Below are 144,179 nucleotides of genomic sequence, written 5' to 3'. Positions count from 1 at the left end.
GACTGTAAGCGAATCCATCATTTTCATCATCTCCGAAAAGCATTTCAGAGTCATTTGTGCAAATGGCAGAGATGGGTGGTGTAACATGGATTGAAAAACCTGAAGTGTTAGCCCCCGTATTAGCTACGTTGACTGAGCTTGTAGGTGTAGAAGAGGTTTGGTGCAAAATGGTGGATTCGGTGAAAATAGGGATGTAGACTGGAATAGTTATGGCTGGTTGAGATGATACTGGTGGTAGCATGGGTGCGATGGTGATTAGGATAGAAGTTGTTGTTTTTCGTGAGGGAGGTGGAGAAGGAACATAATCATTAAATGGTGGAGTTACCTTATGATTTGGAGATGGAGCCTCTATGCGAACAGGTGGTTCTTTGCAAACTTGTTTGACCTTCTCAATGCGAATAAATTCTTGTTCTTCAGTGGGAACAGGCTCCTCTTCTTCATTACGAACTCGTTGATCCTCCTCAATGCGACTGTCCGACTCAGTTTCAGAGTCAAAATTTTATTCTTCACTCTGAGATGGAGTAGGAGTGGGAGGCTTTCGCTTTCTAGCAGGTTGTTTCCTTCGCTTTGGTGCAACAGTGGAAGCAAGAGCCTTTCGCTTCTTAGAGAGTGGTTTCGTAGCCTCAGAAGGTCCTTCCTTCACAGTGTCTTTCTTGGTTGCTTTCTTAGACCACCTACCTCATTTCTTAGCTTTATCTGCCTCAGCCAAAATCCCTTGAAATTCGTTAGACAATGGACGAGGTCCTGAAGCTTTGTGATTTTAACGGTGATAGAAGACTGGAAAGCTTCATGATCAGACTGAAACGCCTTGCGAAGCTCAAAAAAAGTTCGCGTTTTCCGTTTGGAACAAGGTACTAACATTCTGAATAGCCTTGTTCGCAGTACTGTGTTGGCGTTGTAGATGTTCTTGTAATCCTCCATGAATGCTATTGTGTAAGCAATTAATTTATCAACTTTTGCGGTCATAGCCTTGCAGGCGTCAGTAGAGTCAAAAACGACCTAGGACAAAGTAGAGAAATTGGCAGAATGTTCCTTCGTAATTCGCTCAAGGATTGATTTAACAACAGCTTTGGAGTAAGCCTCAGAGGTGGAGACTTGGGATGCGAGAAGCAGCTGGTCAATCTTCTCATGAAGATATTTGAGTTCATCTTTTGTAGTAGAGACTTCATCTTCACTGGCAATCCTTATTTGAAAAGAATTGTAATCGAATCCGTCCAAATCATCATCTTCATCGTCTCCGAAAAGCATTTCAGAGTCATCAGTGCAAATGGGAGAGATGGGTGGTGTAACATGGCTTGAAAAACCTAAAGTGTTAGCCTACGTATTAGATATGTTGACTGAACTTGCAGGTGTAGTAGAGGTTTGGTGCGAAATGGTGGATTCGGTGAAAATAGGGATGGAGGCTGGAATAGTTATGGATGGTTAGGATGATATTGGTCATGGCATGGGTGCGATGGTGATTGGGATAGAAGCAGTTGTTTTTGGTGAAGGAGGTGGAGAAGGAACATAATCATTAAGTGGTGAAGTTACCTCATGTTTTGGAGATGGAGCCTCTGTGCGAACAGGTGGTTCGTTGCGAACTTGTTCGACCTCCTCAATACGAACAAATTCTTGTTTTTCAGTACGAACGGGCTCATCTTCTTCATTACAAACTTGTGGATCGTCCTCAATGGGAATGTCCAACTCATTTTCGGAGTCAGAATTTTCTCCTTCACTCTGAGATGGAGTAGGAGTGGGAGGCTTTCGCTTTCTAGGAGGTTGTTTCCTTCGCTTTGGTGCAACAGTGGAAGCAGCAAGAGCCTTTCGCTTCTTAGAGAGAGGTTTCGTAGCCTTAGAAGGTCCTTCCTTCGCAGTGTCTTTCTTGGTTGCTTTCTTAGACCCTCTGCCTCAGCCAAAATCGCTTGAAATTCGTCAGACAATGGACGAGGTCCTGAAGCTTTGTGATTTTAATGGTGATAGAAGACTAGAATGCATCATTATCAGACTGAAACACCTTGCGAAGCTAAAAAAAGTTCGCATTTTCCATTTGGAACAAGGTACCAACATTCTGAATAGCCTTGTTCGTAGTCACTATGTTGGCGTTGTAGGTGTTCTTGTAATCCTCCATCAATGCTATTGTGTCAACAATTATTTTCACAACTTTTTTGATCGTAGCCTTGCAGGCATCAGTAGAGTCAGAAACGGCCTTGGACAAAGTAGAGACATCGGCAGAATGTTCCTTCGTAACTCGCTCAAGGATTGATTGAACAACAGCTTTGGAGTAGGCCTCGGAGGTGGAGACTTGGGATGATATGAGGATGGAGACTGGAATAGTTATGGATGGTTAGGATGATATTGGTCATGGCATGGGTGCGATGGTGATTGGGATAAAAGCAGTTGTTTTTGGTGAAGGAGGTGGAGAAGGAACATAATCATTTAGTGGTCAAGTTACCTCATGATTTGGAGATGGAGCCTCTGTGCGAACAGGTGGTTCGTTGCGAACTTGTTTGACCTCCTCAATGCGAACAAATTCTTGTTTTTCAGTACGAACGGGCTCATCTTCTTCATTACAAACTCGTGGATCGTCCTCAATGCGAATGTCCGACTCATTTTCGGAGCCAAAATTTTCTCCTTCACTCTGAGATGGAGTAGGAGCGGGAGGCTTTCGCTTTCTAGCAGGTTGTTTCCTTCAATTTGGTGCAACAGAGGAAGTAGCAAGAGCCTTTCGCTTCTTAGAGAGTGTTTTCGTAGCCTCAGAAGGTCCTTCCTTCGCAGTGTCTTTCGTGGTTGCTTTCTTAGACCCTCTGCCTCAGCCAAAATCGCTTGAAATTCGTCAGACAATGGACGAGGTCCTGAAGCTTTGTGTTTTTAACGGTGATAGAAGACTAGAATGCTTCATTATCAGAATGAAATGCCTTGCGAAGTTCAAAAAATTTTGCCTTTTTCCGTTTGCAACAAGGTACCAACATTCTGAATAGCCTTGTTCGCAGTCACTATGTTGACGTTATAGGTGTTCTTGTAATCCTCCATGAATGCTATTGTGTCAACAATTAGTTTATCGACTTTTTCAGTCATAGCCTTGCAGGCATCAGTAGAGTCAGAAACGGCCTTAGACAAAGTAGAGACATCGGAAGAATGTTCCTTCGTAACTCGCTCAAGGATTGATTGAACAGTAGCTTTGGAGTAAGCCTCAGAGGTGGAGACTTGGGATGCGAGAAGCAACTGCTCAATCTTCTCATGAAGAGATTTGAGTTCCTCTTCTGTAGTAGAGACTTCATCTTCACTATCAATCCTTATTTGAAAAGGACTGTAAGCGAATCTGTCCAAATCATCATCTTCATCATCTCCGAAAAGCATTTCAGAGTCATCAGTGCAAATGGTAGAGATGGGTGGTGTAATATGGCTTGAAAAACCTGAAGTATTAGCCCCCCCTATTAGATATGTTAACTGAGCTTACAGGTGTAGCAGAGGTTTGGTGTGAAATGGTGGATTCGGTGAAAATAGGTATGGAGACTGGAATAGTTATGGATGGTTGAGATGACACTGGTCGTGGCATGGGTGTGATGGTGATTAGGATAGAAGCAATTGTTTTTCGTGAAGGAGGTGGAGAAGGAATAAAATCATTAAGTGGTGGAGTTACCTCATGATTTGGAAATGGAGCCTATGTGCGAACATGTGGTTCGTTGCGAACTTGTTCGACCTCCTCAATGCGAACATATTATTGTTCTTCGGTGTGAACGAGCTCATCTTCTTCATTATGAACTGTTGGATCATCCTCAATGCGAATGTCCGACTCAGTTTCGGAGTCAGAATTTTCTCCTTCAGTCTGAGATGGAGTAGGAGTGTGAGGCTTTCGTTTTCTAGTAGGTTGTTTCCTTTGCTTTGGTACAGCAGTGGAAGCAGCAAGAGCCTTTCACTTCTTATAGGGAGGCTTCGCAGCCTCAGAAGGTTCTTCCTTCGCAGTGTCTTTCTTGGTTGCTTTCTTAGAACCTCTGCCTCATTTCTTGGCTGTATCTTCCTTAGCCAAAATCGCTTGAAATTCGTCAGACAATGAGCACGATAACCCTATAGAATTTTGCTGGTAAGAGGAACATCACGAAACATAACCTCCAGAATCGAGCCAATGAAGGAAAACTTTGACCTATCTGCCAAATGATACCAGTTGTATGGAGTGTTGTAATAGAAGTCATCAGTGCATCAGACATCACTGGAATGTTGAGTTGCTTGATTGCCCTGTTGACGACGATGGTCCAAAATCTCGCATATGAGATCTCACTGTGACGAGTAACAGAGTGAGTAATTTGGATCAGTTAAGCCCAAAGGATAGAACCACAATCAACATTTTGACCAGTATACAGGCCATACATTAGACCCATGAAAATCTTGCTTGCACAGTCATTGCCAGTGAGCTTTTCAGAAAATGCTTTGAACAATATAGGGAACAGGGCATTCCATGTAGGTGGAAGATTGGGTTTCTTGAACTTGGAAACATCAGTGAGATTTTCCTTGTACCCCATTTGATAAAACATTACAAGATAGCAACATTGGAGATGGTTTCTGGGTTGACCATGTTTTCAGACTGAGGAAACCCTAACAGATTGCAGAAGCGGGTTTTGGAAATTGAGGTTGTATGATTATGGATGTTGAAGTATATCCTTTGTTCTTCCTTGACATAGTTGGCAGTTGTGTATGCTTTGGAGAGAATTGTTAGTGGAACATTCTCAACTTGAGAAAAAGCAATGGTGAGAGGGGAGTATTTCAGGCACTCAATCTGAGGTAATAGAAAGGGATCATATCTAACTGGATTAAGGTCGATGATGAGGTTTTGATGTTGCGTTACGGTTAGAAGAGTTGAATGAGCAGTTTGGTCTTGAACGGAAAGATTCTCAAATGAAGCCGCCATTGATGAAGCTTGATGTAGAAGATGAAAAATAGAGAGCTTTGTGATCACCAGAAATCGTTTAGAGATTTCGAAAATGGTAATGAGATATGGAACCGTCAAAATCTTTATATACGATTGGATTTAGTGAGGAAAATCTAGAGAGAGAGTATCTCGAATGATGAACCGTCGCCTGAAAAAGCGCGATTTGACAATTGTGATAAGTCAGAAGCGTACGTCACGCGTCATATCCGTCTGTTCAACTTTACACGTGCCCGTTTGAATTCTTATCTTTTAAAATTTTCCGCGTCAGCTCATCTCCTTTCATAGTAAAGATAACACGTTGAATTCATACACCCGGGACGTTCAGTGTCACTAATCAAGAGAACAACTACGAACTTGAAAATTATTTGTAACTACGAACTAGACTTTTAGAAAATCACTAGGATCTTCGTGCAAGAGTGTCAAAGAAAAATAAATAAAATGAAGTTTATCTGTGGGATGTGTGATGTGTAACTAGAGACATAAGTATATGGATCCCAGGCAAAGATCTCTTCCTTCATAGTCAAAGTGTTTGTGTGGTGTCATGTTGAATACGATCAAATTTTTGATGAGAAACATTGAAAGGCATCTTTTAATAAGGCTTATAAAGGTGGTTCATCCTTCATCTAAACTACGAACTTGACATAGTGCAAAAGTTGGAAAAGGTTCTCGTGTGACCAGTGTATTCAGTTGAACGAGTAGGTTTGGAATGTATTTAAGTGACTTGGAAAAATATTGAAATCTCAAAAAAATAAACTAGATCCAATTGGAAGATATGTCTTGGGACGAGAAAACTTCATTAGGATCTCTCAAAAGAAAAGAGATTTCTTGGTACTGACCACGAACATGGACTTTCGCTAATTCTTGGGTGAAAATACTAGAGCGTTTGATTATTCACCGTCAATTCATATAAGGTATTGAATATTGAGTTTCACTCAGTTCGTGGTAGAATGAAACTAAGATCATTAACACAGATGTTTGTGTAACCACAAACCTCAGTGGTAATTACTAAGAGTCTCAAGGGTTATATGTATGGATGCGAAAGTGATAGAGAAGTGAGTAGATGGCTACAAGAAGGTGAAAGTACCTCTGCAATGCGAAAGTGACCATGCAAACAACTCTTAACTCATTGTGAGAAGAGTAAGGTAGCTCATGACTAATGTGAATTTGCAGCGTGATTTAGAAGAATTGATTAGTGGTATTAACTCATTAAGGTTTCACAGTTGAGTCATTGAGGCTTGGGTCAACATGCAGCAACATACTTTTAGGAACACTTAGCTAATACATAAGTAACGAGATTTATACCTACCCCATCACAGAAGTTGACTAATTTTGCGAACATATTCGTCTATGATCTTGGTGTGAACCTATAATTTTTGGAATTTTTGATATTTTGTAAAAAGAAAATAATAAAAAAATACACACAAATGAAAAATATTTTTGTGATTTTGATTTTTCTGAAAAACAAATAAATTATTTTTGGTTTTTGAAGATTTTCTGAACATGAAATAAAATTAAAAAAAAATAAAATATGCAAATTGAAAATAAAGATAAGCAAAGATATACAAAATGTACAAAAGGATATATAAAATACCAAAGCACGAGTGAACAGTGCTCTACGAACTACTGCGAACGTTCACATTGATTCGCATCCATAAAACAGACTATGAATAAACAGTTGACTGTGAAAGCCTGTGAACGTTCGCACCGATTCGCAATGAAGATTTTTTGAGTGCGAAAGTGGTTTTGGTACAGAATCATCTTCCATCATTCCTAGACCTTGAAGGATTCTATTAAATGTTGCTTCAGGTAGGGACTTGGTACATATGTCAGCAAATTGATCAGCAGCTCTTACAAAATGAATCTCTACATTTCCATCTTCCACATGATCATTGATAAAGTGATACCTTAGTGCTATATGTTTCGTCTTTGAGTGTTGCACTGGGTTGTGACAAATGCTAATGGCACTTTTAGAGTTACAATAGAGAGGAATTCTTTTCATACTTAAGCCATAATCGTGAAGTTAACTTTGAATCCAAATGACTTGTGATGTGCACGAAGCTGCAGCTATGTATTCAACGTCAGCTATTGATAACGAAACACATGTTTGTTTCTTTGATTGCCAACTCACCAACTTGCCATCAAGAAATCGTTATCCACCAGTTGTGCTTTTTCTATCTAAACTGCAACCGCCTAGGTCAGCATCTGAAAATGCATGTACGAAAAAACCTGAGTTCACATGATACCAAATTCCAAGAGATGACGTTTGTTTTAGACACCAGAAGATATTATTGACAGCCACCATATGAAGTTTGTGAGGGTTGGGTTTAAACCTAGCACAATAACAAACTGAAAACATAGTATCTGGTTTGCTAGATGTTAGATACATGAGTGAACCTATCATTTGACGATAAAGCGTCATATCAGCAGCAGGTTTATCCAGCGAAGGAGTCAGTTTCTTTCCGAATGCCATTCAAACCTTTGTCTTTGAGTCTTCCAACATTCCAAACATAGCAAGTAGGGTCTTCGTGTAAGCCTCCTGATTGATTAAAATTCCTTCCAGTGCCTGTCTAATGTTTAATCCAAGAAAAAACTTAATTTTACCCATTGAGATCATTTTAAACTTAGTTTCCATCAGCTTTCGAAACTCAACTGTTAAGCTGGGATTAGTAGATCCGAGGATGATGTCATCAACATAAATTTATACGATCATCAAGTGGTCACCCTCTTTCTTGCGAAAGAAGGTCGGGTCAACCAAACCTTGCTTGAATTTGGACATTTTAAGAAAACGAGTTAGTTTTTCATACCTGGCTCTTGGATCTTGCTTTAAACCGTAAACTGCTTTGTCAAGAGTATAACAGTGGTTGAGATATTTTTCATTTACAAATCTCGGTGGTTGCTCGAAATAAACAGTCTCTTCCAGGTCACCATTTAAGAATGCACATTTCACATCCATTTGAAAAACTTTAAAATTTTTGTGTGCTGCATATGCCAAGAAGATGCGAACGGATTCCAACCTTGCAACAGGTGCGAAGGTCTCTTCGTAGTCAATCCCTTCTTCCTTGCAATAACCTTTGACCACAAGCCTAGATTTGTTCCTAATAACATTCCATTCTTTATCCATTTTATTCCGAAACATCCATTTTAAACCAACAACCGATGCATCTGGGGGAGTCAGAATTAGTCTCCAAACTTTATTTCGTTCGAACTCGTAGAGTTCATCTTGCATTACTCGCACCCAGTCAGAATGATCAAGAGTAGGGTTGACGGTTTTGGGATCAATCTTGGATATGAAGGAATTAAACATACAAAATTCAACTTTAGAGAATAATGCAGTTTGCTTCGCTTTCACTTGAGAACGGGTAAGGACACCTGTAGAGGATTCACCAATAACATGGGATTTTGGGTGATCTCTTGTCCATTTGGTCATAGGAGGATAATTTGGATCTAAGGATGGATTTACCTCAGCATTTACTTCCTTAATTTTAGACTAAACAGATTGAGCGCCCGAGTCATTGTTCGCTTCTTTATTCTCCCCCTCGAATGATGCGAACTTGTTAACCTCAGGACTTGAATCATCTCCTGCAAATGGAGGTTCGTGGGTCATCGTTGGTGAGGAATAACCTCCATCAGGAGGAGGTTTAGTAGAAATGGGTGATGCAAAAACCTCTCCCTATAAAGAGGCATTCATGGTTAGAGGTGTAGCATCCCCCCTGGAATTGTGTGTTAGACCCAAGAATCTTCCTCTGGAAAGTGGTGTGCGAGTCTCGACGGTCATTCGCAGTGGATGGCTGTTGAGGCATGTCTTTCACAACATCAATGATAATCTTCTTAAGTTTTTCGACTTTATTATCCGCTGCCTTAGCTTCAGATGTGATAGCTTTCTCAGGTTCATCAAAGAGTAACATGAACTCTTCATAAAGGTTGGACATAGGAATAACGGCTGCACAAGGTTTAGGAAAGATTTCCTTGATCTGACTTTCATTCGACTGAATTCACTTTAGATACTTGTCATCAAACGTGACATAGTAGGTTTCTTCTAGCTTCTTTGAGCGTTTTTTGATAACCTTATATGCCTTGGATGTTAGTGAATATCCCAAGAATATACCTTCATGAGTTTTTACATCGAACTTGTTATGTTGTTCTTTGGAATTGAAGATGAAACACCTGGAGCCAAAATCGTGGAAAAGCTTAACGTTAGGTTTGCGATTGTTTATGATTTCATAAGGAGTTATAGAGAATCGCATATTTAGGATGGATCGATTTTGGGTGAAGCAAGCGGTAGTTATCGTTAGCATGGTTCGTGCAGCTTCACATAAGGAACGGTTTCGTCTTCCAACTACGCCATTCTGTTGTGGAGTGTAGGGAGCAGAGAACTTGTGTGTGACTCCCTTTTCAGCAAGAAATTCTTCAAACGCTTGGTTTTTGAATTCTAGCGTGTTGTCGCTGCGAACGTTGCGAACCAACTTTGGCAGTTGAAGTTCAATTTGCATGATAAAGTCTTTGAGCTTTGGCGTTGCTTCAAATTTCTGTCTAAGAAAGAAGACCCAAGTGAAATGTGAAAAATCATCTACAATTACTAGAATATACTTACTACCACCAACGCTTTCAATGGCAGAGGGCCCACAAAGGTCGATGTGTAGCAGTTCCAAAGGTTCGATGACTTTCATGTTCACAATAGTAGGATGACTTTTTCTACTTTGCTTTCCCATCTCACAGGCTGCACACAATGATCCTTGAAGAATTTCAATAGAGTAAGTCCTCGCACATGATCACTAAGAACGAGCTTGTTGATGTCTTTGAAGTTTAAGTGTGAAAGACGCCTATGCCATAACCAGCTTTCATCTGAGTGAGCTTTTGTAAGCAGGCAAATGGCAGGCTTTCCTCGTATCAGATTTAGATTCAATGGATACATTTCACCCTTTTATTGTGATTTCAAAAGAACAGTCATGGATTTCTTTTCAACGATTTCTGATCCCTTATCGTCAAATGACACTTTCAATCCAGTTCCTACAACCAACTGCGAGACACTGATTAGGTTGTGCTGCAGGCCTTTAACATAAGCCACTTTACGAATAGAGAATTCCCCATTCGTTATCATGCGATAGCCTTATATTTTTCAAAAATAATTATTCCCGTATTTTAAGTTGCCGGCATCCCTGAGAGCCCTAAACTCTCGTAGTTCCTCCTTTCTTCCTTTACATGTGACGCGAACTGCCACTGTTGATGTACCATTCAGTGTCGAACTGTTCATCACAGATAACCTACAAAATTTAAGCAGATTTAGGAACCCAAAGTTTCTTGGGTCCTTGTGAGCCTTTCACAGAACTAGGAAAAGTAATATCAAGATCAACCATATATGTTTGTTTTATAAGAATGGTTTCATCTTTTCGTTTGATAGTGAAAACTTTGATTTTGTTATCTTTTGAGTTAGTTTCTTTAGAATCAGAAGTTTTATTCTTATTATCAGCTTAATTCTTGACGGGCTTCTTTTCAGATTCTTTAGGGTTAGCATTTGTTTTCTTAGTTGGAGCTTTCGGCTTCCAAAAAAACCTTTCCCTTGTCTTTGATGTTGTTAGTGGTAGACGTTGTGGATTGAGAGTGACAAGTCTTTGGTCTCTCCTTTTGTTGCTTTGTGAACAAGGGTTTTGGAGTCCCTTTTTGCTTAGAGTCATGTAGACTATGAGAACAACAATGCGAGCACTGATTGGAGTTCATTTGCAAAGGAGTTTTTGTTTTGTGATTCATTCTACTTTTGCTGTGAACATAATCTGAATTTTGGGATTGCCAAAATTGTTTCCTTTCATTGAGATTTCTTCTATATATGTCATTCCTTTGTCGTTTTTGATCAACAAGTTGCTGTGATGACTAATGGATGTCCACCTTAGGATTCGCTTTCCTTACTTTGGGTTCGATCTTCACGGGGTTAGGGTCGTTGCGAATCTCCGTGGTACCACTTGGGCTACCTTTTGTAAATGCTGAGCGATTATTTAAGGGTTCAGCCACGTATCTCCCTTTGACTTTCTAAGAAGTTCTTTCAGATAAACCAACGATTTCATCAACATTATCTATGGGAACTCAACAGAAGTGTTCATCACATCCGTCTTTGTTGTCTTCGTCGATAATGGTCTTTAGCTTGACGGTTTGATATTCGGTTACCCCATTGACTTTAAAAACTTTATTAGGAGTTGTTTGAACTTTTGGAAAAACAGTTCCTTTTACTTTCAAAATTTCAGGTATGTTTTGGACAACTCTTGGGAACTCAACAAAATTTTCGGAAATAAGAGCTTTCACAGGTTGAGATTCATTTTTAACAAACGTCGAGCAGTCAACCTCATCCTCTACACAATTGCCACTCATATCACTATCCTCTTCGATTTCAGAAGTGCTTTCAACATTCATTTTATTTTTTGAACTCAAATTGGCATTTAATGAATCAAAATTTTGTACAGTATCAGATTTGACCTGCTTTTTATCATTTTCATCCAAAAGTTGTTTCAACATGTTTTTGTGGTCCTTGGACTTAATGTAATTTTCAATACGTTCAAGTCTGACTTTGTATGCGTCAGAAGTTTCTTCAGACGAAGCAATAGATTCACAATTGTTGCAGTCTACGTCTATTTTGTCTTCCTTTAATTCGAGAAATGGCAAAATCATTTTATGGATTTTCTTGCCGATTTCACAATTATGGTGCAGTTGAGTAATATTAAAGTAAAGCCTTTTTGCAATTAAACAAAAAATGTTTCGCTGTTTTAAAAAAATTAAATTATCTTTCTACAAATAAATAGATTCGTCCCTAGACATAGACAAATCCGACTCAACCTTTTGGATCCACATACGCCTCTCCTCACTCTTGGATGTTGCGCTGCTCAATTGATCGGTTAGGTTATAGTTTGAAAGTCGGGTTCGCTTTAAACTATCACTTATACTTGAAAAGGTGAATTTTAGATCGTTAAATTCTATTTCGTATTTGGATACTGGAATATTAAGTGATTCAAGAATGGAATTTACCTTATTGATCAGATGTTCGTATTCGTTGATATGTTCTGAAACTGGCCTTGCCGCGAAACAACTACCTTCTCTCCTTCCACTCCAACTTGCATTCTCCTGCATCTGCGATCCACCTCCAGTCACCATCAAGCATCTTCCTAAATATTGCAAATTTTGTTCAATCGCAACAAACGCCCTTCCATGTGTGGGCTTGCGTACTTCTTCATCCTCCGAGTCTGTCGACCAGACTTCAAATCCTCCGAACTCTCCTTGAGCCATGTTTTCCTGTACAACAAAAGCAGGGATAGAGTTACCATTAGATTTCTTCTTCCTGATCTCTTCCAGCTTTCGCATGTGTTGGGCTTCCTCATCCTCACCTTCATTCTTCTCATTCTTCATTCGCAACATGCACTCCTTTGCAAGATGGTTTTTACCATTACAATAACTGCAATCCTATCTGGTGAAGGGCCATGAAAATGGTTTGGGCTAGGCTTAGCATGTGATTGTTTTTGGTTTTGTGTCTGTAATCTCACTTTATGTTATTTTGTACTCCGTTGTGTTTACGACCGTAAACACGTTTACGGTCGTAAACGTGTTTACGGCCGCAAACTAGGTTTGCGGTCCAGGTGAGTATAAATAGTGTAGGAGCTGGTCATTTGTGGTGTTGGATGCTCTAGGTGTTTACTGCCTGTCATTGAGTTGTACCTGACGATTTCTAGTGTTTAATCGTGTGCAAGCTCAATCCATTCATCTTATTGTGTTATTCTCGATTCATGTTTGTTTGATTATCATTTTTAGATCCAGAATCGGACCTAACATCTGAAGTGACCAACTACCTTTTTCTCCTTCTTCTCTTCCTCTTTCTGAGATCCACTTTTGTTCTCCTCTTTCACTTTCTCTGAGTTATAGCTTCCATGCCAGTTCCTATTTTTTCTTGAGGGAAACTTCTTCCTAGCAAAACGCTTAGGGTTAGACACTATTAAAGCAAAGTCTTTGTTTGAGAGCTCGTACTCAGAATGATGTGAATCAGATCCATCATCAGAAACAGTCTTGCTTTTCGCAACTAAGGCTAAGGACCCCATCCTAGACACCACCTTTTCTTCTATCATTACTTCACTCTCTCGCACCTTTAGAATTCCTACAAGTCTCGCAAGACTATAGTTCTTGAACTATTCGTGTGCTTTAACAATTGACACCACTGCCTTCCATTCTGATCGTAATCCATTCATGAACATGACGTTTTGCTCAATCAACTCACGTCCAATCTCGTGCTTCGTCATCTTAGGGAGAGTATGATTATATCGATTGAAAGTGGAACTCAGATTTTCTTTAGGCTTTTGAATGAACTCGCCAAACTCGGATAATAAGAGCGTTTGAGTCGAGTGTTCTAGATTTGCGTCTTTGGAATAGATCTCTCTTAACCTATCCCAAATAGCTTTTGCTGTGTCACATGAACTTACAAGATGAAAAGTATCTGCTTGCAAAGCAAATTTGATGATCCTCATTGCTTTAATGTTGCTTAAGAGTTTGTCTTTTTTCGTCTTGAGGCACGTCCTTCACGTCAAGACATAGTTGGTTGTATTCTTTTTGGGTTATGATTGTTCTTTTGGTCTCTGTGTGAACGAACGGACCTAGAGTGATTGCTTCCCAAATCAGATAACCATTATCTTATGAACCAACAACATAATCTTCAAAGGGCATTGCCGAGACTTCATATTCTTGAGAAAAAAGAATCGGTATTCTGGTTGTTGATCCGATGCTGCTTGAGATATTCAAGGAGTTGATGTTTGAATCGTCATTCTGCATGGTGAAAAATCTTTTAATAGCTACAATTAATCAGACTGTAAACACTTATTAAGTTAATATTGAGATCACAAAGTAACGTCAATAGATCAGTGACAGCTCTAAAACAGATCCAATATTTGCGGAAACCCTAATAATTTCTTGAAACAGAAGAGATGCATATTAAGTACACCATCTCTCGATCTGATACCAATTGATAGGAATAAATCCCTAATGATCAAATAGATTAAAACAAGTAAACAGAATATAATATGATCAAACTGGTGCTGAATTATTAATAGTCACGCCTCAGAAGAACTCGATGAAGAATTGCTTCTGTAGAGGTGTAAAGTAGGGTTACAAAGATAATTATTAGAGTTAAATAAATATGTACCATGCATGCACCTTATATACTATAACCATAGAAGTAAATACGAGTGGACATGCCCAACTCATTTATACAAAATGGACTAGACTAAATAGGCCCAATGACATAACACTAAATCTTCAACAGGTTTCAAGTCATAAAGTCCTTTATGATAGTATCGAGTGGTTGCCTAGGTGGGGGTACACCTGAGCCGATAGAAGTTTGTGATATTGTGGGAATTTTTAGGTATGAACATCTTTGGTCATCGAGGCAGTGGCTGGTAACGGCATGTCAAGGGTCGAGTGTATTAGGATTTGGTGCATCATATGGTTTGGTTTTGGGTGTGGTTTGCAATTGGTGTGTAGGGTCTTCGAGAAGATTGTGAGTGGCATTTTCGAGTGGCATTTTCGAGTGGCATCATATGGCTGGTAACAGGTTTCATTATTGGATTCTCATCAGTTGTAGGGTAGGGTCTTCGAGAAGATTGTGAGTGGCATTTTCGAGTGGGCTTTTGGTGGATACTCGCATTAGCGAATCATGACTGTATCCATGCAAGGCCTGTATTTATGTGGAAAGTGGAGAATCTTTTGGTTTGTGGGGCGAGTCGCGAGTTCCGGGAGAAAGGTGTAACGTCATCTATGGTGATATCGAAGGTTGTTGGGTTACAATATTCTTGTCTTCCGGGTTTTTTGGGAACCTGGTGGCTGGACCAGGTGTGAGATTGGTAGTCTCAGCGGCAGTTGAGGAAATCTTTGTATCCAGGATTAGTGAGGTGTCACGTTGGATCAGAAGATTTGGGTGAAATGTAAGGGTAAGTCCCTGAATCTCGGGTTATGAGTTTAGACCTGATTTATGTATATAATGGTATTCCAATCTAAGGTATTCCATCTTGAGGATGACCTGACCTCATGATCGATTGGACATGACATGTTTGGTATTCCAACCTAAGGGTTGATTAGGCCAAATATGTGCATGATATGAGGGTATTCCATCCTAAGGGTAACTAGACTCATCGTAGGCATGTCTGGTATTCCTGCCCAACGCTGATTGGGCCAGGTATGAGTGTTCGTGCTTGTGAGCTGGTTGTTATATGTATGTTGGTTTTGGAGTTAATGGAAGCATTGTCTTGTCAGCACTAAAAGGTTCATCTCCCAGATTGTCTCCCGTTGTCCATTATATCCCTGGAAATATGGACTTCAGAATGAACTTTCTATTAAAAGAACATCTAATCTCTTTTGTCAAGTAATGGATTGTCGGCAGCAGCGTATGATCAGTGATTCAGTTTTCTGGTGGGAACCCCGGGTTTCCAGGGTTGAGTAGTCAGTTTAGGGATAAGGGGAAATGGAATTAGCGATTTTCAGGTGAAGTTGGGTTGGTTTACTATGCGGGATTATGAATTGGTTTCTTTGGATTGGAAAATTTTTGTTGGGTTTGTTCTCCTTAGAAAGGTCATGGTATATTCATGGTTGTGGGTGTGTCCCTAAGAATGTCGGGCTTGCTAGGGATGGTATATGATGATTTTGAGGACGCCATCAAATTTAAGTGGACGAGAGTTGTAACAACCCAGTTTTCATGTATTTTCAAATCCATCACTTAGTTGTTAACTATGTCTTTTTGGTTCTTGGATTGGAAGGAAGTGGCGATGGGAAGTGCTAGTGGCAATTTTGTAATTTGGGTGTGATAGGGGTACACTGTGCATACATATGAGTATGCTGGGCGTACACATATCTACGTAGGGCGTACTCATGTCTAATGGGAACCCTAAGTTTTAGGGTTTGTGGGGTATTTAAACATTTTTATGGTCATTTATCCCCACCTTTTCAGCCTCCAAAGTCTTAGAACCATTCTCGCAAGATCCTAACCCTCTAGAGTGTGATTATGAGCCTTAATGTGTATTCTTGGTCATATAGAGGAAGGAGAAGTGCATGAAGGAGCTTGGAGGCTTGAAGTAAGGATTGGATGTGGAAGTTTGGCTCTCTTCTCCATCATTTAAAGGTATGAAGGTCATACCTTTGTGGATTAATTGTTAGATCTCATGTTTGGGTCTTTTTATGCTTCTTCTTGGTCCCTAATGCTCCATTTTGAGCATGGCATGTTCTGGATGTTTTGGGCTATCCTTCTAGACCCTAGGAAGGATCCTTAGTCATAAAAATGAGGTCCCATGAGCTAGTTTGGCTCCATGTTCTTTGTGGAAGGTATTAATGGATTAAGACCATTTATTAAGGACTTTTTGGATGACCAAAGTCTTAAAGTTTGATATTTTATGGTTCTGGAATGCTTTTGATACATGGATCTGTTATTTGGGCTGAAGTGCTTAAGCCATTATGCAGACCTTGGACTTTTGGAGCTGCGAGGGTACGCCCCACGTAGAGAGGAGTACGCCCTGCATACTTGGTCAGCCTCCCCATATCTTGGTCAATGCGAGGTCTCGTGTACGCTAAGCATACCTCCGGTGTACGCCCTGCGTATGCGGCTGTAGTGGGCATCGTTGTGTTGGGCTTTGTTTATGGACTCGGTTTGCCTTGGGCCATTTTGGGCCATCTGGATTTTATGGTTTGGGCTTTTGTCTTACTGGATTTTTTTGAGTGAAGGCCATGAAAGGATTAGGCCCAATTTGGAAAATTGGGCCATAATTGGGCCTTAGAGGCTTATTTTGGATCTTGGGTTTTGGTCTTTTAGTTTGGGCCTTAGTCTTGGTCCATGTTTGAGGAGGGGTAAAAAGGTATTTTACCCTAAATGGTACTCATGATGTGAGTCAGGAGCTAGCTATTGATGGTTATCATTTGTGGTATTTGATTGGGCAGGCTCTAGCAGTTCTGTAGTAAGAGATCATTCAAGGAAGCAGCTGTTGATGGAGTGTTGGCTTAGTATTTGCAGCCAGGGATCGTCTGTATGACTCGGAAGTGTGAGGTGAGTTTTCCTCACTGTACTTGCGGGTCGAACGCACCAATGTCAGCCTAGTGGATTGATATACTGTTATGCATGTTCTTGTGTTGTTATGGTGTGTTAGACTGGTATCCTAGTAGATAGGATGATGCTATGCTTAGTGACCTGTTAGATATGTTTGACTGGCTGTAGGCTCTTATATGATTATCTACTATATATGCATATGTTTGATTGGTAGCTGAGGCTTCTATGCTTTGTGCATAAGCCAACAGGACAGGGCATTCCAAGTCGATGGTTGATTGGACCCATAGTATGTTGGCATTCCAACCCGATGGTTGAGGGCTTGGAGTATTCCAACCCGGTGATTGATTGGACCCATAATATGATGGCATTCCAACCCGATGGTTGAGGGCCTGGGGTATTTCAACCTGATGGTTGATTGGACCCATAATATGGTGTTTTTTATATGTGCTATTGTTTGTGTTGTTACTTTGGGGGAACTCACTAAGCTTCATGCTTGCAGTTTTGGTTTATGGTTTTAGTTACTTCAGTGGATCATGGCAAGGTGAAGGCGTGACCATACTATTGGATTAGTGTCTAAGTCCATAAATATTTTGGTATGTACTTGACCCAATGGTGCATGGTCCTTTTGGGTTGCCTTCACCAAAGCAACTTGATAGGATGAATTATGGATAGAAAGGATCAATTATGATTTACTAATATATTATGAGAATAATATATTAAAGGAGAGATCGTATTGTTTAACTAATATTAGTCAAGAATTAATAAGAATTAAGGTTGTGGCTAAAAGACATTAATTAAACTTAAGGGACTAGAACCGTCAATGGTATGATAGCTGAATATTGAGCTAATGGACTCCATATTAGAGGGGTGGACGAATTCTATGGGGAAACCCATTAGAAATTGTCCTAGGCCTCTAAGGAGGGATTCCATGGGTTGCTTAGGGCCTAAGCATCCAAATTAGGGTTTCCTTGTAAGATAACCGTAATAGCCTCACTATTTAAAAGGACCCTTGAGACTAAAAAACGTGGTGAACTTGTTCCCTAGGGTTTCTACACGTTTTGGGTAGCCTCCTCTCTCCTTATTCTTCATCCTCTTGCTCTTGGTGTTTGTGAGCCATTAGAGGAGTGACACTTGTGACTCTAAGCTTTCTAAAGTCATTACAAGGAGGATTTGAGATTGTTATTACTACATAACAATCAAGATATGATTTAAAAACCCTTTCACATGTTAATAAGATTAATTGTATGCTAGAACTAGGGTTTAAAGTCTTGGATAAATTGCATGTACAATAGAGAAACCTACATCCAAGCATTAGGGTTTGCATGAGCACATAGGATGTTCTTATGGCTAAAACCCATCACATACACATCCTCGTATTTTTGGAACTTATGGTTTCTGGGATACTCTAATTACATGAATGTTTTTGAAAACTATGTGTAAATGATTCCGGTTTTAAATAAATGTTTTGGAAACGACATTTTTGTAAACACCTCTTTAGTAAGTGGGTTGTTTTGAAAGGTTTAAATTTTATGGATGGTATAATCACATATTATAAAAGTATAATATTCTACATTAATAAGCCTAGTATTTAATATAATAATAATTAAAATCTTGAATGTCAATAAGTTCACATGTTTATAATAAAGTACACACAACTCCATTTTTTGGCATTATGGAAGAACTTCACAATGTTAGGTTTTTCTACGCATTTATACACATTTTCAAGGCAGATGAAACAAAATAGGATACCTATATGTAAATACACCATAGGATATGTTTTACTAATTATAGCAACCAACAAAAAAATTGAACCAAATAAAAGACAAATTATTAACCCTTGTTGCTTTGATTGAGACCTTGTGACTACTAGATCTGGCAATGAGTGAAGGAACCAAAGTAGAATCCCTCTAATGTAGTTAGACTCAAAACTCCAAAAAGCTTATAAGGAAACCCCCTTTGAGAGGCTTATTCAAAAATCATTTACCTAGAAGAGAGGTTATGAATGTTTACTTTTATGAGAGAGATAGGCAAAGTGTGGAAGAATTTTGAGAGGGAATCAACAGCTAGGGTTTGATCCCTAGGAATCTATTTGTAGGGAACAAAGAACTCTTTAAACAATTCAAATTATCCAAGATAATCCTTACCTTATTCAAAATCTAGCTTATCTCTATCCAGGGATCTCCAACACCGTCCCTACCTCTTATAGGAGCTTATGGAATATTCCAATTAATCTCTAGGGTTTAATTAATATACAAGACTTTTTATTAATTAAAACTATATAATTAATTCCAAAATAATTTCCAATTTGTTTATTAATCAATTAAAATCAATAACTTATTCTTCTCCATTTCCTTATTGCTAATTATGTAATGATGCTAACCTAAAATGACGTTTTTATTATTAGAAATATTACCAAACAGTTAATGACGTTGAACACTATTTCCAATAGTCCTCCACTTAGACAAGTCATTAGTTTTTAAGGTCGAATACTTCCCTAACAATCAATAGAGAGTAGTTATCCAATGCAACTTTCAAATTCTGATATGAATAAAAAATTTATAGATAAGTGATCAATTATTCATATTTTACAGATATTTGTATGAACATGAGAGATAGATAAGGGTCAATCTCCTCAAAACTTTGTGTCTTGATAAATATTTTTGATGATTACATCCGAGTTCTAAATTGAACAAATCAATTATGTCAGCGCTCAACCAAGCACTTCAGATGTCAGCACAAATCATCGAGGGTCCCATACATATCACTTCCCATTTACGAGAAGGAACAAATAAATTTTGACTACATAGTTTTTGTATACTCTTCATATCATACATGTATGTATCCTTTATGAATACCAGTGGCAGATAGTATTGTAGCAGACTAATGCATAAAAAAAATTGCAAACAAAACCCTATACGTATCTTGGTTTGAATTATTAAAGATATTATCATCTTAGAATTACTTGTGAGTTGATCCATGAAGTAATCAATAATTGCGGGTTGTTCCAATACTTAAATTTCTATTTCAAGTACTCATGAGTGTTACCACGATCACTATGCAATGTTTATTCTATACGACCATCTACTAATACTAATGATAGTATTAAATATATCATGGACATCCCATAGTGTGAACGATTATGGAGGTTTAAATAAAATTATTTTAATATTCGAGAAGTGGGTTCAAAACATGCAAAAAGAAATATAGAAATGACAAAACACAAGTTTTATAGCAACATCAGATCTTTGTTAAGTCATTTTGAAATAAACATCAAAACGATTATAAATCGTATTGTTATATGTTTCAAAAAATTTAATCAAACTAACAATTAAACTATTACATCATATCAGTATCAAATGTCAAGCTAATGGTCCTTACATGACCATAATGTTTGTCTCTCAATAATGGCTTCATGAAGGGATCATAATGATTTTTCTCAGATGATAGTCTCCTCATGATGATGTCCCTATCCTCAACTATTTTCCGAATATACTGGCATTTTATGTGAATGTGTCTTGAGTTCCCATGGTCCTGAGGTTATTTGATGATTGATACAACTCCAAGATCTTTGATGAATTTCTTTAACCATGTAGCCTCTTTTGCTACTTTACTAGCTATAATATACTATGACTCGCATGTTGAGTCTATCATAGTCTTCTGCTTGGAACTTCTCCGTGATATTACTCCTCCATTTAGCAACAACACCTATCCTGACTGTGAATCTAGAAACTCACATCAGTTTAAACTATAACTCTCAACTTGTATTTATTTCCATATTCTAAAAGCGTATCCATAGTTCTTCTTATATACATGAGGATATTTTTTATTGTTGTCTAATGGATATCACTTAGGTTGTCCTGATATCAAATCGCCATGCTCAAAGCATATGATATATTAGGTCTAGCACATGTCATGACATACAAAATTGATCCTATAGTAGAAGAATATAAGACTTAATTCATTCTTTCTAATTCAACATCAATACTGCTTGATTGATCCTTACTGAATCTTATGCCATGTTGCATAGGCAGATAACCTTTCTCAAAATCTTGCATATTGAGTCTTTTCAAAACCTTATCAATGTTTTAATATACCTCAATAGATCTTTATGCTAAATTACATGCCACATCTCCTAGGTCTTTCATAGCGAAACATTTCCCAAGCCAAGTCTTCACACTTTGCATCGTCAGGATGTCATTTCCTATAAGGAGTATATCTTCGACATATGATAGTAGAAAGACTACATCACTCCCAATAGCTTTGACATATACGCAAGAATCATCTTTGCTTCTAGAAAATACAAATTCTTTGATCTTTTTCGTGAAAGGAAATATTGAAGCTACATGATCCTTGTTTGAATCCATAAATGGACATCTTAAGCTTGTATACTCTATCAGGATATATTAGATCAATGAAGCCTTCTGGTTGTGTCATGTACACATGCTCTATCAATTTTCCGTTAACAAAGTCAGTCTTCACTTCCATTTTCCATATTTCATAATCATAAAAAGTAGTTATGGAAACTAATATTCTAATAAACTTAATCTTGGTTGTTGGTGAGAAGGTTTTCTCATAATCAATTCTTTGAGTTTGAGAGTAACCCTTCGAAACTAGCCTAGCTTTAAATTTATGCACATGCCCATCCATGTCGGTCTTTTTCATGAAGAGCTACCTGCACCAAACGGTTTTTAGCCCAAGGTATAGGATCAACCAAATTCCAAACTTGGTTGTCATACATGGATTGAATTTAACTTCCATACTCTCCTTCCATTAAGCAACTTTGGATCTTTCCATCACTTCCTTATAGATGGATGGGTCATCCATTCTAGCCAATATACGATCACTAAATAGCATGTCTCATTCTGTTTCAATATGGAAACGATAAAACTCGGGAGGAAGACTAACTCAATAGATATGCGAAGGAATGAAAATTATGTTAGTTTTCTCAACATGTTTTTTAACCTTGGGTGGAGTGCCAATTTCAACAATAAGTTCTTCTTTGTTTCACTGTTAAATCTCCTTAAGATCTATTGGGCTCCCACTAGCTTCTTTAGATATGAGTTCGCTCTTAAAGAAGAAGCCCCTTCATGAAACAAAAGAATTGTTATTAGAAGGATTATACTACAAGTATCCAAGAGACTTTTGATGATAGCCCACAAAGTAACACTTTTCATCTCTAGTTTCTAGTTTAACATTGCCCTCGCGAAAAACAAAAACTTTGCAACCCCAGACATTCAAATATGCAAGACTCAGAGGTTTCCTATTCCACATTTCAGATGGTGTTGTAGTGACCTTCTTAGTTGGAAGGAGGTTTAATATATTGGTTGGTGTTTCTAGAGCATAACCCTAGAAACTTATTGGAAGTGTAGCTTGAGTCATCATATATCGAATCATATCTAATAGCATTTTATTTATTTTCTTGGGAACACCATTAATTTGTGGTGTTTTGGGAGGAGAAAATTGTGAGACAATTCCACAATCCTTCAGACGATCAATAAATTCAAGACTCAAATATTCTCCATCCATGTCGGATTAAAGGATCTTGATGTTTTTACCCAATGTGTTTTAAACTTCTTTTTGGAATTCTTTGAATTCTTAAAGGGTCTCTAACTTATGCTTCACTAAGTAGATATACCTATTTAATTAAAATCATCAATAAAAGTCACACAATATCATTCACCATGCTTTGTGGCAAATCTAAATGGTCCACATATATCAGTGTGGATTAGGTCAAATAGATCATCACCTATTTCACATTTCCTATTAAAGGCACCTTTTTGATATTTTCAACCAAGGAAGAATCACATACATCATTCAACTCTTGCTCAACCAATTCATACATCTCTTCCTTTTGGAGCTTGGTGATGCACTTCATGTTTATATGGCCAAGACCATTTCCATAAGCATGATTTGTCCAATACACCATTGGAAGAACCAAAATTTAACATTATATAATTAGAGTTACCAATACAAACAACACTTTCATATATTCCATTACAAGAAATATCTTTGAAAATAAAAGAACCATTTTTATAAATCAAAATATCACCATTATTATTATCAAATAAAAAGTGAAACCATCCTTGTACAATGAATAAAAAGAACTAAAGTTTCTATCCATACCAAGGTGAGTAGAAAAACTCAATAAACTAATTGAAATACCATTATTAAGTAGGAGATTGTACTTGATGATCCTTGTAACAGCTGTAGTGGGTTAGTTCCCCATGATAAAGTTCAACTCCCCACGCTTAAACCTTTTACTTTCCATTCGCAGCTTCCAATTCGAGCAAATGTGAGTAGCACATCCAATATCAAGAAACTAAGAACTAGCGGTTGGTATACTATAGAGTCCAATTACAAAAATATTTGAGTTGTGAATTCCCTGGGCCATGATCCTCTTCAGATCCTCTAGGTGCTTTGGGGAACTTCGTTTCCAGTGACCCTTTTCATTGCTATAAAACATATGGCCTCTGTAGGGATAGTGTAGCAAACTATCTCATAATTGACATACCACTGAATACCTTGGTTGGAAGATCCAAACACGGCCTTTCACTTTCCTTTCAGATGGGAAAACTTCTTCTACTTGGTAGGACCACGATTTCCAAATGGCTAAGACAAGAGCAAGAGTAGTGGAGCTTATAGTTTTACACATGCTACCTTTGGCATATTTCAACATGCCATGAAGTTCCATTAAGGTCTTTTCAAGAGTTTTTATAAATGAATTAAAGATATATTGAAAGCGAGTCAAGGACAATGTCTGTAACATCCCAAAAATACGGTCCAAAAATTTCATTTTTAAAATACTAATTATAAAACCATTTGTCTTAAAACAACTAGAGTACAAAATCAAAGTATCAATAGGCAAAACATGTCATGATAAAAAAAAATATTAGAGTGTAAATCCCAACGATCTCATGTGCGGAAGTCCTGGTGTGATGTGTTGTAGTCATGCCGGCTCCTTTACTTTCGAAGAGGAAGTACCTGAAACCAAAACTGAAAACCGTAAGCACAAAGCGTAGTGAGTTCCCCCATCATACCACATACCATACAATAAACATACTGCCAGGCTTATCTTGTTGCATGACCTACCCTGTTGATCATATATGGGTGCTCAACCTACACTTGTCAGGCATACTGGGCTGCCGGACATACCCCTGTCAAACATATCTTGGTGCTCGACCTATCCTGCCAGGCATATCTGGGTGCCCGACCTACCCTGCGATTTATTTCAACCGGTTACGGGGAGTATTTCACCTCCTACCGCTACCACATAAAAACATAGCATAACATACTGTCAGGCATATTTGGGTGCCCGACCTACCCACCAGTTTATCTCAACCAGCTATAGGGTCTAACCTACTCCTCCTACCACTATCACATAATATCATAGCATACTAGCACATCAAGCATAACAAATAGTTGCATACGATAGAATTATCACAAAGACAATTATATCAACTATAACCAACTACTAGTGGGTCGACGTTGGTGCCTTCGACCCACTTCTACTGGAAGGTAACTCTCCTCGATAACTAGGAATAGCTGCAAAGACTCCTGCTATGAAATCAACTCCTCTCAGATTCCTACACCTAAACATTTCCTTTAACCTTCCGTACTCATGACCCCTTAAGGGGCAACTTAGGGCAAAGTCAAAGTCAAATTCAACATCTTGGTCAAAGTCCACACTTTGGTCAAAGTCAACATCCTGGTTGACTCAACTCGCCGTGTTGGTCCATCAACTCGTCGAGTTCCATGTATCATAAAACCTTGAAATCGTAGTTAAACTTGTCGATTTATTTGATGAACTTGTCGAGTTCCTCCCTGTAACATAGTCGGGTCTTTTCGACACAACACTTTGAGTCCCTCCTTGAACTCATTGAGTTCTTCAGTCTTTAAAACCAAAATACCAAGGCCAACTCGCCGAGTCTTCTCCTAGACTCGTTGAGTTTGCTTAGAAAACAGAAAAGGTCGGCGGGCCACGATCCCACTCGCCGAGTGGGATGAACAAATCTTCGAGTTCTCTTAGTCTAAATCCATTTAGTCACTTCCAATTGAGGTCAATGCCTCCAAAGCATATATCTGGTCCCCTAGGGCTGATATTGTTGGATTAGTGTCTAAGTCCATAACTATTTTGGTATGTACTTGACCCGATTATGAGCATGGTCCTTTTGGGTTGCCTTCACCATAGCAATATGTAGGATGATTTAAGGAGAGAAAGGTTTAAATATGATTTATTAATATATTATGAGAATAATATATTAAAGGAGAAATCATATTGTTTAATTAATATTAGTCAAGAATTAATTAAGAGTTAATTTTGTGGCTAAAAGAGATTAATTAAATTTAGGGGACTGGACTGCAATTATTGGATAATTGAGTTATTGGGCTAAGGAATGCTAAAGGAATAAGGGGTGAACGAAATTATGATGGAAGCCCATCATATTTTCGTCCATGGCCTTATACAGAAGGTTCCATGGGCTGCTTAGAGTTTAAGTTGTCCATTAGGGTTTTGACTGAAATCCTAGCAGCCCACACAAGTATATAAAGGACCCCTTAGGCTCCAAAAACGGGGACAACTGATTCTCTAGGGTTTCTAGTCATTTTTGGGCAGCCTCCTTTCTTCTCCTCTTCATCCAAGTTGCATAAGGTGTTTGTGACTCCATTAGAGGTGCATCACTTAAGGCACTAAGCTTTTGAAGCCAATCCAAGCAAGGAATTGATTATTGCTATATAACAATCAAAGGTAATTTTCTAAACCCTAATTCAGTTTATAATATGTTAGATCTATGTTTATTAGTCTTGGATTCAAAGCATGTACAATAGAGAAACCTAGATCCAAGCATTAGGGTTTGTATGAGCACATAGGATTGTTCTTATGCCTAAAACTCATCAGTGGTATCAGAGCCTTGATTGGTTTCAGTTGTATGTCATGCTATGTTGAATTATTTACTGAAAAACGAGTTTTTTTGCCTCTGCCCGACACAACTCGGCGAGTCAGTATCTGGACTCGGCGAGTTGGCCCTACTCGGCGAGTCCAGGTCTGACTCGGCGAGTCAGTTCGTCAGGCAGAGGGTATTTCGGGATTTAGCTGCTGTTTTGACTTGGATTTGATGCTTAATTCGTTTTTTGAAGTTAAAATCCGATTTTTTATCTTAAATTAATGATTATCCTTGCCAAAACAATAGATAATTTCAAATCTTTTAAATATTGGTTGTTTATATGATAAATATGGATTATTTCAAATTATTTGGTAATTATCTAGTGACTAAGATAAGATTAGGTCAAATATAGATAATTATGAAATTAATTGTTTAATTTGAATTATATGTTATTTGATCCCTAATGTTTTGAAATGTTTCAAAACTTGCCCTCAAGTTTTGGAGTTTAAAAGTTGATTAAAAGTTTAAATTTTGAATGTTAAATTCTAAAACCCTAGTGATTTGAAAAATTCATATCACACCCTTATGGTTTTATTAATTAATTAAAGTGTATAATTAAAAGTGATTTAATAAATCCATAAAGTTTTGGTTTACATTTAATTAAATTAAAAGTATAATTTACTAAATTAAAACACCTAGTATCTTAAAATGTGTAAAATACACCCTATACTATATATAACATTAAAAGTCTAATATTATATATGTATGAGTAAACAGTCAATCTTACCGTTAGTAGGCCTCATTCACGAAGCTGGTCTATAAAGGGTGTTTAAGGAAATTGCCTATAAAATGGCGATTAAATGGGTATCCACTCTTACCCACCGCACTCTTGACTAGTGGAGGGTCGTTAGCCGAACGGGTAGGATAGGACAGAAACCTTCCATTATAAGTATAATGAAGTACAAAGTAACTAAATGCTTTTTCAAATTCCTAAATCATAGTTACTTTAGGAAAAATGTGAAATTGTATGCTAATCCATAGAATTACACTTCGTACCCCTATCAAACGTTAGTGGAGCGTGCGTGGTTAACCGGCACACTAATTTGGGGGTGAGCATGGGTGACTCGATGCTTATCATAGATCAATGGAGCGTGTGTGGCTAACCGGCACATTGATTAGGTAATAGTAGCATTGTGTGCACCACGTGATTCGTATGGTTATTCACACCTTGTTTGTGATCCTCGGCATCCCAGTCACAAATAGTAGGGCATAATCGAGATTAAACATGCCATTGAAAAGTTCAATGAATCTCAAAAGATGTAGGAGTTTCAATTCATTTAAAACTTAATATTCCTTTTCGTTTTTCATGGTGGAAATTGGTAAATCGACATTTACCTACCTTCAAATATTCTGCAACTAGATTACGGCATCCTTCTTCTGGGTTGTAGAGTATTGTGTTGGATCCTAGCTTGATGTTTCATTTGGGTGTTGCATCAAGAATTCTAATCAACTTAACTTGAATTTTCTCCCGTTTTATAGATGTCTGAATCTTACAATGGTCTTCCCACATCCTTTGGAACAAGCTTTCCAAATGAAGATGACGTTCCGAGATACGATCAAGGAAATGAGAGTCATGCTTCACTTCCTCCACCTCCTCCAATTGTTCTCCCTGACCCACAAGTTCAAAGGCTTGAAAAGTTCGAGCTCACTCAAGCCCTTTTGGCAAGTAAACACGAAGATGGGAAACCTGTGTGTGCGGACGTCTTAGAGATGAAGTCACACATTGATAGGTTAAACATGTTGGGTGTCGAGATTTCAAGTGAGTTGGTTGTTGACTGGGTTCTTCAGTCACTTTCTGAATCATATAGTGAGTTTGTTAGAGAGTACTATATGATGGACCACGACGTGTCCCTAATTGATCTCACCTATTTGCTTATAGCTACTGAATCAGCAATGATTTGGCGTGCTGGTCAAGCAAATTTGTCTGGTGAATCAAACTCCCAAACTTTAATGGACACCGGCAACATTGGAAGTCCAGAAAGAACAAAGTCTGTGATTGTCCGATGTGCTGTGCCAAAGGAGTTCATTTGCTTTTATTGCTAAGAGAAGGGGCATTGGAGATGAAGTTGCCCTAACTACCTGAGAGATCTAAGAGATGGGAGAGTCAAGACGAATGGCTCTACTTTAGGTAAAATCCATTAGCTAACTCTTTTAAGTTCCTATTCTAGATTCTTAATACATGATGTGATAAGATTACATTTTGATGTTTTGTAGGATAGAAGAAAAGAGAGGAAGCTTAAGGGAAAAAGTGAGCTGAATCTAATCGTAAAGAAATGGATTTCGATCGCATTGCTTGAAAATTAGACTCTTGAGCTACTACTTGGAGTTAGAATAAATTGTTAAGAAATATGTAATAACATAGTTTTTCAAATGAATTGCATTGTAAGGACAAGTTTTTTCCGCAATAAAATAAATTTTGATTTTGTCTTATTTATTTATCCTTACAATGAAATATATGAAAAATTAATGTTAGTGTACTTCTATTATTAGCAAAATGGATTTGATTCTTAATTATGTTATTTGTGGAAATGTCAAAAGTGTACCAAATAGGGAGATTTTCTCATCGCCCAAGTTTCAATTGGACAGAAACTTGGAATCATGCAACGTGTATTGTATGATGAATGAAAAACTTTCACATTTGGGAAACTTAGACTAATTCTTTGGCAAAGTGTCAATTGAAGGACTAGGAGATCAAGTACACTAGGTTGTGCGTTGATCAAGTCCACCACAAGAGTGACAAAAATATTCTTCATGATTTACTAAAGTTTAGTAAATATGATTATACTTATAAGATTAAGTGTAATTCTAAGTTGATTGAAAGAGTTTCAATGAATAGTAGAACGAATAAAGAAGAATCAAGTAAGCAGAAAGATAAAAGTTTCTCTATTCTAAGAAGAAGGGAGAGTACCTTTTCTTGTGTATTATGATACGTCTTTATGATTAAGAACCATATCTCAATTGATCCTCTAAGTGAGTCTTAGTACAATTGCATGTCTAAGAAGTGGAATCGAGAATTGTAGAAATGGCTAAATCAAGAAGTCAATCATACTTCGTTCCAATATCAAGTCTTAGAGTCAAGATTGTGACATTGAGTGAAAAGTCTTAAGTAGGTTTATGACACTCATCAAATGTGGAATTTGGAAAAGTTTTCTTATTCTTGCACATTAGAAATTGGTAAGTTGTGATGTCTTGGATAAGACAAAGACTAACTAAGACCAAATTTGTGAAATGTTTTTTCTTGATAAATGCTACACTAACTCTTGAATATTTGTTTATCAAGAAATGTTTCTTGATAAGAGAATCTAATATGTCAAGGAGTCAGTGGGAGTTTTAATGTTTTTGAAAAGGTTTCGAAAACAAATCAAGAATAAACCTTATAGATCATCACTAGCACACGACTTGAGGTTTACAACCTATCGTGCTGACATTATTTTGTTTCTTTGCCATTCCAATTGAGTTAATTGTGTATGTGAGTTCTATGAGTTCTCATTTGAATGCATACTAGAGACTTAGTCGATGGAAAGTACATTGATATGTAAGGACAAATTACTAAACTACTTGGAAGACATGGTGGGCACTCGTGTTACCATAACGCAAGAAATCAAGATTAAGAAAGTTCAGTCCATATGAGGTTGAATTTGTCACAAACCTTGGTTTTGGCAAATTCACATGGATAGGAACTCATACACCATAAAATCTATGTGTCATAAGATTCCCTCCTTCATGAAAATGAATGTGAGGAAATGCTTTCACTAAGAGAGATCTTAAGAAGATAGCAATTGTGACAAATTGTATTGTCAAATTCGATTATGGTTACGACATCCCTTTCCATAGTTCGAATTGTAAGATTTGGCAATTAGTTTGAAGATTTGGAACTTAGTAACATAAGTTCTAAATTGTTTAAGAACACATATGAGCTATCTAAGGCAAAGGTGTATAAGTTTAAGAAGCTTAGATAAAGGCTTATCGAAGCATCTGGTATTAAAAATATGAATTTCAGAAATTCAATAGGCATTGTTTTTCTGGAAGTTCATTTGTTTTCTGAATACATGTCAAAGCTAGTGGGATCATAAGTGTTATGATTTTATGGCGAGTATTGCAAGTTAGCAATACTAATTATAGAAAAACAAAGATTCAATTTGCAAAGTTGCATGGGTTAAAAAGTTGTTTTGATATAATTAAGGGAGAGAATATTATACTTCGTTTCAAAATCTGAAGCTTAGATTGAGAAATTTTAATATCTTTAGTCACAGGATGCATTGTGTGTTCTCAAATTTCGATTATAATTACGGCATCCCTCTTCATAGTTCGAATTGTGAGAACATGACACATAAAATATTATGGCAAAAGATTGGTAAAGTATCATATCTTTATGTAAGACATTATGCATCGTGTCCCATACGCTTCGGGTATAGGATCGATTGCAAATGCTATAATATTTTACCATTTGAAAATTTTCCAAATGTCTAGCGCATTAAGAGGGAAAAAGGACTAGAATTGGTTTTGACTAAAATAATTAAACAGCTATCAAAGGACGATCCAAAGTTCGCTGAGGATTGGTTGCTTGTGAGTAGTTGGAAGTATGGTATTGGATGGACCATATCGACATTATTATGAATAGATAAGATTCTATTAAGAATGAGTTGTCATATGGCAAATGTGGGAACGTTTCCATATTGGGAGTTGGATATTGAGAGTCTATGCCTAGATTAGAAACTTTTATGCAAGAAGGATATTCAAAGGAATGTACTTTGAATGTGAGACTTCACGTCTATGGAATTGTCTTGTAGCAATTTCTGATAGAGTACTTTGTAGTTTCATTAGCCAAGTCTTGGTGACTTTTGTGCTATGAATTTACGAAAGGATCGTTGCGTAAAATGTTAGAATCTAGCATATTCTAGTAGTGGCGAGAACCTTGTGTTCTTACACTAACAATGGGGATTAAGGAATTGTGAAATGAGCATCATTGAAAAATTTATTCAACTGATCTATTTCACAAAGCATGGACCATAGGAAACGAAGTGTGCATGCTTAGAGCATGGGACAATTGTTGTTGTAATTCAAGTAATGAGTTGATTATCCAAAACATTAAATGATAAATAATTAGTAATCAATATGGTTGTTAAATAGAAGTGTTTTATTTACTTTCACAAGTTTGAGGCCATATAGGATTAAGTATTATTGTTATGTTTCAATTTGCATGTTTTGACTTCCAGAATAACTAGGGTATTCAAACGTCCACAGTCGGTCATACGTTGGGAGTAGGTGTGAATAAAGACTGTCATGAATCTATCTGTAGATTGTCTGAAGTGTTTAGACATGGCACAAGTTTGCTGCAGAGTTCATGAGTGCTTTGATAAGATTAGAGTATTGGATTAAACCCATGCTCACTTGGATCACTTCATGTTTTATCACGAGTGATTAGTGAGACGATAATATTGTATATTCTTAAAACCGAGATGTGTGAGTTGTTATTTGTTGGTCGGTTGCACATTGATAATAAGTAAACGCACCAGTAACTTGGTGTTATAAAACTTATTGTTGTGTGTGGCTCGATCAATAAATGCAAGCGAGCATTTGAGTCGAAGTTTATCCATTCCTTTTACCCAAAGTAGGATAAAAGCGATATATGTGGGCCTCTTGATGATTTAGTGATGATACCTAAGTGCTTGGCCAAGCCGGGACTAAGTTGATGTGTTCAATTGTAGTCTGTTATCAGTCATCATAAACCGGAAGTCGAGAAACAATATAGAGAGAATGATTGAAATTCATGTCTTATGTCTATACGATATCTTGAAAATGGAGGAATATATAATCCCTTATCTAGAGGACACGCTATCTGATAAGATCAGAGTTGAAAGCGGCTTTTGAAAGCTACGATTGTTGATTCGGTTATGAAATCATACGGAAAATAGTTATTAGACTTATCCAAGTGGGAGACTGTTGGATTAGTGTGTAAGTCCATAACTATTTTGGTATTTACTTGACCCGATTATGAGCATGGTCCTTTTGGGTTGCCTTCACCATAGCAATATGTAGGATGATTTAAGGAGAGAAAGGTTTAAATATGATTTATTAATATATTATGAGAATAATATATTAAAGGAGAAATGATATTGTTTAATTAATATTAGTCAAGAATTAATTAAGAGTTAATTTTGTGGCTAAAAAAGATTAATTAAATTTAGGGGACTGGACTGCAATTATTGGATAATTGAGTTATTGGGCTAAGAATGCTAAAGGAATAAGAGGTGAACGAAATTATGATGGAAGCCCATCATATTTTCGTCCATGGCCTTATCCAGAAGGTTCCATGGGCTGCTTAGAGTTTAAGCTGTCCATTAGGGTTTTGACTGCAACCCTAGCAGCCTACACAAGTATATAAAGGACCCCTTAGGCTCCAAAAACAGGGACAACTGATTCTCTAGGGTTTCTAGTCGTTTTTGGGCAGCCTCCTTTCTTGTCCTCTTCATCCAAGTTGCATAAGGTGTTTGTGACTCCATTAGAGGTGCAACACTTGAGGCACTAAGCTTTTGAACCCAATCCAAGCAAGGAATTGATTGTTATTGCTATATAATAATCAAAGGTAATGCTCTAAACCCTAATTCAGTTTATAATATGTTAGATCTATGTTTATTAGTCTTGGATTAAAATCATGTACAATAGAGAAACCTAGATCCAAGCATTAGGGTTTGTATGAGCACATAGGATTGTTCTTATGCCTAAAACCCATCAGATATATCACGTAAAGTTCCTATCTTTACTTGCATGCATTAACTAGTTTGCTCAAAAGGCCAAAGGAATGGTCCATAAGTTACATGGGACCTTCATGGCCATAAACTTGGTACCTTTATGCCATGAAGTCCCCTAAAGACCCTAGATCTAAAGGGTTTTCCCACATTGGACGTCCAAGTCCCAAAGACTAATATTATTGGACCAAAACATGGAGAAATCACTCTAAAACTAGATCTAAACATTGAATAGACAATATAGGAGCTTTATACCTCAAATGAACCAGAAATGGAGCTCAACTTCAGGATCTACTCTTCTCCTTCACGTCCTTGCTCTTTCTTCAAGAATCCTCTTTTTCAAATTCAAAAAGAATACACAAAAATTGCTCAAAACACTCAAAAGTGAACTAGGGTTTCGTGGCTAGGGTTTGGTATAATGGAGGCTGTAGATGAGGCCAAACTTTGGAGGTTAAAGTGTTTAAATAGGGTGCTAAACCCTGAAAATTAGGGTTTCATTCTGGCAGCCCTACCCGTCGAGTTGAGTCCCTCAACTCGTCGAGTAAAATTTTAGTTCCGCGTCCAAATTCCATTCCTACTCGACGAGTTTTGCCTCCAACTCGTCGAGTTCCTGTACAAAAGTGAATAGATATGATTTAAAATACATACCAGGAACTAGACGTTACAAATTTCCCCCACATATTTTAGACTTCGTCCTCTAACTTTGATGCGTCGGGAATAGCTCTCGGTAGTGCTCCCTTATCTCATCGTCTGGCTGCCTAGTCCATTTTGAGCCCTTGCGGTGCTGCCATTGCACCTTCACTAACTCTACCATTTTGTTCCTTAGATCCTTCGTCTTCCTATCGAGGATGGCTACCGGTCGCTCGATGTAGTTCAAGCTGTCATCTACCTGAATATACTTTAAATGCACCACTATAGACTCATCTACCATGCAGTTCCGCAACTGGGAGACAAGAAAAGTGTTGTGGATCTGACTAAGCTCGGCTGGCAGATCCAGTCGATACGCAACCTGACCTACCCGGGCCAATACCCTGAACGAACCAATTTATCTAGGGCCCAACTTGCCCCGCTTCCTGAACTGGATGACACCTTTCCAAGGTGGCACCTTCAGGAGGACTATATCTCCTACCTGAAACTCCAGGTCTGATCATTGTAGCTCTTTTTCCGACTCTCGGCCGTCTGGAGTCTACTCTAGACCTGCTAGATCCTCTCTGTCGTCTTGAGTACGACTTCATTACTCCTAATGACCCTTTATCCAGCCTTTTCCCAACATATTGGGGTTCTGTACTTCCTCCCGTAGATCATCTTGAAGGTAGGATGGTAGATGCTAAAGTGCAGACACACGCTAAAGTCTGCCAATAGGTGATAGGTATCGCAGCTACCACCAAAGTCCAAGACACATGCCCGCATCGTTTCCTCCAAATTCTGGATGGTCTGCTCACTCTGACCATCCGTCTATGGGTGAAATGTCGTGCTAAAGTGCAGACGAGTACCCAAGTCGTCGTGGAATTTCTTCTAGAATATGGAAGTGAATCGTACATCTTTGATAGAAATCACGGAAACTCGCACTCCGTGACGATATACTACCTCTTTTATGTAGATGTCAGCCAGCTTCTCAGCCGAAATGCTCTCTTGGATCAGACTGAAATAGGCACTCTTGGTTAACCGATCCACGTTGACCCAAATCAAATCCACTCCCCGTGCGGTCCTAGGAAGCTTCGTGATGAAATCCATATTAATATCCTCCCATTTCCACATAGGGATATCCAACGGCAGCATCTTGTCGTGAGGTCTTTGGTGCTATGCCTTTACCATCCTGTAGGTCAGGCATCTATCAACATACCAGGCTACATACCGCTTCATGCAGGGCCACCAGTAATCTGGGTGAAGATCTCTATACATCTTCGTCGCCCTGGGATGGGTGGAAAAGCTGGACTTATGTGCCTCCTCCATCAGGATCTGGCACACACCGCCTACGTAAGGAACCCACACTTTTCCGTGAAGTGTCAACAGAACACGGCTATCATAGTTGAAGGAGGAAATCTTCCCCGTGATACGCTCACTCTTTTGTTGTTCTGCCTTCATAGCCTCCTGTTGGGCCTCTCGGATCTACTCTAGAAGTGGAGTTACTGCTGTCATCCTCAGACAGATGTCTCTAATCGGGGTTGCGAATGCCTTGCGGCTAACTGCATCAGCTAAAAGATTGGCCTTCCCCGGGTGGTAAAGGATCTCACAGTTGTAATCCTTCATTACATCTAACCATCGACGCTGTCTCATGTTCAGATTCGGCTGATCCATGAGGTACCTCAATATATTTTGGTCTGTGTAAATGGTACAACGAACCCCATAGAGGTAATGCCACCAAATCTTAAGGGCGAAACCAACCGCCCGCAACTCCAAGTCGTGCGTCGGGTAGCTCTCCTCGTGAGGCTTTAGCTTCCTCGAGGCGTAGACGATGACATGCCCTCTCTGCATCAACACTACAATCAAATCTGAGATGGACGCATCAAAATATACTACAAAATCCTCAACGACCTCTAGCAGGGCTAAGATTGGTGCCTCGTACAAACTTTTCCTTATAATCTTGAACGCTGCCTGCTGATCAGGCGCCCAGCGAAATACAACGGCCTTCTTCATCATTCGGGTTAGGGTACCTCTATCTTGGAGAAATCCTAGATGAATCTCCGATAATATCCTGCTAAACCAAGGAAACTCCGAATATCAAATGGTGACTTCGGAACCTCCCATCTCATCACGGTCTCCACTTTGGCCGGGTCGACCAAAATACCGTTCTGGTTGACAAGGAGCCCCAAAAACTGCACCTCGTGCAACCAGAACTCACACTTGGAGAACTTGGCGTAAAGCTCTCCCTCCTCAGGGTATCCAACACTTCTCACAAGTGATCCTCATCTTTCTCCTGCATCTTGGAGTAAACCAAGATGTCATCGATAAATACTATCACAGACCGATGCCCCCTGAAGTTGGTCGAAGAGATCATAAATCCTCGGGAGTGGGTAACGGTTCTTTACCGTTACCTTATTCAGTTCCTGGTAATCTATACACATCCGATGTGACCTGCCCTTCTTCTTCACAAACAAGATTGGGGCTCCCCAAGGAGAACTGATCGGCCACATAAATCCATTGTCCAACAGTTCATGCAGCTGTGTTGACAACTCCTGCATCTTGGGAGGAGAAAACCGATATGTGCCTTGGCTATCGGAGCTGCACCAGGGACTAGGTCAATCCTGAAGTCCACCTGTCTCTCCATAGGTATCCCAGGAAACTCCTCTGGAAACACATCTGGGTACTTTTTCAAAACTAGCACATCACTCACATTCGCTTTACCCGCCTCCTGAGTATCCATAACGTAGGTGACATAACCTGCGCAACCCTACTGAAGGTAGCGCCTAACCCTCGCTGCTGAGCATAAAGCTAGACCACACTGCGGCCTCTCGCCCTAAATCACCAACTCTCCTCTACTTGGGGTCCGGAAACGAACCAACTGTTGCTTACAGTCGATCACCGCCCCCATTAGGGCTCAACCAATCTATGCCTATGATGACCTTATTCCCATGCAAAGTAATGGGAACCAAATCCATGAGGTAATTCTCATCATGTATCCTCAAAACACAATCTCTGTAGACCTCAGATGCCTGGCGGACTGGTCGTCAGTAATCTCGACCTCTAAAGGAAAATCCAACTTGCCTGAAGACTCAGCAAAACCTCTTGCTGAGTGCAAGAGATACGAATGATCGGGTAGTCCTTGATTCAAATAACACCTGTACTAGGATACTATTCACGTGGAACGATCCTAAACAAACACATAAAATATAAAACATAAATATCATAACTCACATGTAGTAAGAGTTAGGGAGAAGAAAACATACCCGTCACTATCACTGGTACGACACGCGCCTCCTTGGCAGTTAGCAGGAAGACTCGGCTCCTCACCGCTAGTGCATCTGAGTTTCTTTGTCGGCCATCCGTGATCCACAGGGTCACTGGAGCTATCGCCGCCACTGGCACCCCTGATGTCAATCTTAGGCAGTTTGCCTTTTTATGGCCCATCTGATTGCAATGAAAGCAAATCAGGTCTGATGTCTGAATAGTAAGGGTAGGGGTTGTACAATCCTTGCTAAAGTGCCAGTCTTTCCGAACTTGTAGCAACCCGATCCCCCAGCCCTGCAAACTCCCTCATGTGTCCTGCCGCATTTCCCACAACGGCTCTGGCCTTGTTGGACCTTCTACCTCGAGTTGAATCCATTGGGTTTCTCCCCAGTAACCCTAGTCGTCTGCCCAGTCTCCGCCTTCCTCTTCCAGAGGTGATCTATGTCAATCTCCCTCTCCCTCGCCTTGGCTATCATATCCTCCAAAGTCGGACATGCTGAGTAGCAGACATGTTTTCGAATGTCAGCTTTCAACATATCATGGTATCGGGTCTTCCTTATCTCTTCATCACTCGCGTACCGAGGCACCAGTAAGGCCCTCTCCCTGAACTTGGCGGTAATCTTCACCACTGACTTAGTCATCTGTCTCATATCAATAAATTCCGTGGCTAGTTACTAAATCTCCACAGCTGGTGAGAATTCAGCTCGAAATCTGGTCACAAAGTCCGACCTGGTCAGATCCTCAATGGATGGGGCTCCCAACGTCTCACTGTTTCCTCCCAGTAATCTCTAGCCCACTCTCTCAAGCAAACAGCAACATACCTGACCTTCGACCCCTCTGGGCAGAAGCCCGTCAACTATTCAGACTCGATGTCTGCAATCCATTTCCTAGCCACAATAGGGTCTTTCACCCAGCTGAATTCTGGCACTCCACATCCCATGAAATCCTTGAAGGAGAGCGTGCGGGTCCCTTACTGGCCAGATGCCATGTCACTCTGGAATGCTCTTAGGAGATCCTCCTTTAGATCGATAATCCCTTCCTTGATCGACCCGAAATCACTGGGGTTGCCTCAAGGATGCCTCTCGTAATCTCAGATGCGATGAACTCGAGCAATCCATCATAAACCGGCTCAGAACTTGTACCCGAACCTGAACCAGACCTTGAACGTCCTGCTTTGTGATGTGTCACCACCATTCTGAAACAAAACAGTCAATAGTCAGGGTCATATAAACCTCGAGAGGTTTTACAAACTACAAGTTCCATGGCTTAATCTCAGCCCTCCTTGATTTGAGTACGGATCCTCTGCTTTCAGTAGGACGGGCCCATACTACATTCCACATCTATCTGTACTTTCCTCAAGAGTTACCTAGACTCCACCAAGTCCGTTTCACTACTACTGCTTACCGTACGAATCTCATCCTAGGCTTACCCTAAGGTAATCTCCGACCCACTCTCCGCCATTAGTTGTAAGTCCATGCTATCTCTCCCTGGCTATCTCGCGAATACCATTACATATTACTAAGACCAGATAATTCTTCGAATGAGAGGTCCTACCCTACAACGGTTGGACTCAGACAAGATCAACGAAATAGGGCTAGACCTAACCTTTTGAAATTATTTACTCCTCATAATATATAACTTGACGTATTTATGTACTAGCTAATTAAAGATAACTAGGACTCCTAAAAGCAAAAAAGCAAGCACCATTCGGGCATTGAGTAACCACAACCAAGCAGCATCTCCTACTCACGCTATCATATCACTGACTAGTCAGTACTATCATGTAGTTCAATAAGCACATACAACACGCACATAAGACATCTTCCTAGATCCTTAGCAATAATCTAGCGTGCAGTTTTCATACACAAGCAGTAGGCATATAAGCCATCCTTCCTAGATACTTAGCGCTAATCTAGCATGTAGTTCTCTTAATCATAGCATATATCATAACAAACTTGTATGGGTATCTTCGGGAAAATTTACTTGATCTCGGCCGATTGCACGCATTACACACCTTGTTCTTTCTCAAAACTCTTAATTTTAATTTTTGAAAAATTGTTTTCTTTGTAAAAAAACTTCAAACACTTGATTTGAGTCCAGACACCCCCGGAGCACTGATACCAACTTGTAACACCCAAAAAATACGGTTCAAGAATTTCATTTTTAATATACTAATTATAAAACCATTTGTCTGAAAACAACCATAGTTGTAATGCCTGTGCTTCCGGGCTTGCCATTTTTAGCAATGTAATAGTCTAGGTTAACCTTTGTAACCCGTTTTGAAATAATAAGAGTGTATTATTTGAGTATTATGTGTTTTGTGCTTAATTGCTTAATTATGTGGTTTGATTACTTAAGAATAAAAATAAGCGTCAAAATTAAAGTGTAAAATAAACTTGATATCTTTGGATAATGTTGTAGTAGTTGAAACGAGGTTTTTGAATATATAAAGAACGCCCAAATCTGACTTCGTATGAGGAAGTTATGATTTTTCTAAGTTTCGACTTAGCGGTATGCAGCCCGAAATACTCGATTTGAGATCGAGCGGTTTTTAGCCGAAACAATCTAAACGAGGATCGAAGGTCTCGTTGTTGGTATCGAAGCGATGAAAATTTAGGCGAGAACGGACGTCAAACGAAGAAGTTATGAATTTATAACGAAGTTTGTCTGACCCGGCCTATTAAAAATAAACTTAAAATTAGCCGACAGAGTCTAAACGAAAGTTGTAGAGCGTAGTCTCACCTTCGCGTGGATATAAAGAACGTCGAAAACGGAGTTCGTATGAAGAAAATATGAATTTCCGAAGTTTATTAAATAATTTGTATTTAAATTTAATTAGAAATCCCGGCATTATCCGAAGACGAGTCATCGGACTCATTCGAAATACGCCCCGCGTACACCGAGGCATGACGACATTCGCACTCGAGTACTTTCGATATGTAAGCCATGACAATCCGAGGCGTACGCCCCGCATAACCCCGAGGTCCAGCCTTTATAAATAGGATCCGAGGCAGCCTTAGTTCTTTTGCAAATTTCTTCCTTCTCTCTCTAGCCTTTGCCTCGTTTTGCGTGCCGTATGTACCCCGAAGCCCCGGTAATATTCTCGAGCCCTGAAGCAAGTCCCGAGATGCCGAAGATCCCGAGAAGTGCGATTCCCGAGCCGAAGCTCTGCCCGCGAGAAGTTCGATTTTTGTAGAGATCTTCCAGGTCTGCTGAGGATTACTACTTCTGCAAGTCGTAGTGCTGTCCGATCATCTTCTGATCAAGTGAGTGTATACTACCTTTCATAAACACGATAATAATACAAGTATGGTTTGAGTGTATTAAGTATATTGTGGTTTATACGTGTGAGTGTGTAGTTACTTTCTTCTAACGCATAATTATGAAGTATTATATATATAAAATACGTGTTATGTGTATACTTTGTTGTTATATGTGTGAATGTATATTCACTTTCTTCTATATTATAGATCTGATTATTTCTCTATGAAGTACGTGTTATGTGTGTGTGCCTCATCTGTTATGTGGAAAAGTTATTGATTGAGCATGCTATTCAGGTTTTAAAACTATGTATAAAAATGTATAGTTTATCTACTAATATGTTGGGTAGAACATGGGTAGATAGTTGGTGTGTAATAAACAGATGAGAGGCCTCGATGTTGTTTTGATCCAGTCATCTAGCGGAATTTAGATGACGACCACGGAGTTTTCTAGAGAGTCCAGTGGAACGCTAGCAGGCTCCTAAACTGTAAGTGTTAATGAACTTGGGTGTTCATTCGCTGTATTCCATCCCCCTCATGGTTGCCTTATTTGACTTATATTGCTGAGGAACCCCCGAAGCATGTGTTGTCGCCCCGATGAAATATTCTTAGACTAGGTCCCTTGTGTTAGTTATTTTTGGGACATAAAGTGAGAATAACAGGAATGGATAATTGGGTTATTGTTGGTTGGTGGAAATTAAATATAATTATTTATTGTGGGTTGAAAACCCTATATGGTCACCAGGCTCTCAAGCCTGACCCACTCAGTTTTATTTGTATTACAGGAAGTGGCGCAAGGGCATAAGATGGATGAACCATCAATTTGTTTTGTTTACAAGTCTGTATATGTATATATTTGTTGAATGACTTGTAATGTTATCGTTTATGCTTATTGGTCTGTATCGTAACATGACACCCCGAGTTTTGATTATATAATGAAAATACATTTCTTTTATGAAATGCTTTGTTAAATATTGTTTTATCATGATTTGTTTTTGGGAACAAATTCCGTAACTCTTTCAAATCAGAAGGATTTACTCTAAAATTATTTTAAAAGCATAAATGAAAGTCGGTCTTTTCTGGCCGAGATTTTGGGGATATCACAGTTGGTATCAGAGCATTAGTTTAAGCGAACTAGGAGTTTGTTGGAATTCTAGACTTAAACTTAAAATGCTAAGTGAAATTTTGAGATATGTGTCTATTATGTTTTAGACACGAGCACTAGTTTCTTTTAGGAAAGTTGCCTAAAATGCTTTTATGTGTTAAATGTTATATGTTGCCATATATGATATTATTTGTTCGGATCTTTGGTCGGTTGCCGACCGGATCTAGAAACCTTATGTGTGTAGGATTTTGGATTAGTGTCTAAGTCCATAACTATTTTGGTATGTACTTGACCCGATTATGAGCATGGTCCTTTTTGGGTTGCCTTCACCATAGCAATATGTGGGATGATTTAAGGAGATAAAGGTTTAAATATGATTTATTAATATATTATGAGAATAATATATTAAAGGAGAAATCATATTGTTTAATTAATATTAGTCAAGAATTAATTGATAATTAATTTTGTGGCTAAAAGAGATTAATTAAACTTAAGGGACTGAAGTTGTAATTATAAGATAATTATAATTGCGCTATGGATCACCTAATAATATATAGGTTGGACGAATTCTATGGGAAGCCCAATAGAAATTGTCCAAGGGATATGTTTGAGGAGTCCATGGGCTGCTTAGGGCCTAAGCAGTCAGATTAGGGTTTCCTAGTTGTAAACCCTAATAGCCTACATGTATATAAAGGGCCCCTATGCCCCAAAAACGTGGAAAAGTCATTCATTAGGGTTTCCAGCCGTTTTTGGTGCCTCCCCTTTCTTCTCCTTTTCATCCAAGTTGCATATGGTGTTTGTGACTCCATTAGAGGTGCAACACTTGAGGCACTAAGCTTTTTAAGGCCAATCCAAGCAAGGAATCGATTGTTATAGCTTTATAACAATCAAAGGTAATTCTATAAACCCTAATTCAGTTTATAATATGTTAGATCTAAGATTATTAGTCTTGGATTCAAAGCATGTACAATAGAGAAACCTAGATCCAAGCATTAGGGTTTGTATGAGCAGATAGGATTTTTCTTATGCATAAAACCCATCAGTGGTATCAGAGCCTTGATTGGTTTCAGTTGTATGTGATACTTAACTGCTTTATTTACAAAAAAAAAATAAAAAACGAATTTTTGGCCTCTGCCCGACCTGACTCGGCGAGTCAGTGGATGAACTCAGCGAGTCTGTCTGACTCGGCGAGTCCAGGGATCAGATAGAGGGATTTTCGGGTTTTGGCTGCTGTTTTGACTTGGACTTGATGCTTAATTTGTTTTATGAAGTTAAAATCCGAATTTTATCTTAATTAAGTGTTTATCCATGCCAAAACAATAGATAATTTAAAATCTTTTAAATATTGGTTGTTTATGTGATAAATATGGATTATTTAAAGTTATTTGGTAATTATCTAATGACTAAAATAAGATTAGGTCAAATATAGATAATTATGAAATTAATTGTTTAATTTATGTTATTTGTTATTTGATCCCTTATGTTTTGCAAAGTTTCAAAACTTGCGCTCAAGTTTTGGAATTTAAATTTTGATTAAAAGGTTTAATTTTGAAACATTTAAATTCTGAACTCTAATGTTTTGAAATGTCTCAAAACTTGCCCTCAAGTTTTGGGATTTAAAAGTTGATTAAAAGTTTAATTTTCAAATGTTAAATTCTAAAACCCTAGTAATTTGAAAAGTTCAAATCACACCCTTATGTTTTATTAATTAATTAAAGTGTATAATTAAAAGTGATTTAATAAACCCATAAAGTTTTGGTTTACATTTAACTAAATTAAAAGTATAATTTACTAAGTTAAACCACCTAGTATTTTAAAAGTGTAAAATACACGCTATACTATATATAACATTAAAAGTCTAATATTATATATATATATATATATATATATATATATATATATATATGTATGAATAAACAGTCAGTCTTACTGTTAGTAGGCCTCATTCACGAAGCTGGTCTATAAGGGGTGTTTAAGGAAATTGCCTATAAAATAACGATTGAATGGGTATCCACTCTTACCCACCGCACTCTTGACTAGTGGAGGGCCGTTAGTCGAACGGGTAGGATATGACAGAAACCTTCTATTGTAAGTATAATGAAGTACAAAGTAACTAAATGCTTTTTCAAATTCCCAAATCATAGTTACTTTAGGAAAAGTGTGAAATTGTATGCTAACCCATGGAATTACACTTCATACCCTTGTCAAACGTTAGTGGAGCGTGTGTGGTTAACCGGCATACTAATTTAGGGATGACATTGGTAGCGAAGGGTGACTCGAAGCTTATCATAGATCAATGGAGCGTGTATGGCTAACCGGCACATTGATTAGGTGATAGTAGCATTGGGCGCACCATGTGATTCGTATGGTTATTCACACCTTGTTTGTGATCCTCGGCATCGCAGTCACGAATAGTAGGACATAATCGAGAATAAACATGCCGTTGAAAAGTTCAATGAATCTCAAAAGATCTAGGAGTTTCAATTCATTTAAAACTTAAACTTCTTTTTCGTTTTTCATGGTGGAAATTGGTAAATCGTCATTTACCTACCTTCAAATATTCTGCAACTAGATTACGACATCCCTCTTCTAGGTTGTAGAGTATTGTGTTGGATCCTAGCTTGATGTTTCATTTGGGTGTTGCATCAAGAATTCTAATCAACTTAACTTGAATTTTCTCCCATTTTGTAGATGTCTGAATCTTACAATGGTCTTCCCAAATCCTTTGGAACAAGCTTTCCAAATAAAGATGACGTTCCGAGATATGATCAAGGAAATGAGAGTCATACTTCACTTCCTCCACCTCCTCCAATTGTTCTCCCTGACCCACAAGTTCAAAGGCTTGAAAAGTTCAAGCTCACTCAAGCCCTTTTGGCGAGTAAACACGAAGATGGGAAACCTCTGTGTGCACACGTCTTAGAGATGAAGTCAGACATTGATAGGTTAAGCATGTCGAGTGTCGAGATTTCAAGCGAGTTGGCTGTTGACTGGGTTCTTCAGTCACTTCCTGAATCATATAGTGAGTTCGTTAGAGAGTACTATATGATGGACCACGACGTGACCCTAATTGATCTCACCTATTTGCTTATAACTGCTGAATCACAAATGATTTGGCGTGCAGGTCAAGCAAATTTGTCTAGTGAATCAAACTCCCAAACTTCAATGGACACTGGCAACATTGGAAGTCCAGAAAGAACTAAGTCTGTGATTGTCCGATGTGTTGTACCAAAGGAGTCCATTTGTTTTTTTTTGCCAAGAGAAAGGGCATTGGAGACGAAGCTGCCCTAACTACCTGAGAGATCTAAGAGATGGGAGAGTCAAGACGTATGGCTCTACTTCAGGTAAAATCCATTATCTAACTCTTTTAAGTTCCTATTCTAGATTCTTAATACATGATGTGATAAGATTGCATTTTGATGTTTTGTAGGATCGAAGAAAAGAGAGGAAGCTTAAGGGAAGAAGTGAGATGAATCTAATCGTGAAGAAATGGATTTCGATCACATTACTTAGAGATTGGATTTTTGAGCTACTACTTGGAGTTAGAATAGATTGTTAAGAAATATGTAATAACATAGTTTTTCAATTGAATTGTATTGTGAGGACAAATTTTTTCCGCAATAAAATGAATTTTGATTTTATCTTAATTATTTATCCTTGCATTGGCATGTTCGAAAAATTGATGTTTGAATGTTTCTATTATTAGCAATAATGGATTTGATTCTTAATTATGTTATTTGTGGAATGTCAAAAGTTTACCAAATAGGGAGAGTTTCTCGTCGCCGAAAGTTTCAATTGGACAGAAACTTGGAATCATACAATGTGTATTGTATGATGAATGAAAAACTTTCACATTTGGGAAACTTAGACTAATTCTTTGACAAAGTGTCAATTGAAGGACTAGGAAGATCAAGTACACTAGGTTGTGCGTTGATCGAGTCCACCACAAGAGTGACAAAGATATTCGTCATGATTTACTAAAGGTTAGTAAATATAATTATGCTTATAAGATTAAGTGTAATTCTGAGTTGATTGAAAGGGTTTCAATGAATAGTAGAACGAATAAAGAAGAATCAAGAAGGCAGAAAGATAAAAGTTTCTCTTTTCTAAGAAGAAGGGAGAGTACCTTTTATTGTGTTTTATGATAAGTCTTAATGATTAAGAACCATGTCTCAATTAATCCTCTATATGATCCCTTATCTAATGGACAAGTCACTGAAAAAGGTCAGAGTTCATCTACAAGGTCAGAGTTCGACAGAAGCTTTTGAGAGCTACGATTGCCAGTTGGTTCCTGAAGTCATACGCAATAATAGTTTTAGACTTATCCAAGTGGGAGACTGTTGGATTAATGTCTAAGTCCATAACTATAATTGGTAAGACTTGACCCGACCCGGCATGGTCCATTTGGGTTGCATACCATCATGCACTTGGATGAGAGAAATAAGACACTTACGGTTATTAATATATTATAAGTTCTAGTATATTAATAATAAGAATAATAAGATTATTTAATTAGTATTGATCAAGAATTAATCTAGGATTAATTAAGTGATCAAAAGAAGACTAATTAAATATATGGGTTGATTGTGTAAATCATCCATACTTGTATAGTGGGCTAATGCTCCATGGATAATCAAGTTGGGCTAAAACCCATAGGATGGTCCATGGATGCTCCATGGTGTATTTGTACCCATGGATCCAAGGAAATGGAAAGTCATGACAATTAGGGTTTGCCCTAGTTGTAACACTATATAAAGATATTATTCTTGGCAAAATGGGCGACTATAATCACACTAGTGTGTGTGAAGAAAGTGCTAGCCGATTTTGATGAGTGTAGAATTCTCTCAAGTCATTCCAAGTGTTTTGATGATTGTGATTCCATTTGAGGTGTCACACTTGGGGCACTAGACACTCAAGCTTCATGAAGACTTTCTTCTCCAAAGAGGTATGTATTCTATCTTGCTATAGTCATTGTGTTTGTATGCTAGATTAGGATAATACCTTGGATATTCTTATTTGCATGTATAATAGAGAAAACATAGATCCAAGGTATTTAGGGTTGCATGTACACTTAGGAGTGTTATAATGCTCAAAACCCAACAGTGGTATCAGAGCCTAGGCTTGTTTTCTTGTTATACTTGCAAAAGAAGCTTGAAAATCGAGTTTTGATGCTATCTGCCCAGCAGACTCGCCGAGTCCATGAATGGACTCGCCGAGTCCAAGGCAAAATGCATCCAACTCGCCGAGTTGGTTCGTGCACTCGACGAGTTGGACCCCCAGACAGCATAAACTCGACTGTTTTGGCTAGAAATGGACTAGGAACATTACCCTAAGTTGTTTTTGAACTTATAAACTTGTTTTTGATGTGGTAATGTTCATGCTAATCCATTTTCAAAGATAATTGTCAATAGATTCATGTTTTGTATTAGTTTAAGGTTTAGACTAATTACATGAAAAAGTTTGATTTGAATTATCTTGTTCTTATGAGTTGCTTAGATTAATAGAAATGTTGAGTGAAATAGTTGTTTTCAATCCATTTTAATCTAAGAGTTGAGTATAAAATGTGTTTGTGTAACTTGTCCTCAAGTTACATGAAGGGTCACATTAAAGACTCATAAAATTCATAAGAGTTGGCAATGGTTACAAAATGAAGAGTCTTGTGTCATTGAATAACTTTTTATGACTCCATAACTTGTCCTCAAGTTATGGAAGTTCAAGAGTCACTTCATTAAAGAAAAAATATGTAACCATAATTAAATCCATAAGTTATAAAATAAAGAAAAAGTTAGTTCTTTTATTAGTTTAAAGTCTTCCATAACTTGCCCTCAAGTTATGGAACTTGAAGAGTTTTTGGATTAAAACTACTTTAAACACATAAGTTATGGAATTAATTAGTTTTGAATAGTTTCAAAACTTGCCCTCAAGTTTTGGAATTTGAAAAGTTTTCAAGTATGAATACTTTAATTCCAAGTTAGCCCTTAGAATTTTAAAAGTTAAAATTCAACCCTTATACTTTATAATATTATAAGTTAATAATATATATATATATACATATATATATATATATATATATATATATATATATATATATATGTATAAGAGTAAAGTCAGTCTTACCGCTAGTACGCCTCATTCACGAAGCCGGTCTATAAGGTGGGTATAAGGTTGTTGCCTATAAAATGGCAATTTAATGGGTGTCCACTCTCACCCACCGCTTGCTTGACTGGTGGAGGGTCGTTAGCCGAACGGGTTTGACAGGACTAGAATTCTCCCTTCATTAAAAGTATTAATGAAAAATACTAAGTAACTAAACTCTTAATAATACCCAATCTTAGTTACTTAGGAAAAATGTGAATAAGGTGCTAATCCATGAAATTACACTTTACACTTTGTCTAAGTCGTTAGTGGAGCGTGTGTGGTTAACCGGCACACTAACTTGGACTTAACAAGGTAGGTAAAGGGTGACTTAATATTTATCATAGTATCGATGGAGCGTGTGTGGTTAACCGGCACATCGATTGAGGGGTAATTTATTAAGGATACCAAGTGATTTGCATGGTTACTTCACACCTTGTTTTGTGATCCTCGGCATCCCAGTCACAAAACCTGAAGGGTACACTCGAGATTGAAACATGCCATTGAACAGTTCAATGAATCTCAAAGATCTAGGAGTTTCAAAACCAATTAAAACCTAATAATACATTTCGTTTATCTTGGTGGAAATTGGTGAATCGTCATTCACCTACCTTCAAATATTTTATACCTTAGATTACGGCATACCTCTTCTAAGTTACAAAATAGTTTGTTGGGTCCTAGCCTTAATATTTCATATTGGGTGTCATATTAAGGACTTTAAATCAACTATCTTGAATATCTCCCAAAAGATGTCTGTAATAGACACCTATGATCTTCCCAAATCTAGTGAAACAAGGTTTCCTAATGAAGGTGATGTCCCATGGATATCATACTTCTTTCTCCTCCTCCAATTATTCTCCCCAACCCACAAGTTCTTGAAAAGTTTAAGGTCACTCAGGCCCTATTGGCAAGGCAAGGTCTAGGTGTGGTCACGTCTTGGAGATGTAGTCACATATTGACAAGCCGGGAGAGTTGGGTGTCGAAGTCTTAAGAAAGTTGGTGGTTCAACTACTTTCTAAGTCACATAGTGAGTTCTTTTGGAACACCTATGAAACAGACTATGACAAGACCCTTAATGATCTTATCTGTTTGCTAAGATCAACTTCCTAAAAACTTTATGGACATTGACAATAGTGACATTGGATATCTAGTAAAGCATTCTCTTCCCAATGGAAAGGGATCGGCCATAGTCAACTCGGTTGACCGAATGGTAAAGAGAAAAGCTAAGTCTGTGATAGTCTCGTGTACCATTATCAAAGGGTCCATATGTTTATATTGCCAAAGGAAGGGGCATTGGTTGCGAAGCTGCCAAATTTACCTAAGGATGTTAAAGTCAATAACTTTGACTCTACTTCAGGTAAATTCCATTATCTAACTCTGTTAAGTTTCTATTCTGAGATTCTTGATACATGATGTGACTGGGTCACATGGTGATGTTTTAAGAATCAAAGAAAAGTGGAGAAACTTAAAGAAAGAATATGCTGAATCTGATCGCATAGATGGATTTCTATCGTATAGTTTGAAAAATCAGATTCTTGAGCTACTTCTTAGGAGTTATGAGATATTGCTTAAGGAATAGATAACAACAAGTTTTCATATGGATTGTAAGGATAAGTTTTTCCGCAAAGTTTTAAAATAAAAGAAAAAATTTTGATTTTATTTATTTTAAAATATCCTTACAATGGCATTTGAGGAAAAATTGTTGCTTATATGATTCCATTAAGAGCAAGAGTGGAAATATGAAATTGATTCTTTCATTTGTGGTAATGTCTAGATTTACCAAATAAGGAAAGATTCTCATCACCCAAGTTTCAATTGGACCGGAACTTGGAATCATGCAAGTTGTATAGCATGATGAATGAGAACTTTCAAGTTTTGGAAAATTAAGACTAATTACTTGTTCACATGGATGTGTGAGTCAAGTAAAGGACTAAGGGATCGAGTACACATTCTTGTGCACTGGTCAAGTCCACCACAAAAAGATTGATAAAACTATTCGTCATAGTTTACTAAAGCACAGTAAATATGATTATACTTACAAGCTTAAGTGTAATTCTGAGACATTGGAAAAAGGTTCCAATGTATGGCAGAGCGAATAAGAAGAATCAATTTAGGCAGAAGGATAAAAGTTTCTCAAATCTGAAAACATGGGAGAGTACTTTAGTATCAGCTTTTGTGATCATCTTAATGATTAAGAAACCATAGCACAATTAGTTCTCTAAGGAAATCTTAGTGCATTCTTATGACTAAGAAGAGGGATCTTGAATTGTTGAAATGGTTAAATCAAGAAGATGAGTCATACTTTGTTCCAATACAAGTCTTAGAGTCATACTCAAAGATTGTAACTTGGGTGACATGTCTTAAAGAAGGTTTAAAACACTTGTCAAATGTAAGAGTAAAAGTTTTCTACTCTTGTACATTTGAAATTGGTAAGTTGTGATGTTTTGGATAAAACAAAGACCAACTAAGGCCAATTGTGTGAAGTGTTTGTCTTGATTAGAATCCACACTATCTCTTGGATATTTGACAAGGGAGTCTTATAGGTCAAGAGGACAGTGGGAGTCTTAAAGGTCTTGAAAGTCTCAAGGACTAATCAAGAATAAAAACTGAAGTTCTTCACTAGAACACAACTTGAGGTTTATAACCTATCGTGTTGACATATTCTGTGCCCATTCCAGTTAAAGGTGGTTTTGCATATGAGTTCTTAGAGTTCTCAGTTTGTTGCACAACAACTTGGAAGCAATGGCAGGCCCTTGAGCTGCCAGGTGGCAAGAAATTAAGATTGAGTTCAGTCCATATGAGTTTGGGTTTGTCATTATCCTTGTCTTGTGACTATGATTTTGACAATTCACATGGATAAGAACACATACACCAGTAAATCTAAGTGTCATAAGGTTTCTCTCCGATTCATGAAAATGATGGTGAGGAAACACTTTCACTAAGTAGATTTTAGCTAGATAGCAATTGTGATATTTGCATTCTCAAAGTCGTTAGTGGAGCGCGTGTGGTTAACCGGCACACTAACATGGACTTGTGAGAAGTGGCAAAAAGGTCTAAACATTATGATTATGGCATCCCTCTTCATAATTGTTTAGATACACAAGTGTGCTATCTAAGGGAAGGTGTATGATTTTGATAAAGTCTTATCAAAACAATCTAGTATCAGAAATCTGAACTGTGGTAAGAAAGTCAATGAAGTATTGATTTCTAGAAGTCCAGCTGATTTCTGGGTACATGTCAAAGCTAGTGGGAGCATAAGTGTTATGCTAATAATCATCATGTTAGTGGGAGCATGATAATTATGTTAAGTATTGCAAGCTAGCAATGTTAATTATAGAAAACAAAAGGTTTCAATTGGGAAAAGTTGTTTTGCTATAATTAAGGGAGAGGAAATTATACTTCATCTCAAATCTATAAGCTTAGATCGTGAGGTTTTAATCATTTAGTCAAGGATATATATATGAATTTCATGTTGGAATGGCTCAACATAAGGAAATTCTGTATATGGGTCCATTATTTGCGTTCTAAAATTCGATTATGATTACGGCATCCCTTTTCATAATCTGAATTATGAGAGCTTGGCAAATTGAAATGGAAATGTTATAGCAAAAGACTGGTTTAGTCTTTATGTGAGACATCATCAATCGTGTCCCATATGCTTCGGATATAGGATCGATTACATGTGCTATAATCATCCGTTCTAAAATTTTCCAAATGCCTGGGGCATTAAGAAGGGAAAAGGTTTAGAACTGGATATGACTAAAAGGATTAAACAATTGTCGAGGACAATCTAAGGTTTACCAAAGATTGCTTGCTCAAGGACAGTTGGAAGTATAGTGATAATTCTGGAAGGACCATATTAACATAATCTGTAAGGAGGCAACTCTTGTTCAGAAGTGATAGTCAAAATGGAATCTGGAAATGTTTCAAAGTTAGAATTTTCAATCTGTGTAAGATTAAGGAAACTTAATGCAAGAAGGATATTTCCAAGGAGTTGATCTCCTTTGGAATACTCTGTAATGATTGTTGCCAAGTCTTTATGACTTTGTGCATAATCATTACAAGAGGATCAATGCATATAAGTTTGGAATCTGACAGATTCCAGTAAATGGCATGAATTTGGAATTCTTGCATTTGCAGTAAGGATTTGGGAGTGTGAAAATAGAATCGTTGAAGTAATGTTCAATTGATCTAGTTCACAAAGTAAAGATCATAGACAAACATAGTATGCATACTTGGTGTGTGGCATGACTAGTGTTTAGAAAACATAGTGTACATGCTTGGAGCATGGGACAACTATTGTTTTAAATTCAAGAATAAAGTTGATAGCTGAAACAGTATACAATGAATAATGTGTAATCATATGGTGATAAATAAAAGGTGTTTTATTTATGTTCAAAGAGTTGATACCATATTGGATTCAATTATTATTGTGTTTCACTTTGCATGTTTTGACTTCCCGAATAAACTAGGTTATTCTTCTGGAATGACTAAGTTATTCAAACTATCCACAGTCGGTCATATGTTGGAAGTAGATATGAATTAAGACTGTCATGATGGGTTGTAGAGGTCTAAGGTGTTGGACAAGGCTACAACAATCATGAGTGCTCATAAGTTCTGAGTATTGGATTCAACCCGCGCTCATTGGAATCACTTCATGGGTTTTATCACGAGTGATCATGAGACGATAATATCTTATATTCTTCAAACCTAGAGATATGAGTTGTTACTATGAGTTGATAGTACATTGATTGCACGAAACCGCATTTGGTAACTCTGTGCTATAAAACGTGCCTTTGTGTATGATTCAACAAGTAGTAGAACAAGCCATATGAGTCGAATTTTATCCATTCCTTTACCTTCGGGATAAAAGCGATATCTGTGGGCCCCTCGATGATTTGATGATGACAAATGGAAGTGCTCGGCCGGGCCAGGACTGATTTGATTTGTTCAATTAGTCAGTCGTCATAAATCGGAAATCGGGAAACAACAAATGGACAGAGAGAATGATTATAATCCATGTCTCAGTCCATATGATATCTAGAATGGAGGAATATATGATCCCTTATCTAATGGACAAGTCACTGAAAAAGGTCAGAGTTCATCTACAAGGTCAGAGTTCGACAGAAGCTTTTGAGAGCTACGATTGCCAGTTGGTTCCTGAAGTCATACGCAATAATAGTTTTAGACTTATCCAAGTGGGAGACTGTTGGATTAATGTCTAAGTCCATAACTATAATTGGTAAGACTTGACCCGACCCGGCATGGTCCATTTGGGTTGCATACCATCATGCACTTGGATGAGAGAAATAAGACACTTACGGTTATTAATATATTATAAGTTCTAGTATATTAATAATAAGAATAATAAGATTATTTAATTAGTATTGATCAAGAATTAATCTAGGATTAATTAAGTGATCAAAAGAAGACTAATTAAATATATGGGTTGATTGTGTAAATCATCCATACTTGTATAGTGGGCTAATGCTCCATGGATAATCAAGTTGGGCTAAAACCCATAGGATGGTCCATGGATGCTCCATGGTGTATTTGTACCCATGGATCCAAGGAAATGGAAAGTCATGACAATTAGGGTTTGCCCTAGTTGTAACACTATATAAAGATATTATTCTTGGCAAAATGGGCGACTATAATCACACTAGTGTGTGTGAAGAAAGTGCTAGCCGATTTTGATGAGTGTAGAATTCTCTCAAGTCATTCCAAGTGTTTTGATGATTGTGATTCCATTTGAGGTGTCACACTTGGGGCACTAGACACTCAAGCTTCATGAAGACTTTCTTCTCCAAAGAGGTATGTATTCTATCTTGCTATAGTCATTGTGTTTGTATGCTAGATTAGGATAATACCTTGGATATTCTTATTTGCATGTATAATAGAGAAAACATAGATCCAAGGTATTTAGGGTTGCATGTACACTTAGGAGTGTTAGAATGCTCAAAACCCAACAGTGTTACCATAAGGCAAGAAATCAAGATTAAGAAAGTTCAGTCCATATGAGTTTGGATTTGTCGTAAACCTTGGTTTTGGCAAATTCACATGGATAGAACCTCATACACCATAAAATCTAAGTGTAATAAGATTCTCTGCTTCATGAAAATGACTGTGAGGAAATGCTTTCACTAAAAGAGATTTTAAGAAGATAGCGATTGTGAAAATTGTATTCTCAAATTCGGTTATGGTTACAGCATCCCTTTCCATAGTTCGAATTGTGAGATTTGTCAATTAGTTTGAGCATTTGGAACTTAGTAACATAAGTTCTAGATTGTTTAAACACACATATGAGCTATCTAAGGCGAAGGTGTATAAGTTTAAGAAGCTTAGATAAAGGCTTATCGAAGCATCGGGTATTAGAAATATGAATTTCAGAAATTCAATAGGCATTGTTTTCTAGAAGTTCATTTGTTTTCTGAATACATGTCAAAGCTAGTGGGAGCATAAATGTTATGCTTGTATGATAATCATCATGATAGTGGGAGCATAAGTGTTATGCTTGTATGATTATTATGGTAAGTATTGCAAGTTAGCAATATTAATTATAGAAAAACAAAGATTCAATTTGCAATGTTGCATGGGTTGAGAAGTTGTTTTGCTATAATTAAGGGAGAGAATATTATACATCGTTTCAAAATCTAAAGCTTAGATTGAGAAATTTTAATATTTTCAGTCAAAGGATACATTGTATGTTCTTAAAATTTCGATTATGATTACGGCATCCCTCTTCATAGTTCGAATTGTGAGAACATGACACATAAAATATTATGGCAAAAGATTGGTAAAGTATCATATCTTTATGTAAGACATTATGCATCGTGTCCCATACGCTTCGGGTACAGGATCGATTGCAAATGTTATAATATTTGACCATTCTAAAATTTTCCAAATGTCTAGCGCATTAAGTGGGAAAAAGGATTAGAATCAGTTTTGACTAAAATAATCAAACAACTATCAAAGGACGATCCAAAGTTTGCTGAGGATTGGTCGCTTGTGAGTAGTTGGAAGTATGGTATTGGATGGACCATATTGACATTATTATGAATAGATAAGATTCTATTAAGAATGAGTTGTCATATGGCAAATGTGGAAATGTTTCCATATTGGGAGTTGGATATTGAGATTCTGTGTCTAGATTAGAAAACTTTATGCAAGAAGGATGTTCAAAGGAATGTACTTTGAATGTGAGACTTCACATCTATGGAATTGTCTTGTAACAATTTCAAAGAAAGTACTTTGTAATTTCATCAGCCAAGTCTTGGTGACTTTTGTGCTATGACTTTACGAAAGGATCGTTGCGTAAAATGTTAGAATCTAGCATATTCTAGTAGTGGAAGAACCTTGTGTTCTTACACTAATAATGGGGATTGAGGAATTGTGAAATGAGAATCATTGGAAAAGTTTTCAATTGTTCCATTTCACAAAGCATGGACCATAGGAAACAAAGTGTGCATGCTTAGAGCATGGGACAATTGTTGTTGTAATTCAAGAAATGAGTTGATTATCCGAAACATTAAATGATAAATAATGAGTGATAAATATGGTGGATAAATAGAAGTGTTTTAGTTACTCTCACAAGTTTGGGGCCATATAGGATTAAATATTATTGTCATGTTTCAGTTTGCATGTTTTGACTTCCAGAATAACTAAGTTATTCAAACATCCATAGTCGGTCATACATCGGGAGTAGGTATGAATAAAGACTATCATGAATCTGTTTGTAGATTGTCTGAAGTGTTTAGACATGGCACAAGTTTGCTGCAGAGTTCATGAGTGCTTTGATAAGATTAGAGTATTGGATTAAACCCACGCTCACTTGGATCACTTCATGTTTTATCACGAGTGATTAGTGAGACGATAATATTGTATATTCTTGAAACCGAGACATGTGGGTTGTTATTTGTTGGTCGGTTACACATTGATAATAAGTAAACGCACCAGTAACTTGGTGTCATAAAACTTATTGTTGTGTGTGATTCGATCAATAAATGCAAGCGAGCATTTGAGTCGAAGTTTATCCATTCCTTTTACTCAAAGTGGGATAAAAGCGATATATGTGGGCCTCTCGATGATTTAGTGATGACACCTAAGCGCTTGGCCAAGCCAGGACTAAGTTGATGTGTTCAATTGTAGTCTGTTGTCAGTCGTCATAAATCGGAAGTTGGGAAACAGTATAGAGAGAATGATTGAAATTCATGTCTTTTGTCTATGCGATATCTTGAGAATGGAGGAATATATAATCCCTTATCTAAAGGACACGCTATTTGATAAGATCAGAGTTGACAGCGGCTTTTGAAAGCTACGATTGCTGATCAGGTTCTGAAGTCATACGGAAAATAGTTATTAGACTTATCCAAGTGGGAGACTATTGGATTAGTGTCTAAGTCCATAACTATTTTGGTATGTACTTGACCCGATTATGAGCATGGTCCTTTTTGGGTTGCCTTCACCATAACAATATGTGGGATGATTTAAGGAGATAAAGGTTTAAATATGATTTATTAATATATTATGAGAATAATATATTAAAGGAGAAATCATATTGTTTAATTAATATTAGTCAAGAATTAATTGATAATTAATTTTGTGGCTAAAAGAGATTAATTAAACTTAGGGGACTGAAGTTGTAATTATAAGATAATTATAATTGGGCTATGGATCACCTAATAATATATAGGTTGGACGAATTCTATGGGAAGCCCATTAGAAATTGTCCAAGGGATATGTTTGAGGAGTCCATGAGCTACTTAGGGCCTAAGCAGTCAGATTAGGGTTTCCTAGTTGTAAACCCTAATAGCCTACATGTATATAAAGGGCCCCTATGCCCCAAAAACGTGGACAAGTCTTTCATTAGGGTTTCCAGCCGTTTTTGGTGCCTCCCCTTTCTTCTCCTCTTCATCCAAGTTGCATATGGTGTTTGTGACTCCATTAGAGGTGTAGCACTTGAGGCACTAAGCTTTCTAAGGCCAATCCAAGCAAGGAATCGATTGTTATTGCTTTATAACAACCAAAGGTAATTCTATAAACCCTAATTCAGTTTATAATATGTTAGATCTAAGATTATTAGTCTTGGATTCAAAGCATGTACAATAGAGAAACCTAGATCCAAGCATTAGGGTTTGTATGAGCACATATGATTGTTCTTATGCATAAAACCCATCATAGGATTCTAAGCGTACGTCTACGATATTGGAACTAGCATGTAAACATTTCGAAGTGATAAGGATGATTTGAATATATATCATGAATGAGGATCTAATTTCACCTTATTCGGAGTGTAGATAAAAAATGGTGAGAACAAGAAGTGGAGTTGGGAATGCTGATGAAAACAGGAATCAACCACCAGTGATTGAGCAAATACCTGTCGTAGCAGCAACACCTGAGCCAATAACCATGGCTGGTGTGCAAATGATGATTCAAACAATGTTGGATCGTCAGATGGATGAAACTAGGCGGTTGCTTCAACATAATCGTGAAGAACTGTCAATTTGTGTGGAAGAGCCCAAATTAATTGAAGGGCACTCGGAAGGTGGAAACTTCAGTGGGTCTATTGGTCAAGCCAACCGACCGATAGTTAGGCAAGACAACCATGATGGAAGGAATGATGGAATGGGATGCAAGTACAAGGACTTTCTAACTTGCAAACCATCGATCTTCAATGGAAAGGAGGATCCGATTGGGGTTATGGATTGGATCTCAGAAATGGAATTGGCCTTCATGACTTGTGGCTGCAGAGGAAAGTTGCAGACTATCTATGCAGTGCGTCAATTCCGAGGTGGAGCCGTTCGTTGGTGGAACACTCTAGGGAAGACTTTAAGCCCTAATGAGCCACTGCAATTGACATGGGCAAAATTCTTGGTGCAGTTCAAACGCAAGTTTTGTTCAGCCCAAAATTTGTTGGAGTTGGAGAATAAGTTTTTGGCATTGACGAAGGGTAGCATGTCATTTGATGAATACACCATAACTTCACCGATAAGATGGAGTTTGCCTTGCATATCGTCCCAGACGAGTTGACAAAGGTGGACCGGTATGTGAAGGGACTCCCATGGGAGTAAGAGGTGCCAGTACGTCAGGCACATACTCTAGAGGTAGCTATCTAGGCGGCCAAGTCTATTGAGAACATGATTAAGGGGAGAACCACCAACAACGTTGAGGTTGGTGAGAAGAGAAAGTTTGAGGGAACATCTGGTTCCGGTAAGAAAAGCAAATTTTCGAAATCTGATTCGAAAAAGTTTGGTGGAGAAAAAGGAGGCGAAGCGAAATGGTGTGATAAGTGTAAGAAAAAGCACTTTGGGAAATGTAGTGAGGATGTAACCTGCTACAAGTGCGGAAAAATTGGGCATTTTTCCAATGAGTGTCCGAACAACAAAAGTATGTGTTTTGGTTGCAATGAAGAGGGGCACATTTTGAAAGACTGTCCGAAGAAGAAGGAGGCAGCTAAGCCCAACATTCCACCAAAGTCGAAGGTGAGAGCTTTCCAGATGACACTCGAAGCTGCGAAAGATGAAGCTGATGTCGCTTCAGGTACCTTTCTCGTAAACGAATTACCTGCTCAAATTTTGTTTGATTCTGGAGCCAACTACTCCTTTATTTCGCATGAGTTTGGTAGAAAACTAGCTTTGCCTATTGATATGCTAGATAATGCTTTATTAGTCGAAGTTGCTAGTGGCAAGTTTGTACCTGTTAGCCATCGTATGAAAGACATCTTGATCGACCTTAATGGGAATAAGTTTCACGAGGAATTATTGCCTATCGAAATTAATGGTTTCGACATCGTGTTGGGAATGGATTGGCTTAGCGCCAATGATGCCGAAATATTGTGCAAGAAGAAGATAGTTAAAGTAAACCCGCCTAGGAAAGATTCGTTTATGGTGTATGGGGACAAACGCAAAGTAAATTCTGGAATCATTTCTCTAATGAAAGCCATGAAGTGTTTGTCCAAGAGATGTACATCATATTTAGCATTCGTTATCGATGCTAAGAAGGAAACAAAGGTGATGCAGAGTATTCCAGTGGTGTGTGATTATCCGGAAGTATTTCCCAAAGATCTTCCTGGATTACCGCCTGATCGACAAGTGGAATTACGTATTGACTTGTTACAAGGAACCACGCCAATAGCATAAGCACCTTACCGACTAGCACCGACGGAGATGAAGGAGCTAATGATGCAACTTCAGGAGTTATTGGACAAAGGTTTCATTAGACCTAGTTCATCGCCCTGGGGAGCTCCGGTGTTATTCATGAAGAAGAAAGATGGAAGTATGAGATTGTGCATCGATTACAGAGAGTTGAACAAGGCAACAATGAAGAATAGATATCCATTGCCAAGGATTGATGACCTATTTGATCAATTGCAAGGTTCGAGCTATTTCTCGAAGATCGATCTAAGGTCAGGATATCATCAACTAAAAGTAAGAGAGCAAGATATCGAGAAGATTGCATTCAAAACTAGATATGGACACTTCGAGTTCTTGGTTATGTCGTTTGGACTAACCAATGCTCCGGCGGCATTCATGGATTTAATGAATAGGGTTTGTAATCCTTTCCTTGATAAATCCATGATAGTGTTCATAGATGACATTCTGATTTACTCGAAAAGCCAAGAGGAGCATGGCAGACACTTGCGAGAAGTGTTAGAAGTTTTGAAGTAGGAGAAGCTGTATGCAATGTTCTCCAAATGTGATTTTTGGATTCGTGAAGTCCAATTCTTGGGTCACGTGGTCAACCAAGAAGGGATAATGGTTGATCCAGCAAAGATCGAAGCTGTGATGAAGTGGGATTAGCCGGATATTACTGAAGGTTTATCCAAGGCTTTTCTTCGATCGCTACTCCATTGACAGCTTTGACCCACAAAGGATCTACTTATGCTTGGAGTGATAAGCATAAAGAAGCATTCGAGAAGTTAAAGAAGAAGCTATGCGAGGCACCGATACTTTCTTTACCCGATGGAGTTGAAGACTTCGTTGTTTATAGCGATGCGTCTGGGGTTGGATTGGGTTGTGTTTTGACCCAAATAGAAAAGGTGATAGCATATGCGTCTCGACAGCTGAAAGAGCATGAAAAGAATTACCCGACTCATGATTTGGAGTTAGCAGTGGTAGTTTTCGCTCTGAAAATGTGGAGGCATTACCTCTATGGCACGAAGTGCAAACTTTTTACAGATCATAAGAGTCTCCAATATCTGCTTAATCAGAAGGAATTGAATATGAGGCAACGACGCTGGCTAGAATTACTTAAAGACTACGACTGTGAGATACTTTACCACCCCGGTAAAGCTTATGTTGTTGCTGATGCTCTCAGTCGGAAAGTCAATCTTGAAAGGAAAAAGCCAAGAGCGTTGAGAATTGAAGTTGTCTCGACCATTGTGGAAAGTATAAAGAAAGCTCAAGATGAAGCTTCTGAGAAGAATGACCAAAGGGAGGAACGTTTGGGAAAAACGTTGGTGTTTGATACAAACGGTCATGGACTGAAGGTGTTCCAAGATCGGATTTGGGTACCTAAGACAGGAGGAATCAGAGATCTTCTAATGGAAGAAGCTCACAAGACCATGTACTCGATTCATCCCGGTAGCACTAAAATGTATAAGGACCTGAAACCCTACTACTGGTGGCCGACGATGAAGCTTGATGTTGCAAAGTATGTGGCTGAGTGTGTGACTTGTGCGAGAGTAAAGACACAACATCAGAAACCGTACGGGAGTTTAGAACCATTGCCTGTGCCTATGGGTAAGTGGGAAGACATTGCTATGGATTTTGTCACTAAACTGCCCAGAACAAAGAAAGGTCACGACATGATTTGGGTGGTCGTTGATCGATTCACTAAGAGTGCGCATTTCATAGCAGCCAAGGAGAAATGGTCTATGGGAAAGCTTGCAAATTCTTACGTGAAGGAGATTGTGAGGCTTCACGGTGTTCCGTTAACGATTGTGTCGGATCGTGATAGCCGTTTCACCTTGAGGTTTTGGAAAAGTCAACAAGAGGAAATGGGTACCAAGTTATGTTTAAGTACCGCTTATCATCCGCAGACCGATGGTCAGAGTGAAAAAATGATACAAACACTTGAAGATATGCTAAGAGCATGTACCTTGGAATTCCTAGGTAATTGGGATGAACATTTACCATTGGTAGAATTTTCCTACAATAATAGTTTCCACTCGAGTATTAAGATGGCACCTTATCAAGCTTTGTATGGACAGAAGTGTCGTACGCTGCCTTGTTGGCTTCAGGCTGGGGAAAAGCGGTTTATCGGACTGGAGATGGTTCATCAAACTGCTGAAAAGTTGAAAATAATTAGGGAAAGAATGTTAGCAGCTCAGGATCGTCAAAAGAGCTATGCTGACAAGAAGCGAAGACCGATGACTTTTGAGGTTGGAGATTCGGTTTTGCTTAAAGTCTCGCCGTGGAAGGGACTTATAAGATTTGGTAAACAGGAAAAGTTGAGTCCAAGGTTTATTGGACCGTTTAAAGTTCTTCAGAGGATTGGGCACCAAGCTTACAAGCTCGAATTACCCGAAGAACTGAATGGAAGTCACAACACTTTTCATGTGTGTTATTTGAGGAAGTTCATGGGAGAAGTTCCTGATATAATTCCAATTTCTGAATTGAGAATTGATGAGAACAAAAGGTTGATTGAAGAACCAGAGGCAATTGTTGAACGAAAGACTAAGAAGTTGCGACGCAAAATGGTTGGGTTAGTGCTTGTCCGATGGAAACACACGAATGGGCCAAATCTCACCTGGGAGACGGAGAGTGACATGTTGAGTCGCTATACGCATTTGTTTGTTGATGTGTGATTCCGGGGACGGAATCATTCTAAGGTGGAGAGAATTGTAACGCCTGTGTTTCCGGGCTTGCCATTTTTAGCAATGTAATAGTCTAGGTTAACCTTTGTAACCCGTTTTGAAATAATAAGAGTGCATTATTTGAGTATTATGTGTTTTGTGCTTAATTGGTTAATTATGTGGTTTGATTAATTAAGAATAAAAATAAGCGTCAAAATTAAAGTGTAAAATAAACTTGATATCTTTGGATAATGTTGTAGTAGTTGAAACGAGGTTTCCGAATATATAAAGAATGCCCAAATCTGACTTCGTATGAGGAAGTTATGATTTTTCTAAGTTTCGACTTAGCGGTATGCAACCCGAAATACTCGATTTGAGATCGAACGGTTTTTAGCCGAAACAATCTAAACAAGGATCGAAGGTCTCGTTGTTGGTATCGAAGCGATGAAAAGTTAGGCGAGAACGGACGTCAAACGAAGAAGTTATGAATTTATAATGAACTTTTTCTGTCCCGGCCTATTAAAAATAAATAATAAAAATAAATTTAAAATTAGCCGACGGAGTCTAAATGAAAGTTGTAGAGCGTAGTCTCACCTTCGCGTGGATATAAAGAACGTCGAAAACTGAGTTCGTATGAATAAGATATGAATTTCCGAAGTTTATTAAATAATTTGTATTTAAATTTAATTAGAAATCCTGGCATTATCCGAAGACGAGTCATCGGACTCATCCGAAGTACGTCCCGCGTACTAGTGTACGCCCCGCGTACACCGAGGCATGACGGCATTCGCACTCGACTACTTCCGATACGTAAGCCATGACGATCCGAGGCGTACGCCCCGCGTACCCTCGTACGCCGCGCGTAACCCCGAGGTCCAGCCTCTATAAATAGGATCCGAGGCAGCCTTAGTTCTTTTGCAAATTTCTTCCTTCTCTCTCTAGCCTTTGCCTCATTTTGCGTGCCGTTTGTACCCCGAAGCCCCGATAATATTCTTGAGCCCCGAAGCAAGTCCCGAGATCCCGAAGATCCCGAGAAGTGCGATTCCCGAGCCGAAGCTCTGCCCGCGAGAAGTTTGATTTTATGTAGAGATATTCCAGATCTGCTGAGGATTACTACTTCTGCAAGTCGTAGTGATGTTCGATCATCTTCTGATCAAGTGAGTGTATACTACCTTTCATAAACACGATAATAATACAAGTATGGTTTGAGTGTATTAAGTATATTGTGGTTTATACGTGTGAGTGTGTATTTACTTTTTTCTAACGCATAATTATGAAGTATTATATATATAAAATACGTGTTATGTGTATATTTTGTTGTTATATGTGTGAATGTATATTCACTTTCTTTTATCCTATAAATCTGATTATTTCTCTATGAAGTACGTGTTATGTGTGTGTGCCTCATCTGTTATGTGGAAAAGTTATTGATTGAGTATGCTATTCAGGTTTTAAAACTATGTATAAAAATGTATAGTTTATCTACTAATATGTTGGGTAGATAGTTGGTGTGTAATAAACAAATGAAAGGCCTCGATGTTGTTTTGATCCAGTCATCTAGCGGAAGTTAGATGACGACCACGGACTTTTCTAGATAGTCCAGTGGAACGCTAGCAGGCTCATAACCTGTAAGTGTTAATGAACTTGGGTGTTCATTCGCTGTATTCCATTCCCCTCAGGGTTGCCTTATTTGACTTATATTGCTGAGGAACCCCCGAAGCATGTGTTGTTGCCCCGATGAAATATTCTTAGACTAGGTCCCTTGTGTTAGTTATTTTAGGGACATAAAGTGAGAATAACGGGAATGGTTAATTGGGTTATTGTTGGTTGGTGGAAATTAAATATAATTATTTATTGTGGGTTGAAAACCCTATATGCTCACCAGGCTCCCAAGCCTGACCCACTCAGTTTTATTTGTATTACAGGAAGTGGCGCAAGGGCATAAGAAGGATGAATCATCAAGTTGTTTTGTTTACAAGTCTGTATATGTATATATTTGTTGAATGACTTGTAATGTTATCGTTTATGCTTATTGGTCTATATCGGAACATGACACCCCGATTTTTGATTATATAATGAAAACACATTTCTTTTATGAAATGCTTTGGTAAATATTGTTTTATCATGTTTTGTTTTTGGGAACAAATTCCGCAACTCTTTCAAATCAAAAGGATTTACTCTGAAGTTATTTTAAAAGCATAAATGAAAATCGGTCTTTTCTGGCCGAGATTTTGGGGATGTCACAATAGTACGAAATCAAAGTATCAATAGTCAAAGCATGTCATGATGGAACAATATCAGAGTGTAAATCCCAATGATCTCATGTGCGGAAATCCTGGTGTGATACGTTGCAGTCATGCCAGCTCCTTTCCCTTCTAAAATGAAGTACTTGACACCAAAAATGAAAACCGTATGCACAAAGCTTAGTGAGTTCCCCTATCATACCACATACCATACAACAAACATACTCCCAGGCTTATCTGGGTGCCTGGCCTACCTTGTTGGGCATATATGGATGCTTAACTTACCCTTATCGGGCATACCAGGGTGCCCGACCTACCCCTGTCAAGCATATCTGGGTGCTCGACCTACCCTGCCAGGGGTAGGTGCCCGACCTACCCTCCGGTTTATTTCAACCGGTTACGGGGACTATTTCACCTCCTACCACTACCACATAATAACATAGCATAACATACTGTCAGACATATCTGGGTGCCCGACCTACCCTCCGGTTTATCTCAACCGGATACGGGGTCTAACCTACCCCTCCTACCTCTATCACATAATATCATAGCATACTAGCAAATCAAGCATAACAGATAGTGGCATACCAAACAATTACAAAAAATACAATCATCTCAACTATAATCAACTACTAGCAGGTCGGCATTGGTGCCTTCGACCCACTTCAACTGAAAGGTATGTCACCTTGACTGGGAATGGCTGGAAAAACTCCTGCTCTCAAAATCAACTCCTCTCAGACTCCTACACGTAAACATTTTCTTTAATTATCCTTCCGTAATCATGACCCCTTAAAGTCAAAGTCAAAGTCAAAGTCAACATCCTGGTCAAAGTCCACATTCTGGTAAAATCCAACATCCTGGTTGACTCAACTCGCCGAGTAGGTCCATCAACTTGTCGAGTTCCATGAATCATAAAACCTTAAAATCGCAATCAAGCTCATTTAGTTCTTTCATGAACTCATCGAGTTCCTCCATATAACAGAGTCGAGTCTTTTCAACACAACTCGTCGAGTCCCTACTTGAACTCGTCGAGTTCTTCAGTCTTCAACACCCAAAAGCCATGGCTAACTCACCGAGTCATCTCCTAGACTCACTGAGTTTTCTTAGTAAACATAAAAGTTCAGGGGACCACGATCCAACTCGCCGAGTTGGAAGAATAACCGGTCGAGGTCCGTTAGTCTAACTCCATTCAATCACTTCCAAACGAGTTCAATGCTTCCAAACCATGGATCTGGTCCCCTAGGGCTGATATGTCATGTAAAGTTCCTATCTTTACTTGCATGCATAGACTACTTTTCTCAAAACACCAAAGAAATGGTCCATAAGTTGCATAGGACCTTCATGGCCATAAAGTTGGCACCTCTATGCCATGAAGTTCCCTAAAAACCCTAGATCTGAAGGGTTTTCCCACATTGTACGTCCAAGTCCCAAAGACTAATATACTTGGACCAAAACATGGAGAAATCATTCTAAAACTAGATCTAAACATTGAATAGACAAGATAGGAGCTTTATGCCTCAAATGAGCCAGACATGGAGCTCAATTTATGGATATACTCTTCTCCTTCACGTCCTTTATCCTTCTTCAAGAATCATCTTCTTCAAATTCACAAAGAATGCATAAAAATGGCTCAAAACACTCAAAAATGAACTAAATTTGATGGCTAGGGTTTGGGATGATATAGGTTGTAAATGAGGGCAGCCTTTAGAGTTTAAGGTGTTTAAATACGGTGCTAAACCCTGAAAATTACGGTTTCATTCTGGCAGCACTACTCGTCAAGTTAAGTCCCTTAACTTGTCGAGTAGACATTAAGTTCCCCATCCAAATTCCATTCATACTCGACGAATTTCGGGCCTCCAATTCATCAAGTTCGTGTACAAAAATGAATAAATATGATTTAAAATACATACCAGGAACTGGGCGTTACAATGTCAATATCCAACTCATATGGAAACTCAACACCCAACTTTCCCAATTTGTCCAGGTATGACTTCATTTTTTGAATGTGTGTACATACAGAAGGCCAATATTGATGTTTACTAGCCTTCAATGATGTCATGATCTCGAAGCTTTCTTGTCGAGCCTGCTATTGGATCATTTCCTTGAGATGCTCATTTATGTCGTACTCCCTAAGGCTTTTAAAGCTCTTATACAGCTCAGAAGACATGGTTGCCAACATGAGGTAAGCAACTTTCTTTGATTCATCGTAATGCTTATTATAGTCAGCCACTTCCTCTTCAGAAGAGTCGTCATCCAGTAAAGGGAGATCGTTTTTAAGGTTATAACCTTTTCCCTTGTACCTCAAGGTGATCCTTAAAGTATGAATATAGTCCAAATAGTTTGGACCAATTAGTTTCTCTCTTGAAAGTATTTGTAACCTACCAAAGATCATAAGGAGAAATTTTCACAACATTGGCCAATGAACATGCTTATTCTAGATGGAAATATCATTATAGAGATGGAGTTCAAAATACATACCGGGAGCTCTAAAACCCTATCTATTTACTTTTAACTTAGAAAAAAGTCGAACTAAAATCCTTAAATTCAATGACAGGTCTGAACCATCAATTAACCAATATACCCTTCTGCTCCAAAGCATAAACCGAACTCTTGGATCACAAAATCTACATCACCCACATCCAAATGGGTCTAAATCTAATTTTCCTCAATGCCCAAAACCTTATGATAATTGTTCTTCGCGGCACTACCCCAAATTATGAAACGACTTGAAACAGAGTGTTACAACTCTCCTCCACTTAAATTAGATTTTGTCATCAAAATTCCTCCTTACCACCTTCTAGGAAACCAGACGATCTTACCAAAACCTCTCATACCCGGCTTCAACAATAAGGTTGACTCATACTCACGACAAACTTCCAATGCTACCATCGAAACCCAAACATAATAGGACCCACATGCCCTGATGGTGAGTAGACTATTGGTCCACTAACTTAAATCATACAAAAAACAAGTACTTCTATACTATAAGTCCAAACCCCAAAACTTTACCTGGCCTCCTCAGAGGCAAAACCATTCTGAAATGCAATCAACAGTAACTCTATCTGCAATTTGAACTGAAAAACATCTTTTGATACTAAAGTATCCAACTGATACCCTTGGCGGAAAGAATTTCTGACCATACATTGCTACCGAAAAGACCATTCATATAAGAAATGGGGACTCTCAACACAAGTCTCATCCCTTTGAGCCAACCCGTATCATATCTTGCACTCAAAATCCATAGATTCATGCATGCATTTTATCTAAATTCTTTCTATTTCCATGACGACCTTCTACTAAACTAAGATATAGAATTTCCCCAATCGTCCAACAATATTGTGCACAATCACACAACTAGACCCTACCCTTGAGTCTAATTGCTACATGATACGTGAGCTTAAACACCACATGGATATCATTCCTTTATCATTGAGTCATCCAATACCTTACTCAAGTCTCGTTTTATCAGGTCTCATCCATACTATCATAACCAAACGGGTCTCACCCAATCTGCACAATTGAACGAGCCTCACCTGCAGGTCTCACCCATTCTTCACAATTGATTGGGCCTCGCCTATGGGTCTCACCTAATCGAGTGCTATATAGGCCGTACATCACTTCAAATCCAATGATCCTCATACCAAACATAGAGTAGTCCTCTGACAATACTATCCGACTCGACCCAGGCATCCATTGATTCTCCTTTGTCCTAACGACCATTCCCACAATGGCCTGCATCATTCTAGTGAATGCTATGATTACATCACAGACTTACAACACTTCCTCGATAGCCTATCAACCTTGTGTATGTTACGGTTGCTGAATGGTCTCATAATCACTTCCATAACTACCTACAGATCTGGTGAATGCTACGGGTGCTCTGTTGTTTTACAACCTTACTATTGCACTCCTGTCATTCTGAGTTTCGAAGAACTAGGATTCCAAGACCATACATGCTCGGGTACCCACACCCCATACCAGATTAAGTGCTTCACTACAAAAATCACTTCTCGTGATACAATTCCAAATCCTTTAACCACTTTAGCTGGTGATGAAGAACTATAAACATCGACCGAAATGGAAGGATCACCAATCCAACTACCCACTTTCTAAAAAAGAAATCGATGCACGCATAACATCTCTAACAAATTCCATTTAAATCCTCTTGACAATCCCAACATCTGAACAAAACCATGTGGTCAATTCGGCACCCACACTCTGGAATGATGGTTCATTTTTGCTCTTGCCACTCCAGTAGTAGCAATCAGTTCAAATCCTATGAACAATCAAACGCATCCAAAATTAGTGACACAACGCTTCTGAATTCTAACTTTATTGCCCCAGAAGGTAAAAACTAGCTACCATGAGACCTTTCCTAAAAGCTTCTGATATGAGGACCACACCCGGAGCTCTGAAAACATGAACCTGGCAACGAATCCTTTGTACTCATGTTCTGACCAATCCTTTACACTCCACAACTATCTTGAATTCCAATAACCCGACGAACTTGCACTGCAACCCGTCTGATACATTGTGCTAATCCTACATGCCGATTCAAATTCTGATCTCCCAAGCGGACTACTCAATCTTCCTCTAAACATATCTCTCGATATGCAAAATGGTGTATAACAATTCTTTGAAAAATAACTTAAGCAATCATAAAGGAACCCAGAACCTTAGAAAGGGTTATTAGAAACTTTCCAACTTCACCGCCTCGAGCCTAATAGTAGCGATCTACACACCACTGATTAATGAGGTTCCCAGAGGACTGACCTTAACCGATTAAAATTAATGGAAATTCCAATATAGATCTAAGAACTTTACCACTTAAAAGATTTCTGATCCATCAACACAACACCGGCCAATGAACCTGCTTTTTCTAGATGAAAATATCATTATAGAGATGGAGTTCAAAATACTAATCAGAAAAATTCACATTAACCCTCTATCGGCTTCTTATAATCCTCGTGATGTTCCTTAATTCGAGTACGGATCCTGTGCTTTTAGTAGTACGGGCCAAATACTACCTTCCACACCTATCCATACTTTACTCAAGAATTATCCTGAATCTGCTAAGTCACCTTCTCAAACCGATACTCCAAGTACCTGCTAAGTAGCACAACAAAACTAACTAAAGCACTCCCTAGACTCTCCTAGGTTCCTGATCTCACCCTGCTATCAACTGCTGAGGACACCCAGATACTTAGCGCTAATCTAGTATGTATTTCTCTTAATCATAGCATATATCATAACAAACTTGTATGGGTATCTTCGGGAAAATTTACTAGATCTCAGCCGATTGCACACATTACACACCTTGTTCTTTCTCAAAACTCTTAATTTTAATTCTTGAAAAATTGTTTTCTTTGTAAAAATTTTCCAAACACTTGATTTGAATCCAGACACCCCCGGAGCACTGATACCAACTTGTAACACCCAACAAATACTGTCCAAGAATTTCATTTTAATATACTAATTATAAAAGCATTTGTCTGAAAACAAACATAGTACAAAATCAAAGTATCAATAGTCAAAGCATGTCATGATGGAACAATATCAGAGTGTAAATCGCAACGATCTCATGTGCGGAAATCCTAGTGTGATACGCTGCAGTCATGCCAGTTCCTTTCCCTTCGAAAAGGAAGTACTTGACACCAAAACTGAAAACCGTATGCACAAAGCTTAGTGAGTTCCCCCATCATACCACATACCATACAACAAACATACTCCCATGCTTATCTAGGTGCCCGGCCTACCCTGTTGAGCATATCTGGATGCTTAACTTACCCTTATCGGGCATACCAGGGTGCCCGACCTACCCCTGGCAAGCATATCTGGGTGCTCGACCTACCCTGCCAGGCATATCAGGGTGCCCGACCTACCCTCCGGTTTATTTCAACCGGTTACGGGGACTATTTCACCTCCTACCACTACCACATAATAACATAGCATAAAATACTGTCAGACATATCTGGGTGCCCGACCTACCCTCCGGTTTATCTCAACCGGATACAAGGTCTAACCTACCCCTCCTAGCTCTATCACATAATATCATAGCATACTAGCAAATCAAGCATAACACATAGTGGCATACCATCCAATTATCAAAAAAACAATCATCTCAACTATAATCAACTACTAGTGGGTCGGCATTGGTGCCTTCGACCCACTTCAACTGGAAGGTATGTCACCTTGACTGGGAATGGCTGGAAAGACCCCTGCTCTCAAAATCAACTCCTCTCAGACTCCTACACATAAACATTTTCTTTAATTATCCTTCCGTAATCATGACCCCTTAAAGTCAAAGTCAAAGTCAAAGTCAACATCCTGGTCAAAGTCCAAATTCTGGTAAAATTCAACATCCTGGTTGACTCAACTCGCCGAGTTAGTCCATCAACTTGTCGAGTTCCATGAATCATAAAACCTTAAAATCGCAATCAAGCTCATTTAGTTCTTTCATGAACTCGTCGAGTTCCTCCATATAACAGAGTCGAGTCTTTTCAACACAACTCGTCGAGTCCCTCCTTGAACTCATCGAGTTCTTCAGTCTTCAACACCCAAAAGCCATGGCTAACTCTCCGAGTCATCTCCTAGACTCACTGAGTTTGCTTAGTAAACAGAAAAGTTCAGGGGACCACGATCCAACTCTACGAGTTGGATGAAAAACTGGTTGAGTTCTGTTAGTCTAAGTCCATTCAATCACTTCCAAACAAGTTAAATGCTTCCAAACCATAGATCTGGTCTCCTAGGGCTGATATGTCATGTAAAGTTCCTATCTTTACTTGCATGCATAGACTACTTTTCTCAAAACACCAAAGAAATGGTCCATAAGTTGCATAGGACCTTCATGGCCATAAAGTTGGCACCTTTATGCCATGAAGTCCCCTAAAAACCCTAGATCTGAAGGGTTTTCCCACATTGTATGTCCAAGTCCCAAAGACTAATATACTTGGACCAAAACATGGAGAAATCACTCTAACACTAGATCTAAACATCGAATAGACAAGATAGGAGCTTTATGCCTCAAATGAACCAGAAATGGAGCTAAACTTCTGGATCTACTCTTCTCATTCACGTCCTTTCTCCTTCTTCAAGAATCATCTTCTTCAAATTCACAAAGAATGCATAAAAATGGCTCAAAACACTCAAAAATTAACTAAATTTGATGGATACGGTTTCGGATGATAGAGGTTGTAAATGAGGGCAGCCTTTGGAGTTTAAGGTGTTTAAATACAGTGCAAAACCTTGAGAATTAGGGTTTCATTCTGGCAGCGCTGCTCGTCAAGTTGAGTCCCTCAACTTGTCGAGTAGACATTAAGTTCCACATCCAAATTCCATTCACGAATTTCGGGCCTCCAAGTCGTCAAGTTCGTGTACAAAAATGAATAAATATGATTTAAAATACATACCATGAATTGGGCGTTACAATGTCAATATCCAACTCATATGGAAAATCAACACCTAACTTTCCCAATTTGTCCATGTATGACTTCATTTGTTAAATGTGTGTACATACAGAAGGCCCATCTTGATGTTTACTAGCCTTCAATGATTTCATGATCTCGAAGCTTTCTTGTCGAGCCTGCTATTGGAACATTTCCTTGAGATGCTCATTTATGTCGTACTCCTTAAGGCTTTTAAAGCTCTTATACAGCTCAGAAGACATGGTTGCCAACATGAGGTAAGCAACTTTCTTTGATTCATCGTAATGCTTATTATAGTCAGCCACTTCCTCTTCAGAAGAGTCGTCGTCCAGTAAAGGGAGGTCGTTTTCAAGGTTATAACCTTTTCCCTTGTACCTCAAGGTGATCCTTAAAGTATGAATATAGTCCAAATAGTTTGGACCAATTAGTTTCTCTCTTGAAAGTATTTGTAACCTCCCAAAGATCATAAGGAAAATTTTTCACAACATTGGCCAATGAACATGCTTATTCTAGATGGAAATATCATTATAGAGATGGAGTTCAAAATACATACCGGGAGCTCTTAAACCCTATCTATTTACTTTTAACTTAAAAAAAGTCGAACTAAAATCCTTCAATTGAATGAAAGGTCTGAACCATCACTTAACCAAAATACCCTTCTGCTCCAAAGCATAAACCGAACTCTTGGATCACAAAATCTACATCACCCACATCCAAATGGGTCTAAATCAAATTTTCCTCAATGTCCAAAACCTTATGATATTTGTTCTTCGCGGCATGACCCCAAATTATGAAACGACTTGAAACAGAGTGTTACAACTCTCCCCCACTTAAATTAGATTTTGTCATCGAAATTCCTCCTTACCACCTTCTAGGAAACCAGACGATCTTACCAAAACCTCTCATACCCCACTTCAGTAATAAGGTTGACTCATACTCACGATAAACTTCCAATGCTACCATCGAAACCCAAACATAGTAGGACCGACATGCCCTGATGGTGAGCAGACTATTGGTCCACTAACTTAAATCATATGAAAAACAAGTACTTTTATACTATAAGTCCAAAACCCAAAACTTTACCTGGCCTCCTTAGAGGCAAAACCATTCTGAAATGTAATCAACAGTAACTCTATCTGCAATTTGAACTGAAAAACATCTTCTGATACTAAATTATCCAACTGATACCCTTGGCGGAAAGAATTCCTGACCATACATTACTCTCAACACAAGTCTCATCCATTTGAGCCAACCCGTATCATATCTTACACTCAAAACCCATAGATTCATACATGCATTTTATCTAAATTCTTTCTATTTCCACGACGACCTTCTACTAAACTAAGATATAGAATTTCCCCAATCGTCCAACAATATTGCGCACAATCATACAACTAGACCCTACCCTTGAGTCTAATTGCTACATGCTACGTGAGCTTAAATACCACATGGATACCATTCCTTAATCATTGAGTCATCCTTTTCTAGATGTGATCCAATACCTTACTCAAGTCTCGTTTTATCGGGTCTCATCCATACTATCATAACCAAACGGGTCTCACCCAATCTGCACAATTGAACAAGCCTCACCCGTAGGTCTCACCCATTCTTCACAATTGAATGGGCCTCACCTATGGGTCTCACCTAATCGAGTGCTATATAGGCCTAACGTCACTTCAAATCTAATTATCCTCTTACTAAACATAGAGTAGTCCTCTGACAATACTATCCGATTCGACCCAGGCATGCGTTGATCCTCTTTTGTCCTAACGACCATTCCTACAATGGCCTACATCATTCTAGTGAATGCTATGATTACATCACAGACTTACAACACTTCCTCGATAGCGTATCAACCTTGTGTATGCTACGGTTACTCAATGGTCTTATAATCACTTCCATAACTACCTACAGATCTGGTGAATGGTATGGGTGCTCTGTTGTTTTACAACCTTACTATTGCACTCCTGTCATTCTGAGTTTCCAAGAACTAGGATTCAAAGACCGTACATGCTCGGGTACCCACACCCCATACCAGATTAAGTGCTGCACTACCAAAATCACTTCTCATGATACAATTCCAAATCCTTTAACCCCTTTAGCTAGTGATGAAGAACTGTAAACATCGACCGAAATGGAAGGATCACCAATCCAAATACCCACTTTCTAAAAAAGAAATTGGTGCACTCATAACATCTCTAACAAATTCCATTTAAATCCTCTTGACAATCCCAACATCTGAACAAAACCATGTGATCAATTCGTCACCTACACTCTGGAATGATGGTTCACTTCCGCTCTTGCCATACCAGTAGTAGCTATCAGTTCAAATCCTATCAACAATCAAATGACATCCAAAATTAGTGACACAACGCTTCTGAATTCTACCTTTATTGCCCCAGAAAGTAAAAACTAGCTACCATGAGACCTTTCCTAAAAGCTTCCGATATGAGGACCACACCCGGAGTTCTGAAAACATGAACCTGACAACGAATCCTTTGTACTCACGTTCTGACCAATCCTTTACACTCCACAACTATCTTGAATTCCAATACCCGACGGACTTGCACTGCAACCCGTCTGATACATTGTGCTAATCCTACATGCCGATTCAAATTTCGATCTCCCAAGCGGACTACTCAATCTTCCTCTATACACATCTCTCGATATGCAAAATGGTGTATAACAATTCTTTGAAAAATAACTTAAGCAATCATAAAGGAACCCAGAACCTTAGAAAGGGTTATCGGAAACTTTCCAACTTCACCGCCTCGAGCCTAAGAGTAGCGATCTACACACCACTGATTAATGAGGTTCCTAGAGGACTGACCTTAACCGATTAAAATTAATGGAAATTCCAATATAGATCTAAGAACTTTACCACTTAAAAGATTTCTGATCCGTCAACACAACACCGGCCAATGAACATGATTTTTCTAGATGGAAATATCATTATAGAGATGGAGTTCAAAATACTAATCAGAAAACTTCACATTAACCCTCTATCGGCTTCTTATAATCCTCGTGATGTTGCTTAATTCGAGTACAAATCATGTTCTTTTAGTAGTACGGGCCCAATACTACCTTCCACATCTATCCATACTTTACTCAACAATTATCCTGAATCTGCTAAGTCACCTTCTCAACCCAGTACTCCAAGTACCTGCTAAATAGCACAACAAAACTCACTAAAGCACTCCCTAGACTCTCCAAGGTTCCTGATCTCATCCTGCTATCAACTGCTGAGGACACCCAGTAATGTCAGCTAGCTACTTCATGAATACAATCACATGCCACAAAGCTTAGATAACCCTTCGACTAAAAGACTCTCCGTTGTAGGGTCTAATCAATCATTCTGAGATTATTTAACGTATGCAGCATGTGACTTAACATATTTCACTTAATAGTTAACTCACATCATCAAGAGTCCCGCAAAGCACAAAGAAAGCGACATTCATGCAGTAACACTGCCACGAACAAACCAAACAAAGGACATCACAAGCTCACCTACTACTAGCCATGCTAGGAACTTCCAATCTCACTGCCGATTGCCTTATGCATACAAATTGTACACGATACAGGATTAAATAGAATGTCGAATTAAAGACTCTACCTTAGGACCAAAACCGGACAAGGAACATGACATATAGCCAAATCAACCATTCTACGACTATAAGATCCTAACCGTACGAAAATTTTAAAGCATACACTTAGGAATTATTGCTACCAATACATATTCCCTAATGTAGCATAACATCCAATGCTTCTTAGGCTATTAGGCATCACATATTTGGCCAATCTATCATGCAGTTTCTAGAGGTTTCCTAGCCTTATCCTAAAATACAAACATTCATATCATATAACAAATCAACATGTATGGTATTTTGGAAATCACTTACTTGAGCTCCGCCGATTGCACGCATCACACCCATTTTTCTTTATAAAAAACTTTTCAGAAACTTATTTTCTTTACAACAATCATCTAGAAACTTATTTTATTTCAAAAGATTACCAATTCCTCAGTTTGAGCTCAGATATACTAGAGAATGTGCACAAATCCCTCAAACCAAGGCTCTGATACCAACTTGTAACGTGCCAAAAATCATAAGGAAAAATTTTCATTTTTAAAGTATTAATTAGTATAACATTCTGTTTCCAAATCATTCAATGTGAAAAGTAGTAATTAAACACCAGAGCAAAATCTCAATTAATCAAATGTGGAATAAACTCTGGGGGATGTTGTGCACACATGCCATGCAGTTCCCATCCGAACTGGAAGTACTTGAAACCATAAACATAAACTATAAGCATAAAGCTTAGTGAGTTCTCCAAAATACCACATACCATACATATCATTGGGCATAGCCTGCACATTACACCCAACCCATAATAATGGGCCTAGCCCGCACATTATGCCCATCCTATAGCAATTGGCTTAGCCCTTCTTAATCATTTGGTCCTGCCCAACATACATTTGAGCCTAGCCCGTCATATAGTGGGCCTTGCCCGATATATAATGACAAAGTCATAGAAATAACTAGTATCCTACATAACATACATTAGGGCTAGCCCTTCCTGATCCATGGGACCAACCCAACACACAATGGGCTTAGCCCAACATACCATGCAAGATTCACAATGAAAACTAGCATATAACAGATCCTAATGGGCCAAAATTGGTGCCTTCGACCCACGGGTATAGTGAGAAGACTCACCTCTTAGACTGAACAAATTATTGAATAGGTCCCAGCTCTGAATTTCAGCTCTACCCATCACCTATTAATCAAATGCTGACCAACCTCAAATACAACTCAAAATACTCAAAATATCCTTAGGTAAAACTTTGTCAAATCCTGGTCAAAGTTTAAAAGTCCAAGTGTCAAAGCTTGTTATCATGGCTGCAAACGCCCAACGTTCCCAATTTGTACGCTTGGCGTACATGAGTTTGACAAAAAATTTGATGGTTGACCACGAAGGATAACATTCCTGGTGAATGGCAAGCGTACACGGCTGATTTGCTTTTTGTAAGTCCTAAATTTGGGATTTTAAACATGGATCAAATGATATTGTAAACAATTTATGTAACTCCCAATCTATAGATCCCAATCAGTGATCAATGAAATGCAAACAATCAAACAGAGTGTAGAAGAAGTAAAAAGAGAATTAAGTCAAGCATGCACACATTTATATCGCATAAATGTCAAATACACCTTGGAAAACACATACATACGTCACTCTATAACAGACACAGACTAAGACTATTTATACCACCTGAAGCAGCACACAAGTGTGCAGCCGCACACACGTGTACGGCCGCACACACCCACAACCAAGTTACAATCACCACAACACTCCCGATCATCCTACCAAGACCTATACAAAACAATGCCTAGCCCAAACCACAAAATTATAGCCTGTCAATCTCCCCCTTGGTTTGAGGCTAGCATAGACTTGGTCTTCATTCTTCAGGAATTTTGGACAGCTTCAGGTCACCTTTTCCCATAGATCCCATCCATAGCTTTCCATTTATGATAGAGGCGACCATTCTAGTGAATTCCTTAGCAGCAACCTCCATGACATCTTTTCTGCAAATAATTTGGTGACGAGCTAGGGTACAAATGTCTCTCTCTCTGAATATCAGAAGATCCTTTGCGCAGACGAGTCTCAGAACGGTGTCCCTGTTTTTGAGCTTGATTGCCACAGTTGTCGTTTCATCATCAAAGACCCAAAAATCCATATCATCAAGATATCCCTCTTGAAAATGTTGTGGAATGGGAATCTCTTTGACTTAATTTGTAGCAGGCCACAACATGATCTTCATTGGTCGGTTAGTCTCAGGATCAATAATATCCTTATCCTTTATAACCATTGCTTTTGATGTCTTCATTGATGGGAAGTTATCCCTAATCTGTCTGTCCAGAAACTGCTTGAAAGTTGTAGCGCTATGATCATTAGACGGATTATGGAATGGGGTTCTTGAGAGATCAGAGAGATCGACCTTTGTCCATGAGTGAAAATCATGGATGTTTCTATAGTATTCTGAGTGACCAGAATTCCTCTTAACCACCCATAGATTAGACTCAGGATCATAACACCACATTCTGATCCTGGAGCGATCTCCATACTCGTCACCAAACTTTTGCTTTTTAAGATCCATCACTATCAATTCAGGATCATTTGACTTGTGATTATCGTTTGAATTCTTCATAAAGAGTAATCCTTCATTTTTGTCGGCAGTGACGGTCTTCTTTCCATGTCTGATCGTGATTCGAGGTTTGGCATTGTCGGGTTCCTTTTCAAATCAATCAACGATGGTGTATGTTCTTGGAGGAGGAGGATCAATAGGAAAGTCGCTTTCTGAAGGTTGAGAGGAAGCAGTGGGAGGATCTTCAATACCGTAAGGCTGTTGAAACAGAGATTTAAGCTTATCCTCAAAAACATCAAAAAGCTTGTTCTTCAAGTCAAAGTGAAAGGCAGTTACTAACCCAAGATTAGTTTGTAGGTTAGTAATTTGTTTTGACTTTAAGGCATTCTCTTCCTGAAGCTCAGCGATAAGGTTGCCATGTTGTTCCAGCAAGATGTCATTTTCAATGTTTTTCTGCTTCAGAATGCCAACTTCATCTTGAAGTTTGGACACGGCAACATTTCCATCCCCTGAGCGATCTTCCTCGAAAGACATCCCCTTTCCACGGGAGGAAGATTATGGGGTATATTGAGACAAGTGCTTAGTAAGTCTGATAGAGGCCTCATCAAGCGACGTTCTCGTTGGGGAATATGCCGGAACATTAGATGGTCCACCTGTCTCATGCATGGTACTTGGACCATCATGGGATTGGAGTGATGGTGTTGTAACAGTTGTGGTGATAACAGTGGCTGAAACAGGTGGTGACTGGCTTTGAGTGAACACTCCCTAGCTCAAATTCCGATGCCTTCGTTGTACGGGAGGCAGAGAGGTCTGTGTCTGTGTCGAGATAGATGTAGGAATAGCAGAATCTAGGGGAGGAATCCTTGAATCTGTACCCTTTTGAATTAAATTTTCTTCCATTTGGGTAGAAGAGGGAGGCATAGTTTTAAGAGTCTTCTTTGCAGCCCTAGTCTTGGTTGCAGTTTGAGCAAAATCATTGACCTTTTCGAAGAACCTGTTGGAGAGATCCGGACCTATCTCAAGTTCGTTTTCATGTTCAAAATCGAAGTTGAGGGGAATGGCAACATTTTCAAGGCCTGAGAAGTCCATTTCATGTATAAATTCGTCATTTTCTTCATGTTCTCCTCTATCTCCATCTACATCATAATCACTCTCATCTTCCACAATCTGTATCATTTCATGTTCTGATGCAACTCTGGCCAAAAGAGAGTTTAAACCTTCTTCAGTTTCAGGTTCAGAAGTAGAGATGACCACATCGTTAGTCTCCGTAGGACAAGAAGATTCGTTGGGTTCTGACTGATCATTCTCCTCGGCAAAGATGCCAAATCTGATTAAAGGATATTTTCCTTCAAAGTTGAGCTTTCCTGATCTCTTTTGCTTCATTAAACCAAAAGCACTTGGGTCGACTGACTTGATATCCATGGTTTTTCCTTTCCTTTCAATTTCAGGATGTATGACGTTATGGATCAATTGGATAAACCTTGGATACATCAGAAACTTGTCCCAGATCTGTGTCCTGAAATACAACTCACAAAAACATGAGCCAAATATTTCCAACAAGGTGGAAAAAGCTTCTTGTGGGTAGGTGGAAGGGTTGCTTCATAGCCCATTTGACCAAGAACTTCCTCAATATGATTAACATCAATCTCCCTTGGATATTCATGCTTATCACCAATTTGTAGGGCTTCTCAAATGATGTCTTCTGAGACTAATACTTTCTTTCCTTGTACATATGCCTCAAGATATTTCTCATCGTCATTGTTTCTCGTCACAGAAGCGCTTCCCCAAAATTCTTTAATCAGAATTTGATATATTGTTGGACTAAATGTGAGAGCAGAGACCAAGCAACATCTTCTCAGACCATCGACAATAAATTTGAGATTGTTGTGGGCCACTGGAGGATCTTCTAGTAAAATAGCCAAGTTATGCACTTTTGCGAACTCAGAATCTCCCATGATTTTCAAAAAAGGCAAGTATGAATTCAAACCATTAGAAAAATTAAGAGAATTCCCATTAATTAAAATTTTAAATCAACTTTAGGAATGCAACCATACACCTAGATTCAGCCACACACACAAGGTGTGCGGCCGCACACGGTGTACTGTTACACAATGATTTCAACTGCACACAGTGTTAACCACATACGAGTCCAACCATACACGGCTGGTGCGGCCGTACATGGGGCAACCGCACAAGGAGATGCGACCATACATAGGTCAATCGGACACAAGGTAAGCCGCACACGGTGTGTGCGGTCGCACACACACAGATGATACCGATTCCATCGATTCAATGTTGTTTTTTCTCAAAAATTGTATTATGGGAGTCGATTTCATGATACTTACGAATATTAATCTTTAATTTCACCGAAAATGAGATGTGTTCTTGAAGATTAGAGAGAGAGAGAGAGAGAGAGAGAGAGAGAGAGAGAGAGAAAACGGAAGAGTGTGAGGTCAACTTTTCAGAGGAGTAAAAGTGAAAAAGGAAATTTGACCGCAGATTCCCCCTTTTATACATTCCAATAAGGTTGTGTCCCCCCCCCCCCCCCCCTTTTATCTTTTATCTTTTGACAATAAAAGCCCAAAACCCAAAATATTTAAAAAGGTGACATTTTGAGGATTAATTAAAGTAAAACAAAATAAAATAAAAAATAAAAAATAAGGATGAAATTAAAATGAAATAAAATAAATTCTAAGATTTTACCAATCCTAAAAATAAAAATACAATAAAAATAAAAATAAAAATAAAATAAAACTTTATTCAACCTAGGTTTAATCCTCTATATTTAAAACGAATAACCTTTTGTGATATGGGATCAAAGTTGTTAGACAATTATTGTCCGTTTATCAGTCCCTCTCCCTTCATGAATAGATCTGGTCGATCGCCAGTATTGTGGTCCACTTAAGCACGAAATTTTTTTGACAAGATTTAGGAATTCTATCAGTGATAGGACAGATTGATCCTAAGTTGCTAGATAAAAATTTCCTAAGGACCATTCATCTGACGACGACCAATGGTATTGTTTTCCACATAAATTGAACAGCGAGATCTACAGACAATCTTGAATTGTTCAATTTTAGATGTACTAGAACATGTTTCCCGCTTCCTGATATACCCCAAATAATCAAGAACTTTCGAGATACTCCTTACTTTAGGTGAGCAGACTATTATTCATATAGAGGATAGATTTAGATTATGATTAATTATAGTTTTAGAGGGATTTAGAAGTAGAAGGTTGCATATGTTGGTACCAGGTCGGATTGTTAATCATACAAAGTAGACAACATATGGCTAATAGATAGGAAGAATTTCATAGATATAAGATGCAGAGAAATAGACTTGTATATGTTGCAGTCCAGGTCGGATCTCTTCCAATCACGTAGAGGAGGCAACATATGACTAACATTAAGAAAGAAAGAAAATAATTTTCTACAGACCTACTTTCTCGAAATTCCCCAGTTGCCTTATCAATACCAGAATTAAGGACAGAATCCGTACATCGAGGAAAAGTTAAACCAGAGTTCTAGATACGGGTTCTCTTAATGTGACTGATGGATTCATGTATATCTCCCTGCTCAACCTACCCAAGCGTCATATTGTCAGGCTAAACGGAACTATCTAGGTCAAAATTGATTAAGTCTCTAGAATCCTTAGGTTCCTCTGCACCTAGTCAAGTCCATAGAACTTTTCGTGCCTACCAGCGCATCAAACTCAGAGCCTAGACAATTCAGCTTTGGTACTTTAGACAAATTCAGATTGCCCGTTATCACTTGTTGATTTCACTTCCCAACACATCACTTAACAGAAATATTTTTTTATTTTTTTATTTTTCTGATTTTCTAATGTTTTTGTATTTTTGACTGTTTTTCAATTTTTGTTTATTTCTCCCCCTAAATTTGTGCATGGGTGAGAATCAAATTAATTTTTTTATTTTTTTTTTATTTTCTGATGTTTTTAGATTTTTTACTGTTTTTCAATTTTTTTTGGTTTTTGTTTAATTCTCCCTCTCAATTTGTGCATGGGTGAGAATGAAATTAAAATGTGTAAATTTAACCTAACTTAAACAAAAATTAATCCTCAAAGTGAATCATTTTCAAAAAGTTTACCAGCACATCGAATCGAGCTTTGTGAAACGGCTTGGTGAACAGATCCACCACATTATTAGCAGAGGGAGCCTGTTCTAGCCGAATGAGCGAGCGCTCATAACAATCTCTGATAAAATGAACTTTGATATCGATGTGCTTGGTTTTTGAGTGATGAACCGGGTTTTTAGCAATTTGGATCGCAGCCTCATTGTCACAAAAAATAGGGGTTTCTTGAAAATTCAAAGCGTAGTCCAACAGCTGATGTTGGATCCCTATGACTTGAGAACAACAGGCAGATGCAGCAACGTATTCTGCTTTTACTGTTGAGTTCGAGAAAGTATGCTGCTTCTTGCACTGCTAGGAGACCAGCCTATCTCCGAGAAGTTGACATCCGCCTGATGTCGATTTCCTGTCAAGTTCACAGCCGCCATAATTGCGGTCAGCAAAAGCATAAAGGATCAAATTCTGACTTTTTCGAATACCAAAGACCCAATTTTGGGCTGCCTTTGAGATACCAAAAAATCCTTTTAACAGCAATAAGATGAGACAATTTAGGATTAGCCTGGAAGCGTTCACATTAACAGACCGCAAACATAATGTCTGGCGAGTTGCAGTCAGATACATTAGCGATCCGATCATTGATCGATGGTATGTTTGATCTACGGATTCGCCTTCAAGATCAGGAGTCAACAGTGGTCTCTCGGCCATGGGTGTCAAAGCAGGTTTGGCATCTCCGAACCCAAAATTCTCGAGCATATCATCCACATATTTGGCTTGATGAATCAGGATTCCGGTTGAAGATTGTTTGAGTTGAAGCCCCAAAAACATGGTCATTTCTCCCAATGAACTCATTTCGAATCACTTTTTCATGACGTCCTCAAACTCCATGCATAGCTGAGGACTCATCTACCCAAAAATGATGTCGTCCACATATATTTGAACAAGAATTTGATCTGGACCAACATGATTTATGAATAGGGTCTGATCAATAGTGCCGCGTGAGTAGCCATGATTGAGCAAGTGTTGTGCTAGGGTAGCATACCAGGCTCTAGGAGCTTGATGCAGCCCATACAAAGCCTTGTCAAACTTGTAGACATGGTTGGGAAGTTTTGAGGTAACAAACCCAGGAGGTTGGTCAACATAAATATCCTCCTTCACCTTTCCGTACAAGAAAGCCGTCGTGACATCCATTTGATAGACAGTAATGTTCATGTAGGAAACATAAGCAAGGAAGATACAGATAGCCTCCAAGCGTGCCACCGGAGCATAGACTTCTGTATAATCAAGACCTTCAATTTTCCTGAACCCACGGACCTCCGATCTCGCCTTATTATGGACAATGACACCCGAATCGTCTTTCTTGTTCCGAAATACCCACCGGTTTTGAGAGATTTCTTGCCTTTAGGCAGCTCTACCAACTTCCAAACCCCAAGCTTTTCAAATTGATTGAGCTCATCATGCATGGCATCCACCCAACTCGGCTCATTCTAATCTATTTCGACGTTCTTGGGCTCTATTTGAGAAATGAAGCAAGAATAGAGACATGAGTTGACATCTCCATTCTAGCTTCTCGTTTGAACTCCGTCGCCTAGATGGCCAATAACGTTCTCTATCGGATGATCGCGCTGTATGCGAGAGGGGATTCGGTGACTGATGTCATTGAGTGAAACGGGAAGAGTATGAATATTAACAACTCCTTCACGTGCTAAAGAATCCACAGTAGGTGTACCAGCTTCGTTTGGTGGATTTGCTACAAACTTATCAGCGATTTGATCGGGAAATAGGAGGTCCATCAGATTCTGAGTGACAGCGGAAGCATCTTGGTTCATGAACTCTCTTTCGATTGGGGTGAGAGTAGTATCATCAGCATCTAGAGCAGATTGTTGTGTTGTGGACTCAATAGAAGCAATTGGAACAGTAGACTCCACCGGAGGATCAGTAGCAGAAACCAATGTTGGTCTGTAGACAACCTCTTCATCTTCGTCTTCAATAATAGTCTTCGAGCTAGAGGTAGACTCAGCTTGGTTATTAGATGACACACAAAAAGATTTGAATAGCGATGTGTAGTCAAATAACCAGTCCAGACCCACCCTAGCGTCCGTTTCATTCTCTTCAAGCCAGCGAACATCGAAAGACTCCATTATTTGTTTCGTCTTCTTGTTGTATACCCGGTAAGTATTACGAGCAGCATAACCGAGAAAGTAACAGTCATCGACTTTTGCATTGAATTTTGGGTTGGATTCCAAGTGGAGAAGAGTGCAAAGGCAACCAAATACTCGGAAATGGATGACCGATGGCTTGTGTCCATAAAGAATTCCGTATGTTGTTTTCTTTTGAGCTTTGTTGATCAAGACACGATTTTGAACATAACAAGTTGTGTTGATCGCCTGTGCCCAAAAGAAGACTGGAAGTTTAGAATCACAAAGCATCGTCCTTGCAGTGTCTTGTAACGTCCGATTCCTCCGCTCAGCAAAGCCATTTTGTTGTGGTGTCCGAACATAACTATACTAACGCACAATACCCTTCTCGGCGCAAAAGTGATCAAGAAGAGCGTTCTTGAACTCTGTTCCATTATCTGTGGGTAGCGCTTTCACTTGGTGGTTGGTCTGGTTCTCGATCATTACAATGAACTTCTTGATGAGGTCAGCGATCCCAACTTTGTTGGACCAAAAGAAGACCCACGTGAAACGAGAGAAATCGTCTATCACAACGAGACAATACGAATTTCGATTGATGCTGAGGATGTTGACCGGACCAAACAAGTCCATGTGCAACAATTGGAGCACCTGACTGATGAAGTTGACTTGCTTTGGTAGATTTGGTTTTCGATGGTGTTTGCCTTGAGCACAGGAAATACATTTTTCAAAGGTGATGAATGTCTGACAGGAAGACCGCAGGCCATTTCGTTCTTAGCAAGCCGGTTCAAGTTCTTTGTATTTGCATGGCCAAGTCGATGATGCCACAATATTGCACTTTGTTCGGAGACTTTGGAAAAGAGACAGGTAACTTCATCGGGCACATTGTTGTTCATGTCGATAATGTAGGCATTCCCATCCCGCTTAGATTTGATGAGAATCCACTCTCCCAGAATGACAATGTCTGGCTTTAAGATAAGACATTCTTTATTAGTGAAGTGTGTTGAGTAGCCCTTGTCACAGATTTGGGAGACACTCAGCAGACTGTGCTTCAGCTTAGGAGCATAGTTGACATTCTCAAAACTAAGCACTCCTTTCATCACCATTCCTTTTTGAGTTATGTTTCCTCCTTCTCCGCCTACAAAGGAGACATACCCCCCATTAAATGTTTGAATGTCGTGCAATTAGGAGATATCTCCAGTCATATACTGGGAGCAGCCGCTGTCGACATACCCCGGTCTGACAACACTCCTCCACAACTATCCCTACATGATGAGCGGGATCATTTAGATTTAGGAACCCAGGTCATCACTGTCCTGGGTTTCCCTTTTGCTTTCTCTAATTTATCCTTTAATGATTCCAAATTAGGATCCTCATTCTTAATCAGTTTAGAGGAAGGAGATGTTGAATTGGAAATTGATTTGGGCATCCAAAGATATTTAGGTTTTACAACATTCTCAGGTGGTTTTGAAATAGGTTTCTTATGAGTTTGCACTGAGCCTCTGGATGTTCTACTAGAAGTGGTTGAAGATCTAGAGTTGCTTTTTGACGAAACCAATCTTGGCGGAGCCTTGTTCAATTTTGGCAAACTATTTTGAGCTTTATTATTCAAAACCCTTTTATTCTTTTGAAGAACACCCTTTTTTCTGCTTCGATCACATTTCTAATCATCATTTTGAGAACGAGTTCTTGAGGATTTTCTAGTTAAAGACCTTCCTCGAGATTCATTCTCTCCTCTTGGTGACATATAGTTCACAAAAATCCTATTTTGACAATTTCTAGCTATATGAACACTAACACCACAATTAAAACAAATATGTTTATTATTTGAACTTGTACTGTATTTCTTAGATTTATTATCTTGACAGACACTCTTACTCTTCTCATAAGAACATGCATGAGAAATAGGTTGTGAGATAAGTAGGGGTGCCTCAGATGGTGTTACTTGTGGAATTGATGCGTTTTCATGAGAATCACAAGCATCAGAATTACCAAAAAATTCATCAAATAGATCAAAGAAATTAAGTTCAACAGTAGCAGATATGGAAACATCACATGAAACATTATCAGTCTTAATATCAGAAACACAAACATTTTCATTTGAAATAGAAATATCATAATTAGAAACAGAGACAGAAACAGATTCTCCAACTTCACGCTTGGCCTGATCTAAGGGTTGATCTGCAGGGGAAGTAGAAATGTTAGTACTTTCAACAATAATAAATCCGCCTGAAACCAAACCAGATGGCTTGCCATAAACCATAAATGGTTCGTTGGCAATCTCATCCTTGGATATGGGTTGATACTGATATGTATGATTATAAGGAGGAGGTACACTATTATATCCTAAACCCTTAGACTGATTTTTTTTAAATTGCATGTAGTGATCAATCATGTTAGCAACTACCACGCTTGATCCATCAAATTTTTGAAAAGCAAAATTTGCAGTATCAAATTCTCTTTTTAATGTATCAAGCTTAATAGTTAGCTCATCATTTTGTCTTTTAACATAATCATAAAGCTCACGTTTTTCACTGTATTCTGTTTGAATTCTCTAAAGTCCTTTATCTTTGTCTCTAACTGGGCCTTAAGGGGTTTCTGTCCTTTCCTAAGCTGATAGCCCTCATATCTAAGGTTTTCTACTTCTCTATGTAATAATTAAATTTCATCATGAAGAAGTTAAACATATTCATTACAAGCCTGAGACAAGACTGTAGAGTTACCTATCTTTTCCTAGGTTCGGAAGTAGAAGATACCATCAGAGCAAACTGCATCTCTATCATTTCAACTTCAGGATCAGCTTCATCATTCTTCGTGGGAACATCATCAATTTGGGCTAGGTGAGCTTTTTCTGGTCCTAAAATATTCAAAGTCTGAATCTGGTACTCCCAATCGAAGGACTGAGCGACCATAGAAGTCTCACCATTAACCGCATCACTTGCATAGTTGTTTCCTATTGCAACCTATTATTGTTCGTCCTACGATCTGGTTTTGGACACTCACGAGCGAAGTGACCCGGATCGTGGCAGTTAAAACAACATAGCTTGCCTTTGTTGAATCCCACCTTTTTGTCAGCATTCATGCCCTAGTTTTTCTTCCCCGTTTTGTTAGCAAATTGCTTGGCCCTGAAAACAGCCATAGCAATCTGCCAAGTAATGTCCATTTCTTCCACATCTTCAGGATGAATCTGATCCAGGTCAGCAAATGACAGCAGAGGTGAAAGCTCTCTAGCTACAAAAGCATTATAGTAGTTAACAAGCCCAGTGGCTAGAGCCATATTTTCATCAGTGTCTTTATTGTTTGAGGAAGAGGCTGCAACTGGCACATTTAGAGAGGGAACAGCTTGTGGAGTAATAAATGGCTGGTTTTGAGAATTAGGAATGGATGATGCAGTCGCGAAGGTCTGAATCTGAGGTTGTTGAGTAGCAAAAGCTTGACCTGAAGGAGACATGAATGATGAGAGAGCATTGTTGGATGAGATTCCAAGATTTGCATTTGAGTACGAGTTCACATGGTTGATTTCCCTTTGTTTGTCATCAATGTCACAAGCTTTGATGATTGCCATAATTTCAGCAAGTGTGAGACGATTCAGATCCTTGGTATTCTTAATCACAGCAACATTCATGTCCGATGATCTAGGAAGAGCATTCAGAAGCTTCTTTTTGATCTCTAACTTGGTCAAGAAAATCCCAGATATGTTCATGTCAGTGGTGAGAGTAGTGAATCGCTGCAGTTGTGCCTCAAGAGTCACTCCGGGAATGTAGTAGAACAAATTGAACTTTTGTCATAACATGTCCTGGCGACTCTCCTTCATATCTTCATTTCCTTCATATACCTCAATTAGTGCTTCCCACAATTCTTTAGCAGAAGTATACTCTCGGAAGCCTTGAGCAATATCAGGAGATAATGCCATGGTTAGAGTGGCTAGGGGCCTTTCCTGTTCTTCCACCTTTTTGAACTCTTCATCTGTGTAGTTTTCAACCACTTTGTCAATCACTTATCCTCCAACTATCATAGTGATTCTAACAAGGTCTCTAAGAATGCTTCTCCAGACTTTGAAATCCTTCATTTTAATGTACTTTTCAATTCTGTACTTCCACTCAGGAAAACCATCTGCAGACATTAATCTTGGAATACGCGTAGTAGTACCGATGACAGTATCAAGTTCGTCGAAATGAGTTTGACTTTGAGATTCCATTTTGTCCTTTTCTAGAGGGAACTCAACAGGAGGATCAAAATTAAAAGATTGTCAACCAAACAAAAATAATGTAGTTTCACACTTCAGCCGCACACGCTGACCGCACACGATGACCGCATTCGACGACCATACACCTGACAATACAGTTTAACAGCACAGACCAACCGTAAACTTTAACAACACAGACCAACCGTACACCCAATCATACACTTGGCAGCACACGTTTAACCATACTCCTTAACCGTACACCTTCAAAATCTCAACCTCACACCTTCAAAGTCTCAACCGCACACCCATAAATACTAGATTTTTTAGTGAATTTTGGTTTCAAATAAGTAAAATTAGTGTTTAAACGCAGTTTCTCAATTAAAAATTATAAGTGCACTTCAAGAACCACAACTATCTCAACCGCACACCCTTATGATTCTTCAAAATGACGCTGACTTGGCTTTGATACCAATTGTAAGTTCCAATCTATACCACATAAATGTCAGGTACACCTTGGAAAACACATACATATGTTGCTCTATAACAGACACAGACTAAGACTATTTATACCACCTGAAGCAGCACACAAGTGTGCAGCCGCACACATGTGTGTGCGGCCACACACACATGTACAGCAGCACACACCCACAACCAAGTTATAATCACCACAACACTCCTTATCATTCTACCAACACCTATACAAAAGAATGCCTAGCCCAAACCACAAAATTATAGCCTATCAATTTAGAGTGTAGAAGTGAGTAGAAGAATAATCAAACCAAGCATGCACACATTTATATCACATAAACGTCAAATACACCTTGGGACAACTACTATTTATATCACCCCCAGCAACACACTGGTGTACAACTAAGCACGCGTGTACGGCCGCACACACGTGTATGGCCGCACACACGTGTATGGCCGTACACAACCATACAACAAACACAACACCCACAACTAACACTAAGACCCTAACAAGACCAATTACAAGATAAAAGCCTAGCCCAAACCATAATATAGTAACCTATCAATCTCATCCTTGGTTTGTGGCTAGCTTGAGCGTGGTCTTGAAACACTTGGTTTCTCAAACAACCTCAAGTCAGATTTTCCCATGGATCCCATCCAAAGCTTTTCATTAATGATTGTGGCAACCATTCTTGTGAATTCCTTAGCATCAGCCTCCATGACCTCCTTTCTGCATATGATTTGGTGATGAGCCAGGGTATGAATGTATCTCTCTCTGAATCTGAGGAGATCCTTAGCACTAATAAGCCTTAGAACCTCTTCTCTGTTTTTAAACTTGATGGTAGAGGTTGCAGTTTCATCATCGTAGGCCCCAAATTCCATGTTATCAAGATATCCATCCTGGAAGTGTTATGGAATTGGAATATCCTTCACTTGTTTAGTAGCCGGCCATAACATGATCTTTATTGGTTAGTTGGTTTCAGGGTCAAGGACAAACTTGTCTTTTCTGATCAACGCTTTTGCAGTCTTCATCGAAGGAAATTTATCCTTGACCTGTTTATCCAAAAACTGCTTGAATTTGAAAACACTAGGATTTTGAGAAGGATTGTGGAAGGGAGCTCTAGAGAGTTCAGAGACATCAACTTTTGTCCATGAGTTGAAGTCATGTATGCTTTTTGTAGTATTATGGATTTCCAGAATTCCTCTTAACCACCCATAACTTAAGCTCAGGATCATAACACCACATCTTGATTCCTATACGATCACCATATTCGTCACCAAATTTTCTCATTTTAAGATCAGTCACTGTGAGATGAGGTTCATCTGCTTTGCGATTCTCATTTGAGCTTTTCAAGAAAAGCAAGCCTTCCTTCTGCTCAGCAGTGACTGTTCTTTGGCCATGTTTGATTTTGATCCGTGGCATGGTATTTGCAGGTTCCTTTTCAAATCGATTTGATGATTTTTGTTTTTCTAGGAGGAGGTTGGTCAAAGGAAATTTCGTTCTCGGAAGGCTGATTGGAAGCAGTGGGAGGATCTTCTACATCGTGAGGCTACTGAAACAAATATTGGAACTTCTCACCAAAGGCTTCAAATAACTTTTTCTTCAAGCTAAAATAGAAGGCATTTATTGATCCAAGATTGGTTTGCAACTCAGAGATTTGCTTAGACTTTAGTGCGTTGTCAGCTTCAAGTTCAATAATCCTGATATCATGCTTCCTAATTAGGATGTCCTTTTCAATGTTCTGTTGTTTTAGAATGCCAATTTCTTCCTTAAGAGAGGACTTCTCATAATCACCATCCCCTGAACGACCTTCCTCAAAAGATATTCCTTTTCCTCGTGAGGAAGGTTCAGAAATATTTTGAGCCAAGTGTCTTGCTAGCCTGATGGAGTCTTCATCTAGCGAAGGCCTTGATGGGGAGTATTATGGGATAGCAGATGAGCCACTAGTTTCAAATGTGCTGTTTGGGCCTTCATCGTGTGGTGTGGTAATAGTTGTGGTGACGACAGTGGATGGAGCTGGAGGTGCTTGATCTTGAATAAGCACTCCCTGACTCGGATCAAGATGCCTTCTTTTCACCGGAGGCAGAAAGGTTTGTGTCTGTGTCAGAACATTAGAGGATGGAACAAATGAAGGAATAGCTAAATCAGAGGGAAGCATCTCTAAAATTGCATCCTTATGGCTTGAAGATTCTACCATCACTCTTGAAGTTGGAGGCATTGCTTTGAGAACGTCATCAGCACCCCTAGACTCAGTTGCTGTGTGAGCAACTTCATTGTCATTAAAATAAAAGTTGTCAAAGAATGTTGAGCTTGGACCCATGTTGTCATGATCAAGGTAAAGATTAAGTGGGATTTCTTCATTGTCAAAGCTAGAAAAATCCTTGTGTCCGAGAAAATCCTCATCGCTATTATTTTCTTCATCATTGGCCTCCATATCGAAGTTGCTCTGAATCTCCACATTTTGCAGTTGGTCATGCTCTTCTACCACGATTGCAACAGGAGAAACATGACCTTCTTTGTTTTCATCTTTAGAGGCCGAAATAATGATCTATTCGGTTTCCGCGGGGCTATAAAGATTAGCGGATTCAGATTGATCACTCTCCTCAGCAAAGATTCCAAACTTGATCAGGGGAAATTTTCCTTCAAAGTTAAGTTTTCCTGGTCGGTTCTGTTTCATTAATCCAAAAGCACTTGAGCCAACCGACTTAATGTCCAGGGTCTCTCCTCTTCTTTCAATTTCAGGGTGGTTGACATTAAAGATTAATTGAAGGAATCTTGGGTACATGAGGAACTTGTCCCTTTTATTTCCTTCAATGTTAAAAATCATATCATGCAAGATAAACTTTGAGAAATTAAAATCTACTCCAGAGGCTAAAGCAGCAATTGCACAAGTGTTACCCAGAGATATTTCATTTGCTCCTGACTTTCGACCAGATATGCAGCTCACAAATGCATGAGCTAGATATTTCCAGCACGGTGGCAACACCTTCTTGTGAGTGGGTGGGAAAGTTCCTTCATAACTCATTTGTTCTAGAATCTCTTGAGTCCGGTCATGTTCAATCTCTTTCGAGAATTCAAGCTTATCACATATCTTCAGAGTTTCTCGAATGATCTCTTCAGTAACCAACACTTTCTTTCTTTGTATAGAAGCCTCAAGATACTTTGCACCCTGATTATCCTTCATCACAGCAGTGTTGTTCCAGAAGTTCTTAAAAATTGTTGGTAAGTAACTGGACATGTGGTGAAAGCAGTCAGCAAGCAACATCTTCTTAATCTATTGACTATGAATTGAAATTTAGAGTCGGCGGCTAGAGGATCATCAAGGTAAATAGCCAAGTTGTGAACCTTTGCAAATTCAAGTCCTGACATGTTGAACTGAGAAAAATACAAAACAATTCATCAATAAATATCGAGTATATCCCATTAATCAGCTAAATTAAACATTTATAGGCTAAATCTCATTTTTAAGGGCAACTGGGAGTGTACAGTCGTACACCGAAGTCCATCCGTACAAGTAGTGTGCGGCCATACACAGAGTGTGCGTCGTACACGAGTGTGCGGCCATACGCGAGTGTGCGGCCTGACCGTACACGTCACGAAACCTATTTTACTTCAATTAAACCATTAATTAACAGTCGATTAAGCTCTAGAACACTATTTTGAGAGTCGATTTGATTACACCTACATGAATGAGTGGTTAATTTCAAGAAAGATAAAGGTTTTGAGATTTTCAAGAGAGAGAGAATTAAGCTCGAGTGTGCGGCCGTACTCAGGAAGTGAGGAGGAAGTTAAGTTTTGACCGCATTCACCCTTTTATACCCTTCTTAAACCCGGTAATGGGCTGCAGCCCAACAAACATTGAACCCAGCACCCAATGAACCCCCTTTAAAAATAAAATAAAAATAAAATGAAACTAATTTCAAAAATTTAAAAATTAGAAAAAAAGAAAAAGAAAAAAGAAAAATAAAGTTAAAACAAAACTTGTTTCACCTTAATTGACAATAAAAACTATTTTTGTGATACACGGATCAAAGCTGTTAGACAGCCTTAAACCACTTATCGGCACCTCTATCTTCATGTCTTTGTCTGGTCGATCGCCAGTATTGTGGTCCAATTAAGCACGAAAAATTATGACAAGATTTGGACATGCTATAAGTGCAAGGAAAATTTGATCCTAAATTCCTTGATAAACTATCTAAGGACTATCCATCTGACGACGACCAAGGATATTGTTATCCACCTAAATTGAGCAGTGAGATTTATAGATAATCAACAAATGTTTAAATTTTTTTCTATTAGAACGCGTTTACCACTTCCTGGGATACTCCAACAATCAAGGATTTCTGGAATACTCCTTACTTCAGGTGAGCAGAAAATTATTAAAAGGGAAAATAGATTTAGAATGCATATGTTGTACACTCAGGTCGGATCTCTTCCAATCACGCAGAGAGGGAAACATATGACTGACTAGAGTTTAGAGGGATCGAGGAGTAGAAAGTTGCATATACTATGTACCAGGTCGGATTTTTAATCATGCAAAGGAGACAGTATATGACCAACATATAGAAAGAATAGCATAGAAGAAGATGCAGAGAGATAGAGTTGCATATGTTGCATTCTAGGTCAGATATGTTCCAATCAACAGAGGAAGCAACTAATGTTTTAAAACCCAGGTTTTTAGTTGACCCGGTGTGACGACCGGTTCACGGGTCAACCAGTTCAACCGGTTGAACCATCGGGTCAACCCGGTTTATGGTATTTTTCTATTTTTTTTATATATTTTTACTTTCCTGCATAATGTATAAACATATAAAACCAATAATTTGATGTCCACAAAGTTTAAATATTTAAAAACATTAAAGAAACCACAAATGACTCGTTGTTTTGGTGTTCGCTACTTGTATCCAACTATCCATACCCTATTAAAACGGGTCAACCCGGTTTTAACCAGTTCAACATAAGCGGTTGGACCGCGGTTCAGGGGAAACCTGGCCGGTTCGATCCGGTCCATATTTTTACAAAAACCGTTCTCAATTGACCCGCCTTCTACCCCGGGTCACGGTCCAACCGGTTGAACCGGCCGGGACAACCCGAGTTTTAAAACATTGGAAGCAACATATGACTAACAGGTAGAAACAAGGAAAACAATTTTCTACTGACCTAATTTATCGGAATTCCCCAGTTGTCCTATCAATATCGGAATTAAGGACAAAGTCCATACATCGAAGAAAAGTAAAACCACAATTCTAAATACGGATCATTTAATGTATCCATAGATTCTCATGTATATCTATCTGCTCAACCTACCCAAGCGTCGTATTGTCAAGCTAAATGAAACTATCTAGGTCATTGATTTGTCAGGTCTCTAAATTTCATAAGTCCATCTGATCCTAGTCAAGTCCATTTTAAAAATCTTTCGAGCCTACCAGCGCATCGAGCAAAGAGCTAAGACAATTCGACTTTGGTACGTTACACACATTTAAATTCCCTGTTATCACTTTATGATATCACATCCCAACATATCTCCTTTAGACAAGAACTGACAGCAACAATTTTTTTTTATTTTCTGATTTTATAATGTTTTTTGATTTTTTAATTAATTTTTTAATTTTTGTTTGGTTTTTGTTTATTTCTCCCCTTAAATTTGTGCATGGGTGAGAATGAAATTAAAATGCGCAAATTTAAACTAACCTAAAACAAGAATTAATCCTCAAAACGTATCATTTTCTAAAAGCTCACAAGCACATCGAATCGAGATTTGTTAAAGGACTTTGTGAACAGATTCGCCAAATTATTTGCAGTGGGAACCTATTCCAGCCAAATGAGCCAACGCTCATAACAATCTCGGATGAAATGAATTTTGATGTCAATGTGCTTGGTTTTTGAGTGTTGGACCGGATTTTTAGTAATCTGTATTACAGCCTCATTGTCACAAAATATAGGGGTTTCTAAATAATTCAAACCTTAATCTAACAGCTGATGTTGGATCCATATAACTTGAGAGCAACAAGCAAAGGCAACAACATATTTTGCTTCAGCTATTGAGGTTGAGACGGTGTGTTGTTTCTTGTACTACCAAGACTCCAACCGGTCACCAAGGAATTGACACCCTCCTGATGTAGATTTCCTATCAAGCTCACAACCTCCATAATTACTGTCAGCAAATGCATATAAATCAAATTCAGAATTTTTCGGATACCAAAGACCCAAATTTGGGCTGCCTTTGAGGTATCGAAAGATTCTTTTGACAGTAATTAGATGTGAAAGTTTAGGATTAGCCTGATAACATGCGCATTGACAACCTACAAACATGATGTTTGGACGACTTGTAGTTAGATTCATTGATCTGTAGTGAGTTTGATCTACGGATTCGCCATCAGTATATGGAGTCAGCAGGGGTCGCTCAGCCATTGGTGTCGAGACAGGTTTTGCGTCTTGAAACCCGAACTTCTCAAGTATATCTTCCACATACTTTGCTTGATGGAGCAGGATTCCGGTTGATCTTTGTTGTACTTGAAGCCCCAAAAAATGGTCATCTCGCCTAGTGAACTCATCTCGAACCTCCTTTTCATCACTCCTTTGAACTCTTTGCATAGCTGTGGACTTGTAGACCCGAAGATAATGTCATCAACATAGATCTGGACTAGAATCTGATCATTACCCACATGCTTGATGAATAAGGTTTGATCGATAGTGCCATGAGAATATCCATGTTCGAGCAAGTGCTTTGTGAGAGTTGCATACCATGCTCGAGGAGCTTGGTGTAACCCATACAACGCCTTGTCCAACTTGTAGACATGATTGGGAAACTTCGAGTTAATAAACCCAGGAGGTTGATCAACATAGATTTCTTCCTTCACTTTGCCATACAAGAAGGATGTCTTGACATCCATCTGATAAAAAGTGAAGTTCATGTAGGATGCGTATGCAAGGAAGTTACAGATAGCCTCCAAGCGAGCCACCGGAGCATAAACCTCAGTGTAGTCAAGACCCTCGATCTGTCTAAACCCACGAACCACCAATCTTGCCTTGTTACGCACTATGACTCCAGAATCAACCTGCTTATTGCGGTATACCCAGCGTGTGTCAAGAGACTTTTTGCCCTTAGGAAGTTCAACCAGCATCCAAACCCTGAGTTTTTCAAATTGATTTAACTCTTCGTACATAGCATCTACCCAGGTAGGCTCATTCAAATCCATTTCAACGTTCTTTGGATCTATTTGAGAGATAAAGCAAGAATAGAGACCTTGATTAACATCTCCACTCTGACTTCTTGTTCTAACACCATCACCCAGCTGGCCAATCACATTCTCGATCAGATGATCGCGTTCAATGTGTGAAGGTATCTCCTTGCTAATGTCATTCAGTGAAACGGGAAGATTGTGAATGTTAATAGTTCCATCATTTGTCGAATGATCTACTTCATACAAACCATACTCATTAGTAGGATCTGCCACAAACTCATTTGTGATTTGCTCAGGAACGAGAAGTTGCATAAAAGTTTGAGTAACAGCGGAAGCATCTTTGGACATGAACTCTCTTTCATCAGGAGTTAGAGGTGTAGCATCAGCATCTGGAGCGTTTTGTTGACTTCGAGATTTTGGACAAGTAATAGAAATAGATGACTCCATCACAGAAATTGCTGAAGGCACTATCGGCGGTCTATAGACAACTTCTTCATCTACATCTTCAAGTACAGTCTTCGAACTAGAAGTAGAACTAGATAAACTATCTGAACACACACTGAAAGATTTGAACAATGATGTGTAGTCAAACAACCAATCAGGACCCACTCTAGCATCCGTTTCATTCTCCTCCAGCCAGCGCACATTGAAGGATTATACAATTTGATTTGTTCTTTTGTTGTAGACCCGGTATGTAGTGCGAGAAGCATACCCCACAAAATAGCAGTCATCAGCTTTGACATTGAACTTCGGGTTGGACTCCAGGTGAAGAAGGATACAAGGGCAGCCAAGTACGTGGAAATGGCTGACAGATGGCTTGTTACCATATAGAATTTAATATGGAGTCTTCATTTACGCTTTGTTGATCAAAACAGGATTCTGAACATAACAAGCGGTGTTGATCGCCTCAGCCCAAAAGAAAACAGGTAATTTGGAGTCACATAGTATCGTCCTTGCAGTGTCCTGCAGCGTTTGATTCCTTCGCTCAGCAACACCGTTTTGTTAAGGCGTGCGAACGAAACTATATTGATGCACAATTCCCTTTTCTACGCAAAAGTGATCAAGAACCGTGTTCTTGAATTCTGTTCCATTGTTAGTACGAAGTGCCTTCACCCAGTTATTGGTTTGGTTTTCAATCATTACGATGAACTTCTTGATCAGATCAAACACCCCAACTTTTTTGGATAAGAAGAAAACCCACGTGAAACGCGAGAAGTCATCGATCACAATAAAACAGTATGAATTCCTGTTGATGCTTAGGACATTGACCGGACCAAATAGATCTATGTGCAACAATTGTAGCACCTGGCTGATTGAATTTATCTGTGTTTGGCAAGTGTGGTTTCCTATGATGCTTTCCTTGGGCACATGACACACACTTTTCAAATGTTATAAAGTCTCTGATAGGAAGGCCACGCACCATTTCATTTTTAGCAAGGCGATTCAGATTCTTGGCGTTCACATGACTGAGTCGTCAGTACCACAGCATATCATTTTGTTTTTAGACTTTTGAAAAGAGGCAGGTGACTTGCTCATGAATGTTGCTATTCATGTCTATAATGTATGAATTTCCATCCTGCTTTCATTTAACAAGAATCCATTATCCGGGATGACAATTCCTGGCTTTAAGATTAGACACACTTTATTTGTAAAATGTGTTGAATAACCCTTGTCGCAAATCTGAGAGACACTCAACAAGCTATGCTTTAATTCGGGAGCATAGTTGACGTTCTCAAAACTCAGCACTCCATTCGTCACAGTTCCTCTTTGTGTAATTTTTCCTCCTTCTCCGCCCACAAAGGAAACGAATCCCCTGTTAAAGGTTTGAATGTCGTTTAATTGGGAGATGTCTCCTGTCATATGTCAGGAGCAGCCGCTGTCGATGTACTAAGGTCTGACGGCATTCCTCCGCAACTTTCCCTACAAATGAGCGAGATTATTTAGATTTGGGGACCCAAGTAATTACTTTCTTGGGTTGACCCTTTACAATTACGAATTTATTTTTTGAACCTTTTGATTTTAAATCATTATTCAAAGCACCCTCATAGGATAATGATGATTGGTTGGAAATCAATTTGGGCACCCACTGGTATTTAGGTTTCTTAAAACTCACGGGTGATTTCGAAGCATTTCTCTTTTCAATTTGCTTAGAGCAGTTACATTTTCTACCAGAAGTGGTCGAAGATCCAGATCCATTCTTTAATGAAACCGATCTTGATTTAGTCTTGATCGACTTTGGCAAGCTGTTTGTGACTTTAATATTGAAAACCTACTTGTTCATTTGAAAAACTGCCCTTTTCTTGTTTTGGCTTGCCTTCCAATCATCATTTCGAGGACGAGATCTTGAGGACTTTCTAGTTAAAGACCTTCCTCTAGATTCATTCTCTCCTCTTTGAGACAAAAAATGCACAAATGCTCTATTTGAACAATTTCTAGCAATGTGACCGGCAGTACCACAGTTAAAACAAATCTGCTTATTATTATTGTAATTGGTACAGCGTTTGTTTGATTTACTTTCTTTACTGACGCCCTTACTTTTTCCACAAGAACATGTGCAAGAATCGGATTCAGTAATAGGTGAGGGTGAATCTGGTTGTGTGATTGGTGGTGTGTATGTGCTTGAAACAGTAACATCAGGATTATCAAACAAATCATCAAATATCTCAAAGAAATTTAAATCAACATTATCTGAAGCAGAAGTATCACAAGATGTATCATTAGTTTTAACATCAGAAACAAAGGAGTTGTTATTTGAAACAAAAACAAATTTAGAAACTTTTTCGTTTTTAGAAGCGCATCCTTCAGCCTTTTGCTTTGATTGACTTAGGGATTGATCTGCATGGGAATTAGAAACATTAGTATTCTCAACATTAATGCTACCTCCTGACACAAATCCATATTTGAGAAATGGCTCTCTGTTTATCTCCTCTTCGGTCAATGGCTTAAATTGATAATTGTGATTATAAGGAGGAGCCACTTTGTCATATCCTAAACCCTTTTGCTGATTTTCTTTGAATTTCAAATTATGCTCTATCATGGACGTAACTACTTGACTTGACACATCATATTTTCTGAAATTAAAATTTACATTTTCAAACTTGTTTTTCAATGTGTCAAGCTCAGCAGTTGCCTCATCAAGTTGTTCAGTTATATATCTATAACATGCACTTTTATTACTATATTCTGCCTGAAGTTTTCTAGAATCTTTGGTTTGTGCTTCTAATTCAGCCTTCAAGGATTTTTGTGCTTTCCTAAGTTGATACCTTTCATATTTTAAGTCCTCGTTCTGTCTTCGTAATAATTATATATGCTTAAGAAGATTTTTAACTTTATCAATACATATTTGAGAACAAGAAGACTGACTTACCTCTTTCTTTTCAGATTCGAAAGTAAAAGATACCATAAAGGCAAACTACAACTCCATCATTTCTTCCTCGGGATCAAGTTCAGCTTCTTCCATAGGATTATCATTGATTAGAGTCAAGTGAGCATTTTCAGGTCCTGAAATATTTAGTGCCTGAATCAGTTTCTCCCAGTCAAAGGACTGAGCAACCACTACCAGATTTGCAGTCTCACTGTTGACAACAACATTTCCACAACTATTTCCCAATGGAACCATTGTTCGATCACTATTGACCCTTCTGTTTGGTTTAGGACACTCACGAGCAAAATGACCCGGCTCATGACAATTATAGCAACGCAGCATTCCCATGGTAAACCCTACTTTCTTATCCGCATTCATTCCCCAATTATTTTTTTCCCGTCTTCTTAGCAAATTGCTTTACCCTGAACACTGTCATTGCAATCTACCAGGTAATAACCATTTCTTCCACGTCCTCTGGATGAATTTGATCGAGATCAGCAAAAGTGAGTTGATGTGGAAGTTCTCCAGCTACAAAAGCATTGTAGAAATTGACAAGTCCAGTGGCAAGAGCTAGGTTTTCATCATTTTCTTTGGAATTGGTAGCAGGGACCATAACTGGTGCATTGGAGGAGGAAACAACTTGTGGAACAACAAAGGACTGACTTTGTGGGTGAGACATAGATGAAGAACTAACAAGTGGTGTAACTGATGGAGTGATAAAGGTTTGATTCTAAGGTTGTTGAATAGCAAAAACTTGACTTGGAGAGGAGGTGAAGGATGAAAAAGCATTATTTGAAGAAATCCCAAGATTTGCAGTCAAGTAGGAATTCACATGATTAATCTCTCGTTGTTTATCATCAAGATCACATGCTTTGATGATAGCCATTGTTTCAGCAAGACTGAGACGATTGAGATCTTTTGTCTTCTTGATGACCACCACATTCATAACCCATGACTTTGGAAGTGAATTTAGCAACTTTTTGTTTATCTCTGATCTAGTAAAGTAAATCGCTACAATTGAGCTTCTAGGGTTTCTCCAGGGACATAACTGAACATATTAAACTTATGTCTTAACATGTCCTGACGACTCTCTTTCTTATCTTCATTTCCCTCGTAGAACTCAATCAAAACTTTCCACAAAGCTTTGGCTGAAGTGTATTCTCTGAATCCTTGAGCAATATCGGGGGATAAAGCCATAGTCAAAGTAGCCAATGCCCATTCCTGTTCTTCAACCATTTCGAAATCTTCATCAATGTAATCAGCATACAATTTGTCAATCACTTGCTGTGACAACCCGAATATTTCATATATATAGATTCTACTGTCAAGCACTTCATTTGGAAGTCAAATTCATTTCCGCCATCTTTTAGCAAATTTAAAATCTGTTTTAGTATTCCGAGCTTTTCCCACTTAACGATCAAAGTGTTAGAAAGTAACCACTAAAGCCCTAACACTAAAAATCATGTTATAAACCTCATAAGATAGAGTTCTCGGGCGGTAAACTCACCCTATATAAGGGTGAGTGAACCTCATTCAAACTCTTTCCACTCTCTCTCTACCCTCTATCTACAAGTTGACTTAGATCCAAAAACGCCCCTTTCGAGCTCCAAAATCGTAAGTAATCCTTCCTAGCTTATTGTTTAACTTGGTATGCATGCAAATCCATGTTTAAATAATCCAAAACCCTCAAAATCATGTGTTTACGGCCAAGGAACACTCCAAAACCGTAAACACCCATAAGTGGGCTTTTGAAGCCCCAAAACCCTTCCAAATCCTTTCTAGTGCTTAACTATGACTTAAGGACTCGCATGTATGAGCTAAGAACCCCAAAATCATATCATTAGAGGAGTAAACATTAGTTTACGGCCCAAGAACCCCCAACATCATATCCTTGCTAGTGCTTAACTATGACTTAAGGGCTCTAATTGGACCCAATTTCATTTATTTTAATATTTTGGGCCATATTGGGCCTAGAATGAAACAAAATATTTAAATGAACCTTATTGGGCCATAACTAACCTAATTTAGCCCTAATAGGTCATAAAAATCACACTTATATTTATTTGGACCAAAAATCACTCAACATAACCATGAAATTGGGCTTAAGCATTTAAGGCCCAAAAACTCTCTCTTCCCTCTCCATTCTCGGCCCAAGCCCAACCAAAGAAGAAGAGTTGACTTTTTTCATTGCCACCTCATTTTAGTTTCATGGTTCTCCATGCAAATCCCATACACCCAAGTAAACATCTCATCAATTTTCTCTCTTCTTCTTCTCCCTCTTCTTTCAGCCGAGAGTATCACACACACACAAAACAATTCCACTTCAATACTCTCAAGAACACACTACAAATTCCTTCACTTCTCCTTCAAAAATTTCGAGATTCAAGGGCTTTGCAAGGAGGATTCTTCATAAAAATCATCATCTTAGGTAAGTTGATGCTTGGATCCACACTCTAGACTCTTTGTGCTATCAAAAATCCTTTCTTAACTCATATAAATTCATGATCTTGCATCTTAGAAGCTCTTTAAGTTCGAGATCTTCCAAGAAAGGTTGCTAAAGCCGAAAATAACAACAAACTCTTCTCTTTTATTCTTCAAATCGAAACAACAAGCAAAGGTGAGCTTCATACCCCTTTCTTTTCGGTTTTTATGAGTTTTATGGGGGAGAACACAAGAAATGTGTAGATCTATGTGTAAATGTATGCTATGTGTGATTTGATGCATGTATGTGTGTGATATCATGTGTTTTGTGATGAATATGTTATCAAAAAGTGTGTAAAAAACCGAGATGTAAGACATGAGAAAGGAAATAAACATAACTTGAGCTATTATACACTAATCAAGTCAAGAAAAATAGTTTATAAGGTTAGGATGAACATACTTGAACATGAAACCCATTTTTGGGCTTAAATTGTCAAAAATACAAACTTGGGGTAAAAATCAACAAGTCACGGTCTCTTTAAGGTAAAAGGGGCCAAAATAGTTTCCATAAATATTTTTCTGATTTTTAGAAATTTCTGAGGACTTAAATTGTAAATTTTTAACCTAATGGGCTAATTATGGGCTTCTCGGCCCATTAAGCCTCCAAATGCGAAATTTTACAAGTTGAGGGGCTGGAAATGTAACTTTCTGTAAAACAGGGGGTATTTAGCATAACAAAATGTTTATAAGGGTCAAAAATGCTTTTCATTATCAAAAAGGACCAAAAATGCAAACTTTTTAGATTTTGGGCTAGAATTGTAAAAGTTGTGAAAAATGAGTCCTTAACCGAGAATCACTATTCTAGAGGGGCTGAATCTGTCAACTAAGTAAACTTTGGGTTAGAAATCATGTTTTCATCGAATAAATTATATAAAAGTGTCAAGAAAAGAATTTTAAGGACTAAAAATGAAACTCTTTTATTAAAAAGGACCAAAAGTGTTATTTTTATAAAAGGATGGTAATGAAAAGGATCAAACTCCATTTTCAAACAAATTAAGTCACTAATACAAAATACAAGATCCACGACTACCGACAACATGGAAAAAAACAAATACATTCTCAACAATAAATATCGTTACAAAACGAATTGATTCGGTCTCGAATCAATAACAAAACAAAATCATAAAACCAAAGCAATTCAATAAATACGCGATAATTATGATGAGTTAACTTACAAACTTTGGGCTTGGAAGTTTCAAATTATGCTTGTTGGGCCTTGCTAGCCCAATAACATAATCTTTGGGCCCGAAGGGAATACGCTTACGTGTTAATGGGCCTTCTATGACCCAATTCCATGTAAAAGGACTTTCAATAACTCTAACGTGCTATTGGGCCCTAGTGGCCCATTAGTACTGCTAGTGAGGTCGAGAAGTCAAAGGCGATTTGGGCCAAGTGTCTTTTGCATTCCCAATAGCCTTGAATAACTCATGGAAATAAAGGGGGCTTTGTACCCTCCTTTCTCCTCGGTTGTTGGGCTTATGAGAAATCAAAGTAAACACATTCAGGACGATAAACAATAGTAATCAGGGTGGGTGGATTAAGTGAGTAGTAATGACCGACGCCTTTAAGGATCGTTCATAATTTGTAGTTATAAACTAGTCATTTTCTTAATGCGTGATTATAACAGCTCACAAACCCTAATGAACCCAACGCCACCCGGGTAATCAAACACATTCGACGTATCGGTATAACAATAAACAAGTCATGTAATTTACGTATTGGGAAAACATCGGGTTTTCCCAGGAAGTTCAACATTTTCACTTGTGTGATGTATACAAAGTTCAACAATTATACATGTTTTGAAAATCAACAAGCATATTTATGGATCTTCACACTTTTTATAAACAAATACTCTTTTCAGAAAATATCGGATTTTCTGGGTTTTACAAACTTCACCAAATCATTTTACCATAACATTACTTATGAACTCACCAACATTTCATATGTTGACGTTTTCCAAAATAACTTGTATTCTCAGGTAACAGGTAAGCCGAAGAATAAGTACCAAGTTAAGTCATGGTGTTTTGCTTAGATTATCTATCGAACAATTTATGTTATGGATTTGTAATGTTTAAAACAATGTAAACAATATCAGTTGTAATATTTCAATGCATGGTGATGAATTATGTTATGTTTCATGTATATTCATTGTGATGGTATTCAATTTAAGTCACAAGAGCCCTCGGACATTTCCGCCGTCTGGTTCGGGGGTGTGACAATATATATATATATATATATATATATATATATATATATATATATATATATAAATACCTTCCTAGTTACACACTAGGTCACGTTTTAAATCATTAAATAAACCTAGATAGGATTAAGGACACTCTATTAGACTTTGCGAGGCGTATTGATTCATTCAATACCACCTGGAGTCTGTATCTCACTCTCTTAGACTTTGCAAGGCGTATTGATTCATTCAATACCACCTGGAGTCTATATCTCACTCTATTATACTTTGCGAGGCGTATTGATTTATTAAATACCACCTAGAGTCTGTATCTCACTCTATTAGACTTTGCGAGGCGTATTGATTTATTCAATACCACCTGGAGTCTGTATCTCACTCTCTTAGACTTTGCAAGGCGTATTGATTCATTCAATACCACCTGGAGTCTGTATCTCACTCTCTTAGACTTTGCGAGGCGTATTGATTCATTCAATACCACCTGGAGTCTGTATCTCACTCTATTAGACTTTGCGAGGCGTATTGATTTATTCAATATCACCTGGATTCTATGTTATATTTACTTTTAGCCAGCAGTGTTACTGCTTAAGTAAAATATTATTTTCCCCTAGTATTTTTACTTGTGATTTTCTCACAATTCCTTTAAAGTCAAAACTTTATTTTGGTAATGATAGTATTTTGGGGAAATCACTCCTAAAAACATAAATCTGTCGAGTCTTGGTACAAGACTGCTTTTATTTAGAAAATATAGGATTTTCTGGAAAGAACGCTAATATACCCTAGATTCTAAACTACTATATTTCATAAACTTATTTTGAATAAAAATGTGTGTTTATACAAATGTCACTAAATACTTATGAATTCACCGGCATTATAAAAATGCTGATACTCACTTTCAAAATAACTTGTATTCTCAGGTCATCGATAGACAGGTATATCCCGGGAGCTTTTGCAAAGTCAACCTAGAACCGAGCTGCATCTATGTTATGTTCTGTATTTACTTTGATGTTGCTATGAAATGTAACCTATGTAAAATTATTAGTATTAGTGCATTGGTTGTTGTACTTGATTTCTATATTGCATATGTTGTGATACTTGACATAACGTCCTCCACCCCAGAACGTTTCCGCCGTTCCGGTTTTGGGGTGTGACACTTGTCCATTCGGAAGATTAGTAGTGACTCTGACTGGTCCTTTGAGAATGCTTCGCCAAACCTTAAAATCTTTCATTTTGATATATTTCTCAATTCGGTATTTCCATTCTGGAAATCCTTCGGCGGATAACAACCGAGGAATTCGAGTGGTGGTTCCCATTATGGTGTCCAATTCTAGATGAGCTGATGAGATGTGGGAGTCCATTCTCGCTTGCTTTTTAGAAATGAACAGATCGAAAACAAGAAAGATGCTTTAAGATGCTCAATCTGCTAAGGAGTTTCTGACCGCATGCTCAACCGTACATGTCCGACCCATACACGTCTAACCGTACACGTCTTCAACCGTACACCTTTAACTCAACTATACATGTCTTCAACCGTACACATCCGACTCAACCATACACCTTCAACCTAACCGTACACCTTCAACGTAGCTCAACCGTACACTCACAAAAATCCAAATTGACACTGATTAGGCTCTGATATCAATTGTAAGTCCTAAATTTAGGATCCTAAACAGTGATCAAATGATATTGTAAACAATTTAGAGTGTATAAGTGAGTAGAAGAATAATCAAACCAAGCATGCACACATTTATATCACATAAACGTCAAATACACCTTGGGAAACATGCACATATGACACCTGACACCGACACAGACAACTACTATTTATATCACCCCAGCAGCACATTGGTGTACAGCCACACACGCGTGTGCGGCCGCACACAGGGTGTACGGTCATACACATCCATACAACAAACACAACACCCACAACTAACACCAAGACCCTAACAAGACCAATTACAAGATAAAAGCCTTAGCCCAAACCATAATATAATGACCTATCACTTTTTCTTCTTAAGAGCTTAATCCTTAAGTTCTTTTTCCCACAGTCCATATATAGTCTTAGAATAACATCCTTAACTATAAAGTTTCCAAATTTATGGTTTAGTATGCCCATTAAGTGCCCAAACACCAAAAAACCTAACTCTTTAACCCATTAAGAAGTTGTAACTCATGCATGGAAGGAAACCAACAATTAAGATCACATTTTATGGTTCCTAATAACTCCATAATGGATACAGTTTCCCACTTTATCCATTAGAATGGTCCAAATGACCAAGATCTAGCATTTATGTCTCAAAGGGACCAAAAGTTCATATTTTTCAACTTAATCCATTAAGTCCAGGTCTCCAACCTTTATATCGTAATCAATAAGATGTTTAGATGGATAAATTTTCCAACTTTATCCATAATAAGGTCACAAAATTTCAAGATCTAAAATTTCTACACTAAAGTGACCAAAAGCTCATAACACCCAAAACTAGCTAGATCTAACAAATGCATCATCAAGATTCAAGCTTTATGACTTAATGACCTCAGCAAAGACCAAATATGAGACTCAAAGGTGCTGAAGTAACTTTTGTTCACAATAACCACAACTATGGAACCAAAACATCACAAATGATAACCCAAACTAGATGTACATGAGAAAGCCATCAAGATTAAGACTTTATACCTCCATAAGCTAGATCAAGATAAACAAGGCTTGGATCTCCAAGCTCCAAGAGAACCCACACTTCTCCAAGGAGTTCTTATTCTTCTTCCAAATGCTATAAAAATCCACCCAAAATCACTCCTAGGCTCAAAATCCTTCCAAATGGGGCTAGGGTTTCAAATTTAGGGTTAGAGGGGATGGAGGCTTAATATAAGAAGGGTTGGAAATGAGCTAAGGTGTTTCAATAGGGTCCAAGACCCTAAATTAGGGTTTGAATCTGAGTTGCTAATGCCCAGCGTTCCTGGGGAACACACAACGTAAACTAGGGAGCCTCCACGGTCACCCAGCCCTGAAGGCCCAACGTACATTCCTTGTACACCCAACATTTCCGGCTAGCCGAAAATCCTCAAAACTTCAAACGGTCATAAGTTCTTCATTCCAACTCTGTTTTCAGCAATCCTTATATCCACGGAAAGGTGTTGAGGAGATCTAAACCATATCTATTTACTTTTGACATAAAACACATCGAACCAAAAACCTTAAATTTAATAAAAGGTTTAAACTGACCAATATACCCTTGTGCTTTAAAGCACAAACCGAACTCTTGGATTACAAAATCTACATCACCCACATCCAAGTGGGTCTAAACCTCATCTTTGTCAATGCCCAAAACCTTATGATAATTGATCTTCGGGCCACGACCCCAAATTATGAAAGAGCTCGAAACAGATTGTTACAGTACTGAGAGGAGTCAGAAGTTGGAATAAAGTGGATAAATGGAGGAGGAAAAAGTTGTTGTTCTCGTTTGAAATATGCAATATGAAATTTAATTAGTTTGATTTCATCCTTAAAATAATTGTTAACCTTAATTGAATTATTACTTAAGGTCGGGATCTATATTTGGCTTCGTAACATGTAGAGGGATAACGTAAACATACTACAAAGTTATCAGGCAATACACTTTGACAATTTCAAACTCTTTGGTACTCCTAGATAATTTGATTTTCATTGGCATTCAATGACGTATTAATTTTGGATTGTGATCCTCTCAATTCTGTTATGGAAATGTCATAGATCCTATAACAAATGGTGAATCACACATGTGAAATCGTGTGACCCTCGATACAAATTATTCTCACATTGATGTGTCAGTTAACCACAGACGCCCCATCAATAGAATAACTTTACGAGTGACACAACATTTTAATTTATATTCTCGTGATGAAGTGTTAGATAGCCATACACGCTTCATCACCAAAATATGAACTAAATTTGTGTTTTCATGGGTAGCACATGACTTATGTTTTTAATACAATAAGGAATTTTTGTTTTACTAGTTTTAGTTGGTACTTTTAATTTTGAGCATTATCCAATCAAGCCCTTTTAGTAACTCCACTCTAAAATGCAAAGAGGTGGTGAGCGAGGTAAGTTATTAGTTTTAAAAGACTGGCCTCATTAAGAATCATAAAGACATGCTTAAACATATCTTAAAACATTAGAACGGGTGAGCCTAATCATGGTTCAACAATAATGTTTAATTAAACATTTGAGGATACAGGATGTACACTTTTCATACATATAGTAAGAAAACCATATAATATATTTAAACATTTTAAATTTATACCTTTATCTTTTAACTATTCTAATTTAATTCTCTTATTAAACAATATTTAAATTAAATATCCAAATTTGAATTCTAATTTAAATAATATTCAAAACTAATTCATTCAAGTATTTATATTCAAATTTTTATTTAAATAATATTTAGAACTAATCTATGATTGAATATTCATAGTTAAATAATTCAAATATTATTTTAATCAATAGGTTTATCCCTAGAATTCAAAAAACTAGAAAAATCCAAAAATCTAATAGACATGCAATGTCCATCAGGGGGTGCACCATGTCCGTCGTAGATATATAATTCAAATTTTCAATTTTACATAGTGGTGAATATATGTAAAACTTAAAGGCTCGGATACTATTGTTGGGTTTTCTATGCATATATACACACGATTAAGGAAGCAAAAAAAATATTTATGTGTACATGGACCCTGGGATTTAGGTTTTACTAGTTATAGAAACCTACTTTAAAATTAAACTAAAGAAGGATAAAATACTAACCTCTTGTTGCTTGGATTAAGACAGTGTAACTGCCAGATCTAGCAATGGATGAAGGACCTAACAAAGAATCTTTTTAATGTAGTCAAACCCAAAACAAGAAAAGGTAAATAAGGAAAACTCCTTTGAGAGGTTACTCAAAAATCAGTAACCCTAAGAGAAAGGTTATGATTTTTGATTATATGAGAGAGAAACAAAGAGTGGATAGTTTCGAAGAGGGAATCAACTACTAAGGTTTGATCCTTTACAATATATTTATAGACAGCAGATAAATCCTTAACCAGTTCAAAACTTCTAGTATAATCCTTACCTTATTCAAAACATTCCTTATCCCTATCTAGGGTTCTCCAAAACCGTCCCCTACCTCTTTCTGGAGGCTTCTGCAATATTTCAATTAATGTTTAATATTTAATTAATATTCTAACACTTTTAATTAATTAAAACTATTTAATTAATTTCAAAATAATTTCCAATTAATTTATTAATCACATAATAATTTAATAACTTCTTTTTTCCATTTTCATATTGCTAATTGTGTTTTCAGGCCAACCCCATAACAACCACGTTATTATTAAAAATATTACCAAAAGGTTAATGACATTGGACACTATTTCCAACATTAATATCATTGAATCATGGATTAATGTGATCATTTAGGAAACTACATTTTAATACTTCAAAACTTGGAATGATCACTCGTGTGAGTTTTCACCCATGATTTGTATTTAGATTTACATGAATTAATCAACGATCACATTAAGAACTTAATAACATGATCAAGTACTAAATTCAATGAATCTACATGTGTTTTACAAGTATTAATTCATGACTTAAATTTGGCTTATGCTAGGAATTAAGGTTCAAATAGATTAGAAACCAATTAAAAACATAACACAAGCTAAAACTTCACTAAAGCTTCATTGGAAGTTATAAAATTTAAACTAACTCTATAGATGATTATTTCAACAAATGATAGTTTCACGCGGACATAGAACCATTTAAACACATTCAACATTTCTATGGCTTTATAGTTATGTCTTGTATATAGAACCTACATTAGAAAAAAAATCCTAGGAAAATGAATATTGTTACATGCCTTTATCCTACCATATTCAATTTGTTGTGACATTTAAGTATGATTTCATGCTATTTATAAATTAATTGTATATAATTTCACATGTTTATGTTTTACGTTTTGCACATAACTGTTGATTGTGGACTTATTATCTAACATCTTTTTCAAAGGAATTTGAAATTGATGATTTATCATGAATGGAATTCAACAAGTATTATAACATTTAAAGGATACAAGAAAAATGCATTATGGGTATTCATGATTTAAGTTATGTAAGAAATTTATAGTAGATAACATTGTTTAAATATTTTGATAATTATGACATATTCTCTATTGATCCGAATCTTTGAAAACCATTACCCACGAGACCCTTAGGAAAATTATTATACATATCTTATATGGAAACCTTACTAGATAAAATTATATCAATTGAGGTATGGACATGGGTTCGATTGTATGCCATGTTTGTTCGAATCATCTTGTAGGTATTAGTCATTTATCTATTTATTATGATGAAATGACTAAGAGTTTGTTATATATTACTCGGTTCAGTAAGAGATTTTTTTTATTTGGGTTGAAACGTTGGCCATGTTTAAAAAAAAAAAGAATTCTTTAGATGCGGTTCTCATGATGACTACGTGGGTGCACTATAGTTTTTAGATTGCGTTGGTTTTTTTGTGCTCGACATTTGTAATGTCTGCGTTTACTGTTAGATTAGGCCATAGTCTGTAATCACTTTGGTCAACTATTGTAGTCTTTATATGAATGAATAAGAAATAATTATTCATATATTCATATGCTTAAGTTTTATATAAGATATTATGTGTAAATTATATGAATATTTAATAAAGAATAAAATAAAATTAAAATACGCATCGAAGATAAAAGATTACTTATGACTAATAATCTTAACCTAGTTGTAGTATACGTCATAAGAAATCCGTAGATATAAGGAGTTCTCGAATCCGAATTTATATGAAGAAGTTATGCTTCTTCAAAGTCTTGCGATTAAATCAATAAAGCTCTGTGTGTCGTAAAAAGTAGATTTTTGATAAATTGATTTTTAGTCTTAGTAATCTAAAGGAGAGACGTAGTAATCATTAAGCTAAGAGCGTACACATAGAGAGTATCAAAATCTGACTTCATAAGAAGAAATTATGATTTTTCTAAGATCCTGCATTGCACTATTCTGCTAAAAAATTGAATTTTAGACCAATCAACTTTTACCCAAGATGATCTAAACGAGAGTTCAAGATCTCGTTCTTAAGAGTCCGACAATAAAAAGTCTGTCAAAAACAGACACTAGATGAGAGACTTATGCTTCTCATACGGGCTTTAACATTCTAAGCTTGTGTGAAAAGTATAAATCCAAAATTAGGCAACAGAGTCTAAACAATAGATGTAGGTCTCGTCGAGAGAAACGTGTAGATATAAAGAACGCTAAAAATGGAGTCCGTATGAAGAAGTTACATAATTTTGAAAATCTGAAATTCAGCACGCGTATGTGTGACGTGCAGATGGTTCTAGAAGCTGCTATGACACCCCACCTAATTCATTCCACATGTCAGCAGGCCTGAGGAACCACGCCACCCTGTGCGCGGCACGACACCATACTGAACGACATGTATCCCAAGGAAGCCAACTATAAATAGCAGCACATTGCTTCCTCAATCCTCAAACATTTCAGTCGATTTTGCTATGAAATTTTAGATACTTAGCCCCTTTTTCCTTCGTTCTAGTCTGCGGTGAAGCCCAACGACTCCCCTGAGTACTCATCTGAGTAGTGGCCTTCGAGTAGGTGATCTCGAGTCAGTATTCTGCCCGCGTAGATCCCTGTTCTCGTCGATAATACTCTGTAAGTGAGCTACACTTAATATGCTTCCGTGTAATTTATAATTGTAGTTATAAGTCGTTACTAGGAACTTAGAAGTAAGAATTATCAACTATTCCATGTATTTATATATCTTGATCTACTTTGAGGATTAATGCCTAGGTTGGATTTCGTGAGGTGTTTAAAATGAGATTTCCAAATAGTATACTCTGTATACCAAACGGACCCTATCTATGATATTCTCCTACCTGGTTATTCCATGTTTAGATCTCGAAGTAGACATTGGGATTTTTGAGGAATCCAAAACCTTAGGATAATACACTAAGACTTAGCGTTATATATATCTAGGTCTTTTGGAAACGGTGTAAGGTGAAGCTCTGCCCGATTTACCTATCACCAGACACTTTTTCAGGTGAATGCGTAGCTGATATCAAGATCATAATCTAAAATCAAAGTATTATTTATATGAGACAATAAATTATTGCATGTATTATCTATGGTATACGCTATTTGTATAATTAGGATAATACAATTAAAATTAGAAACTATATTGGGAATGGGTTGCTTTTAGTTATAAGTCTTGTCTTAGGTTTAAGAATAAGACTTTAAAGGAAACTTAGTTGAAATCAAGTTAGATATCGATTAGGACTCATGATCGGGATAGGGTGTGTAAGATCATAGCAGAGTGCTTCTCCTTTTTATTGGATGACCAACAATGGTGGGTCCAGATCAGACAACTTACAAGTACATCTGGATCGTCGGCCAGAGTAGATGAAAACACTTGACTATTCTTAGTGGTCTAGTGAATTACATTGCTAGCATGGACTTATAACCTATGTACGTAGATAAAATGGGATACAATATTTATCAAATATCCATATATTGGTTACCTTATATGACTTACACTGGCCAAGGACACCCCTAGCTGTGTAGTCAAACAATTACTTAAATGTTTCATCATGCTGGGTGATTCCTCTAGATAATTGTTGCTAGAGGATCTGTGAGGATCGGTTGGGTTAGGTAGTTAGTCTTCAGTCAAAATTTCATATATAGAATTTTGACATCATTGGTTGCAGGAAAGATATTATTTAATATCACTATATTATTATGGGCTTGAAAACCCTACGTATCTGAACATGCTTTCCCAAATCTGACCCACTTATTTTCAGGGCCTTCTAGTGTTTATGCTGTAATATATGTTTGGATATGAATGATGACATCCTTGAGGTTTTTATTAAAATGAAATCACTTTTGTAATCTCAGAATGTTTTGTATGACTAGAAATTCCACATCTCAACTTTACAAAGCATAAAGAAAAATGTTTTAATTGGTTCTAAAAAATGGGGGATGTCACATTTGGTATTAGAGCATTTGTTTAAGAGAAATAGGAATTTAGGAAAATTCTAGACTTAAACTTAGAGGCTAAGTATGATCGGTTAGGTGTGTGGTAGCTTTCATTAGGATAGATGCCTTACTTACTATATATATATATATATAGTACGTTGTATATCTATATCCTAAAACTTCTCGCCTCTACGAAAATAAAACATCATCATAATCACTAGAAGCGGAAGAGTCGTCAATAACAAAAGAAATCCAACACCTCAGATTACTGGAGAAGCTATCGTTCAAATCCCCATGAATGGAGCTCGAGAAATGATGCAAGAAAGGCTCGATTAGCAGCGACGTGAGTTTAGGGAGCTCTTGGCTCTAGAACTAGATAATTCTAGAGAATGAGTGCTTGCGATCAATGAATCGGTGGTGGTTGAACAAGCCGACAAAAAACCAATCCCTTCTCATCCATAGATAGTCCAAGAAGAAAATGATGACTCAGAAAGTCATCAAGGACTAGAGCAACTAGAGATCCAGAAAAATGATGAACCAAGAGGCTATTACAAGCATAAGGACTTCATAAAATCTAAGCCATCATCATTTAACGGGAAGGAAGATCGTGTAGGACTAATGAACTGGATCTTATAGACGGAGATGACGTTTATCACATGTGGTTGCATGGCGAAGCTGCAAACCAACTATGTTGTGAGGCAATTAAAAGGCTCAGTGCTTCGTTGGTGGAATACATTAGGTAAGATTTGGATCCCCCACAAGCCACTACAGCTGATATGGGACACATACTTGATCCATTTCAAGAGGAAGTTTTGTTCACTTGAGAAGATGCTGGAATTGGAGAATATATTATTGTCTTTGTCAAAGGGAATCATGTCGGTGGACGATTTCACCAATTCTTTGAGTGATAAGATGGATTTTACCCTGTGAATTGTTCTAGAAAAAATGACGAAAATTGATTGGTATGGAAAGGCATTTCCATGGGAGTACATTGTGCCAGTGAAGCAGGCACCTACTTTTAAGGCAGTCACCTAGGCTACGAAGTCTGTGGAGGGTACGATGAAGAAGAGAGTTGTCGACAAGACGAAAGTCAATGAAAAGAGGAATCTTGAAGGAAGCAACAACAATATTAGCAAGAAGAAGAAGAATTTTTTGAAGTCAAGCAACAAGTCTAGGAGCAACCAAGAAGGGAAGTGGTGCGACTAGTGGAAGAAAAAGCATTTCAACGATTGCATCATCTGCTTCAAGTGCAAGAAGCTAAGGCATATATCTCTTCAATTGTTGAAAGGACGGGAACATGAAGGCAAAGTGCCCAAAGGTTGAGAAACCAATCCTAAGGATCATGCCACCGAAGCCAAAGGGTCGACGCTATTAGATGAGCCTCACTGAAGCAAAGGAAGAGATCGATGTAGCTTTAGGTATATTCTTAGTGAATCAATTGCAAATATATTATTTGATTATGGAGTGGATCATTCATTTATATCACATGAATTGGGTAAGAAACATAGGTTGTCACCACTTAGGCTAAGTACCCCTATCTTAGTAGATGTAACTAGTGGTAGGAATATATCTATTAGCAATAGGTTAGAAGCCGTAACTATCAACTTGAACGAAATTTTATTCATCGAGAGATTTTTCCTTTTGAGTTGAGTAAGTTCGACGTAATTATTGGCATGGATTGGTTAGTAGAAAACATCGCAGGCATCCTATGTAGAAGGAAGATGGTGCGTATTAGTCCCCCCTGGGAGAGAGCCATTTGTGGTTTATGGTGATAAAAATAGAGCAAGATTTGGAATCATCACAATGATGAAATCCAGAAGATGCCTATCAAAGGGATGTTCGACATTCTTGGCGTACGTGATAGACGTGAAGAAGGAGAAAAGGGCAATGACTAATATACCTATGTTGTGATATTTTCCTGAGGTATTTCCAGATGAATTACCAGGATTACTACCAGAGAGGCTGGTCGAAATCAGGATTGATATATTTCTAGGAACAATGCCAATTGCAAAAGCACTATATCGTTTAGTGCCTGCAGAGATGAAGGAGTTAATGAAATAACTCTAGGAGTTATTGGACAAAGGTTTTACAAGACCTAGTTCAGCACCGTGGGGAACTCCAGTACTGTTTGTAAAGAAGAAGGACGGTACTATGAGAATGTATGTTCACTATGGGGAGTTAACAATGCTACAATAAAAAATAGGTATCCTTTTCCTAGGATAGACGACTTTTTCGATCAATTGTAAGGAGAAGCCATCTTCTCTAAGATTTAACTTAGGTCAGGCTATCACCAGTTGAAGATTAGGGAGCAAGACATTGAGAAGACAATGCTTAGAACAAGGCATGGGCAATATGAATTCCTTGTTATGTAACTTTGACTAAGAAATGATCCAACATCATTCGTGGATCTGATGCGTAAAGTTTATTAATTGTTTCTCGACAAATCAGTAATTTTGTTAGTTGATGATATCTTGATTTACTCCAAGAACAAACAAGATCATCGTAAGAATGTCGGAGAAGTACTGGAAGTTCTTAAGAGGGAGAAGCTTTATGCAAAGTTCTCCAAGTGTGACTTTCGGATACAGGAGATACAAATCTTGGGTCATATAGTTAACTAGGATTGGTGGGTTACTATCGAAGATTCATTAAGAAATTTTCTTTTGTCTCGGATCCATTGACAATTGTAACGCTCGTAGATCCGGGCTAGTCAATTTAGATATAATAGGGGTCGAAAACGACTTTTCGACAAAAGATTATTTGTGATAAATAATCTTGACCAAGATTTAGAATATGTCTAAAGGGTTTTGTACATATAAAGAACGCCGAAATCCAAGTTATAACGAAGAAGTTATGGCTCGTCGAAATTTTACGGCAAAACCGACACGTCACCGATAGACGTAAATAGTGAATTTACGATAAAGGATTTTTTAGCCTTAGTGATCTGAATAAAAGTTGTAGTATACATTAAACCATGAACATACAAAAAAGAACGCCCAAATCTGACTTCGTATGAAGAAGTTATGAATTTTCTAAGATTTGGCTTAGCAATGCACGACTCGAAACTCGAATTTTAGTTCGAGCGGTTTATGGGTTACGCGACCTAAATGAGAGTTGAAGATCTCATTAAAAGGAACTCAACGGTAAAGAGACAAACGAAAGCGGAGTCCGTATGAAGGAGTTACGAATTCTTCATGGTCATTTAACAGTCTAATCTCCTCCTACTGTTAAATTTAAGATATGTCGAGAATTAGCTGACTGAGTCTAAATGAAAGTTGTAGATCTTGTTTTTACCTACACGTGGAAAAAACGAACGTCGAAAATGAAGCTCATATGCGAAAGTTACGGGGTTTAGAAGTCGGCATGGTGCTGTTGCAAAAGAGGTGACGTGGCACCACCAGAAAAAGGACACATGGCACCACCAGAAGGGTGACACATGCATGAACTCGGCGAGTTTGTCCTCTAACTCGGCGAGGCCAGCTACCAGCCCCCCTATAAATAGAGGTGTCAGGTTCCTCCATTTCCCACACCTTTCCATACTATTCTTTCTTTCTCTAGACTCTCTCTCTAGCCCCCAAACCCCCCCTAAGCCTAGGTTAACCCCCTAGCACCCGAAGGAATCCCCGAGGCTCCCCGAGTGCCTGACAGCTCCAAAGAGAAGAGCCTCCGGCTCAGAAACTCTGCTCCGGCGGAGACCGGTTTCCAAGGAAACCCGCTGTAAGTGAGCTATACCTACCCTATCTTTGGTATAGCTTATGTTTTAATATAGTAACGTTATTAGGAACTTATAATGAGTATTTGGGCTATTATTATCAGTTATATAAGAGCATTTGGGCTATAATTGTAATAATAGCTAGACTGTTAATTAGTCACGGTTAATGTTAGACTAAACTCTAGTGGTAATGATACTAGGTTTTATCCGAGGTAAATTGTTTTAACAGTAACGAAGTGCTGTCCGAGTACTGAGTCATCACCTTCCCAGGTGAGTGCATACTCCCTTTCATCTTACAAATAGATATGAAGTATTTTAATATAAATTATGTGTTATGTGTGCATATTGTCTGAATACTTGCTGTCTATGCTGGTGAAAGATTTTAATACATGTTTCAAATGATGTAAATTGTATAAAGGATTTTATATCTAAAAAATATGTTGGGTAAAACATGGGTAGATGAATGATGAGAGGTAAAAGCTGAAGTAGAGGAACATTAGTAGTATTGACCTAGTGCCCTATAGGTAAACATCGGCAGCAATGGATCTAGTACCCTATAGATGAGCACTAGCAGCTGCACCACAACCCGTAGATGTTTTAGATCTACGGTAAACGTCCTAGCAGCTGCGCTCTAAGACAGTATCGGCAGTTGTGCCTAATAGGGAGCCTTATGACCATGATAGTAGCGTTTAAAGGTTAATACCGTCAGAAGCGCCTCATAGAAAATGTCCCAATTCTGGCAGCTGCGCCTAAGTGATAATATTAGCAGTTGCACTTGACCACTGTGTCATTGGCAACAATGGACTTCATGTTGTTTCCTTAGGATGATCCTTAGGAATTAATGAACAAGGATTAGCAGATCCTTAGGGTAAATCCTTAAGAAGATAATGGGAATGGGTAATTGGGTTGATTGTTTGATGTTTAAATATAATAATTATATTATTCTGGGTTGAAAACCCTATGTACGCACCAGGTTTCTCAACCTGATCCACTCCAGCTTATTTGTATCACAGGTGTCGATACGAAGCTACTTTACACTGAGAGATTTACAAGAGATGTAGATCACTAATGTAAATAAAGGAAAGTTCTGTTAATGCTTATGTTCCTGTATTGACGATGACATCCCAATGTTTTAAAATGAATAAAAAAAAATACATTTCTTCGGAAATACTTTGATAAGGTAATTATCATGTTTTTCTGGGGACAAATTCCGCAACACTTTTATTAAAAGAGGTACTCTGATTTTTATAAAGCATAAACAAAATCGGTCTTTTCTAACCGTGAAAATGGGGATGTCACACAACCCTGAACAAAAAAAGGAGTTGCCAACACTTGGAGCGAGAAGCATGCAAAAGATTTTTGTGAATTGAAGAAAAGGTTGTGTGAAGCACCAATCCTTTTCCTATCAGAAGAAACTGATGACTTTCGTTTTTTACTGACGCTTCTAAGATTGGACTAGGATGTGTCCTTACCCAAAGGGACAAAGTAGTAGCTTACACCTCAAGACAATTAAAGCCCCACGAGCAAAATTATCCAAATCATGATCTAGAACTTGCAGTAGTCGTTTTTGCCTTAAATATATGGAGACATTATCTTTACAGAGCCAAATGCAAACTCTATATGGATCATAAGAGCCATCAATATCTCTTTTCTCATAAAGAACTAGACATGAGACGAAGGTGATGGATGGAGCTACTTAAGGACTACGATTGCGAGATACTTTACTACCCAGGTAAAGCAAATATCGTAGCTGATTCCTTAAGTACAAAGGTAATTCTTAAAGGAAAATGTGTTGGGTCAAACATTTATAGTGAGGATTTGAAAGTAGTCAGAGTCTGTTAGTGTCGAAAGTAGTTCAATTTCAAGACTTTTTGTATTTACAAAGAAGTCTTAGTTTCGACCCTTAATGCCTAGTCCTTGTATTTTTGTGAGTTTGTTGTACCCTATAAATAGGGTAAGTACATATAGTAGAGAAACTATCGAACTAAGTTTCCTTTATATTTTGTACTCTCAAACACACTTGTGCTCTTACATAATAGAGAAAAATAGATCATATTTAGATCTTGTGCCCATGTAGTGCTTTTGTTGTCTAAATCATGTTCTTAACAAATCGCTAAATCACATCAACCGGTATCAGAGTAGGATTCGCTCAATCGATTGAATTTTCCCAAAATTTTCATTTTTTAATCGCTCATTCCGATTCAAAGTTGTCTACAAATTGAATCAGGAAACTAGTGTCAATTGATTGTATTGAATTGATTCTGCACTCTGTGTGTTAGATCGATTGATTTCTGATCAATCTTTGATTGATTTCATTATTAGAATAACAAATCTTTTAATAGATAGAGATTCACTTAGAATGGACAATTCAATGCTTATTAAACAAGCAAAAGATTTATTGTAGTTATGCTAAGCTTCTATATGGTAAACTGACAGAATTTTATCATTCAGCTGACATATGCGATGAACATCATTAGAAATTGCTTCCTTTTATTTCGTAAAAAACAGAACAAATAGATGAAACATCATATGACTGTGAAAGTAATATAGTTGATTATGATAAAATTCCAAATGATTCATATGCATATGGTATTGGAAATATAAATAAATACCTAAATGTTGATGATCTTGTGAATATTGTGAGTGAGACCTTAACCAAAAATGAACAAATCAAGATTTTGAACATGACTGAGAAGTTGACACTTGGCTCTCAACAAAATTTTGCTGATTTCGAAGATAATTATGACAATATCAGTGAAATTGAGTCAGAGGAGTGTGTTGATTGCTCACAATTGTCTATCATTAATGTCAATTCAATGGCTAAAGGAAAAGAATGTAATGATTCAATGTTGAAATTAAACAATGACCAACCTTCGACATCTAAAGTCTATGATCCTCATGATCATGTTAGGGTTGAAGATTATGTGAGTGGTGACGATGAAGTTTTGAATGAAAAACCAATTCCAAGAGTTGTGGTAGTTCAAGTTTTCAAATATTCAAAGGAGTACATGAAAGTGTTGAAAGCCAAAGGAAAATATTATCTTGAATCAAATACAGTGGTTTATCCTAGGTTTATGGATTCAGATGAACCTGTATTTCCAAATCAAGTATTTGCTACCAAAGGAAATGGTGATAAGGTTGTTCTTGAACTGAACAAGTTGGTTAATAAAGACAATGTGAGTGTGATGGAAGAAGGATCTTATTCAAATCAAAACACAATCGAAAATGTTTTGAACAAGAATTTGAAAATTTTTCGTCAACAAAATCAAACAAAACATGTTTGGGCTGTGAAAACAGAAAAATTTGGTGTTGATAATAAAAACAAAGGAATATATGTTGATTCTTTACCTAATGATCTAAAACATCAGATGGTGAAAACACAAACTTCCAAAAGAGGAGTACAAAATTTGGCTTCTGGAGAAGGAATTTCGAAATCAAAAGCACATAACAAAGCCTATTGGAAAAATGTAAAAGCTTTCCACAAACAAAAAGCATTTACAAAAAATCTTCTGAAACAGCCAAGACGTTTTCACAAATTGCAAAGAATTTTTAAAATAAACAATTTCAAAAACAAAATGATTTTCAAAGGAATCGAAACTATGTCGAAAATCACTTTTGACCAAATGGTTTACAAAGAAATGTTCAAAATCATGGAGAAAAGAGTTTTCATCAAAATCATGATCAAAGGAGTTTTGGTCAAAGTCATTGACAAGGGAGGTTTGCTCAAAATCATGAAAAAAGGGGTTTTGGTCAAAGTAATGCACAGGGGAAGTTTGTTCAAAATTGTGAACAAAGGTGTTTTGGTCAAAGACATGCACAAAAAAGTTTTGATCAAAATCGAAAAAAATTTCAACAAAATGGTGTTGGTTATCAAAATCATTTCCAAAATCATCCACAAAGATCATTTCCTAAAAGACAATTTGAGAAATTGAAAGTTAAAGTAAGGAAGGATGAGCCTTTTAAACCTAAAAAGCCAAACTTTCCAAATCATGATTTGACACAAAAGATGAAAACATCATTCACAAAAGGTAGAAATAATGTCAAGAACATCAATCATTGGCTCAAAGGAAAAGGAAAACAATATCAATCACAAAAGTATTCTCAAGAGCAAATACAAACTTCTTACGAGAAGTACATGAATAATTCGATTTGTAGAAGTACTTCATCTCAAGAATCTACCCCAACCATGCGAAAGTGGAATAAAATTCCAAAGAAGAAAACTGATGCATCATAGAAAAAGAATGAGAAAGTGAAAATCAATGTTGAACCTTCCGCATTCCATTATTTTATTTCAGTGCCTAACACTAGTGAAATTGGCTTAATTGGCAGTTTCAAATCGAAAGTTCGTAATTAGGTCTTAGGTTTTTTATAGCACAATGTGTTTCAAACTAATGTACAAGGACCCAAAAGGTCTTGGGGACCTAAATTTTTCTAACTAATTGCGGGTACTATGTGACGAGCAATATGATAAAAAATGGTACAACGATAGTGGGTGCTTGTGTCACATGACTAAGAGGAAAAAAATTTGAGAGATTTCCGAAAGTTAGAAACTGTTGGAGTTGTCAAGTTTGGAAACAACGAAAAATGTAAAGTCAAAGATTATGGGAAGTGACGAATGAGAAATTCAACTTGAATCGTGTAGCTTATAATGATGGTTTAAAGCACAATCTGATTAGTGTTTCGCAACTAGCGGTTGGAACAAAAAATCAGGTTCTTTTTGATGAGCAAGGAAGTATTATCTCTAAAAAGGAAATGAAGGAGATTCTATTGAAGTCAAAACGGAAGGGGGACATGTCCACTCTTGACATGAAACCAATTGTGGGCATTCCTTCTGTATGTTTGCTATCGAAAGCATTTTCGGATCTAAGTTGGTTAGGGCGTAGACATATTTCTTGTCTAAACTTCAAAAATCTAACAAACTTGTTCTTAATGATCTTATTCGTGGTTTACACGTTTTGAAATTTGACAATGATTCATTGTGTGCTGCATATGAACAGGGAAAACAACATGGACAGGATCATCCGATCATAATTGATTCAAAAATCATTAACCTTTCAAACTTCTTCACATTGACATGTGTGGACCCTCGACTGTTGAGTCTCTCAATATGAAGAAGTATATACTAGTTATTGTTGACGATTTTTCATGGTTCACTTGGGTTTTGTTTTTTCGCCAGAAGTCTAAAACTACTCAAGTGATGATTGACTTTATCAAGAACATAGAGTTAAGCTTAAAAAGGAAAATTCAAAAGATAAAGACTGATAATTGAATGGAATTCAAAAATTAAATTCTTGATTCATTTTTGACTGAACTGGGAATATCACATAATTTTTTGTTCGGATATACACCGCACCAAAATAGTGTTGTCGAGAGAAGGAATTGTTCCTTGTGTGAAGTGGCGAGAATGACGCTCACTTATGCAAATTTGCCACAATACTTTTGTGCAGAGGCCGTTTTGACTGCTTGCTTTACGTATAATCGTTCTTTCATTCATTGTTGTTTTAATATAACACCTTATGAAATTATAAACAAAAGTAAACCTAATGTTAAATTTTTCCATGTTTTTGGATGAGATGTTTCATCATGAATCTCAAGGATAAGTTTTCCAAATTTCTATTGAAAGCTAATGAGGGAATTTTCTTGGGATATTCTAAAAATTATGTAGCATATATGGTGTTAAAGAAGCAAACAAGGAAGCTAAAAGAAATGTTCAATATCACATTTGATGATCATTATGTCAAAAGAGTTGAACAATCATTCACTCAAAAACAAAGCATTGCTTAACCAAATGTTGATTTTGAACAAATGGATACTTTTGATATTGATCTTGATTTAACTTTTAGTATTCCTAATAGGGCAATTCATGCAGGGATCAATATTGTCGATAATCAAATTCCTGAGGCATCGAAGCACTCTGATGATTCCACAGTGACAAATGAAGAAAATAAATCACATTCTTCATCGGCTTCAAGAGTAAATGTCGAAAGAGTATATGTGTCGACTGATGATGTAGGGGGCACTTGAGTTATACATGTCACAATGAAAGACATGATTCGCATGTTTAGGGGGAGTCCATGATAACTCAAGCTTATGTCGAGGGGGAGCGTATTCCTAACCATGATGATGTCGAGTGGGAGCATCACATCTCAAATCCATTGATTGAGGGGTAGCCAAGTGGATCAAATCACGATAACGGTAATGATCAAAATAATGATTTTCGTGAAGTAACTGATAATATCTCAATTGCAGGAGAAGTTTCGGATGCTGAAGACATCTTTGAAGATGCACCTTTAGACTTTGATCATGCATATCCACCAATGGACAAATGGACCAGAAATCACCTGAAAGAACATATTCATGGTTATCCAAACTCAAGTGTCTTGACACGAGCCCAAATTCGAGCCAGAAATGAGGTGTTGAATGTTTATCAAGAATTTTGTATGCTTAATGCTTTCAACTTAAAATTACAACCAAAAACAATAAATATTGAGTTAGAAAATTATGATTGGATTGATGTAATGCAATCTGAACTTGCTGAATTTGAACAAAACAAGGTTTGGAAGTTAGTTCTTAAACCTGAAGACGTTTTGTTAATTGGTCTGAAAATGGATTTTTAAGAACAAATTGACAAAGAAAGAAATATTGTTAAAAAGAAAGCGAGACTAGTCGTAAAAGGTTATTTTCCACAAGAATGTATTGATTATGTAGAAACTTTTGCCCCTGTCGCAAGATACGAGGCGGTATAAATTTTTCTTGCTTATGCAGCTCACAAGGATTTCGAAGTCTATCATATGGATGTCAAATGTGCATTCCTCAGTGGTGTTTTGTAAGAAACGGTGTATGTCGAATAAACCACCAGGTTTTGTTATCGATAAGTATCCTGATCACTGTGATATTTTCGACAAGGCAGTCTATCGGTTGAAACAAGCACCTCGTGCCTAGTATGCAACTATGAAAAAATTTTTAAAAATTTCTAAATTTAATAAAGGATGAGTTGATCCTACTTTTTTTTCTAAAGAAAATAGGGGATCATCTGATGCTCGTTCAAATTTATGATGTTGACATTATCTTTGGTTCGAATGATCCTTCATTGTCTAAGGAATTTGAGGGACTAATGAAAAGTCAATTTGAAATGAGTATGATGGGTAAAATCAACAACTTTTTGGGATTGCATATTCATCAAAGAAGGGAATGAATTTTTATCAATAAAGAGAAATATACTTGAAAATTGTTTGAAAGATTTGGCATGACGAATAACACGAAAGTCAAAGTACCTATGGCAGTTGGCACGTACTTAAGTCCTTCGATGGATAAGCATGTTGTAGATCTAACGACGTATATAACCATGATCGGTTCGATTTTTTATTTCACTGCAATTCGAACTTATATAATGTTTTATATATGTAATTGTGCCAGATACCAATCGAACCCAAGAGAACCCCATCTTTCTGTAGTAAAGAATATATTTCGATACCTCAAAGGTACAGTTTCATTAGGATTATGGTATCCTTCGAAGACATTATTTTGTATCCAAGCTTTTTCTTATGTGGACCAGGGTGCATTTCAATTGGATTGAAAGAGCACAACAAGAGGGTGTCAACTATTGGGCAAGAAGCTTCTGAGTTAGCAATCGAAAAAGAAAACTTGTGTTTCTATTTCGACTATTGAGGCAGAATATATTGTTGCTGCAGCGTGCACATCACAAATGATTTTTATTCAAATCCAATTACATGATTATGCGATCAACATGAAGAAAATACCTGTATATTGTGATTCTCAAAGTGCAATCCGCATTTGTCACAATCATGTCCAACATTCGAAAATAAAACATATTCCTCTTCGTTATTATTTTATCAAAGACCACACTGAATATGGGAACATTGAATCCCATTTTGTTAAAAACAACATATCAACTTGCCCACATTTTCACAAAACCTTTGGATGAAAAATCATTCTAAAGGATTTTTAATGGTCTGGGAATGATGGAAGCATCTTCTATTCCACATTCTTCTTGAATCTGACTCGAATATATGTTTTCATTTTTATAAGTCTTGCCTTAGGTTAAAGAAAAAGAATTTAAAGTCTTGCCTTTAGTTAAAGAATAAGAATTTTAAAGGACAATTAGTTGTAATTAGGTTAGATATCGATTAGGTCTCATGACTGTGATAGGGTGTGTAAGATCAAAGCGAAGTGTTTCTCATCTTTCTTGGTTGACCAGAAATGGTGGATCAAGATCGGACAACTAGTAAGTATGTATGGATCATCGGTCATAATAGATGACAACACTTGACTATTCTCGGTGGTCTAGTGAATTACGTTGATAACATGGACTTATAACCCATGGACATGGATAAAATGGGATACCATATTTATTAAATCTCAAAACATTGGTTGCCTTATATGACTTACACTGGCCAAGGATACCCTAGCTGTGTAGTCAAACAGTTGCTCAAACGATTCATCAGGTTGGATGATTCCTCCAGTTAATCGTTACTATAGGGTCTGAAAGGATCAGTTCGGTTGGGTAGTTGGTGTTAGGTCAAGTTTTCATATATATAATTTTGGCATCATTGGTTGTAGGAACGATATTAGTTAATATCACTAAATTATTATGGGGTTGAAAACCCTATGTATCTTAGTAGGTTTTTCCAAACCCGACCCACTCATTTTTATGCATCTTAGGTAGTAGAGCCAAGACTGTAGTTGTCTAGCTAGGATGTCGAGTGAAATAAAAAGATGAGCCTGGTTGTTTCATGACCTTTTAGTATTTACGGTATAATAGATGTTTGAATATGAACGATGATATTCTTGAGGTTTTTAATAAAATGAAATAACTTTTGTTATTGTTTAACTCGGAAATTCTGTATCTTAATTTTATTAAACGTAAAGAAAAAATATTTTAATTGGTTTCGAGAAATGGGAATGTCACAATATTTTTGTAAGAGACATTATTTTTTATAATATTGTTTTGCAATCTTCCAATTGGTTAGTCCCTAGAAACAGAAAACTTAGGTGCTGTTTCTTTTGGAAGTGATTAAATGTCTTTTGTCTTTTTCCAAGTTTGCGGAAGAAGACGTGCACTTGCGAAACGTCTACCCGCCAGAAGAGAAAAGTGCTCAAAAAGTACTTTTGTAGAAAAACAAACGAGGCCTTACAGTCAATTGGGTTTCATGCTTGCAACACCTTTTATCGGCCAATTCTTTGTAAATCTCTGTTTTTCTAGCATCTTGTTGGCTCATATATATGATCCAGTCGTTACAAAAAAAAATGAATAAGCATAAACGGAAAAAAAAAAATCTGGTTAGCAAGACTTTGTTGATTTCAAATAGTTTATTACAACGTGTGTTATGTTTATGTTTTGTGTTTTACGTCATATATTAATGTAGTGGGGTATGCAATTCAACTTTCTTGGGACCGACCTCATCGCTAAACACATTTTTGCACCTCTAATAGTGGCTATAAATAAGAGTTGGTGACGCAGTAAGAGAAGTATTACTAAGAAAGTTGAAATGGAACCATCTAAGTGTGTCATATTGATGCTTTCATATTGTTTTCTCTTCTCTTTGGTTGCTGCAAGTAACGAAAATGCTTTGGTGAGAAGTGAAGCTGAAATTGAAGCCATATCCCACCATTATCAAACACTCAAATTAAGATCTTTCGAATCATCATCTATATGTAGCCCTTCCACTAATGGTTAGACCTGTTTCTCTTCTTATATATAATTTACTAGTTATGTATAATTTGTAAAACATTTAAAATCATCATCTGTTTGTAATCCATCCACTAAGTTCTTCATATGTATCGAGTTTCCATTATTGACGAGTAATGGGTTAATCGTTTTATATATCTGTTCATCAACATATAATTTACTACTTATTAATTAGGTTTCATAATAGTACTAAAATAGCGTATGTATATGGCGAATATGACATCGACATTAGCCGATGTAGACAAATTTGAGTAAGACTCACGTGGAATGGGCCCTTCGTGTTATTGCAATGATATGTTAACGATACCCTTGATAAATTTTATTTCATTTCAATTTTTTGAACAAGTGGCTTAGAACTAAATAAAAAATGTTTTGAACTTTCTGTTGCAATATATTTACTTTAGTTAAATAGACCGCCTGAATCAAAAACCAATTCAATAAGGTCTTATATTCGCATATAACCTCATACTCTCAATAGTCTAGTTTAATATCTTCTTCTTTTTAATATATTTTCTCAAACTATCATGGTGCAATATACATTATGTGCGTTTACATATACATTTACATCCATATCTACGACTACTTATATTCTAATAAAGAAAACGTAAACTTGCCATTTGTCACCTTATTAAACAATATATTGTTTAAATTCTAATAAAGAAAACCTAAAGTTGTCATTTATCACTTTATTAAACAATATGTTGTTTCTGAAGTCTATTTGTTGGTAATCCATCTCAAAACTTTTAATTATAGGTATTCATAATTTTTTTTTTATTTTGTTCCATTATATTGGACTATAATATCAATTAATATATTTGTCTTTCAAATTTTAAATCCATAGTATCATGCAATATTAAACTTGCTAAACTTATTTAAATTCAAATCTCCGGCTATATCAAATTGCTAATTTTATATCCCTAATATTAAAGAAGATATTAGGCAATATGTCGTGAATAAATCCATGTCCTTGACTTTTATTCTTCAAAACCAAATTTCAATCATTTAGTTATGGAACATTTATTTTCAATTCCAATATTACCATCCGGGTTTTTATATTTTTAAGTATTCAATTTGCCAATTTCTAATTTGTGGTAATTTAAAAATATATATTTTCCACTAGTTACTTGTCATTTACTTCTTTTTTTTTTCAAAATATCACTAATTTAGTTTTCATAATTTAAATATACCATAATAACTATATTAATTTAAAATTTAAAACTTAAAATTTAGTATTTAATATTTAAAATTTCAATTTCAATTTATAATAAATTATAGTTTAAACTTTCTATTTACCGTTTTGTTATAATTAATTTGTGTAGTATACGGGTCTGACAATTAAATATGTCATTTTCATTCATTTATTTTTTACATGCTTATTTATTTTTAATTTTTTATCTCATAAATTTCACTTATTTTAATTTTTAAATACAAATAAACTTCCCGTTTACTCCTTTGTAATTAATATTTTATTTTAATCAACATGTATAATATACGAGTCTCACACCTAATGCCTTATATATAGCCTAAATATTTTTAATTCACATCATTTTGGCATCAAATTTAACATTATTTAAAATTTCTATATATTTAAAAACATATTTATACTGCATAAACATTAGAAGCTACCATTATACATACAACATATAAATATTTGTTTATACTATATATAAATATTTATTTGCAAATTATCGTTAAACAAATTGATTTTTTTTATTATTTAAAATTTATTATTGTCAACGGTAGAGTTTATAACCTGGTGTATATGACTTCAAGCCCAAAATAAAATAAAATAACATAAAATAAATATCTGATTTAACGAACTAAAAATTAACCTTTGATCTGCTGGACAAGTGTTGACATAACACATTTTTATCCTCTTTAGTTAGGCAACGAGATTTGAACTTGTGCTTCCTCATCTACCCCTCCACCACCTTAATTACTAATTGGGCTAGGAGTATAAACCTATTTTTTATATGTCTACATGTATTTTTTAAGTAACTTTATGTATTTTATATTTATTTTTATGTATTTTTTAATATATGTAAGCATTTTTTTAAGTATTCCAAGTATATTTTAAGTATTTTAACTACTTTAAGTATTATTATGATTAAAGATTTAAAAAATACATAAAATTATATACAAATATATAAAAATACATATAAATATATTTATTTATGTACAAATACATAAAATACATATAAATACCTAAAAAATACGTATAAATATGTTTATTTTCCTTACAAACACGTAAAAACATACAAATAGGTAAAAAAATATAAATATTTGTTTGTCTATTTTCACTTATTTTACGTATCTGTACATAATCAACTAGGTGAGAAGAGAAGGGGGTCTTTGGAAGTGGTTCACAAACATGGACCATGTTCCAAGCTCACTGAAGACATGGCGAAACCCTTGACCTTAGACGAAATCTTCTCTCATGATCAGTCAAGAGTTGACTCAATCCTCAACAAAGTGAGACAAGACATCCAAGGGTCCAAGACCACTCTCCCTGCAAAATCCGGCAGCTCAATCGGAACCCTAAACTACATAGTGACCATCGGACTGGGCACCCCAAAGAGAGACCTTACATTCGTATTTGACACAGGAAGCGATCTAACATGGACACAATGCCAACCATGTGCTGGGTCCTGCTATAGACAAAAAGAACCCATATTTTCACCCTCCTCATCTTCTACCTATTCCAACATCTCCTGCAGCTCATCGGAGTGTGCTGAACTCCCTTCAGCCACAGGAAACCTACCTCGTTGCAGCTCATCAACATGCGTCTACCGCATACAATATGGAGACAATTCCGTCACTGTTGGATTGTTTGGTAAAGATAAACTCACACTGACTTCAAACGATGTAGTTGATGGTTTCTTTTTTGGATGTGGCCAAAACAACGCAGGACTCTTTGGAGGTGCTGCTGGGCTTTTAGGACTTGGTAGGGATAAGCTCTCTCTTGTGTTGCAGTCTGCTAAAAAATATGGGAAAGTGTTCTCCTATTGTCTCCCCTCAACAACTAGCTCTACTGGTTTTTTAACGTTTGGAAGTAGCGGAATTGGTAGCAATGTTATTTACACGCCACTCTCTGCCTCACAAGATAGCTCTCTTTATGGTCTTGATCTTGAAGCTATATACGTTAAAGGAAACAAACTAGAAATAAGTCCGAATGTGTTTATGACATCGGGCATGATCATAGACTCGGGAACTGTTATCACAAGGCTCCCACCTACGGCGTACTCAGTTCTAAGTAAGGCATTTCGAGCAGAAATGACACAATACCCGTTGACACAAGGACCGATGCTATTTGATACATGCTATGATTTTAGCAACTATGGAAATGTCACAATACCCAAGATAAGTATGGTGTGGGGTGGGAATGTAAACGTTGAAATTCCACCTCAAGGGATACTTATTCCGGTTAGCGCCGAAGTGTACTGCTTTGCTTTTGCTGCGAATCGGGGTGATTCAGATCTTGGTATATTTGGGAATACGCAGCAAAAGACATTGGAGGTTGTGTATGATCTGACTGCCGGAAAGATTGGCTTTGGCCCTGGAGGATGTTCTTGAACACAAGTGATGAAAATAATTTACAAGGGTTGTATCAATTTAGCAAAAAGATTGATAAATAAGGATTGGGTGTACTTTTTATTGATTACCATTTATATATAGAGAAATTATATACCCTCCTACAATTTCTTTCAATCATCTTTCTACCATTTTTTTTATATTAAGAACTAGGTGTGATACCCGTTTATTATATGGATTGATTTAATATATATATATATATATATATATATATATATATATATATATATATATATATATATATATATATATAATTACAATTTTAAAATAAAAAAGAAAAACGTTTTTATTGCAATTTAATATCATATATATGATATTCAATACTTTACATATATAAATATATGACTTTAATTTTAAAAATTGAAATAAATAAAAAATTGACAAGTGGATAATATTTATTTCAAAAATACCACAAAATAACAAGTGTCAAAACTCATGAAAGATTGACATGTGTCAAAAAATAACTTTCATTTATTAAAGAGGACTATGCATGTATGTTATCGATTACTATTAAATTGACGTTAAATACTTGTCGAGATCATATATACTTTTGTCTAATCCATTAGATTCTTTTTCTTTTTGGTAACTGTATAATATAATCAAGTGGTGTCGTATGTGTTAATGATGCTCTTAATCCCTTCTAATAGTGCTTGAAATTGCGTTGTTTTAATCCAAATTTCTCAAATAAGTGTTAGAGTTGTACACGTTGTGCAGTTTTTCGATTAGTATATATATTGTTTTTATTCCATAACTGACGCACTAGATAGTTCCATTTGGATTTTTTATCCATCCACTTAATATATTTATACTTTTCCTTATTCCCATCTTCATGCCCCTCATTTTGATTTTGTTGCTATTTTTAATTTTGAATTTTATGCATTTATTGATTTTGGTTTTCCCAAAATGACCATAATTGGTTTTATGTTTTTACTTTTACTTTTATTATTTTATTTTATTCTAATTATGATTTTTTTATATATTATTTAATAAAGTATATATAAATAGTAATACTATTTAAGTATTTGAAGCAAAAATTAATTAAAATGCCATATAGATACGATACAAACACCACAAATACATATTATTATCGCAATTAGTTAAATATTTCTGTTTGAGTTATTAAGTATCGCACCATAAGCTAATCAAAAAAATATTAGTGGTGTAATCTTAAAAGATAAAAGGTCACAAATAGCATAGCGGTCACAGATCAATATTTGAAATAGCAGTTCACACAAGATATATTAGTTTGAACATTTTGGTGATATGCATTCTGTAACGTCCCGAAAATTATAAAGAGATTTTCAATTTAAAATATGACAACCAGTTAAAACATTTGTTTCAAAAACCATTAAGTAACATTTTTTTGTTTAAAACCATACAATATTAGCTTAAGTTTACAAAACTGGGGAAACAAACATCTTCGATGCATGTGTACAATCCCGCCGAGCTCTTCTCACGAATGACATGCAAAATGTTTTGTAACGCCCCATTTATTTAAATAAATTAGTAAATGTGAGTCCCAAACTAATTTGTGAAGAATTTTAGAAGTCGTGGGTTAAAAGAGTAAGTTCGGGATTAAATTGAAAAGATTAGAAGGCTCAAGGGTTTATTGGTAATGCAGGGATCTATTATGAAAGAAATTTATGGGATTAGGGCTTAAATATAAGTTTTGGATTCAGCTTGTAAAGATTTCGTAAGGCAGTTTTAAAAGTGTAAAATATGAACTTATTTTGAATGAAAAGAAGGAAGGAGGGACCAGGATTGTAATTATGAGAAAGTTGTAAAAGGACCGGGTATATATATATATATATATATATATATATATATATATATATATATATATATATATATTCTGATGAGTCATTTATAAACCCTAACCCTAAAGAACTGTCAGCCGCCACCCTTCCACTCCTCCAGCCGCCATCACCGGTTTTCCCTCTTGCGCTCCGACCAGATGGAGTTCCGACGCTGCCATCTACTACCGTTCAGTCGCTGGATTGCGGCCACAACAGCCAAGCCGCCGGAGGCGTCGTGCACCCGAAGGAGCCACCGAAGTCCGATGAGGGAAGCTCTGGGCATCGTCGTAACGTGAGCCGTGAACGAGTCGCCTTTTCTGATCACGACTCCTTCTTCATTTCTTGTTGGCAATTCACCAAGTCGTCGTGGTCGTTGCATCGCTTCAGTGAGACGGAGAGCGTCGTCGTTATTGCTGCCGTAGGAGCCGCTGTTGTCGCCGATAATGTTGTTGATGTCGTTGTTATGCACCGCCCAGTGGTGGTTGCGTCCCGATTCTAAGCAAAGACGAGTTGGGGGGAGTTTCTGCTTGTCGGGGAAATGAAAGAAGCTGCCGCCACCACCGTAAGGTGGTGGCTGCCATCCCAAAATAATTTCTGACGCCGCCTTGAGCCGCCAGGTGGGTGGCTGGAGCATTGTATGCAGTTTGAAGTATATGAGTGTGTGCTTTGTTTAGCCGAAAAGTCGTGAATAGCCACTGCCACCACCGTGAGGTGGTGGCTGCCTCCAAGCAGCACCGACGGCCGCCATGGTGTAGTTGTGTGTGTATTAGTTAGTGTGTGTGTTAGTGAGTGTGTGTATTTTGGATTAAAGCCCTGTAATTGTAATTAGCAAATTGTAATAAAAATAATAATAACCACCACCGTAAGGTGATGGCCGCCGCCACAAGTCGCCATTGACGACCACTACCCGAGGTGGTAGTGGGTGGTGCCCCACAAGCAAACCCTAATGGGCTTAGAGATTGGTTTTGGGCCCATTGGGCCATGTTTGGGTGGAAAACCCTAATTATGAGTATTTGCGCCTTAGACTTATTGGACCCACTTTTGGGCCATTGAGATTGGATTGAATATTAAGCCCAATTATTCCATGTCATTTATCTAGTAGAGTAAAGGATTTAATGGATTAAGTCCTTAATGGGCTAAGTGAGAAAATCCTAATCTTTGAGAATTTATCAGGACGCACACGAGAATTATTTAATAAGTGAAATATTAAATAATAATCATTGGCAGAAATTAATCTAAGCAATAATTGACTTAATGAATTAAATCCTTAGTGTATTAAGTCCTTAGTGGGTTAAGCCCTTAATGGGTTAAGTAGGAAACTTAACCCTAATCGCCATTTTATGTGAAACCCTAGTTTCACTTGGGCCTTGAGTTGGGCCTTTCGATTGGGCTTTGGTAATTAGTTTATTAATGGGCCATCCAAGAATAATCAAATGGACTAGAGTAATTAGTTGGGCTTAGGGTAAGGCCCATATGAAGGATTGGGCCCAATCTGGAAAATTGGGCCATAGTTTGGGCCTAGAGGGTTGTATGATATTGGGCCCTTAAAATGGGACATGTTGGACTGGACTGGACAATTGGGCCATAAGGGAAACCCATGTAGAGGTTTGGGTCCAATTTGAAAAATTGGGCAATATGTTGGGCTTTGATCCCTAGTTGACTTTGGGCCTATGGATTGGACCTTGGGCTTGGGTAAGACAAGCTTGGGGTAATGTAGTAATTATCCAAAGTATGTAATTACAGTTATGTAGTGGAACCCAATTATTAATTGGGTGTTATTTTGATGTTGACAGATCGGGAATCTGTCATCTAGCAACTGGGGTCAAGTCTACGGGACTTTAGCAGTGTGGGATTGAGTCTGCGGGACTTCAGCAGTGTGAGGTGAGTTTCCTTCCAGTAGGAACGGGTCTACGACCATAATGCTGGCCCGTTTAGTTAGCAATAGTTCTGGACTTTGATCCGATGCAGTAGTTAGAATGCTTGATGTCTTCGTGATTCAAGCATGTTTTGTGTTATGTGTTCCGGACCCTGGTCCGATGCAGTATGCAGTATATGTGTTCATGCTAGTTGATATGTTTATGCTATGTTATGTTCAGTCAGTTTTGGACTTCGGTCCCATGCATTTAGTTACGGACTTCGGTTCGATGCAGGGGACAAGGTCCTAGTTAGTTTTGAACTTCGGTCGGATGCAGTTTTCGGACTTCGGTCCAATGCAGAGGGCAAGGCCCTGGTTAGTTTCCGGACATCGGCCCGATGTAGTTTCCGGACTTCGGTCCGATGCAGTGGGAAAGGCCTAGTATGTGTTTTATATGTTATTGTATGGTATGTGGTAGTTTAGGGGAGCTCACTAAGCTTTGTGCTTACGGTTTTCAGTTTTTGTTTCAGGTACTTCCGCTAGCAAAGGGAAGAGCTCCGGATGATGGCATCGCACACACCACAACTTCAGTTTATCCTGGGAGTTTTATTCGGATAATGTTATTATTGATACATTTTTTATTTGGACACAGTTACTATGACATTTGAGTTACTAATTCCATGGTTTTTATTGTTTATGATATCCGATGATGTGATTTTTAGTAATATTTAAACCAAAAATTTTTGGGTTGTACTTTGGGTAGTTACAAGTTGGTATCAGAGCCTTGGTTTGAGGGATTCAGGCACACTTTCGGGTATGACTGGACTCAAACTAAGGAAATGGTAAAAGGTTTTCAAAAGAAATATGTTTTCGAAATAATTTTTGAAAAAAAAATTAAAACGAAAAGAGTTTTGAGGAAGAGAAAAGGGTGTGGTGCATGCGATCAGTCGAGCTCAAGTAAGTACTCCCAAATTACCCACGCAAGTTTTTATGTTATGAGTATTAGTTTCAGTAGAACAACATACTAGAATAGGACTAAGGATCTAGGAGAATGCCTTATGTGTCTGCTATATGTGTTTCAACTTTATGAGAATTGCATTCTAGTATTAAGTAGACAGTAGTAGGATAGCTTGTTTAGGTTATGCCTAATAGTATGAGCTTAGCATTGTATTCTAGTATAGTTTCTCGTTATGAGAATAGATTTGATTGAGTAGTTTCTTGTGTCCGAATGTTGCTTGCTTTTTGCTTTGTGGGAATCTGAGTGAAGGCAGTTAGCCATTAGGTGAATATGTCACGTCACATGTGATCAGGGTTGAATAATCTCAGAGTGCTGGATTTGGCGCTATTACGCAGCTCTTGTCTGAGTCTAACCATTGTAGGGACGAGTCTTTTACTCGATGGATTATCTGAGCCTCATCACATGTGATGGTATTCAGGTGATGGCTAATTGGCGTTACAAGGAGGCCTTCAGCAGCCGAGGACCGGTTTGGGTGGAGTCAGAGATTTCCCTAGGGCAAGCCTAGGATGAGAGTAGCAGAGATCAGTAGTAGTAGAAGTGACTTGGTGGAGTCAAGGTAGTTCTTGAGGAAAGTACGGATATATGTGGAAGGTAGTATGGGCCCGTACTACTGAAGGAGAGGATCCGTACTCGAATCAAGGAAGGCTGAGATAAGACCAGGGAACATGTAGTGTGTGAGATCCCTCGAGTTTTGATGAGTGTTGCGATGTTAGTGATGATATATTGCCGAGTATAGTGATGCTACGTGGTAGACCAGATGGTAGTTTTTAGTGTCAATGAGGGATCAGGCTCAGACTCTATAGTCAGGCAGCTCGATGATCAGTTGAGGGAGTTCATTCCATTTGAGGTTACATGCAGTATCATTGACCAGACTCCTATGATCCTCAGTATGATCAAGGAGGGCATTATAGAGATTGTAATGAGAGGCCGAGTACATTTTGCACCGGAGGCGTCGTGCACCCGAAAGAGCCACCGAATTCCGATGAGGGAAGCTGTGGGCATCGTCGTTATGTGAGCTGTGAACGAGTCTCCTTTTTCTACTCACGACTCCTTCTTCATTTCTTGCTGGAATTTCACCAAGTCATTGTGGTCGTTTCATCGCTTCAGTGAGACGGAGACCGCCGCCGTTGCTGCTGCCGTAGGAGCCGCTACTGTCGCCGATGGTGTTGCTGCTGCCGTCGTTATGCACCGCCCAGTGGTGGTTGCGTCCCGATTCTGAGCAAAGACGAGTTGGGGGGGGAGTTGCTGCTTGTCGGGGAAACGAAAGAAGCCGCCACCACCACCGTAAGGAAGTGGCTGCCATCCCAAAATGATTTATGACGTCGCCTTAAGCCGCCAGGTGGGTGGCTGGAGCATTGTATGCAGTTTGAAGTATATGAGTGTGTGCTTTGTTTAGCCGGAAAGTCATGAATAGCCACTGCCACCACCGTGAGGTGGTGACTTCCACCAAGCGCCACCACCGACCGCCATGGTGTGGTTGTGTGTGCATTAGTTAGTGTGTGTGTGTTAGTGAGTGTATGCCCCACAAGCAAACCCTAATGGGCTTAGAGATTGGTTTTGGGCCCATTGGGCCATGTTTCGGTGGAAAACCCTAATTATGAGTATTTGGGCCTTAGAGTTATTGGACCCACTTTTGGGCCATTGAGATTGGATTGAATATTAAGCCCAATTATTCCATGTCATTTATCTAGTAGAGTAAAGGATTTAATGGATTAAGTCCTTAATGGGCTAAGTGAGAAAATCCTAACCATTGAGAATTTATCAGGACGCACACGTGAATTATTTAATAAGTGAAATATTAAATAATAATCATTGGCATAAATTAATCTAAGCAATAATGGACTTAATGGATTAAGTCCTTAGTGGGTTAAGCCCTTAATGGGTTAAGTAGGAAACTTAACCCTAATCGCCATTTTATGTGAAACCCTAGTCTGACTTGGGCCTTGAGTTGGGCCTTTCGACTGGGCTTTGGTAGTTGGTTTATTAATGGGCCATCCAAGAATAATCAAATGGACTAGAGTAATTAGTTGGGCTTAGGGTAAGGCCCATATGAAGGATTGGGCCATAGTTTGGGCCTAGAGGGTTGTATGATATTGGGCCCTTAAAATGGGACATGTTGGACTGGACTGGACAATTGAGCCTTAATGGAAGCCCATGTAGAGGTTTGGGCCTAATTTGGAAAATTGGGCCATATGTTGGGCTTTGATCCCTAGTTGACTTTGGGCCTATGGATTGGACCTTGGGCTTGGGTAAGCCAAGCTTGGGGTAATGTAGTAATTATCCAAAGTATGTAATTATAGTTATGTAGTGGAACCCAATTATTAATTGGGTGTTATTTTGATGTTTACAGATCGGGAAACTGTCATCTAGTAGCTAGGGTCGAGTCTGCGGGACTTCAGCAGTGTGGGATTGAGTCTGCGGGACTTCAACAGTATAAGGTGAGTTTCATGCCAGTAAGAACGGGTCTACGGCCACAATTCCGGCCCATTTAGTTAGCAGTAGTTTTGGACTTCGGTCTGATGCAATAGTTAGAAGGCTTGATGTCTTCGTGATTCAAGCATGTTTTGTGTTATGTATTCCAGACCCTGGTCCGATGCAGTATGCAGTATACCTGTTCATGCTAGTTGATATGTTTATGCTATGTTATGTTCAATCAGTTCCGGACTTCGGTCCAATGCAGGGGACAAGGTCCCAGTTAGTTCCAGACTTCGGTCAGATGTAGTTTCTGGACTTCGGTCAGATGTAGTTTCCGGACTTCGGTCCAATGCAGAGGGCAAGGCCCTGGTTAGTTTCCAGACTTCAGTCCGATATAGTGGGAAAGGACCAGTATGTGCTTTATATGTTATTGTATGGTATGTAGTAGTTTGGGGGAGATCACTAAGCTTTTTGCTTACAGTTTTCAGTTTTGGTTTCAAGTACTTTCGATAGCAAAGGGAAGAGCTCGGGATGATGGCATCGCACACACCACAACTTCAGTTTTATCCTGTGATTTTTATTCGGATAATGTTATGATTGATACAGTTTTTGTTTGGACACAGTTACTATGACATTTGAGTTACTCAATACATGGTTTTTATTGTTTATGATATCTGATGATGTGATTTTTAGTAATATTAAAACCAAAATTTTTTGGGTAGTTACATGTTTAATTTACAATTGTAAGCATAAAGCTTAGTGACTTCCCCAATATACCGTATAGTCCATTATACATACAATGCATCCAAAAAAGAGTTCGAATCTAGCGTTAAACAGCCAAAACACATATCCATAAATACATACGTAACAATCATAGTCTTATCCCGAAGTGGAAGTTATAGGCTAAATCATAGTCTTACCTCTTGCCATGAGCAACCCCAATGCTTTTTCCCTGCAATGTGGTGAGCTACGCTAAGGCCTTACAAGCAAGTGTCATGGCTACACCCATGTTTCCTATGTAATACCATGGGCTACCACCACAGTCTTACAAGCAAGTGTCATGGGCTACCTCTAAGGTCTTCCCCTAAAATGCACAAGTGAATCCTCTAATTTTCAGAACCAGTTAAAACTTTTCTTTACTCTTATATTATCATTGATGCAGAATTTCCTAGTATATTTGAGAACTTTTGAGTACATGTGACTATCTCAATAAAATCTTAAGGATGTCATAATCGATACGGAAACATAGGTTACAACATAAAGACCTAATGGTCGTGAACTCTATTGCAAGTTTCCTCTTAATCATTCACCACCCTAATCAAGTTCTAATAGTTTAGGTCTTAATACGTGTGATGCATATACACTGAGTGGGCCAGGTTTTGAAACATGGTGAGATGCATAGGGATTTCAATCTCACAATATTGATATGATAATATTCCTTACTTATCGGACCTGTAAAATCAACTGTTACCATACAACATCTATATAGGCTTACATTTCCACATATCTATTCCTATCGATCCTCACAGATTATCAAGGATAAATTATTTCTCCAGTTGAACAGTTAAAAAGCTTGACTACCCGGCTAGGGGCTTCCTTGACTAGTGCAGTCATAAAGATATATATGTTATCAGGGTATTTGATGAATATGGTATCCCATTTCATCTATGTTTGTGAGTAATGAGCTCACGTCACCAATGTATTCACAAGATTAACTAGAATGATCAAGTGTTGTCACTTACTCTTGGAGGTGACCAGACATACCATTATACTTGTCTAAACAGGACCTACCATTTCTAGTTATCCAAGGGGAATACTATTATGTACTCCCGTATGGAGCTACCGTACATCAACACCAGTGAGTGTCACAAAATAGAACTTTACTCTGCGTTCCTATCTTATACGTATTCTCCTAATGAGACTACCCAATATTAAACTTAACCGAACTAGGTATCTTCCATGAGTCTAAGTTTATCTCTAGACTAGACTACGATCATGTAACTAACTTTTAATATAAACTCTATTCTTGGGTGACACTAACCTATCTTTAGCGTATGTATATTCCATACAGAGTATTAGGAATTATTATTCATTTATATTTTCAACAATACTACTTCTAATATTGTTATATAGTATTTTCTATTTATCCCAACGTAAACTAGAACCATATCGGGTTCGCACATAGCACAATATATATACATATATCCTGACATATAATCCAGGCATTAAGAATATAATTCACATACGACTTTTAACAAATATTTAATAATTTAGCTACCACTTGTATTAAATCATGTTCATGAAAAAGGGACTATGCACTTACTTGATAAAAATGGGTGACTGACTATTTCGTCAGCGCTTCGCTTCACACATCCAAAGAGACCTAGACATATATAGCACTAAGCCTTAGTCTAGTTTCGCAATCCTCACGACTATAATAATTATAGTCTAGAATAATAAATAATCATAATGTCTACATCAAGATCTATCAAGTAAGTAATAACCAGGTAGGATCATATCGGAGGTAGGGTCCATTTGATATACATAATATACTGTTTTGAAATCCCAATTTAAACACCTCACTAAATCCAACATAGAAATCACTCCCGTAAGTAGATCAATTAATATAATAACTTGGACTCATTGATAAATATTAATTATAGGTTCATAATAATGACTATGACTATAACTAAAAGTTACAATTAAATAAAATAAATGTAGCTTAACTTATAGAGTAATCTAGCAAAAATCGGGAATTTTGCAGGCAGAACTTTGATCCGGGAGCTTCTAGTCACCGACTTTCTGACACCGCACTACTTCTCCGAAGAGGCTAAAATTCGAGAGTAAAAGGGACTAAAATTTAGAAGGCACTTCTAAGACATTCAAAGGAAATTGGGTGTGAAAAATGACTGAAATCCGATATCTATATATAGGTGAAAAATGAGTGCGTGTCGTGCATAGATAAGTGTGTGGCACACATCTGGTTAGAAGAAGGTGATGTGTCGCTTTCTGCATGGTGCCACATGATGTATTCTCGGTAGAGTGTAGTGCACGCCACGCATGCTTTCTGTGTGCATGGCTGCACGCAAATTTTTTTGTTTTCTTAGAAAATTTATAACTTGCTCATACGAGCTCCGTTTTCAACGGGTTTTATATCTAAGCGTAGATACCGACGAGATCTACAACTTTCGTTTTGACTTCGTCGGTTAAAAATGAATTCATTTTTAAAGTTATATTTTGAACATGATAAGACTGTTAAATTGGTTAAAAATTTATAGCTCTCTCTTTCGACATCCGTTCCCGACTATCTTTATGTTGCTTGGTTCCAATTAACGAGATCTTGCTTCTCGTTTAGATTGTTTCGACTAATAATCAACAGATCTAAAAGTCGATATCAGTGTTGCACATTGTTGCCCGAAAACATAGAAAAATCATAACTTCCTCTTATGAAGTCAGATTTGAGCATTCTCTATATGCATGCTCTCGGTTTTGCGACTACTACGACTCTTTTTTAGATTACTTAAGTTAGTAAGCAACCTATCTCCAATTCACTATTTGTGATACACTATCTGATCGTGAAACTTTCAGAAGCTTGCAACCTTCACATACGAAGTGAAATCTGAGTATGCTTTATGTATACGGGATACATTTTGCAACTCCTACATTTTCCGACAAGATTATTTGTCCTAAATAACCTTCTGTCAGGATTTCCATTTCGTCTCTTATCGATAAATTACTTAAATGGCATGATAATGTATAGTCTACAATGTGCACAAAAAATGGTAATCCAAATCAAGGATTTATATTTATGATTATTATCTATTATATCTCAAATGTCTAGCACAAATTTACAGGAATTACAATTATATTACCTTAGGATGATTACATCCCAGAATCATCAGCAAAATAGTGCTGAATAACAATTCCCAAGTCATCACTCAATCCACCAGAAAGGAGTTTTTTGTAGTACTTTTTTCACATAGTACTATCTTAGCTTATTCTTTCGTGCTAAGCACAAAATAATCAAAAATCATCACAAAAGAATAATGTCAAATCATCAGAGTACAATATCAACAATGCATAAAATGGTGATGAGTGAATGTTGTGTCATCATGTTGGGTCCTTCCCTTTAGTACCAGATGTAACTTAAACCACAAATATAAACTGTAAGCAAAAGCTTAGTGAGTTTTCCCAATGTACCACATACCAAACATAAATAAGCTAGTTCTATGGGCCAAAACATAGTGTTTCAAGCTATTTCATGTTGAGGGCCAAATCTCAATCTTTCATATAGTTGCCAGGGGCCATATCCTGGTCTTTCACACAGATGCAGGGGCTATATCTTGGTCTTTCATATAGTTTCAAGGGGCCAAATCATGGTCTTTCATACCATAGTCTTTCAAGCAATTTCCTGCTGAGAGCCAAATCTTGATCTTTCATATAGTTTCTAGGGTCATATCCTAGTCTTTCACACATATGCAAGGGCTATATCCTGGTCTTTCATACAGTTTCTAGGGGCCAAATCATGGTCTTTCATAAACATACAAAAAATATAGCTAACACCCTATATCACAAATAATGGGTCGACCTTGTTGCCTTCGATCCGTTGATACAGTAAGAAAACTCACCTCAGTCCGCTGATAAATAACTAACTGATCGAATACCAAATCGGAAGATCCCACACTGAACATATGGAAATTACCCTAATCAGAGATTGATTATAAGCCATAATTGTAGGCCTAAACCCCAAGTCCAAACTCCTAAGATAAAGGCCCTTTACCTTTCCCATAATGGGCCAAACCAACCTTGGCCAAAAAACACAATAATGGAATCTAATAACCAAAAAAGCCCAACTCAAGAAACTTAAGGCCCACTAATAGAGTTCTATTGCCACTTACTCTAAACAAGCCAAAGCACAAAACTAGCTAGGTCCCAAAGGTTCAAGGCCCAACCGATGTCCAAAAGCCCACTGAGAGGCGTACGCACAACGTGTGCGTTGTATGCTCGGCTTACTCGTCCTCTTTCCAGTATGTGATATGTAACCCTTGGTACGCTCAACGAACTAAGCTCCTTGCCAACTTAAGCTTTTTGGTGCTTAATCGTTACGGTCACTCGATCCAACTTCCAGATCTCAACCATTACAGGATTCTAAGACATAAAGTTGGAAACTTCATGTCTTAGCATGTCTTAATGGAACCCAACAAACGTTTTTGTCCAACAAATCTCACATTAAGGACTTTAATTCATGCATTGACTCATATCAACCATCAAGATGACATTTTTATGCATCTAGAACATCAAAGGGATTGAGATCTAGCACCTCTAACTTCTGAAGTTGCCCAAACTTACAAAAAGAACCCATAGGACCAAATAAACTCATAAACAAGCCCTAAACTCTAACAATCAAAATGAAGCATCAATGTAAGAACATTTTACCTTCAAAATCTTCCAAAGTTGATGGAGATTCTGGATCTAGAATCTCAACCTCAACAAGTTCTTGGTCTCCAAGTTCCTTCTTCTTGAATACACACTAAAATGCAACAAAATCACTTCAAAGCTCAAGAACACTTAATGGGGGCGAACTAGGGTTAGATGAGATGTAATTAAGAGTGGAGTGCGATGAGGGTGAGTGTTCAAAGGCCGTAATGTTGTTTAAATAAGGCCCATGCCTTAAAAATTAGGTTTTAATCTTGGCTACAAACCCCCTGCGTACACCACATATGCTCAGTGTATGTGGGTAAGCTCCCAGATCCAAAAGCGCGCATGTATGCTATGCGTACCCAAACGTATGACCAGTGTACGAGGGGACCTTTTTCATAAAAAAATTAAACTTCAAAGACCAAAGAGGAAAAATACCTGGAATCAAATCTTACAAATCTCCCCTACTTGAATTAGACTTCGTCCTCAAATTCCACTGATGCAAACAAATCTAGGTAGTTCTCCTTTATCTCGTCCTCCGAATCCTTTGTCTACCTAGAGCCCTTTCGGTGTTGACATTGCACCTTCACGAGATTCACCACCGTATTGTGCAAAGTCTTAGTTTTCATATCGGGAATCGTAATCAGCCTCTCCATGTAATTCAGGCGCTCATCCACTTGAATGTCATCCATTGAAATCATTGATGAATCATCGACTACAAACTTTCACAACTGAGGAAGGTGTTATGGATTTGACTGAGCTCATCAGGCAGATCTAGCCGGTATGTAACCCTACCCACATGGGCAGTAATCCTGAAAGGACCAATAAACTAGGGGCCCATCTTGCCCCGCTTCCGAAATCAGATGACACCTTTCCAAGGTGACACCTTCAGCAACACCAAGTCTCCCACTTGAAACTCAAGGTCCAAACGACATCGATCAACATAACTCTTCTGTCGACTTCGAACGACCCACAACTTGTCGCGCACATACTGAATCAACTATGTGGTCTTAAGCACAACTTCGGTGCTTCCCATGAACTGATGACCAACCTCACCCCAACAAAATGGGGGTTATGCACCTCCTCCCATACAACATCTCAAATGGTGATCGGTCAATACTAGCATGATAATTGTTGTTGTAGGATAACTCAGCTGGTGGAAGGTAAGTATCCCAACTTCCTCCAAAATCCAACACACAACCTTGAAGCATATCCTCGAGTGTCTGGATCGTCCACTCGCTCTGCCCATCAGTCTGAGGGTGGTATTATGTACTGAAATGGAACTGAGTTCCCAAATCCACATGAAACGTCCTCCAAAACCTGGAGGTAAAGTGAACGTCCCAGTCCGAGACCACCAAAACTGGCACCCCACACCTAACTACCACTTCCCGAACATAAATATCGGCTAGCTTCTTTGCAGATATGCTCTCGAAAATCTGGATAAAATGCGCACTCTTGGTCAATTTGTCCACAATGACCCAGATAGAATTAACACCACGTGCCGTCCTAGGCAATTTTGCGATGAAGTCCATAGTGATATCCTCCCACTTCCACATGGGAATGGGTAACGACTGCACCTTGTCATGGGGTGTCTATACTCGGCCTTGACTTTCCTTCAAGTCAGGAATCACTCCACAAACCAAGCTATCTCCTTTTTCATACGAGGCCACCTATACCTCAACCTTAAATTCCTATACATCTTCGTGGCCCCTGGATGGATAGAAAACTCTAACTTATGCGCCACCTCTAGTACCGTCTGTCTCCTCAGGTTCTCCAACATCTCTCGTAAATGCTGCTCATATTGCTCTTGGTCATGGAGTAGACCAGGATATCATCAATGAAAACAATCACATACTGATCTAGCATCCGTTAGCCGACCCGGTTTATGAGATCCATGAATGCTGCTGGTGCATTGGTAAGCTAGAACGACATTACCACAAACTTGTAATGACCACAACGACTCCTAAAGGTTGTCTTCTGTACAACCTAATCCCTAAATCTCATCTGGTGGTATCCTGACCACAGATCAATCTTGGAAAACCAAGATGCACCTTAAAGTTGGTCGAACAAATCGCTAATCCTCGGGAGTGGGTAACTGTTCATCACCATTAGCTTATTCAACTCCTGATAGTAAATACGCATCCTATGAGAACCACCTTCTTCTTCACAAATAGGATCGGTTCTTCCCACAGAGAACTGCGCAGACGAATAAAACTCTTGTCTAGCAGCTCCTACAGCTGTGTAGACAAATCCTGCATCTCAGGTGGTGCCACGCGATACGACACCTTGGCTATCGGAGCCACACTAGTTACCATATCAATATTAAACTTAACCGCGTGTTTTAGTGACCTACTCGCCGAGTCCAATAAGGGGCTCGACGAGTAGGAGCTGGAAGATGAAACCCTAAATTCCGGGGATTTGCACCCTATTTAAGGACCACTTATTCTCCCTTGCCACTCTTAGTGCATCCCTGGAATTCAGAAACCCTAATTTGTGCTTTCCCATTATTTTTGTGTGCTTCTTATCTTGAAAGAAAATTCTTGGAGTAAAGGGGCTTGGAGTTCAAGAGGTGTGAAGCAAAGAGCTATTATAGATTAGGAATCTTCTATGTCTTGGCATCGTTTTGAAGGTAAAAACTTGTTAACTTGACTCCCCTTTGGTTAGATCTCTTCATTTATGGGTTTAGAGCCCTTTTGGGAGGTTTTGAAGTGGTTATCCGTTTTGGGTCAAGATCTGAGGTTGCAATCTCAGATATGGACTCCTTTAGCCCCTCTTTGTTGTAAAGTTCCAGTCTTTGTTGATCTATGGCCTTTCCCTTACCTTAAGCCACTCCTTTAGCTTTTTTGGGTCATTATCATCTTGCATGCACGTAAAGTTTGCAACTTTACGTAATAAACATGCCCTAGGAGCA

The 144,179-nt window shown here is 37.8% G+C and overlaps 1 protein-coding gene across 1 annotated transcript; it reads left to right on the top strand.

Annotated features, from left to right (window-relative positions):
- The first annotated feature begins 124,969 nt into the window (after positions 1-124,969).
- Positions 124,970-128,912, top strand: LOC145074615 (aspartyl protease family protein At5g10770-like). Its single transcript, XM_079020965.1, has 2 exons — positions 124,970-125,159; positions 127,508-128,912. The coding sequence occupies exons 1-2, from the start codon at positions 124,976-124,978 to the stop codon at positions 128,746-128,748; spliced, it is 1,425 nt and encodes a 474-aa protein (XP_078877091.1). The 5' UTR covers positions 124,970-124,975; the 3' UTR covers positions 128,749-128,912.
- The last annotated feature ends 15,267 nt before the right edge of the window (positions 128,913-144,179 follow it).

Source organism: Lactuca serriola, chromosome 9, assembly GCF_051521515.1.
Source record: "Lactuca serriola cultivar US96UC23 chromosome 9, Lser_US96UC23_V15, whole genome shotgun sequence".
Classification (NCBI taxonomy): Eukaryota; Viridiplantae; Streptophyta; class Magnoliopsida; order Asterales; family Asteraceae; genus Lactuca; species Lactuca serriola.
This window is presented reverse-complemented; position numbering and strand designations above follow the sequence as displayed.

What these genes read in the sequence shown, in the direction of transcription:
- LOC145074615 (XM_079020965.1), top strand. Translation starts at nt 124,976, where the DNA reads ATGGAACCATCTAAGTGTGTCATATTGATGCTTTCATATTGTTTTCTC. An exon ending in ATGTAGCCCTTCCACTAATG is followed by an intron (nt 125,160 to 127,507) that starts GTTAGACCTGTT and finishes ATAATCAACTAG; the next exon opens with GTGAGAAGAGAAGGGGGTCT.